This window comes from Acomys russatus, chromosome 10 (genome assembly GCF_903995435.1).
Source record: "Acomys russatus chromosome 10, mAcoRus1.1, whole genome shotgun sequence".
Classification (NCBI taxonomy): Eukaryota; Metazoa; Chordata; class Mammalia; order Rodentia; family Muridae; genus Acomys; species Acomys russatus.
The window spans coordinates 3,361,035-3,482,930 of NC_067146.1; the positions used below are offsets into that span (position 1 = coordinate 3,361,035).

A 121,896-nucleotide genomic window follows, 5' to 3' on the forward strand; every position below is an offset into this window, starting at 1 on the left:
CCCCCCCACCATATTTGCTGTTATTTTTCTAAGTAACATGCTAATATTACTATTTCTTGAATTTTTTTTTTCTCATTTCTATTGCAATGTTGGAAATTAAGCCTGGGGTCTGTCATGACTGGCAAGTGCTCTATTGCTGAGCTAAACCTATGCCTTTCTTTCTTCTACTTTTTGTTTTTAGACAGGTTCTTACTAGGTTGGCTAGGTAGGAACTGAACTTTCAATCCTTCTGCCTCAGCCTCCAGAATACTACCACCAGGCCTTGGGGTTTCCTATTTGGGACATCACTTGTTGCCTTCCCACAGGGTAGGAGAGGAATTAGTCTTCTCGAACCCCATATCCATGTCCTTACATCTGGGTCTTTGATGGGCTATTCTTTTTTTTTAAAGATTTATTTATTTGGGGCTGGAGAGATGGCTCAGAGGGTAAGAGCACTGACTGCTCTTCCAAAGTTCATGAGTTCAATTCCTAGCAACCACATGTTGGCTCACAACCATCTGTAATGTAATCTGTATATGTAATAAATAAATAAATCTTTAAAAAAAAAAAGGATTTATTTATTTATTATGCATACAGTGCTCTGCCTGTCTGCCTGCCCACCAGAAGAGGGCACCCAATCTCATTATAGATGGTTGTAAGCCACCATGTGGTTGCTGGGAATTGAACTCAGGACCTCTAGAAGAGCAGGCGGTGCTCTTAGCCTCTAGAACCATCTTTCCAGCCCCTGATGGGCAATTCATGTTCATAATATTAGGACACTGTACGCCCTGGTCACCAGTGGATGCCTTTGGTCATCACAGGTTCCGGATGAATTGACCTCAAGGTTGTGTGTCTGTGAATAGCTAGAAAGGCAGCTATTCTTACTCTTGTAGAAACTGATCTCTGGTTAATTGGCTTGGCAAGGTGAGGTGTTGCTGGATGTTGCTTTTATTAGATACAGAGAAGGGTACTGGTCCTTCATCCAAGCTGAGTCCACACTATGGGGCCCGATGTGGATGAGGACTTTAGAGCCCTTCTTCTTCTTCTTCTTCTTCTTCTTCTTCTTCTTCTTCTTCTTCTTCTTCTTCTTCTTCTTCTCTTCTTCTTCTTCTTCTCATTCTCCTCCTCCCTCCTCCTTCTCCTCCTTATTTTTGTTCATGTTTACTTATTTTCATTTTATGTACATTGATGTTTTGCCTGTGTTTGTCTCTGTATGTGAGGGTGTCAGATCCCCTGGAACTAGAGTTACAGACAGTTGTAAGCTACCATGTGGGGCTGGGAATTGAACCCAGGTCCTCTGGAGAAGCAGCTAGTGCTCTTAACCACTAAGCCATATTTTTTTTCTTCTTCTGTGTAGCCTTGACTCTCCTGGACTTGTTTTGTAGACCAGTCTGTTCTCAAACTCACAGTGATCCACCTGCCTCTGCCTCCCAAATGCTGAGATCAAAGGCGTGTGTCATCATGCCCGGCTTGAGCCCAGCTTCTTCTTCTTCTTCTTCTTCTTCTTCTTCTTCTTCTTCTTCTTCTTCTTCTTCTTCTTCTTCTTCTTTTTTTTTCTTTTATCGTGTTTTGGTTTTTCGAGACAGGGTTTCTCTGTGTAACCTTGGAGCCTGTGGAGCTTACTCTGTAGTCCAGGCTGGCCTCGAACTCACAGATATCAGCTTGCCTCTGCCTCCAGAGTGCTGAGATTAAAGGTGTGTGCTATCATGACCAGTTCCAGCTTCTTAAACTGAGAGTTGCGAACCAATATAGGGTTTATCTCGAAAAGTGGAAAATCATGAAAAATTTGTTGAAAATTAAAATTTCAATATGTAATGCACAAACAGTGTTTCTGGCAATGTTTAGATCCTTGCCACACCCTGTGCCCTCACTATAGCCTTGGTTCTGAGCATATGACCTGAGCACTTTGCACTAAGAATACTATGCTGTGGATTTGAGGCCAACTTGGTCTACAGAGTGAGTCCAGAACAGCCAAGGCTACACAAAGAAATCCTGTCTTGAAACAAACAAACAAAACAAAACAAAACAAAAACAAGCAAACAAATCAAGGGCTGGGTGTGGTGGCGTATGCCTTTAATCCCAGCACTCGGGAGGCAGAGGCAGGCTGATCTCTGTGAGTTCGAGGCCAGCCTGGTCTACAAAGTGAGTCCTGGACAGACAGGGCTACATAGAGAAACATCTCTGTCTCAAAAAACAAAGCAAAGAAGTTGGATTTTATACTTGAGAGTCATAAGAAAGTTAAATGGATGATGGATATTTATTTTACATGTATGAGTGTTTTGCCTGTATGCATATCTGTGTAGCACGCATGTATGTGTCTGGTGCCCAGAGTCCAGAAGAGGGCATCAGATCCCCTGAAGTCAGAATTTCAGAGGGTTGTGAACTGCCCAATGGATACTGAGAGTGGATCCGAAGGCCTCTGGAGAAATAGCCAGCACTCTTAACTGCTGAGCTAGCTCTGCCATTTTTTCCCCTGAGACAGGGTTTCTCTGTGTAGCCGTGGCTGTCCTGGACTTGCTTTGTAGACCAATCTGGCCTTGAATTCACACGATCCGCCTGCCTCTGCCTCCCGAGTGCTGGGATTAAAGGCATGTGCCAACACCACCCGGTTTAGCTGTGCCACTTTTTACTTCAATGCTTATGCAACGTAGCCTCCTCAGCATTGATGTTTATAAAATGCAAATATCAATCAACTCTGAAAAAATGTTGAAGATACTCTGCATCTCACTGCATCGAATATTCAGGCATGATTTAATTCTTTACATAAAATAAGAACACCCAACTCATCAGTATGCATATTTTTAAAGGTAAAATTATATGTGAATGAAATAAAAGGAGAACATGACCACCCATAAAATACGGAAAAGATTTTTATTGTAGAGGTAAGGGAGAAAGCAGACGGAGGCAAGAGTCCAGGCTGAACACGCCTGGTAGACTAAACCAGACCATGCAAAGAGAGAGCCGGAGGGAGAACAGGAGAGAGGAATGGCTAAGTGAGGTTGCCTGGGGCCAAGTGACCAAGAGAGCGGTGTGGCCAAAATGGCTGAATTACGTAGGAAAGGGGAAGCCCCGCCCCTGGGAGGGAGAGGTGTAGGGGAGGGGGCGGGGTAAGAAGTGCTAGGAGGAGCCACAGGCACTGAGCTAGGCTGGAGAGCTGGCCAGCGTGCTGGAACTGTTGTGGGATTTCTGGGTTTCAGGAGAATCGAGTTGGGCAGGTTATGTAGGTTCATCATTCCCGGGACAAAGGGACACACTTCTAAAATTATGAAATCCAGGTAGGCGGCTGACGAACGCTTGGTCAGACTTTCATAATCCAGTCACCTCATGTCCTCACTAGGCAGCATTAGAATATACCCCCCAAGGCCCAGGAGGTGTCCGATACCTTGATATCACATGATCTTGTCATTTACAAAGCTCATACTAGAGAGCTGTGTAATCAATTTCCAAATATCATATGCCCGCCCCAGAAAACAAAAACAAACCCCAAAACTTCCTGTGTCCTGGGGCCAGACTGCTGCTCTCTTCCTGTTTGATGGCATGGTCCTAGGTGCAGCAGGACAGTCACTTAGAACCTTCTACGCTTGAAAGAATGTTGGCACAAAGCCAAAACTGTAACCAAATGTAGCTTTATGCTCCCAGAAAAACCTCAGGGAAGAGCACTGCAGGTAACAGTAGCAGTCGCTGGATCAAGACACGGTAGAGAAGGGTTGTGGTGGTGCACACACACTTTTTTAATGTTTGTTTTTGTTTTGTTTTGTTTTTGTTTTTTGGGTTTTAGAGACAGGGTCTCTCTGTGTAGCCTTGGCTATCCTGGACTCTCTTTGTAGACCAAGGTGGCCTCAATCTCACAGAGATCCGCCTGCCTCTGCCTCCCTGAGTGCTGGGATTAAAGGCGTGAGCCACCACACCCAGCTCCCCTCATTACATTTTTTTTTAAAGAATTCTTTTTGTTTTGTTTTTTCTTTTTCTTTTAATTTTTATTTAATTTTAATTTATGTGCATTGGTGTGAGGGTGTCAGATCTTGGAGTTACAGACAGTTATGAGCTGCCATATGGGAGCTGGGAATTGAACCAGGGACCTTTGGAAGAGCAGACAGTGTTTTTAACCACTGAACCAACTCGCCAGCCCCCCTCATTACATTTTAAATGTTTATGATTTCGTGTTGATCTATAGTTACAGCTCTCCTGAGGCACGTGGCTTGGATTGGGCATATGCCCAGCATAGGAAAAGGTCATTGAACTTTGGAATAAAAGCCAGGTTGGTTTCCTTGTTTATGACTTACCCGGTACTCCTCACTCTGAGCCCCAACTTCCTCATCTGTATAACAGGAATCAGAAAGCCTCATGTGCGGGTTGCTGTGTGAACTGCATGGAAGCAGCAGCCGCCCCGCCCCCCACCCCCTATTTTCTTAAGGCAGGCTCTGCTATAGTTGAGACCATGTCTGACCTTGAACTTCTGATCCTCTCTCTCTACCACCAAGTGCTAGTATTCCAAACATGCACCGCCACATCTCTCTGGCTTAGCAGCTTTGAGTAAGCATTATCTTCAATATCACGAAGATGGTCCCTTGGGAAAAGATGCTTGCTGCGCAGGGCTGGTGATATGAGTTTGAACCCACGTAAAGGTGGAAGCGGAGAACCTATTCCACAAACTGCCCTCTAACTCCACCCTTGTGCCATGGCATGTGCCCCTCAACACACATATTATGCGCAGACACACAATGATAATAAATAAAAAACAACATGTTGCCTGTTTGTCATGGTGTTCCATGCCATATAGAAGGTTAAGGTAAAGCTGGGCATGGTGGCACACACCTGTAATCCCAGCACTCTGAGAGGCAGCATGCCTTTAACCCAAGCACTCGGGAGGCAGAGAGGCAGGCAGATCTCTGTGAGTTCGAGGCCAGCCTGGTCTACAAAGTAAGTCTAGTACAGCCAAGGCCACACAGAGAAACCCCTGTCTCGAAAAACCAAACCAAAACAAAAAACAAAAACTGGGGATGAAACTATAACTCAACTAGTAGAGTGTTTGCTTAGCACGCACAAAGCCTTCAGTCTGATCCTATGTATCACACACACACCAGACATGGTGGCACATGCCTGTAAAGGTAGGAAGGTCAGAAGATGAAGGTTACTTGTGGCTACGTAACAAGTCTGAGACCAGCCAGTGGTATGTGAGATCCTATCTCAAGAACAAAAGTAAAACTCTTAGCATTCTGACTGAAGCAGACCTGAACAAATTCTGGGCCCTGGAGGTGTAATGGCAGTGAGGGTGGGCAGGTTGGGTTGGTGTTTTGACCATATGCAAGTGAAAGGAGCCAGCTAGATCCCATCGCTGATAGCGGTTTCGCTATGTATTGTATCTTTTCCTCTTCGCTGTTTCTCCCCTCCATCCGCCTCAGATTCTGAAGTCCTTGCTGTCTCAGAATAAATAACTTTTTCATCTCTAGGCTGAGGACTTCCCTCTTTGCAGGCAAGAGCCTTGACCAAGTTGTCTCTCCCCCTCCCCCACTATGGCCCCTCCTTTCCACCCACCTGGGAGGAACTGTGAACTGGGCTGTGCCCAGTCTCAGACCACAACCACGCCCATCATGGTCACAGGCCACCCTAGTAAGCGACTCTAGCTCATATGTGGCCTCAATGTGCCTGTTCACCCTGAAACGCAGTGAAGGTCTGTATGCAAGCGTAAGCACATACATGGCATCCCTGCAGATCTGTGTATGCCACCTCAGAGGCGAGCCTGGGCAAACACACTTGTCTTTAAACTCTTTCAGTTTTTCCTGTAAGCTCAGGCGGTGTCCTCATTTCTGAGTCATCCACGGGTTGCTGAGCTGTCTGATTTGCATCATATCAGACGTAAACTCAGCTCCTTCGTTTCGTATGCAACAAGACCCAGGTAGGGGAGCCTCCCTGGCCAACACCCTACTGGCATGACACACCTGCACAGCAGCTCACATCTGAAGCCAGCTCTTTTGTGGTGCCTGTGGTTTCAAAGAATGTTCTAGTCCCCTCCCTCAGAAGCACGTGTGAAAGGACGGAGGGGTTGCTTTCCAGGGTAGCTCACCCATGATGGTTTCTATGTCTTCTTGTGCTTGTGTAACTTCTTCGCAATGGTGATGGGTTGGGGGCTGTGACTTCTTGGGTGCAAGGGCCCTTGTTCCCTTAGTCATTCTCACACACTGGTTCTGACTCCCCTCCTGCCTGTGGGCCTGTTTTTTCTGGCACCTCTTAGGTTACCTCTTTTTTTTTTTAAACAGGGTTTCTCTGTTTTAACCCTGGATGTCCAGGCTGGCCTTGAACTCACAGAGATCCCCTTGCTTCTGCCTCCCAAGTGCTGGGATTAAAGGCGTGCGCCACCAAGCCGGCCTATTTCAGTTTTTACTAATGATCGTGATACAGTCTAGCAAGAAGAAAAAAAAAAAAGCATTTGTTGTTGTTGTTTGATTTCATTGCTGTACCTTTTCTGGGTTAGGATCTAATCAGGACCGAATGCTGAAATACACAGGCACGTTCATTCTCCAGGCTTCTTCTTTCACGGCCTTGGCGTTTTGAAGAGCACAGGGTAGTAATTTTGGGGATTGTCCTTCCATATGGGGTTGTCTGGTTAGAGTCAGGATTAGATTCAGGAGATTATGCATTTTGGGAGGAAACACTACAGAAAATACCGTGTGGCCCCAGTGAACCCTATCAGGAGGTACTTGATGCTGCCCTGGCCCCCACTGGAGACTTTGATCACTCAGGAGCGATGTCTGCCAGCTTTCTCCACCACTGGGCCACTTCCGGCTTCAAGCTCAATGGGAGGCCCAATGAGGTTTTGCAAATTCCTCTCTTTCTCTCTCTCAAAAGTTGTGGCTGTGCATGGTGGCTCACGCCTGTAATCCCAGCACCCGGGAGGCAGAGGCAAGACTGGTCTGCAAAGCGAGTCCAGGACAACCAATGCTACCCACAGAAACACTGTCTCGAAAAACCAAAAAGTGAAAAATGAAATAAAATGAATGAAAAGGGGTGTGTACGTATATACACACAGAGGCCAAAGACCCACATCCAGCATCTTCCTTGCTTTCCATTTCCTGTTTTGAGACAGAGGCCAAAGACCGACATCCAGCGTCTTCCTTGCTTTCCATTTCGTGTTTTGAGACAGCCTCTTGTTGAAGTAAACACTTGCTGATGGCCTAGGAGAGCCCGCCAGAAAGCTCCAGGGAGCTGCCTGTCTACAGTTGCCCTGTGTTAGGGCTCAGGCTTGTGCAAATGCTCCTGGCTCTTTCACTTGGGTAGTGGGGGTTTGAAACTCAGGCTGTCATATTTGCACAGCAGGCACATTACCTACTGAGGTATCTCCCCTGCACAAATATCTCTCTCTCTCTCTCTCTCTCTCTCTCTCTCTCTCTCTCTCTCTCTCTCTCTCTCGTTTTTCGAGACAGGGTTCCTCTGTGTTATCTTGGCTGTCCTGGACTCACTTTGTAGACCAGGCTGGCCTCAGACTCACAGTGATCCACCTACCTCTGCCTCCCAAGTGCTGGCATTAAAGGTGTGCGCCATCACACCTGGCCAAATGTCTGTCTCTTAATGCTGATGTTTCCTGGACCGCATCGCCAGCCTTGGCTTCCCTGGTGCCTCTCAGAACTGTTTGCAGCCATCATCACTGAGGATGACATCTCCCTCAGAGGATGACCTGTAGTCATTTAATACTGCCCTTCCACTGAAAGCCCTTGCCACTGGGCGCTAGACACTTGCCCTCCTTATTCTTCCTAATGACAGCGCACCATGCCCATGTGCTCCTTGCCTCTCCATCACCCAGACTTCTCCTTCCCCTTGAAGTTCATGGAAGATCTGCACCAAGACCTATAATTTCACATTCCTGATTCCCTCTGCTCACTTGCTTCAGGCAAGCTCCTCTCCTTGGACTCCTGCCACTGTCTCCTGCCTGCTGCTGGTGCCCCTCCCTCTGAGTCATTCTCCTTCATGATGACTGAATGAGTTTCCTGGGGTATGGAACTCACCATGGAGAGCAGAGTGGGTGGGTGAATGCTGCTGTATAGGACCTCGAGGCGGTTTCCTATGGGTTCTTAGCCCCACCAATCCCTTCTTTGCGGCAGGCCCTGGCCACCGTTCATCATGTGCATGTTTATGGTTTCCACCTCAGTTTTTCTTCCCTTTGGGTTTTTCCTTGCCTGGCATCTGCCACACTCACTGACAGCTCTAGGTGCTAATTTTTATCTGCCTTACCCTTTATATCACCCACCATGGATGGCATTTCCTGAACCCCCCGTCTTCTCCCAGGTGTCCCCTGAAACCCTGAGCTTGCCTCCACCCTACTGTGGCACTTCACACTTTGAAACAAATTATTTACTTTGGTTCCTTCCACTTGAGCTGTGACCTCGTTCAGGCCAATCTTGTACATTCCTTGTCGGGAGCCAGCTGATACACACGTTATGCTTCTCAAACACACTCCACAAATATTTGTTGAAAAAGTGGGTGAGGGTGCAGCAGCAGTGAATGAGAGCAGGCCTCTGAGAGAACTGTGGGGTTTTGTTGATCCGGAAAAAGTTGCCAAGATTCTGGTGACTCAGAGACCCAGGTTACGGGGAAACGATGGTCCCTTTACTAAGCGCAGCTTTCATGGGCCTACCGGATCCAAGAGCAGTACCAGGGAGGACAGAAAAGAAAAATGACAGGCAGGGCATCATCAGATAGCCAAAGTCTGTGACCTACAAGCTAGGGCTCCAAAGGAATAGGTTTTCCACAGCCCAGGTGACTCAGATAGGGCTGGGCTCCCAGGCTTTAGGAAGGAGCCAACCTTCTGCCCAGGTGGCCAAACACACAGGCGAAATCCTCCATTGACTTGGCAGCCAGTCTGCCCTCCCGTTTCCTAGGGAACCAAGGGCCACACAATCTACAGTGCAACTTGGCACACAGCCTGGGACATTTTATGAGGGCCAGATGGCCAGTGCTGCAGGGAACACAGCTGAGGGTCTTGGGGCTGGACTCAGCACTAGGGCTGAGAGAGTCTCAGAAAAAGCCTGGAGTCCCATGTGGCTCATACAGGCTGGCTAGGCAGACACAGAATTGGGAAAGCATAAGCCACAACATGGTGGCAAGTCCAGCACCAGAGTTCATTGACTCTAAAAGTCAAATAAGACATGAATTGAAAAGAGGCCAGGGCTGGAGTGATGGCTCGGCAGTTAAGAGGTTGTACAGTTCACCGAGTGGTGATGCAGACCTTTAATCCCAGCACCCGGGAGGCAGAGGCAGGTGGATCGCTGTGAGTTCAAGGTCAGCCTGGTCTACAAAGTGAGTCCAGGACAGCCAAGGCTACACAGAGAGACCCTGTCTTGAAAAACAAAAACAAAACAAAAAAAGAGTTTGTACAGTTCTTGCAGAAAGCCCAAGTTTAATTCCCAGGGCCTAAGTCCAGCAGCTCCAACCACCTGTAATTCCAGCACTAGGGAATCTAACTTTCTCTTCTGGCCTCAGTGCACACTCACATTCTCATGCACATATTCCCACACAGACACACAGAATGGGAGGAGAGAGAGAGAGAGAGTTCGAGGTCAGCCTGGTCTACAAAGTGAGTCTAGGACAGGCAAGCCTACACAAAGAAACTCTGTCTTGAAAAACAACAACAACAACAACAACCCCCCCCCCAAAACAAAACAAAAAACCCTAAACTACTTTAGTGCTAAACAGAAGGCATGTTTTCCTAGTTGCATCTAGCATCTCGGACGCCCTAAATCAGAGGGCACTGCACAGGGACACCCCACTGATATAGCTCTGGATTCAAGAAAGGGCTGCATTGGGAAGTTGAGAGACCAGCAAGAAATCTCTAGAGTTGAGTTTCCTGAGAAGGCAGGAAATGACTAAAATGAAACTTAATTAACTCATGTTTTCTGTCTTGCTCTTACTCGGAGGGTGCGTAGTTGAAAGCAGCTCAGAGCGTGCACACTGCAGTCAGAATTAGACTGTTATATAACAAGGAGGGAAAACTGTTTGTCACACATAATTGTGGATGGGCACAAACTACTCTGGGTGTTGGACTTTGTTTCCTGATGGTAACAAGATTGAGGGAGAACGAACATCTGGGCAGTGGTTTCAGGGGCTGCCAGCCAAGCGGAAAGCCCTTGATGGCTTACTGACAGGACAGTGGGTGGAGATCTGGGCAGCTCACTCCAGATGAGAGCAGTGAGAAACTTGGGACTCAGAGGTTCCAATAGTCCAGGCCCAGAGCCTCTAACACAGGTAGGCTGGCACCGTAGTGCAGTGGAGAGGAACAGGGGAGAGAGAAGCTGCCAGGCAGTGTGGCACAAACCTTTAATCTCATCTCACAGAAGGCAGAGGCAGGCCGATCTCTGTGAGTCTAGGGTAGCCAGGACTCTTGTCTCAAAGGAAAGAGAAAGGTAGTTGGGGTCGGGGTGCAGGGGGTAGACGGGTAGCAGTCATGTGATGGTGGAAGAAGCCAGCCCAGCATGTCCAGGGGTCCTCCTTTTCTATAGTGTCCTAAATGACGGTGTCTTGTGGATTGAAGGTATCCTCCATCACTACCATCAGCACCATATCATCACCATGATTGCAATCACTATCATCATCATCACCATGACTACCATCATCCTTATTACTACCAAATTAGTAGCTATTCATCACTTTCAATCTGTTCAGTCATCTTAATTCTCACAAAGCACTGTAAGTCATGAATTGTTGTCTCCCGAGGGAACCAGGTGTCAGAGACACTCAGTGACTTGTCAACAGTCACATACCTAGTGATGGAAGAGCTAGCCTCTGGTTCCTGTCCTAGGCCAGGAGCAGACTATAGAAAGACATTCAATACTGTGTGGCACTGGGCAACTCTATGACGTGTGTGTGTGTGCGTGCGTGTGTTTCTTTTTTGTTGTTGTTGTTTTTGTTTTTCGAGACAGGGTTTCTCTGTGTAGCCTTGGCTGTCCTGGACTTGCTTTGTAGACCAGGCTGGCCACAAACTCACAGTGATCCACCTGCCTCTGCCTCCCTAGTGCTGGGATTAAAGGTGTGCGCCACCACTGCTCAGCTGTGTGTGTTTCAAGACATGGTTTTTCTGTGTAGCCCTGGCTGTCCTGGAACTCTGTCTGTAGACCAAGCTGACCTCGAACTCAGAGAGATCTTTCCGCCTCTGCCTCCCGAGTGCTGGGATTAAAGGTGTGCGCCACCTCTGCCTGGTATCTTTTCTTTCTTTCTTTCTTTCTTTCTTTCTTTGTTTCTTTCCCCCCCAAATAGGCTGGGATTAAAGGCATGTACCACCACCACCACTAGCAAATGTAGTTCAAGATGCCAGGTTAAATTTGAATTTTATTTGGTTTTTGTTTTTGTTTTTGTTTTTTGAGACAGGGTTTCTCTGTGTAGCCTTGGCTGTCCTGGACTCACTTTGTAAACCAGGCTGGCCTCAAATTCACACAGATCCACTTGTCTCTGCCTCCCAGGTGCTAGGATTAAAGGCATGTGCCACCCTGCCCAGCTAAATTTGAATTTTAAATAGCTAAAGGATGGGACCAATCAGATGGCTCAGTAGGTATAGGTACTTGCCACCAAGCCTGATGACCTGAGTTCAAACTCACATCCACAGGGATGGAAGAAGAGAACCAACCATTGCAAGTGGGTCTCAGACTTCCACATGGACACCCTGACATGCACCCACACTCAACAAAATACAAAGGTAAGTGTAAAATGTTTTAAAATCCAAATAACCAGTGGACAACATTTTAGAACAAAGGGTCTTGTAGTACTTGGCAAGCCCTCTACCAACGTAGATCCCCAACTCCATCTTGCCCTACTTGGGACATGTCTACTAACCATTACTCATCGTTTAGTTGAAGTTGAAGTGAATTTGACTGTGTACCCTGTGCTCTGGCCACCGTCCTATTGAAGCTGCCCTGCTAGATACCTGGAGGCCACGCCTCGCTCAGCTGTGGAGTTCTCTGCACCCAAGAAATCTATGTGTTGTCTCCCTGTCCGCTCTGCCTCCAGCTCCTAGAGCCTTTTACACCTCCTGTTTCCCCCTGGCCTTTCCTCCTTCATGTCTTCTACCCCAGATTTCTGTCATCTTCACGGCGTGTTGTTCTTCCTTGGTCTTCATGGTATGTTCCTTGCCAGGAGGCAGGAAGCTCCAAGAGCCTAAAGATCACAAAAGTCACATATACCAGGACCATTTGCTTATTTTCACATTGACTGGGCTCTAGCGTTTTCCAGCAGGAATTGTGGGTTTTGGTTCTAAGAGTGGGTTCAGAAGTGGAAAGATGGTCTTGTAACTGAGGAGCCACCTCCGTATTTGTCTGGGGTGGTCTGCATTAGGTGGTCGGCCTCACCCCTAGCCCCTCATCCTGCCCCATGCCCGTGTCCCCTCAGGAACTCAGCCCCCGACCCACCCCCACTCTTGTCTTCTCAGCCCAGTCTCTCCTAGGACTTCTCCACACGGCTCCTCAGTCCTCCAGGTTCTAGCCTGACCAGCCTCTTGCAACTCCCAAGTCCTTGCCCCCATCCTGCTCCTCATCCCTCCAACCATATCCCAGGCCTTCACTGTTTCCCAGGCCCACCTTCCCAGACCTAGTTTTCCAAGCTCCAAACAATCTTACTTCTCTTTCCCACAAAGATATATTGGGCTTAACACTCTTTTTCTTTCTTTCTTTCTTTTTGGCTTTTTGCGATAGGGTTTCTCTGTGTAGCCTTGGCTGGTCTTGAACTCACAGCGATTTACCTGCCTCTGCCTCCCTAGTGCTGGGATTAAAGGCATGCATCACCTGGCGAACATTGTTTTTCTTGGGCGAGGAGGCAGGCAGGACCCAGAATTCGAGGGGTTACACCTTCCCTCAACTATAAGGAGAGGGTAACCAGAGCCTTGGGGGATGACAATGTCTGCCTCACTGTCACACCCTCACACCTCATCACTGGTGGAATCAGGGCTGAACATCTTGGCCCATCCGGGTTCTTTTCCCTGTCACTCCACCAGGGTGAGTCCCCAAGGAGCACACTGGCCTCTGGTAGCCCTTCTTTCTGCATTTGTCCTCTCTCCTTAGCCAGAGGTGACTCCAGAGCTGCCTGCCAACTGCCTCCCAGCTCATCCCATTCCTGAAGGCAAGTTCTTCAAACCTGTGAGCCAAGGGTCTTGAAGAGCTTTCGAGAATACAGATTGCCCCCAACCAGGACATGGTCATTGTGTGGGGCTGGTGGAGGGAGACCTATGTGAAAGGGTTTGCATTTCTGTCAGGATTCGGGTGACACTAAGGCCACTGGCCTAAGGACATCACCCCACAGCTGCTGTGATGAAGTTTCTGGGTCAGTAGGGAGTTGGGGTTTAAGAGACACCTGCTCAGCCAGGCGCGGGTGGCGCACGCCTTTAATCCCAGCGCTCGGCAGGCAGAGGCAGGTGGATCGCTGTGAGGTCGAGGCCAGCCTTGCCTACAAAGTCCAGGACAGCCAAGGCTACACAGAGAAACTCTGTTTCGAAAAACAAAAACAAAACAAACAAACAAAAAAGAGACACTTGCTCCCAGCACTCACATGATAGAAGGAGAAGGACTCCCAGGGGACAATGCTATTGTCCTGCATCCCATCTTAGAATGCTGGCAGCCCAGCAGCAGGAAAGAATTGTTTATTTAAGGTAATTTAAGTTGAAAAACAAAACAAAACAAAAATTAAGGTGGCTGAGATATGATGTCCAAGGTTGACCTCTGGCCTACAAAACACATGCCTGGGCATTTGCAATCCCAATGTGCACCTGTGTGAACATTCATGCACACATATACACTAAAAAAGAAAACGAGGAAGGAAAGAGGGAAGGAAGAAGGAAGGAAGGAAGGAAGGAAGGAAGGAAGGAAGTGGAAATAATATCTGGATCATTCTAACTGCCTAGCATGCAAACCTTCGGCAAGTGTTGAGCTGGTCGGGTACCTGTAGGGTTGGCCAAGCATTTGTGTCCATGGGTTCTTTTTTTTGGTTTTTCGAGACAGGGTTTCTCTATGTAGCCTTGGCTGTCCTGGACTCGCTTTGTAGACCAGGCTGGCCTCGAACTCACAGCGATCCGCCTGCCTCTGCCTCCCGAGTGCTGGGATTAAAGGCGTGCGCCACCACGCCCGGCTGTGTCCATGGGTTCTTATCAGCTAACATTGGTGATAGAATCTTGAGAGTGAAAATATTCACACCATAATCTGGTGAGTTTTTTTTTTTTTTCCAAGAAATAGCTTCTGGTTTTAGAGTTCCTCAAGTTGGGTGTGGTGGCACATGCCTTTAATCCCAGCACTCAGGGATGGTCTGTGAAGATGATGGTCTGTGTAGAAAAGGTGACTGAGAGTCAGGCAATGGTGGCGCATGCTTTTAATCCCTGCATTTGGGAGGCAGAGGCAGGCAGATCTTTGTGAGTTTGAGGCCAGCCTGGTTTACAGGGTGAGTTCCAGGACAGTCAGGACTACACAGAGAAACCCTGTCTTGAAAAACCAAAAAGAGGCCAGGCGGTGGTGGCTCACGCCTTTAATCCCAGCACTCAGGAAGCAGAGGCAGATGATCGCTGTAAGTTTGAGGCCAGCCTGGTCTATAAAGTTTAGTCTAGGATAGCCAAAGCTACACAGAGAAACCCTGTCTTGAAAAACAAAAACAAAAACAAATCAAAACCAGTCAAACAAACAAACAAAAACAACCAAAAAGGACTGGAGAGATGGCTCAGAGGTTAAGAGCACTGTCTGCTCTTCCAGAGGTCTTGAGTTCAGTTCCCAGCAACCACATGGTGGCTCACAACTGTCTATAATGTGATCTGGCGATCTGGTGTGCAAATGTACATGCAGACAGAGCACTGCGAACATAATAATAAATATATAAATATTAAAAAAGAAAAACCAAAAAAATGAAAGAAAAAGAAGGAAAAAAGAAAAGGAGACTGAGGGATAATCTCAAATGTTCCTGACCTACCCACTAGTGGGCAGAATCAGCTTTCTCTCCATGGGTGGGCACTGGACCCCAACACCCTTCTCCACAGCTGGGTACCACTCTGGACCTCTTCCTACCATCACCACCTCCTTCTCTTGCTCCTCCTTCTTTTCTTCCCCTCCTTCTTGTCCTCTTCTTTCTCTTTTGTGTGTATGATGTGTGTGTGTGTGTGTGTGTGTGTGTGTGTGTGTGTGTGTGTGTGTTGCATGTGCATGCAATTGGAGTCTTCTATCATTCTCCACTTCAGTGTGGAGACAAAGTCTCTCATTAAACTTGAAGCTTGCCGCTGGCTGACACTGGCTGGCCAGGAAGTTCTCAGCATCTGTTTCTCTGTGTCCCACCACAGGTGTTACAGATGTGCACAGACATACCCAGCTTTTGTGTGGATGCTGAGAATGCAGACTTGGGTCCTCAAGCTTACATGGCAAACACTTTACCCACTGAGCGGTCTCTTCAGTTCTCTCTCTGCTCCTCCTGCCCCTCCTATCCCTCCTGCCCCTCCTGCCCCTCCTATCCCTCCTGCCCCTCCTTCCCCTCCTGTCCCTCCTGCCCCTCCTGTCCCTCTTGTCCCTCCTGCCCCTCCTGTCCCTCCTACCCCTCCTGTGCCTCCTGTCCCCCCTGCCCCTTCTGCCCCTCCTGTCCCTCCGGTCCCTCCTGCCCCTCCTGTCCCTCCTGTTTCTCCTGTCCCTCCTGCCCCTCCTGTCCCTCCTGTCCCTCCTGTCCCCCCTGCCCCTTCTGCCCCTCCTGTCCCTCCTGTTCCTCCTGCCCTTCCTGTCCCTCCTGCCCCTCCTGTCCCTCCTGTTCCTCCTGCCCCTCCCGCCCCTCCTGCCCCTCCTGTCCCTCCTGCTTCTCTTCTTCCTTGTAATTTTTGTTTTCCTTTTGTCAGGGTCTCACTATGTAGCTTAGGGTTGCTTGGAACTTGCTGTGTAGTCTCTGCTGGCTTTGAGCTCACTAGCCTTCTGATTCAGCCAGCCTCCCAAGTACTAGGATTCCAGGCATGAGCCAGTATACTTGGCCCAACAACCTCTTTGTGAAACGTCCTCAAGGGCAGGGACCATGTCCTTAAGTTCCCCAACGCCTGACACACTGGAGGTACTTTATACATGTTTATTGAGCAAAGGAGAAAATGATGCATTTTGTTTCAGAAATAATCTAGCATGAGATTATTTTAATTGGGACAAAGCCATATTCTTTTAAAATCCTAGATGGTGATAAAAGTGAAGCAAAGGAGCAGAGATTGTGCTAGTGGCAGCGCACAAAACAGTCTGATTAGGCAAGAAGAAAAGAAGGTTCTCTGTGAATCTGGGTCCGTTTAATTCTCAGCATTTTCCCCCTAGAAGCCAGGACTTTCTGTATCTACTGGCACAGTGAGGACACCTCAGGGGAAGGGCATAATGACCCTGTTGTTAGCCGGGAGGAGACTGGCTTCATCTCCCAGTTCTTACTTTGATTCTTCTTCTTCTTCTTCTTCTTCTTCTTCTTCTTCTTCTTCTTCTTCTTCTTCTTCTTCTTCTTCTTCTTCTTCTTCTTCTTCTTAATTAGATTTTCCAGACAGGATTTCTCTGTGTAGCCTTGGCTGTCCTGGACTCTCTTTGTAGACCAGGCTGGCCTTGAACTCACAGAGATCCGCCTGCCTCTGCCTCCCAAGCGCTGGGACTAAAGGGGTGTGCTACCACCGCCCGGCTCGATGGTTAGTTCTAATCATCACTTTGATATACTCTAGAATAGCCTGGGGAGAGAAGCTCAGTGATTCTCAAGGAGAGATCATCTACATCAGATTGGCCTGTGGGCACGTCTCCTGGGGGATTATCTCAGTGGCATCAGGGCACTGCCTTGATTACATTCATTGATGTAGGAAGACCCAGCCCACTGTAGGCAGCACCATTTACTGTTTTGGGGTCCTGGGCTGTATAAAAGTTGAAAAATGAGCAGAGTAGGAAGCGTACACACAATCATTTCTTTCTGCTTTTGACTGTGTGTGTTTTAACTGCTGCTTTAAGTTCCCATTACCAAGCTGCTGCTTCTCACGTTGCTTCATTACTGCAACAGACACGAAACAAGGACACTGGGCAGGACATGACACTTAGAATACCTCACAGCCCACTCACAACCACAAGGAAAGCTGTATGGTCAGGTGGCAGACAGGTGCACAGAGATGCCCAGGGAAGCTGAACTGTTATGTTTACCAGGTAAAATGGTCTGTGTGGTACCTTTCAGTGTGTACAACCATGAAAGCAACTTTAATTCAGTGCTTCTCAACCTGTGGCTTACGACCCTTCTGGGAACGCTTTTACAGGGGTTGCATATCAGATATCCTGCATAGCAGGTATTTGCATTGTGATTTGTAATAGGAGCAAAATTACAGTTATGAAGTAACAATGGAAATAATTTTATGTTTGGGCGTCACTACAAATGAAGAACTGTATTAAAAGTTTGCAGCCTTAGGAAGGTTGAGAACCACCGCGTTAGTTACTAATGGGCGTTTTTGAGCTGGGTCCTGTGACACAGGCCTGCAATTCCATCTGAGAATTGTAAGTTCAAGGACTGCCTGGGCAAGTTAGTGAGACCCTGCCTCAAAATAAAAAGCGCTTTCCTCCATGCACCTAGGCCCTGTGTTCAATCGCCAGTGATGCAAAATAAAGGCATCGATGCACATTTCCCATGTAATACATTTGTTTTCTTGAATCTTTCCCCTCAAATGATATCTTCTTCTTCTTCTTCTTCTTCTTCTTTCTTCTTCTTCTTCTTCTTCTTCTTCTTCTTCTTCTTCTTCTTCTTCTTCTTCTTCATATCTCAGTGTGTGTGAGAGTGTCACTGGAATGAAGCCCAGAGCCTTGCTGCACGTACTAGACATATGAACAACTTGATAGCTGCTCCTCCTCCTCCTCCTCCTTCTGTTTCTATTTGAGACAATCTCATATAGCTCAAGGTAGCCTGGAACTCACTATGTAGTCAAGGGTGAGCTTGAACCTCTGATTCTCTTGTGTCCATCCCCCCTCAAGTATTGTGTGATTTCAGGTATGTGCTTATGTGGCTTATGTGTCACCGGGGAACCTAGGGTTTTGTGCATGGTAGACAAGCACTCTACTAGCTGAGCCACATCCCAGCTTAGGATGCTGAGCTGGCCCCACCTCACAGTCGCAAGGTCAGCCTTTGGTCGGGTGTCGGGGTTGGGATGCAAACTCTGGTCCTTAACATACCAAGCCTGTGCAACGAACCCTGGAGCATCCTGGGTGCTTTTCTTTTCTGTTTTGCTTTTTTGTTTTTCAAGACAGGGTTTTCTCTGTGTAGCCTTGGCTGTCCTGGACTCACTTTGTAGACCAGGTTGGACTCAAACTCACACCGCCCGGCCTGGCTGCTTTTCATGACTGAGAAGAGACACGAAGGAAACAGTGGTCTTTGCTCCATCAGGAAGAATGGCTGATTTAGCCGTTTAAGATTGTCCCCTTGCCCGGCGGTGGTGGAGCACGCCTTTAGTCCCAGCACTTGGGAGGCAGAGGCAGGTGGATCGCTGTGAGTTCAAGGTCATCCTGGTCTACAGAGTGAGTCCAGGACAGTCAAGGCTACACAGAGAGACCTTGTCTCGAAAAGCCAGGGGGAAAAAAAAAAGATTATGTCCAGTCTTCGCTGCTTGGCCACGCCCATCCAGCCCCAGGGTCAGTTCACTCTCTCTCCTCCACTCCTCTTTCGTTTGCCTTTCTCTCTTTCCGTTTTTTTTTTTTTTTTTTTTTTTTCCTTCAGAGAATCGTTGGTTTCCATCACGAGACAGGTTTCTTCTATTTCTGCTTAGTAGACTCTCGAACTTCCTTCCACTTCCGGCCCGCTTCCATTCTGCAGGCAGCGGCCACATTTCTCAGATCCACACACGGGCAACACTCCCAAAGTGCTTTGCTGAGATGAACCCGTGATGGAGGCACAGAACTTTCCCGAAAACGATCTGGCTTCTCAGAAATCTTCAATTACTAGTTAGTAATTACTCTCTGGCAGTATTCGTCTATTCCAGCGAATGGGGCACAGAGCAGAGCAACGGGGGAGCACAGGGTATTTTGCCCGTGAGGTTGAGGTCTATAAGACACCTCCTTCTCTGACACCGTGGTTGTGACAGCATCAGGAAGGCTGGGCACCGAGGACCCAACCCCTTAGCCCATTCTCCCTTCCACTAGCCTCACTTGGGTGCGACAAAATTCCGTTTCTACTGTCATCCTGTGAGGTATTTTCACTCTGTACATTTCCAGAGGCTTTCCGGCCTGCCAATTCAGGGTAGCATACTCCTAGAAAACTGGTCAGGTTTTGATTCTCATTCGGGCCAAACTCCTTAAGGAACTACTCAAAGACTGGGCGTGAAGCGCTCCCTCTACCTGCTAAGTAGCTTTGGCTTCCCACTTAAAGAGCACTTTCTGAGTCACCAGTTCACTGTGACTCATTAAAAGTATCTGTTTAATGTGGCACGAGGGGCCAGAGAGATGGCTGTGTAGTTAAGAGTGCTGCTGTTCTTGCAGGGGACCCAAGTTTGGGTCCTAGTACCAACACAGTGGCTCTCAGCCATCTGTAACCCCAGTGTGACGGGAACAGGAGATCTGGTTGCCTTCTTCCATAGGCACCAGCCACTCATGTGGTGCACATACGTGCATTCAAAAAAAAAAAACATTCATACACTTAAAATAAATAAATCTAGAACAATCAACGTGGCATCAAAACGAGAAGGGGTTTTCTGAGAACGGAAGGAGGGGATCAACAATTTCAGAGCGTGCATGAAAAATGCCACGGTAAAGCCCATTTGTTTTGTGCTAATCAAAAAAAGCCAGCGTGGGCCAGGCGTGTGGCGCGGTCAGTAGAGTGCTTGTCTAGCAGGCAGAGGTCTTGGCCTTGAGCTCCAGTGCCACATAAACTGTATCTGGTGGTACGTGCCAGGAACCCCAGAACTTGGGAAATGAGGACAAGAGGATCAGAATGTCAATCTCATTCTTGGCTACATAGTGAGTTCCAGGCCACATGAGACCCTGGCTCAAAACATGAAACAAGACCAGGGAATCTGTGAGTTCTAAGCCAGCCTGATCGACATAGTGGGTTCCAGGCCAGCCAGAGCTACATAGTGAGATCCTGTCTCAAACAAACAAACAAATAAATAAATGAATAAATAAGTAAATAGTAAAACCAAGCAAAAACCATGACAAGCCCACCCCATATTCATAAGTAACAATAATAATAAATGCACTTCTATACATGTGTTCACAAAGAGAGGGATGCACAGCAAATTGGTGAGGGCCATGTAAACTGATTTTTTCCTCAACTGTAGTTGTTTTCTGTGATAAGTAGATTAATTTTGAAATTATAAAAAATATAATGTTGTCTTTTAATTTAAATTGAAATTTGTTTATTAGTCTGTGTCTGCATGTGTATTTGTGTGTGTTTGAGTGTGGGCACACATGTACCATACATGAAAAAGTGTTTGCTGTCTGCTTCCTCTGTAGTTTCTGGGGATTTAACAAGGTTTTCAGGCTTGTGCTGAAAGCGCCTTTACCTGCTGAGCTATGTCACTGTCCCATAAAGCGCTATCGTCTGTACCTACTCGCACTGAGTAAACTAGAGCACCTGTTCATGACATCATGAAAGATGTATTTCTGTTTCTAGCCATGTTAAAGAAGGGAGTGGCTGGATTTACTGTCCCTTCCACAACAACTTAAGAAACAGACAAAATGTCTGCAGGAACTGTTGTCAGCTCTCAGACAACAGGCATTGATGGCAGAACCAACAGATACAAGTCAGAGGCAGCAGGCAGTCCCCCCAAGTTACTGCCTCAAGCAGTCCTAGCAACGTGTGTGTGTGTGTGTGTGTGTGTGTGAGTATGTGGTGTGTGTGTATATGTGTGTGGTGTGTGTGTATATGTGTGTGGTGTGTGTGTATATGTGTGTGGTGTGTGTGTATATGTGTGTGTGTGGTGTGTGAGTGTATGGGTGTGTGTGAGTGTGTGAGTGTGTGTATGTGTGTGTGTGGTATGTGTGAGTGTGTGGTGTGTGTATGTGTGTGTGTATTTGTGTTTGAGTGTGTGTGTGGGGGGTGTGTATGTGTGTGCATATGTGTATGCATGTGTATGTGTGTGTGTGTGTGTGTGTGTGTGTGTATATGTGTGTGGTGTGTGTGTATATGTGTGTGTGTGGTGTGTGAGTGTATGGGTGTGTGTGAGTGTGTGAGTGTGTGGTGTGTGTATGTGTGTGTGTGTTGTGTGAGTGTATGGGTGTGTGTGAGTGTGTGTGTATTTGTGTTTGAGTGTGTGTGGGGGGGTGTGTATGTGTGTGCATATGTGTATGCATGTGTATGCATGTGTATGTGTGTGTATGCGTGTGTGTGTGTGTGTGTGTTCTGAAGATCATGAGATCTATAGAGGACTTCCCCATGACTGCTCCTGTGAGTTCTGATCAATCCATGTGTCAGTTCCGGGGCTGTAGGACCTCTGCATTAAGGGCTATTCTGAACCCACTGAACGAAACTTAAGGGATGGGAGCACTGGCTCACAGATTAAGAGCACTGGCTGCTCTTCTAGAGTTTTGATTCCCAGCACCCACATGGAGGCTCACAACAGTCTGTAACTCCAGTTCTGGGGGCTCCACCATCCTCCTCTGACCTCTGCAGGCACCAGGCATGCACATGGTGCACAGACATACATGCAGGCCAACCACCCACACACATAAAAGAACAGTTTTTTAAAGAAAAAAATAAGTAAAGCTTACAAGGAAGTCTTGAAGAATTCAGACTACTTCTAAGTAATGCAGCTGCATGTCAGTACAAAGCATAAAAATAGACAAAGGAACAGCAAACCCTAACATCCAATAATGTAATAGCCACAGGGTTTAGCCTCCAAACAAAAATTATTACCAGTCAAAGAAACACATACACAGTCACACAAGAAATTATGAGCCATGTTGAGAAGAAAAATAAATCAGTAGAATTAGACCCAGGATTCATATAGTAAATATATAAAATAAATGTTCCATGTGCTCAAAAATACAAGAAAGAATAAACTTGATAGATATTGACATTAAAGATATGAAAAATGGAGCCAGTGTGATGGCGCACACCTTTAATCCCAGCACTTGGGAGGCAGAGGCAGGCAGATCACTGTGAGTTTGAGGCCAGCCTGGTCTACAAAGTGAGTCCGGGACAGCCAGGGATACACAGAGAAACCCTGTTTTGAAAAACCATTTTAAAAAAAGGCCCCCTGTCAACACCCTCTCCTATATCCTAACATTCCCGCCCAGCCTCTTGTAGCCCCCACTCCATGAATCAAATCTCACTTTTTGTTTGTTTGTTTGTTTGGTTGGTTTTGGTTTTTCAAGACAGGGTTTCTCTGTGTAGCCTTGGCTGTCCTGGACTCACTTTGTAGACTAGGCTGGCCTCAAACTCCCAGTGATCCGCTTGCCTCTGCCTCCCAAGTGCTGGGATTAAAGGCGTGCGCCACTATGCTCGGCTGCATCATCATCATCATCATCATTATTATTATTGACAGGGTTTCTCTGTACAACATCTCTGGCTATCCCTGAACTCTCTTTGTAGACCAGGCTGGCCTTGAACTCACAGAGATACTCTTATCTCTGCCTCCTGAGTTCACCACCATGCCTGGTAGGTGGTGGGGCATTGTTTTAAAGAATAGAATTCATAAAACCTGGTAAAGACCATTGTGTATTTGACTGGAATAAGAGCTGTGTGGCAGGGGTCGTGGGGGAGGCCTGCAGACAAATCATCCCTCTAACTTACAGGAAGGGGTGAGGAATATAATAAGTGGTCTGCTAGAAGTGCTGGGCGTGGTGGCATAGTCTGTAATCCCAGCACTTGGGAGAGAGAGGCAGGTGGATCACTATGAGTTTGAGGCCAGCCTGGTGTACAAAGAGAGTTCAGGACAGCCAAGACTACACAGAGAAACCCTGTCTTGAAAAACTTTAAAAAAAAATAATTTTTTTTTTTTTGTCTGCTAGAAAATTAAGTAAAAACCCCAAGTGTGCAGAAAACAAAGGAAAGCAAGCAATCAGAAAAAGAGAGAAGTCTCACATACAAGTCACAGAGAAGGAAGGGTTGCAACAGGGGGAACCACCGTAAGTGGGGGAACTATGTTGTCATAGTATATTATAAGAGTTCTGCAAAAGAACAGAACCAATACACTATATAATAAATACAAGTGCGTAATATATACAGGGATTTACTGGATTGGCTCGCACAGTTGGAGGCTGGATAGTCCATGCTGGAGAGGCAGAGAATACAGTAGCTGATCACCACTAGAACATGGAAGCCAGAGCTGATGAGATGGCTCAGTGGTTAAGAACACATACTGTTGTTAGAGAGGACCCCAATTTGCCTCCCAGTACTCACACGAGGAGGCTCACACAACTGTAACTCTAGTTCCAGGGGGGATCCAATGCGTCTGGCCTCTCCGGGCACCTGCGCTCTCATGAACACATCTCAGCATGTACGCACACACACGCACTTAAAATCAAATCATTTTAAAAGAAGCAAGAGGTCTAGGAACAAAAGACACCAATGATACAGACCCAGTCCACCCTGAAGACATATAAGCTCTTTGGATGTTTCTGGAGGATCCGTGCTGACAGGCTGAAGAAGCTGGCGTCTGATGTTCACAGACGTTGGTGGCAGCAGCAGGTATACTTGCTCAGGAAGGATGGAGGTCATAGGACTGGCCAGCTTTTTCTTCTTTGTTTATTCCATGGAGTCCCGAGCCTATTGGCTGCTGCTGCCGGCACTCAGCACAGGTCTTTCCCCACAGTCACTGTCCCACACACCATTCCTGTTTAGAAATAACTGTCATGACACACCTAGACGTGTGCCTTACTAATTTCCTAGCAGTTCTTTTGGTTTGTATTTCTGTTTTTGTTAGGTTTTGTTTGTTCTTGTTTTGTTTTCACACTGGACCCTAGACCTGGAACTCACATGTAGCTTACACTGGCCTTGAACTTCAAACAATCCTCCTGCTTCTGTTTCCCAAGGGCTGGGATTGCAGTTGTGGGCCACTCTAATAGGCTCTTGGGTGATTCCTAATCCAAACACTTGACCGTAGTGTCACCTGTCACGGTTGGGACAAGATGGAGACGCTAAGGTCAGAGGGAAGACTTTGAGGGTCAGTGGAAACAGAGTTTGGATGCTGGAGAATGTTGGCTCCAATAGCAGCAAGGTGGAGGCTGGCAGGGCCCTGGGGAGGATGTGGCCCCTGGCTTTCAGAGGAGTCAGCAGAGGCATCAGGGTGAAGGGGATGAGGAGAAAAGGCCTGGACGACTTGGTTGTGATAAATGCGGAGAGGTGCATGGATGTCACTGCTGTCTGGGACTGCTAAGAGGGAGCGTTAGGCCCCCGGTCAGCAGCCAGGAGGCTCTCGGCAATATTCTGGGGACCATGTGGATGATGCCGTCATGGTGCAAACTACAACACTGGGGCTGGAGAGTGATGGATAGTGTGGGTGCGGAGGTTGGGGATATCGGGGGTGGGGGCGGGGTGCGAAGCGGATGTCTCAGAGTCCTTCACAGGACAGACAGGCTCCTCTGAGCTTTGCTCTCGTTTACATTTTCCACGCGACAACCGAGAATGGAGCTGTTTCTGCCTCCACATACCACTAAGCAATGAGCCTCCAGGCAGCAGCCTGTAGGAAGAAAGAAAGGAGCCCTGGGATCAGGAGGAAATGGGTTTGAGACCAGATACGGGAGGGCAGAGAGGAGGTCAGGGAGGATGGCTGAGGCTGCTGCTGCTGGGGACAGAAAGGAAGCGATGTGTAGGAGGAGGGGAGCTGAGAGAGCAAGGACGTGTGGCCCCCATCTGTCCTTCGGGTTGCTGGGGCCTCTAGGAGCCCTTTCCTTCCTTTGTCCTAGGCTATTGGGCCTGTCCCTGAGGACTGTTGATGGAGTCCTAATCACTGCCGGTCAGACTTTTAGCTGTGCTTTGCTTGAATGAATGACACGGCCCATTCACCGTAGTCTGTTCAACACATGACAGTTGTTGTTTTCATGAAAGGGGACAATGTCTGGCTCTGAGGTATCTGTGGTACAAGAAAAACATACGTTTGGGACTGGGGGAAAAAAAGCCCACTGCAAAAATTTCCTTGGGACATGGGATCTAAACTTTGTCCCTGAAGAGACTTTGCTCCTCGTTTTCCAGAATGACTCACGTGTTTGCTTCAGACAATGGCAGTGTATCTTGCTAGAATCATTACATTTCTGTTATTTATTTTATTTTATTTTTGCAAGATGTGGGTGGGAAATATGACTCAGTATTTTCCCAAAAGATGTGAGAATTATATTGCTTATTTGGGATCATTTCATGTTGAGATCTGGAGCTTTTTCTTTTTTTTTTCTCCCCTTGAATTTCAAATGTTGGATCTTAGGGAATTTTTGCTTTTGTTTTGTCTTTCAATCATGTCAGATATTTTCCCAGATAAAAAATTTAAAGGACAAGTGCTTAACAATAGCTCTGAGTTTTGAATTAGACCTTGGATAGCAATTTATTCGTACACCGTTTAAGTAAAACATTGGCTGGAGCTATTTAGACTATAATGTTAGACACAGATCTGGAAGTCCTCTTACCTAAAAATTGTGTCTGGTCAGATGGATCTGCAGCAAGATAGCTCCCTGGGTACTTCACTTGCTGCCAAACCCGATGATCTAAGGAACCGCATGGTGGGAGGAAAGACCAGTGTTTGCAGGTTGTCACCAGACCTCTGCCTGAGCACCATGGTACATGCACACATGCGCATGCGTATACATATACATAAATAAATGTAATTTTAAAACAAACCTTATCAAGCTGGACATGGTGGTGCACACCTTTAATCCCAGCACTCAGGAGGCAGAGGCAGGTAGATCTCCGTGAGTTAGAGGCCAGCCTGGTCTACAACAAGAGTCCAGGACAACCAAGGCTACACAGAGAAACTCTGTCTTGGGGGGGGATTTTTTGAAATATTTACTGCTATATTTACCTTCTTAATAAATCAGGAAGGTTCTTTTCTAGCATTAAAAAAATTAGTGTCAGCTGGGTGGTGGTGCCTGCCTAATCCCAGCATTTGGGAGGCAGAGGCAGGTTGGGAATCTCTCTGGGTTTAAAGCTAGCCTGGTCTACAGAGCAAGTTCCAGGACAGTCCAGGTTACACAGAGAAACTCTCTCTTGAAAAACAAAAAACAAAGACAAAAAAAAAAAAAAAAAAAATTAATGTTGAGACAAGAGACTGAGGTATAGTCTCCAAGAAGGATAAGTGCCTCTGAGAGTAAGAGACCTCAGAGGCAGACCTTTCACATAGAACACAAGGAAGAGTGGAGGGGCAAAGGCAAGTCCTCCTGTGTATGTACACCGGGGGCCCGCCCATGTGAACACAGAGAAGGATGCGCAGCACAAACTCTCCTACCCCATTGTGTCTCTACTCCTGGGGAACCACGGAGAGGCCAGTAGAAGCTCATGAGGTGCCAGAAAAAGGAGAGATATACCATGAACTCAATGAAACCTAGTTGTCCGGGCCCTAGATAAACAGGAGCATCACCCAGGGCCCTAAGTGGGGCCTAGTGATGTGTTTACGTCATGCTGCTTTACACTGTTTCTGGGCTGGGCTGGAGAGATGGCTCAGCCAGCGGTTAAGAGCACTGGCTGCTCTTTTCGAGCACCTCAGTTCAATTCCCAGCACCCAATGGCAGCTCACAGCTTTCTGCTATCTAGCTCCAAGTGATCTGACCCACTCAGACAGACAGACTTGCTGGCAAAACACCAATGCACATAAATGAAAAATAAATAAATCATTAGAAAAATTGTTTCTGCACGGTGGCACATGCCTGTAATCCCAGCCCTGGGAAGGCAGAGGCAGACAGATCTCTGTGAGTTCAAGGCCAGCCTGGTCTACAAAGCAAGTCCAGGACAGCCAAGGCTACACAGAGAGACCTGTCTCAGTAAAAAAAAAAAAAAAAGGTTGTAAATAATAAAAAGTCACATATCTAATCAGCAGCTAGTTCCCTAAAACTCCTCCTACCTCCAACTGACAGAGTCAATAGCCCATCAAAGAGAGCACTGCAAGAGAGGAAGATAAAGAACCACACACAGGATTATGCTAACAGGCTCCTGTCTGAACACAATCATCTCTCAAAACTCATCCTCAGAACCATGAAGATCCTATAGGCAACTTACAGGTAGATTTGTATATCTCTTTAAAAATCCTGTGAATGAACTTGCTTTAGTGAACGCTTGGCATCCTCAGAGAAAAGGACCAGATCTCAAGGACACAGTGTCAACTCTAGTCCAGAGTACTGCTGAGGCAGAGACGTCTGAAAAGGATCTGGTCCTGGGCCAGGTATCATGTGACTCAATGGGGGTGGAAGTTTTTTTTATGTTTTTTAAGTGTGTTAGCTCTCCAGTCTAGAAGTCATCAGCTGGGTAGTTGTCAACTTGAGACAAGCTCAAGTCGTCTGGCAAGAGGGACCCTCAATTGAGAGGATGCCTCCATCAGATGGGCCTGTGGGCAAGTCGGTGGGGGTATTTTTCTTGATTACTAGTTGATGTGGGCGAGTCCAGTCTACTGTGGGTGGTGCCACCCTTGGATATTTGACCATGGTTGTTGCTATGAAAGAGCAGGCTGAGGAAGCAATCGGGAGCAAGCCAGTAGACAGCATTCCTCCATGACCTCTGCTTCAGATCCCGCCTTGGCTTCCCTTCAAGATGGATTTTACCCTATAAGATAAAATAAATATTTTCCTCCCCAGGTTGCTTTTGGTCAGCGTTTTATCACAGCAACACAAAATAAGTTTAGGCAACCAGTAAATATTTAACATTAGGTTTGCCAATATTTGCCAGTTCCCATGGTGTAAATAGTTCTACCATGGACTCTTCCAAACTGTCATTGTGATACCATTAATGGGGACTAAGAAGGGCAGCACACCATTCTGTGGCATCTCCCTTCTAGAAGAGAAGCAAATAAACCCAAGAGCACGGTTACAGTAAAACATTGTGACATCATAAGGATGTGACACCTTTGAGGTGCTTATAAACTTTCCAAATGTATCTTTGGTCTTCTGTCACTTAACTAATAAGTATACAGTTTAAAATTTTTTCCAGTGGTAGTGTTCACTAACTGCCTCCCCAAACTCTTGATAATCTCAGCTGTTGGGTATCAAGAACTTGACGAAATCTTGAGCACAGTAGGTAAAGATGGCCCAGTGGTTAGCTTGCTGTTCTTGCAGAGGACCTGGGTTCGGTTCCATCATTCACATGGCAGCCCACAGTCTTCTGTATCTCTAGTTTCGGGGGAAGCAGCACTTTTTCTGACCTCCGCATGCACATGGTATGCACATGGTGTGTATGCACACACTCAGGTACACATATAAAGTAAATAACTATATCAATAACAAGATGCTTGCTGAATAAAAACAAATACAAGTCTGCGTTAGAGAAGAGGAGCGTGCCTACTGCTTGTTTTGGTGATTTTCTTTTTTCTGTTTAATGACATAAATGTGTAGGGCAAGGGTGAGTGATTTGAAGTGAATGATGTGATTAACAAAAGAGAAACATGTTTTTGTTGTTGAGACAAGGTTTCTCTGTGTAGCTCTGGCTGTCCTAGAACTTACTGTGTGGACCAGGATGACCTCAAACTCAAAGAGACCTGCCTACCTCTGCCTCCCTAGTGCTGGGATTAAAGACATGCATCACCACACCTAAAAAATAGGGGTTTTTTTGGTCTTGATATTTCAAGACATGGTTTCTTTATGTTATCTTGGCTGTCCTGGACTCGCTTTGTAGACCAGGCTGGCCTCGAACTCACAGAGATTTGCCTGCCTCTGCCTCCTGAGTGCAGGGATTAAAGGCCCAGGAGAGGCAGGCAAAGCTCTGTGAGTCCAAGTCCAGCCTGGTCTACAAAGCGAGTCCAGGACAGCCAGGGCTACACAGAGAATCCTTGTTTCCAAAAACCATGCCTAGTCAAGTAGAAGCTTGTGTGTACTTAGATTGGGCTATTTAGGGTGGTTCAATATTAAAATTATTTATGCTTTCGTATTAAACATTCTGACGGTATATCACCCCGTCATTTAGTGGAGTTGGGTACCAGCTAGTCTTGTCTGAAGGTCACTTGATACAGCAAGGGAGCAAGTTCTTCCCCAAATTCATGCAAGTGTTTGTGGGCAGGATTCTGTTCCTCTTGGGCTGCTGGCCTGGGACCTCAGTTCCTCATTGGCTGCTGCCTGGAAGCCCTCACTCAGCTCCTCAGCAAGTGAGCATTTTCCTGATGCTGGCCATGACATAGCAGTTGGTCTCCATCTGTGAAGAAATGAAAGAGGAAGCAAGGAAACGCAAGATGGAAACTACAGTCCGTCTGTGCCCTAATGTGAGACGTGGCATTCCATCATTTCTGCTGTATCCTTTGGAGTCACTTAGAAGTCATGGAGGCCAGCTGTCCCATAAGAGGAGGGGGTTATGGAAGGGCGTGAACACCAGAAGGCCAATGTCATCAAAGGCCACTGTGTTGCTGATGGGAGCAGCTATTTTAATAAAGTTTAACTTTACTCTTTTCCAGGGGCAGGGGGTGGGGCATGGAGACAGAATCTCATAGAGTTCAGGATGGCCTTGAACTGACCGCATAAACTTTGAATTCCTTCCTGATTCTCCTGCATCCACTGAGTGACCAGGTTATAGGCATGTGCAACCATGCCCAGTTTATGTGGTGCTGGAGGGCAAACGCAGAGTTTCTGCCAAATGACCCACATCCCTAGTCCTTGAATGTAATATTGAGGCTGCAATGTAGAAAATGCTTTGAGGGACTGGAGAGCTATTTCAGTGGTTAAGAGCACTGACTGCTCTCCCAGAGGCACTGAGTTCAATTCTTAGCTCACAGCCATCGCGGTGGCTCATAACCATCTATACTGGGGTCTGATCCCCTCTCCTGGCATGTAGGTGTACATGTAAATGGAACGCTCGTATACATAAAATAAATAAATAAATCTTGAGAAAATGCTTTGAGAGTCTCAGCATAAACATCAAGACATTATGGAATCTTAATTAGCATATAGATGAAACCTGTCCTCATTTGCCAACTTAGAATGTATTTAAGAGAAGTATGGTGGCGCATTCCTGCAGTCCCAGCCCTTGGGAGGGCTGAAACAGAAGGACATCAAGGTCAAGGCCAGCTTGAACTGCTTACTGAAACAAAAAATAAAATAGGGACTGGCAGGATGGCTTATTGGGTGAAGGTACTTGGTGCCAAGCCTAACGACCTGAGTTTGAACTTCAGGACCTACATAGTAGATGGGGGGGAAAAAAAACCCAACCAAAAAAATGATTCCCTTTGGGCGTGACAGCGCACGCCTTTAATCCCAGCACTCGGGAGGCAGAGGCAGGCAGATCGCTGTGAGTTCGAGGCCAGCCTGGTCCAAAAAGCTAGTCCAGGACAGCCAAGGCTATACAGAGAAACTCGGTCTCAAAACAAAAACAAACAAACTTCTGATACCTCGGTCAGAGAATTGTGAGTCATAAAACATATTAGAAACACAGTTTAGTGATGGTAGCAGTGAAGACCACAGACATGATACTACGCAGCTCGTTATATTATATGTTGAGTTCAGAGCAGCTGCAATTAGCTTCCACAGAAGAAAATTGGAATTGCCGTGGAATCTTAAAGCTCAGATATGAAAAGATGCTAAGTGAAGCCATTTCCAGAATTTAACAATAACTATAAATATTTATGTAATGTTACTTCTAATGATTTGTGCAATGTAAATTTTCTGAGTTATAAATTATATATATGTTGGTTTTCCAGGACAGAGTTTCTTTGTGTAGCCCTGGCTATCCCAAAACTCATTGTGTAGATCAGGCTGGCCTCGAATTCACAGAGATCCGCCTGACTCTGCCTCCAAGTGCTGAGATTAAAGGTTTATGGTACTACCACTTGCTTTATAAATAATATTTTAAAAAATTCAACCATAGTGGAGTGGCTGAATTACCTTTCTGTTCCCTAGTTTTTTTTTTTTTTTTTAATTATTATTTATTTATTTGTTATGTATATAGTGCTCTGCCTGCAGGCCAGAAGAGGGCATTAGATCACATTATAGATACTTGTGCGCCACCATGTAGTTCCTGGGAATTGAACTCAGGATGCTCTTAACCACTGAGCCATTCTCCAGCCCACTTTTCTTTCTTTCTTTCTTTCTTTCTTTCTTTCTTTCTTTCTTTCTGTTTTTTTTTTTTAAAGATTGCTGTTGGGGGCTGGAGAGATGGCTCAGTGGTTAAGAGCACCGCCTGCTCTTCCAAAGGTCCTGAGTTCAATTCCCAGCAACCACATGGTGGCTCACAACCATCTATAATGTAATCTGATGTCCTCTTCTGGCCTGCAGGTGTACATGCAGACAGAACACTTTATACATAATAATAAATACATCAATCTTTAAAAAAAATAAAAAATGAAAAAAATAAAGATTGCTGTTGTCTATTTTTAAAAAAGTGGTACTTCTTCCATCTAGTTGGGAGGCTGAGATAGGAAATGGTGAGTTAGATGAGTGAATATCAAAAGCAAAACTCCTGGCCCCACAAAAGTTATGCAAAACTGTTGTTCAAAAATGCAATTAAAAAAAAAATGTCACCCAGACAGATCTCTGTGAGTTCCAGCCTAACCTGGTCTACAAAGTGAGTCCATGACAGTCAGGGCTCTGTTACACAGAAAAATGCTGTCTTGAAAAACAAAACAACAAAAACAAAACAAAAAAAGTGTGTGTGTGTGTGTGTGTGTGTGTGTGTGTGTGCCTGCATGTGAGTGTGCACTATATGGAGTTACAGGCAGTCAGGCTAGGGGTGGACCCTGCTCCCCTCCCTCCCTTCCCTCCCTGGTCTTGATCTCCCGAGCTGCCAAAATCAAATACATCCACAAATCATCTAGACCGCCCAGAACTTAAATTATGGTCTACTTAAATGCTCAGGTGAGATTATTTATTCCGAGGCAGTGTCTCAGGTGGAGGTAGGCTAGCGCCTGGGGCTCTGCGTGGATTGGGTTATGCACCCCTCACTCCACTAATGCCTTTGGCAGCCCAGCTCCCTTAGCTGTCCATGCTGTGCACATGTACCCCTCTCTGAACCATGGGATGAGTTTCTACTCCCCTAATGATTTTGTTGTTGTTGTTGTTTTGTTTTTCAAGACAGGGTTTCTCTGTGTAGCCTTGGCCATCCTGGACTCACTTTGTAGACCAGGCTAGCCTCGAACTCACAGCGATCCACCTGCCTCTGCCTCCCAAGTGCTGGGATTAAAGGCGTGTGCCGCCACCACCTAATAAATTTAAACAATTCCTGTTCAAATATATTCTCAATGGATCCTGGTACAAAAAATGGAAAGGCTAATCCAGTCTGAGCTGGTTTGGGGTGCATGCACAGTAAGGCAAAACCGGATCCTCAGGTGAACTTTTCCGAAGAATTCCCTCCCCCACCCCATTTACCGTTTTATGTCTGTGCATACTTGGGTTTGCATAGGATTAAAATCAGATTCATTATGGGAAAGGGTGTGCACAGTAGGAAAATGGTTATATGCCTTAATATAGCAATCAAAACAGGAACACCTCTCACAAGCATGCTACCAAGTGAGCCACCTCCCCAGATCCAAGTAGATATGTAAAAAATTTATTTTGTATATGACAAAGTAATTTCCAATAATGTTCACAAAGTGAAACAAGTAAGCAGAGAAAGACATGTTGCTGGGCCAGTGAGATAGCTCAGTGGGTAAAAGCTGCTGCTGCTGACAAACCTGAAGACCTGAGTTTGACCCTCAACATCTACATGATGGAAGGCAAGAATTGCTAGAAGCTGTCTCTTGTCTCTACTTGTATGCTGTGGCACCTGACACACACACACACACACACACACACACACACACACACACACACACATGCACACACAAATAAATGTAACTTTGTTTGTTTTTTCGAGACAGGGTCTCTCTGTGTAGCCTTGGCTGTCCTGGAGTAGCTTTAGAGACCAGGCTGGCCTTGAACTCACAGCAATTCACTTGCCTCTGTCTTCCGAGTGCTGGGATTAAAGGAGTGCATCACCATACCCGGCTATAAATGTAACTTTAAAATACAATCCTTGACAAATTAAGAAAAAAAGAACAAGGGAAAAAACCCCGCCCTTATGTTCCCAAGCAAGCCTTGAAATCTTGGGTATCCAGGGACGACCTTGAACTCCCAATCTTCCTTCCCTTTCACCCCCCACCCCCACCCTCTGAGACAGGGTTTCTTTGTGTAGCCTTGGCTGTCCTGGACTGGCATTGTCGACCAGGCTGGCCTCGAATTTACATCGATCCAGCTGCCTCTGCCTCCCAAGTGCTGGGATTAAAGGCGTGTGCTTTTATTTTTTAAGATTTATTTTTGTTTTATGAGTATAAGTGAGTACCTGCCTGGATGTGCTTACCGAGTGCTGGAGGTCAGAAGAGGTGAGACTCAGGTTAGCAGGCTTGCTGGCACCTCTCTGGCCCTCTTCGTATTTTGTCACTGTGGTTTTGAGTTATCTAGCTGTGGCGTCAACACATTGCTTTTTTGCATGTAGTAGACTGGTTCGTGATAAAATTACTAATTTCATGCTTAGGGGCCTTTTCACTTAGTGGTTTTTTTCTTTATGGGATTTATGTATGTACATATGCATATAGGCGTGTGCATGTGGAAGTAGAGGTCTACATGCCTTCCTCAATTACATCTCCTCTTACTTTTTGAGACAGGGCCTCTCAGTGAACCTGGGCTCAGTGATTTGGTTAGGCTGGATGGCCAGTGAGACCCATGCTACCACACCCTCTTTTTAATTTGGGGGTTGGGGATCCAAACTCGAGTCCCCATGCTTGTTCAACAGGCACTTTACCCTCTGAGCTGTCTTCCTAGCCCATTTTCCAGTGTTACTTTGATCTATACCCCACTCCTTGTCCTGTTTGCTTTCCTTGTAGAATCTCAATTGTCCATGCTGGCCTTTCTTTATCGTCTATGTCTCAACTTAAAACAAAAAAAAAAAAAAAAAAAAAGAAGAAAGAAAGAAAGAAAGAAAACAGCAGGGGTGTGGTGGCGCAAGCCTTTAATCCCAGCACTCGGGAGGCAGAGGCAGGCAGATCGCTGTGAGTTCGAGGCCAGCCTAGTCTACAAAGTGAGTGTAGGACAGCCAAGGCTACACAGAGAAACCCTCTCTTGAAAAACCAACCAACCAAACAAACAAACAAACAAAAAAGAAAAAAATTAGAAAGTTTTGTGTGAGTATTTTGCCTGCATGTGTATCTGTGCACCATGTGTGTACCTGGTATTTGTGGAGACCAGAAGAGGCTATTGAATCCAGTGCAGATGGAGCCACAGATGGTTGTCAGCTGCCATGTAGGTGCTGGGAATGGAATCCAGGTCCTCGGGAAGAACAACCAGTGCTCTTAGCTACTGAACGGGCCCTTCAGTTCCCCTGTGCCACAACCTGTGTTTCCCATTTCCTTTGTATTGTGTCCTGGGCTCACTTTGTAGACCAGGCTGGCCTTGAACTCACAGAGATCCACCTGCCTTTGTCTCCTAAGTGCTGGGATTAAAGGCTTTTTTATGAGGGTACCAGATGTCATTATAGATGGTTGTGAGCCACCATGTGGTTGCTGGGAACTGAACTCCAGACCTTTGGAAGAGCAGCCAGTGTTCTTAACCTCTGTGCCATCTCTCCAGCCCTGGAAAATGGTTTAAGTGTTTTACTTGTTTGTTTTGGGCCTCTCATTTCGTCCCATCTGTCCAGCAAGGTTTGGCCTTGAGCTTCTAGCCCTCTGGCTCTCACCTCCACAGAGCTGGGATTCCAGGCTTGAGTCATCACACCTGGAGTATGCAGTGCTAGGGAGTGAACCTGGGCGTCTGTGCACTCTGGGCAAGCACTCTGCCTGTGGGGCCAGTTCCCCAGCCCTCAAACCAATGCTTTGGTCATTGGTTTTGTTCGTTCTTTAATTAGCTCATTTACAAACAATGGCCATCATACTTTCTAGGCCCCCAGTGGCACTGGGGAGCTAGGAGGGAGCTGAGAGCACCTTGCTCCTGCTGCTTGACATTTGTTCTCGAGGTTCTCCAAGACCGGTCATTAGAATGAAGGAAAGGCACTTTTATGTTCTCCGATTTGTTTTTGTTTTCAGCCAGGGTCTCTTACTGCGCAGCCTTTGCTGGTTCACTCTGTAGGCCAGGCTCGAACTCACAGAAGTTGGCTTGCCTCTGCTTCTCCAGTGATGGAATTAAAGACCTGAGCTACTGTATCCAGCCTGAATCAAGATTTTGTGTGTGTGTGTGTGTGTGTATGTGTGTGTGTTTTACTGATTTATTGTTTACTTATTTCAGAAGTTTACAGAGAGATTTGCCATTACTTTCCACTTTGGTTACAGGATTATTTTAAATTTTTTTCCTTAAAAAATTTTTTTAAAAAAATAATTTATTCAGATTACAACCGGATTGTTATCCCCTCACTTGTATCTTCCTGTTCCTCCCTCCCTCCCTCTTCCAACCTCTTCCCCTCCCCCAGGTCTGTGACAGAAGGGGACCTCCTCCCCCACCCTATGACCACAGCCTGTCAGGTCTCACCCAGGGAGAGATGAGATCTCCTTCCTCTGAGTGTCACCAGGCCTTCCCACCAAGGGGAAATGGTCAAATAGGGGGCACCAGAGTTCATGTCAGAGGCAGTCCCCGCTCCCCGCCCCTGCCACCCCCCTCCCCTACAACTGTGGAAAATGCTCTGTCCACTGGCTAGATCTGAACAGGGGGGTGAATCAGGGTTTTCTAGGATGAGCAGTTCTTTTTCGTGGTGGTTTTTCATGTCAGTCCATTGTACAGTGTTGGCTCCCTCCCACGCCCTTTTTGTGTGTCTTCACAGCCGTTTCTGGGTATGAGTATGTGCCAGGCTGGTTTGTTTTTTGTTTTTGTTTTTATTCTGCAGTCTATCTGGTTCTCTAAACTGACACCCTGCTGTGGGTGTTAAGTAAGCAAGCAAGGGGATTTGTGTTTGTGTTGTGTTTTTATTAAGGGGGGTGGGATGCACACAGGGAGATGCCTGTTCATAATGCCTCTGTGGTCAGAGGGCAACTTTTGGAAATTGGTTCTTCTTCTTCTTCTTCTTCTTCTTCTTCTTCTTCTTCTTCTTCTTCTTATTATTATTATTATTATTATTATTATTATTATTATTGTTGTTGTTGTTGTTCCTCCTCCTCCTCCTTCGGTTTTTTGAGACAGGGTTTCTCTGTGTGGTCAAGGCTGTCCTAGATTTGCTTTGTAGACCAGGCTGGTGCCTTCCTCTGCCTCCTAAGTGCTGGGATTACAGGCATGCACCACCACACCCAGCAGCTTGGGAGCTGGTTATTTCCTTCCACTATGTGGACCTCTGGAATCAAACTGGGGTTGCTATGCTTTCTTGGATGAGCCTCTTTCCATCTTTTTGTTTGTTTTTGTTTTTTTGTTCTTTTGAGACAGGGCTTCTCTGTGTAGTCCTGTCTATCCTGGGAACTCCCTCTGTAGATCAGGTTGGACTCAAACTCAGAGATCCACCTGCCTCCCGAATACTAGGATTAAAGGTGTGTGCCACCACCATCCAGACCCTCTTTTAAGAATAGTCATATCCTTTCAATTTTATTTAAGTATCGAGAGTTTCAGTGAGATGCATACAAAGGCCACGGTGTGTTGTCATCACTTCCTTCCTCTTACAGCTTTAATTGTTCTGAAGTTAAAGCAGACTTTTCTTGCTTGCAGGTCTTTCTAAGTGTTTAGTCATGAATACTTTCCACCCTGGTGCTCCAGTATACCCAGACGATTCTCATCCGTTGTCTGTCTGTTTATCTTTCTTTCTTTCCTTTCCTTTTCTTCTTTTAAATCTAGAGTTAAAAGAGCATTTCCAGGGACTGTAGAGATGGCTCAGTGGTTAAGAGCACTGACTGCTCTTTCAGAGGACATGGGTTCAATTCCCAGCACCTACATGGTTGCACACTCCTGTCTGTGGCTCCAGTTCCAGAGCTTCTGACACGCTCATACAGACATGCAGGGAGTCAAAACACTAATGAACATAAAACAAAAATAAATTATACATATATTTTAAAAAGAGCATTCCCAATGACCCTGCGGTCTCATTGTTTTTGTTTCAGAGACCTTCATCTTCCACAGAGCCCTTGTTTTCCTGTCAGATGTGACAGGCTGTTCTCAGCCTGGTGCTCAACTCTAGTCCTGGTCGTCTTTTCCATTCTCCTGTGCTCAGGAATCTTAGCAGGAAGTATTTAAGCAACACAGCATAAATCACGCTTCCTAGAATTGTCCTTTGGATTCCTGCCCCTGCGTCCCAGTCCCTGTGAATAGATCATTGCTTTGGCATCTTCTCAGATAACTCAGGCATGGTACCTGTGGCTTTCCCTGCCTTTCTTCCCAAAGTACTAGGGATTAACCCTGAGCCTCGTGCATGCCAGAGAAGCACTTCACCACAGTGAGCGGTATCATCAGCCCCTGTCTAGTCTTAGTTTTTATGTTGAAACAGGGTCTTAACTAAATTGTTCAGGTTGGCCTTAAGCTCACTGTGTTCTGCAGTCGGGCCTTGAATTTATTACCCACCTGTCTTATTCTCTTTAGCAGAATGGGTTAAAGGCCTCTGCTACTAAAGGTCCAGCTGCTCTATTGTGTTTGTTTATTTATTCATTTTATTTATTTGTTTGTTCATTTGATTGCTTTTTTTTTTTTTTTTTTTTTTTTGAGACAGGGTTTCTCTGTGTAGCCTTGGCCATCCTGAACTCACTTTGTAGTCCAGGCTGGCCCCGAACTCACAGCGATCCGCCTGCCTCTGCCTCCCGAGTGCTGGGATTAAAGGCGTGCGCCACCACGCCCGGCTCATTTGATTGCTTTGAGATAAATTCTCAATATGTAGCCTTGGTTGTTCTGGAACTCGATATGTAGGCCAGATTGGCCTCATGTTCATAGAGATCTGCTTATTTCTGCCTCCCAAATGCTGAGATTGAAGGCATGTGCCCACAGGGCTTTAATCCCAGCACTCGGGAGGCAGAGGCAGGTGGGTCTCTGTGAGGTTTGAGGCCATCCTGGTCTACAAAGTGAATTCCAGGACAGCCAGGGCTACACAGAAAAACCCTATCTCAGAAAAACCAAAATAAATAAATAAATAATAAAAATATAAAAGCCAGGTGTAGTGGTGCACGCCTTTAATCCCAGTACTCGGCAGGCAGAGGCAGGCGGATCGCTGTGAGTTTGAGGCCAGCCTGGTCTACAGAGTGAGTCCAGGACAGCCAAGGCTAACACGGAGAGACTCTGTCTCAAAAAAAAAAAAAAAAAAAAAAAAAAAAAAGGCATGTGCTATCATGCTTGGCTCTAGATTAAAATATATCCTCGTATCATATGCCACCATCATCATCATTATTTTTGGCTTTTCAAGACAGGGTTTCTTTGTTTAGTCTTAGCTGTCTATGAACTCTCTATGTAGACCAGGCTGACCTTGAACTCAGAGATCCACCTGCCTCTGCCTCCCTAGTGCTGATATTAAGGCATATGCCTGCCATTTTGTTAGACCCTCTACTGTCATAGTTAATTTAAAAGTAAGGCCTAATAAATGTTTAATATTCAGCTAGAATTACTACAGTGGTATTTTCTAAACCTATATCAATCAGTAAAAACACAGACACCTGTTATATTTTAAAATAGCTTTTCTTCACCTGGGGCCGGGCAGATATTAATTCCCTAAACTACCTCCCATATTTCCCTGCCCCAATGCCATGTCATCTGTTTCTAATAATTTCTGTCGCGCTACCTCCCATCCATAATCCCAAATACTTGCTAATGTTCTTCATCTGGGCCGAGTCCTCCATCCACGCTGGTCATGTGCTTGTTCTCCACCTCACCCATGGTGGTGACCTCCTTCCTTCTCCTCTTCCTCTGTCTCCCGTTGGCCTGCAATAGCTTTGTTTTTAAAAGTTCTTAGATGGCTGTGGGGGCACATACATCACAAAACCCTGTTTCAGATCAAACCAAACCAAAGTCAGAAGGATTTGAACTGGAGGAACATGCTGTAAACTTAGTACTTGGGAGGTGGAGACTGGAGGATTATCAAGACCACCCTTGGCTACATAGCAGCTTTGAGGCTAGCCTGCACTAGCTACATGATTCTGCCTTAAAGACAGTAACAACAAAACTTTCTTTTATAGGAAGCTGAGACAGGATGATGGAAAGTTCAGGGCCAGCCTGTTTGGTGTTGTTTTTAAATTTTTTATTTTATTACTTATTGTTTGTGTGTGTATGTGTGTGTGTGTGTGTGTGTGTGTGTGCGCGCGCGCGCGCGTGCGCACACGCGCGCGCGCACATATGTATTAAGTGTGTGGTTTCACAAATACTACAGTGTACATGTGGACAACTCTGGGTTGTTTTCTCTTTCCTCTTTGACAGGAGTTCCAGGGGTTGAACTGAGGTCACAAGGCTTGTACAGAAAGCAACTTTACCCACCATGTCATCTTGCCCACATTAGCCTGGGTTTCTTGAAGTATAACTGAGATATAATAAATAAACTACACAAATTCATGCACAGTTTGGACTTAGTCCCATGCCTGTGACACAATTGCACAAATTGGAGCGCTAGACGTACCTGTTTCCCACAAACCTTAGCTCCTTTGTCCTTCTGTCTGTTTTGTTTTGTTTTGTTTTTTTGAGACAGGGTTTCTCTATGTAACAGCTTGCTCCTTTCTTTCTCTCTTTCTTTCTTTCTTTCTTTCTTTCCTTCTTTCTGTTCCATCTCTCTAGTCCTAGACTGTTTCTTTTTTGTTGTTTGATTTTGGTTTGATTTGGTTTGGTTTTAATTTTTTGAGACAGGGTCTCTCTGTATAGCCTTGGCTGTCCTGGACTCACTTTGTAGAGCAGCCTGGCCTTGAACTCACAGAGATCCACCTGCCTCTGCCTCCCAAGTGCTGGGATTAAAGGCGTGTGCCGCCACTGTCCGGCTGCTATCAATGTTTCTATTTATCTTGGACAATGGCGTTTGCCCCTCCCTTTGTGAGGCCTCCCTCATGCTGCATCGGTCTTTTTCTAGTCTTGCCTCTCTCTACTTTGTTTATACTTTGAATATTTTGCTTTGAAGCATCACTCAAGAAACGTTAAGTCTCGGCTAGGCAGTGCCTTTAATCGCAGCACTATGGAGGCAGAGGTAGACAGATCTTTTGAGTTTGAGTCTAGCTATGTCTAGAGAGCTAGCTCCAGGACAGCCAAGGCTACACAGTGAAATCCCTGTCCCAAAAAACTAAAACCAAACTAAAGCAAACCCAAATCAAACAAACAACAACAAAAAGGAAACAGAGTCTAGGGCTGGAGAGATGGCTCAGCAGTTCAGAACACTTGCTGTCTTGTAGAGGACCAGGTTCAATTCCCAACACCCACATGGTGCATCACAACCACCCGCAACTCCAGTTCTGGGGGATTTGATGCCCTCTTCTAGCCTCCTTGGGCTGTTGTACTCCTCTGGTACACATGAATTTGTGCACACACACATGCATATGAAAATAAGTATATAAGGAAACGTCTAGATTCAGGTAGAGAATCTTTCTAGGTCACTCAATCCTGCTACAAATAAATGGGTCAAATTGATTATTTTCTCATTTTCTTTTCCTTTCTTTCTTTCTTTCTTTCTTTCTTTCTTTCTTTCTTTCTTTCTTTCTTTCTTTCTTTTTTAGACAATATTTCTGCCTGCCTGATCTACAAAGAGAGTCCAAGACAGTCAAGGCTACATACTGAAACCCTGTCTTGAAACAAAACAAAACAGTATTTCCTAGCTTACAGACGCCCCTGGATAAGGGTGACAAAACCAAAACAGAGGCTGAACAATTTTGCTCCATCATGCACCCATATTACCCCAACGTGCCCCACGAGTTGTGACTATACTTTCTTTTTTGATTCTAAATATAAAGAGTCTTTTTAGTTGTTTTTATTTTTGGCAAGGCCCAGTTCAACCTAGGCTTTAATATTCCTGACACCTCTCATACAAGTCTGAGCCACAATTCTATATCTTTTCTGGATTGAATGTCCTTTTCTCTACGAAAATCTTGGGTTTCAAGGACCTCATTAGTAACTACTTTCTCATAGATTCTTCTGTGATTTATCATTTTCTTAAAAGCAAGAACTATTTTCATATTCCTTACCTTTCCTTCATGGCATCTACATTGTAAAATCCTATTTTATGCTCACAGGGGTGGGTGTGCTAAGAATTGAACCTAGAGTCTCACTCATGCTGCTAAGCAGCATGTTTACCATTGAGCCATAACTCCAGTCTCCAAATAGAGTAAACTCTTAGTAATCAAACTTTCATTTTTATTTTTTGGTTTTCCAAGTCAGGGTTTCTCTGTCACACAAAGCCCTGACTGTCCTGGACTCATTCTGTAGACCAGGCTGGCCTTGAACTAAGATCCATCTGCCTCTGCCTCCTGAATACTGGGATCAAAGGTGTGTACCACTTAGTTTTGTTATGATGAGCTGAAGTCACTTTTTAGTGTGTTTGTTTAAAAGTACCTTTAAGTGTGGTGGTGCACACTTTTAATCCCAGCCCTTGGGAGGCAGAGGCAGATGGATTTCTGTATGAGGCCAATCTGGTCTACATACCAAGTTCCAGGCCAGCCAGGGACATAGTAAGGCCTTGTCTCCAAAAATAAGTTCTCTATCAAAAACATGGAGATACATTTTTTTAACCTTATCAAATCCTGAATATTAAAGTTGATTATACATTTATTACTGTTTTGAAGTACTTAATAAAAAGATAGGCTGGGTGGTGGCGGTGGTGGCACACGCCTTTAATCCCAGAACTCGGGAGGCAGAGGCAGGCAGATATCTGTGAGTTTGAGGCCAGCCTGGTCTACAAAGAGAGTTCCAGGACAGCCAGGGCCACACAGAGAAACCCTGTCTGGAAAGAACAAACAAACAAACAAACAACCCTCTTCAACACCCCCCCCCCCAAAAAAAAAGCTGACTTGGCTAGACTGGCTGGCCAGCACAGCATTTGCTTCCACCTGACTTTTTTACTTAGAGCCAGGGACTGAATTTAGGTTCCCAAGGTTGCATGGTAAGCATTTTTTTATTTTTCTTTTTTGGTTTTTCGAGACAAGGTTTCTCTGTGTAGCCTTGGCTGTTCTGGACTAACTTTGTAGACCAGGCTGGCTTCGAACTCACAGAGATCTGCCTGCCTCTGCCTCCTGAGTTAATGTTAATATCTTAATGCATACCTATAAAGGAATGAATCTGAGGCAATAAAATTGAGGCAGGACTCACAATTTAATCAAATCTATAGACTTATTAGAACATAAAAATGAGCTTTCTAGGGGGGATAGATAAGACATATATAAGACATTTTTTAAAATTACATTTCCTTATGTAGTATGTATGTTTATGTGTGTTGGGGGGGTGGAGAGTGAGGCACATGCATGTCATACTGCACATGTGGAGGCCAGAGGACAACTTTCAGGAGTTGCTTCTCTCCTCCCACTGTGTAGGTCTTGGGGATAAAATCCAGGTTGTCAGGCTTGTGATAAAAGCACCTTTACCCACTGAGCCATCTTGCTAGTCCATATTTAAAAAAATTATTTCAAACTCTGATTTGGGATAATTTTCTAGCTTCTCCTTAGTCCTGCCAATACTATTAATAACCAAACAATTACGGGTAATTACAGTTAACAGATATATAGCTTATTATGTGCTAAGAACTGTACTCAGCAGTTGGTTATCTCATTTAATGAGCCATTAGCTGAGGCAGATATTCTTATCATTCTCATTAAAATGAAAAAAAAAAAAAAACCCTAAAACTTGAGCATAAGTTGTCATAGAGATAGTAGGTTGCAGAATCCAAACCCATGTACGTAACTGCTGTGTCTGGAGGCTGCCACTGAAATGTTGCCATTCTCCAGTTCTACCCTGCATCCTGTTTTCCTCAGCTTTGAACATTTGTGTGGACAGCTTCTTTATCCTCACCCTCTTAAAAAATATTTTTAATGGATTTTTACTCTTATAGTGCTCTTATGCCTTACTGACTCCCCCCCCCCCCAGGGTTTCTCTGTGTAGCCTTGGCTGTCTTGGACTCACTTTGTAGACCAGGCTGGCCTTGAACTCACAGCGATCCACCTGCCTCTGCCTCCCAAGTGCTGGGATTAAAGGTGTGCGCCACCACACCCAGACTTTAAAGTTCTTCTTCTTTTTCCTCTTCCTCTTCTTCTTCTTCTTCTCTCCTCCTTTCTCCCGAGACAGGGTTTCTCTGTGTAGCCTTGGCTATCCTGGACTAGCTTTGTAGACCAGGCTGGCCTCGGACTCAGAGATCTGCCTGCTGCTGCCTCCCAAATGCTGGGATTAAAGGCGCACACCCGGCTTCTAAAGCTCCTCTTAACAAATTCTATTAAGTGGAGCATAATGTCCAATTGTCACAAATATCGGTGGCACTTATCAGATGACTGCGGTGGTGTCTTAGGTGCTGTCTATTGGGCTTCTTAGCATCACGCCTAGTTTTCTTTGCTACAAGTTTTATTTTTGCTTCTTTATTATTGTGGGTTTTTTCAGTGAGGGTTTCTCTGTGTAGCCCCAGCTGCCCTGGACTCCCTTTGTAGATCAGGCTGGCCTCAAACTCACAGAGATCCACCTGCCTCTGCCTCCCAAATGCTGGGATTGATTAAAGGTGTGCACCACCACACCTGGCTTTTGCTGCGACACGTTTTAGTTGCTGTGGCTCTGGTGGCATAACCTAAGGTCTTAGGCATGAAGCCAAGCGCTCTACCGTTACCCCACAGCCCCAGCCCTCCCACTGTAATTACTAAGAATTTGGTGGGAATTTACTTAAAATTAATTATGTTACAAACCTTAGCAAATTTTCAATTTATGTATTTTATACCTGTATGATTTTCTGTTATTTGATGGGCTGTAAAATGTGATCATTAACAACAACAAAAATAAAGCTCTGGGCCAGTGAGATGGTTCAGCAGGGGGAAGTGCTTGCCACGCAAGCCTGAGGACCTAGTGTGTGCCACCTCCAGAAGGAACAGTGGAAGAAGTGACTGGAAAGTTCTCTTCCAGAAGTGTGCCTCTGCATGTGCCACAGCATGGGATCTCTCTTTCTCTCTCACACACAGTAATCATGAAGCTCACTTTTTTCCCTGCCCTCCCCCCTCCCCAAGGTTTTTCTGTGGGTAGTGCTGGGTATCCTGGAACTGGCTTTGTAGACCAGGCTGGCCTCGAACTCACAGAGATCCACCTGCCTCTGCCTGAGTGCTGGGATTAAAGGTGTGCACCACCACACCTGCTTGAAAGCTCACTTTTCAGTTCAGTCCCCGAAATGCAAGTTGGCCTATATCCTTTTGACATGCCTTATTAGTTTTTGCTTACATTCTTTTATCTGACACAACTAAGGGTCCATGTTCATTATGCCTTTTTTTTTTCTTCTGCAGTCTTGGAATCAATTATTTTGCTAAAAAAATGAGGAATTGTATTTAGAGTCCAAACTCTGTACTCATTGCTCAGATTCTCTCAATTGGACAGCATATGCTCCTATTTCTACAAATAGAGATTGATGCCACTAATACTAGCCTACCCCAGAAAGAGTTCTCTAGTTTTCTTCTTCCATATTTGTAGCTCTCCTTTTCCGCAGGCACAAACTGGGCTCCCATTTTCCTTAGTATAATTATCTATCGGACCAGTGTGCTGTACATAACCAAACCCCTCTTGATTTTAACTCTTCCAAAGCCAGGTGTGCCTTTAGAGAACCCTGCACCAGGCTGTTTTCTGCATGGATGCCTCTGGCTCTCACCGGGCTGCCTTTCATTTACTGTATTGTGCAGTCCTTTGACCTCATATACCCTCTGTAAAACACGTTAAATAAATTTTTATTTTTCTTCTTTCCTTCTTTCTTCTGTCTCAATGAGGTAATCAAAGAGGGTATTGTTAGCTATAATTTTTAACAGATCTTTGGGGAACTGGTCAGCCCATGATGAATATGCTAAAATTATAGATGCTTCAAATTCATTGAGTTTGTGTCAACTATGATTTTCGGGCTTTTCTTTTCTTTCTTTTTGTTTTTTCTGAGACCAAAAAGGTTTGTGTAGCCTTGGCTGTCCTGGAGTTGCTTTGTAGACCAGGCTAGCCTCGAACTCACAGCGATCTGCCTGCCCCTGCCTCCCAAGTGATGGGATTTAAGGCGCAAGGCTTTCTTTTCCTATGATATTTGCGGCAAACGGTGTACATAGAACGAAGAAACAAACAAGTTTAGTTCCAGTTCTGAGAGACTGGCAAATTACTTGCTTAAAAAAAAAAAGCTAGACTAAACCAAGGAGATTCACTGCCTAGGGGCAGTGGGTTGACTCACCTGCCCATCTTCCCACACAAAAGTTACTCAGGGCGCTTTATTCCCTTCCCTGGATATAAATACCCGCATAAATTCAGTTTCCAACACTCGATTTGATAATCCTTAATATTCGTTCTATTGTTCATCTTTTTCCTCTATTCAATATTTGTTAAGTACTTTTATTCTTTAGTTTGTCACCTTACATCTGATTTGGCTTCATCTTTGACTGAAAAACAGTGACGGCGTGTGGTGTACCTAGGACTCCCGAACGGTTTTGTTTTGCTTTGTTTTCCAGTAGCATCTCTCTTCCCAGGGAAAAGACATTTCAAAATTTCTCACCGTCTTCCCAATTAGCACGGCAGAGCAGTCACAGCCAAGTCATGTTATTTTTAACAACACCGGTTCTTCATTCCTCTCCCCAACCCCATTTCAAGACTGGTTCCCCCTGGGCGACCGATATTAACGGAATTCCTCCTGGAGACCAAGTTCTTCTCCCCTAAACAGTGGCTCCAATCAACACACAGATTTCCAAGTTGCTCTCTGGGAATTTGGGCGCTACGCTTTCGGAAGTTTGAGTGCGTTTCACAAGGCATCCCCCTCCTCCCGCCGCCGCCCCCGCCCTCCACCTCGGGAGGCACAACTGTCTGACGCGTCACCCCTGTGGAGGCCCACGCAGGACGGGGGTGGCATCCTCAGTGGGCGACTGCGGCGTGACGTGAGGCGAGGCGACCCGGGCGGGCTGAAACTTCCTAGCTTCTCTGCCTCACAGCCGCTACGTCCACCTTTCTTCACCCGGCAGGAGCTTCGCCCCCGCCCGAGCCTGGGCTTTCACTCAGAAAAGAGCGGAACCTGCTCCACGCACGCACGCACGCTCTCGCCGCCCTCCACGGTCCGCAGCCGCGCGCCCACCCGCCCGACCGCTCGCCCGCCGCCACTGCGGCGCGTGTCCTCACGGCGCCTCCGCCCGCCCCTCATCCCCGGCCCCGCCAGCCCTTCTGCGGGTCGCCGCGCGCGGGTCGCCGCGGAAGGAGCCGGGAGCGCGCGCGAGACGCACGGCCCCGCGCCGAGCGCCGGAAGCAGCCGCCGGGCCTCGCGCGTCGCGCGCGCCGCCCGCGCCGCCCCCGCCCCTGAGCGGCGACCTTGCTCGCGCGCGCGCACTAAGGCGCCGCCGCCGCCGCTGCCGCCGCCGCCGCCGCCGCCGGGGCTGCTGCTCCGGCTGCTGCAGGAGGCGGCGCTGGCTGGCGGCTGCGCTCGCTTCCAGTCGGCGAGCGGAGGAGCGAGCGTGCGTGTGTGCGTGTGTGTGTGTTTTTAAAGATGGCCGGAGCGGCGGCGGCGGTGGCCGCGGGAGCAGGAGCCGGAGCCGCCGCGGCAGCGGTGTCGGTGTCGGCTCCGGGTCGGGCCTCGGCACCCCCTCCGCCTCCGCCCGTGTACTGTGTGTGCCGGCAGCCGTACGACGTGAACCGCTTCATGATCGAGTGCGATGTCTGCAAGGACTGGTTCCACGGCAGGTAAATAAACCCCCTCAGCCCCGCCGCTGTCGCCTGCGGCCACCGGCCGGCCGCCGCCGCTGCCGCCTGCGCCTCCCTCGGGCTGGGCCGCCGCGTCGCGCCCCACGTCCCGAGACTTGGGCACGGAGCCCCCGGGCCGGGTGGAGGCGAGAGCGGGGAGCCCCCCCTCCCCGGGCTGCTGAGCAGGCTGCGGAGCGGAGCCGGTGGGCTCTGCCGGCCCCGGCGAAGAGTCGCCACAACAAACAGGAACAAAGGGGCCGGCGGAGAAGTTGGCAGGGGAAGCCGGGGCGAGGGGACGCGGCGGGCGGCGGGGCTCCGGTGGCGGCGGCGGAGCGCAAGCAGGCAGGCCCGCAGCCCGTTGTCCCCACCACTGCCCTGGCTGCCGCCGGCCGCCTCGTCCCGGGCTCCTCGCCGCCCCGCGCCTGCCCTCGCCGGGCTGCCGCGCCTGCTGCGTTTCCGGGCGGCCGCTGCTCGGTCCGGCGCGCGTCGCCCCCGCCGCGGGTCCCGTCGCGCCCCCTTCTCTTTTTATCAAACTTCCTCGGGCGGCGGGACAGGGCGGCGGGGCCGCTAGTAAACAGAGCAACAGATGAGGCACTCGCGACTCGGTGCGGGGCCCCGTGGCGGCACAGTTTGGCTGGCCGCTGGCCCACCCCGCAACACACCCCCTAGGGCCGGGGGAGTGCGGCCGGGGCCGGGGGGACATCGCCGCAGCGTCGCTGTCTCGCCGCGCTTCAAACTTTACACTGAGTGCGGTCTCGGGCGACACCCGGACGGCCCGCAGCGGTGGCCGGACGCTGCGGCCAGCCAACTTTGGGGTGGTGCGGTGGCGGACGTTGCCCTCGGGTGCCGCCGCCGCCGCACCGCAGGTTTGACGTTTGGGAGAGCTCGGGCCGCCTCCGCAGCCAGGCCGCCGACTCGTGTGTTTTGTAATCAAAGTGTGAGGCTAATAAAGGGCGGCGCCACAGCCTCTTGACTCCGGCGTGGGAGGGATTCGCAGGCATTTAAACAAAGAAACTAGTTGGGGTTGGGCTCCCAAAGTCCTTATTTGGGTGTTGTGGCAAAGCCTGCGGTCACCTTTAGGTGAGGCAGGTTTTCGGGGCACGGTAGGATGTTGTATCTTGACGAGAGCCCGCTTGGGAGTTTTAGCTGATATGGTGCCTGTGGTTGTAGCAAGTATGCTTTGATTGACAGCAGGACATTTAAATACAGCCCCCGCTCCCCCTCCCCAATTTTACAGAAACATTGCACCACCAGGCCAGATGTCTTAGTCTCCCTCTACTGGTCTGGGGAGAGAAAACCATTGAAATTTCAGGGTTCTTTTCTGTGTTGACAACTGACTAGGTAGAGTTTGACTTAATTCTCAGGTACAGTTCAATGTACTGAGTTTTAAACTTACACGACTCTGACAACAGATAGCACGCACAAAATGATCACTTTAAAAGAAGGGTAATGTACTTATTTTTTGTAAAGGCAAACTTGAACAGTCTGACAAAAGGAGGGTGGGTATTGTAATGTCACTTAGCAAACTTTAAAAAAAATTCATTGTACATCAAAGTGGAAATTTTTATTTTTTGTTTTTGTTTTGTTTGTTTTTCGAGACAGGGTTTCTCTGAAGTGAAATTAGTATGTATCAAATCTTTCCAATTCTATGTCTACATTTTCTGCTTCTATAACATTCCAAGCAACCAGAATAGATTATCTAACATTTTTAAGTTCTGAAAAGAATAAAAAAAGAATTAGTTGCAATTGCAGAAGGGTTCTAGGAACTATTTGACAGAAATACACTCCATCGTGTAATTCAGGGATTATATACCTTAATAAATTATAGACTGAGGGCTTTGAAGCTTCGTTTATTGTAACATGGATGCTGGGGAGTCAGACTCAGGTGCTCATGCTTAAGCTGTGAGCCCTGTTCATCCGGGCTTCTGCTCTCTGTCTCCGTGCCTGTCTGTCTTTCTCCTGGGTTTCTCTGTGTAGCTCTGGCTATTCTGGAACTCTTTTGTAGACCAGGCTGGCCTTGAACTCATAGATTTGCCTCCCCCTGCCTCCCAAATGCATGACTAAAAGCATGTACCACCATGCCCAGCTGCAGTTATTGGTCTTAAGTTGGATGCCTTAATGGAGCATGGCAAATCTCAGGTGTTTCCTGGTCATTTTTGTCACACATTTCAGTACCCATTTGTAAACAGGAGTTGAAGAGGCAATAAAGAGCTCAAGTATTGCCGGGCGGTGGTGGCACACGCCTTTAATCCCAGCACTCGGGAGGCAGAGGCAGGTGGATCGCTGTGAGTTTGAGGCCAGCCTGGTCTACAAAGCGAGTCCGGGACAGCCAAGGCTGACACACAGAGAAACCCTGTCTCGAAAAACCAAAAAAAGAAAAAAGAAAAAAGCTCAAGTATCCTGTCGTCACAAATATATGCAGTTAGGTGAGCCCCAAGGTCTCATTGTTGAGATGTTAATGTGGTTCATAGGTCAGAAGTTAGAGAACATGTTCATGCTGCGGTGCCCCATGAAAGTGCTATCTGTTAGCAGGGTGTGGTGGCACACACCTTTAATCCCAGCAATAGGAAGGCAGGGTCAGGTGGTTAGCTGAGTTCAAGGCCAGCCTGGTCTACAAAGCAAGTCCAGGACAGCCAGGACTACAAGAGGAACCTTGTCTCGAAACCTTTTCCCCACCAAAAAAAGTGATATCTTTTTAGTAAGTCTAATTTTTAATTGATAATTTAGAACTTACATGTCTTTCCTATGATTGATATTTATTTATTCTAGTGAGTCATTTTTAAATCACAGTGAAGTGTTACTTATGTATTAATTATTAATTATATGAGAATTGGTCCCTAAAGGACAAGGCATATCCTTAATAACAGCCCTCTGGTTTTCAAAGATAGTCCATCAGCAGAGGAGTAAGGTGGATAAACAGTTTTTATGTGGATAATTTGTTTTTTGTGTGTTTCTTTCTTTCTTTTTTTTTTTCTCTTCGAGACAGGGTTTCTCTGTGTAGCCCTAGCTGTCCTGGAACTCTTTGTAGACCAGGCTGGCCTTGAACTCACAGAGATCCACCTGCCTCTCCCTCTTGAGTGCTGGGACTAAAAGCGTGCACCACCACCGTCCATCTAGATAATTTGTTTTTAATTTATTTCTTTTAAAATCTGTTATTGTCATGTGATTATGTGTGTGTTCTAAGGATGAAGCTCAGATTGTCAGGCTTGCATGAGAGGCACCTGCTGTCTGAGAACCTCAGAACTTGTCTTAAGGTCTTCTGTGATACAGCAAGGCCGAGACTGCTAACCTTTGGTGCATGGTGTGTAGTCAGGGGTTCCACCTCTTAGCCTGTGTAAGCCTTTTGTAAAGGAGAGAATGAAAGAGTACTCAAAATCAACAGGTTGTAATATATAATAGATACGCGGGTCAGTGAGCCAAGAGATGTGCAGGCTTCTCCTAGGGAACTTCCTTTCAGCTTAAACACAGAGCTCTTCCTCTCCAGTCCTGGTGGCCGTGAGACAGTGCAGGCCCTCTTTGGTGCTGCCCATCCTATAAACTGCAGGCTGTATGACTTTGATAGTACTGTGATAGCCCATGAAAAAGTGCATCGTTCTAGCTAAGTAGTCTTAGCATGTTTGTAATTATATATTCTTTACACTTCACAAGAGTAATGTATTACAAACATTTAAAAGTATAGAGAAGCTGGGCGTGGTAGCACATGCCTTTAATTCCAGCACTTGGGAGGCAGAGGCAGGTGGATCGCTGTTGAGTTCGAGGCCATCCTGGTCTACAAAGTGAGTCCAGGACAGCCAAGGCTACACAGAGAGACCCTGCCTCAAAAAACCAACCCCCCCCCCTTGCAAAAGTATAGAGAAATAGAAATAACATGAAAGTCCATATCTTTCATGGATAACCACTATTTAATGTTTGAGGCATGTCTGCAAATGCATTTGCACACCAGAAGAGGACACTGGATTCTATGGGACTACAGTTATAGATGGCTGAGAGCCACTATGTGGGAGCTGGGAATTGAACTCAGGACTTTTGGAAGAACAACCACTGCTCTTAACCACTGAGCCATCTCTTTAGCCCCATGACTTTTGGGGGGTAGGGTGTTCTGAGACAGGGTTTCTCTGTGTAGCTTTGGCTGTCTTGGACTCACTTTGTAGACCAGGCTGGCCTCTAACTCTCAGCTATCCACCTGCCTCTGCCTTCCTTAGTTCTGGGATCACAGATGTGTGTCACTGTACCCAGTGAGGTATGACTTTTTTTTATATCCTTAAAGAACAAAATTGGGATTTGCTTTATGTATTGTTATCTTTATTTAAAAACTATTATGTACTTCCTGTCATATTTTTAATGCTATTTGAAGTTCTTTTAGTGGCTGTATTTTTTTTAAAGCTGCATAGTGTTTGATTCTACAAAAGTGTAACATTTGAAAGTAATTTTCCTCTTATTACTTACTTTGTTTTCCTACTCCTTGCATTTACTAATGGTAATATGATTTACACCCTTTAAGCCAAAATTTTATGGCTATCTCTATTTCCTTAGATTAATTCATATGAGTTAATACAAGGAAATACTTAGGAAACCTGGCTCATGCCAGGAACCCAATACAAACGTCTTTGAAAAAAAAATGGTGGTTAGAAGATGGAGGTGTTTTTGACTTGACATGTCTTTGCCAGGCTGTCCTCCGAAAGGGTATTCTGTTTGTTCTTCAGCAGTGCCCATTTTAGTTCCCTGTGGCTTCAGCAGTATTAAGTATTAAAACAGGACTTTCTTTGGAGTGCCAGCTTCTGAATACTGACACAGACTCAGCAATTAAAAAGAATGAACTGTTGATTCATGTAACACTGTGGACGAAGCTCACAGATGTAGAGTTGAGCATCAGAAGGGAGATGTGAGATAGGCACTGCTTTTCATCCCAGCATGTGGGAGGCACAGGCAGGGAGACAGAGCGCTGTGAGTTGTAGGTCAACCTGGTCTACACAGCAAGTTCCAGGCTCTCCAGGCTACATATTGAAACCCTGTCCTCAAACAAAAAGGTCAACAAAAAGGTTTTAAAATTACGAGTTGGCCATTTTGGTAGCCAATAAACATTTTGTAAAAATGTTTTCCTTTTCACTTGAGTGGGGGTGCCTGCTGTGTAGTACCATTAAGCTGTTTGTTTAGTTTGTAAGGTGCTGGGTGCTGCTCTTGGTGCTAGGAAAACAGCAGAGAACGCGACAGAAGCTTCATTCTGCACCAGCACATTCTAGTGGGAAGAGTGAGAAAGAGGTAGGACAAAAGAATAATGTGAAGAAAGTTGAAGCGGGGAAAAGATAGGTCAGGATGTCTGCATGCCATTTCTCTGTGGTGAGCTTATGTAGTGCTCATGATGCTGACAAAGTCCTGGGCCAGAAGCCTGCGCCACCACACCTGGCTGATAACTGCATTTCTTTTTCCTTCAGCCCAGCACGTTGTCACACTTTCTGTGTGAGCCCTGATCCCTTTTTTGTGGAGAACAGAGTTTAGAAACCAAGGTCTGGTTGGCTGTAAACTTGACATTATGTTTAGGCTTTCTCAGTGGACAGCTAGGAAACACAGTATAACCCACACACACACATGCAGCTCTATTCTAGACTGTTATGGTTATTTTTACATACCTGTGTTTGTTTCTCTTAGTTTATTTCTTAACCCAGCGATCACACTAATAATTGAGACTTTATATTTGTTTATAAGGATTCACAACACAATCTTGAGAAGGTTAAGTCTGTTCTTAATCCTCTGTGTTATTTATTCTGACTCTGTCTTTGTCAAAATCCCAAGTTACTTGCTTTTCAGTTCTTTCTTTGCTCCAGCTGAATCTTCTTCATGTCTCCGGCACCTCTGCCTGGGGCTGAGTCCTTCATCTCCTAACTCCTCCTCCCCTGGCTGGCAGGAAGTCCACCCCTATTCTCCCCGCTGCTCAGCTATTGGCTGTAAACTGCCCTATTGGCATACAAGGGGACAATTGGGGAACAGAGTTTATACAACATTGAGACAGGAGATTCTTAGAACAAGGTTGCAATCAGATATGGGGGATACAGAAGTCAGCATTTGAATTATACAGTAACCTTACGTCAACAGTAGACCTTCCTGTCCACACAAAAACCATAAACTGTCGTAGTGGCGCCTCGTACACTAACAGCACAGAGCTCCTTTTAGTTTTTCTCTTCCCACTCTTAAATAGTGGTAAACTTAGCTCTTATCTAGAACATTCTTATTGTTGACTCTTAGTGCATGTATAGCAGAGTCCTAGAATTACTAATGTATCCCCTTTGTGCGAAACAGATTGGCTTAGTAAATTACATTCCTTATATAGTTGCCTTTAGCTTTACAACATTTAGTAAAAAAATATTGTATGGCATTGTTTTTCTTTTCTTGTAGGCATGTAAAACATTATTAAATGGTCGTGAGAACTCTGTTCCCTTCCCCAGCCTCCTGCAACTCTCTCGTTTCCTTCTCCTTTCTAACCCTTTCCTATCCACCCCTTGTAAAAAGCCACTTGGCTTTCTTTCCCTCCAGACAGGGTCTCACTATGTAATCCAGGCTGGCCTTGAAATCACAGAGAGCCATAGCTGTGATTTCAGCACCTGTGCAGCTGAGGCAGGTGGATCTCTGTGAACTCGTTGCCACTAAGGCTGCATAGTAAAAGCCACCCCAGTCACTTCAGTCCCCCAAATTTGTGTGTGCTGTCCTGCCCAGTCCTCAGCTTTTTAAGTTTGTTTTAAAGAATAAAAAAAAAAAAATATGTGTAATGTGTTTTGTTTGCATGTATGTATTTATATGTCTAGTCCCTTGGGGGCCAGAAGGGACATTGTCATCTCCACTACCCTGAATTGGAGTCAGTGGCCAGTTGCCAGCTACTATGTGGGTGTTGGGAACTGAACTCTTGTCCCCTGTCAGAGTAGCAACTGCTCTTAACTGATGAGCCACATCTCCAGCTCCAGGTTTTCTTTTCTTTCTTTCTTTCCTTCTTTCTTTTTTTCAAGAAAAACGTTTCATGTGTCCAAGGTTGGTCTCAAATTTGCTATGTGGCTGAAGATGGCTTTGACCTTTTACCTTTACTACGCTCGGTTGAGGTGCTGCTGGGGATATTGCGCCCAGGGCTCTGGGAAAGCAGTTTACTAACTTGAGCTGTATCACTAGCCTAACCTGGTTTATCTTTCTTGCATGCATGCATGGGTGTGCCGAGGATTGAACCCAGGGCTTCACAAATTCAAAACCCACTGTCTGTCAATGAACTATATCTCCAGCTGTTGTGAGTTTTTTCTTTCTTTTTAAATTTAAATCACAGCTGGGTGGTGGTGGTACACACCTTTAATCCCAGCAGTCAGGAAGCAGAGGCAGGCAGATTTCTTTGATACCAGCCTGGTTTACCGTGTGAGTTCTAGGATAGCCTGGGCTACACAGCGAAATTCTGTCTTGAAAAACCAAAGCAAATAACCCCACCCCCATCCCAAACCCAACCAACAAACCAACCAATGAATAAAACCCCTTAAATTACATTTTTATTTACTATGTGTGTGTGTGGGCGTGTGTTAGTGACCATGCATGCACTGTGGTGTGTGTGTCTGTAGAGGTCTCGTGTCTTTGAGGTTGGCTCTCGCCCTTTCCCTGAGGTGGGGTCCAGAGGCTGAGTGCAGGTGACCAGGCTTTTGAGGCAAGCCTTTACATACTGTTTCATTCTTCCCATGCTGAGAATCAAAGCCAGAGCCTTACACATACTATGCATGTTCTTTTGTTCTTTGCCTTTTTTTTTTTTTTTTTTTTTAAGTTTTTGAGACAGGGTTTCTCTGTGTAGCTTTGGCTGTCCTGGACCTGCTTTATAGACCAGGCTGTCCTTAAACTCACAGAGATCCACCTGCCTCTGCCTCCCCGGTGCTGGGATTAAAGGAGTGTGCCAATATGCCCAGGCATTCTTTGCCTTTTAAAAAAATTTACTGTATAACTTCCCATATTCAGTTTGACGAGGTTTTCTTGTTTTCTAAGTCCCTGTGACCATAAAACTCTCATGTGGATCCTCAGGTCTTATGTGGGTGTTTAAGTTGTTTATACTTTTTGTAGTTACTAACACTTCTACACTTCTATTTTTGTATATATGTAACCACCATGTGTATATATGTATTTTTATACTGTTGGAAATAAGTATAGTTGATTGCCAGTAATAGTAAATTGAGTCACAGCTATAATCCTGGCTACTTCGGAGGCAGAAGCGGCAGGATTGTAAGTTCAAGGCTGGTCTTGGCAACAGAGTCAGATATTGTCTCAAAACAAACAAACAAACAAAAAAAGGTTTTGTTTTTGTTTTTGTTTTTGTTTTTGTTTTTCCGAGACAGGGTTTCTCTGTTTAGCCTTGCCTGTCTTGGACTTGCTGTGTAGACCAGGCTGGCCTCAAACTCAACAATGATCCACCTACCTCTGCCTCCAGAGTGCTAGGAATAAAGGTGTGCACCACCACACCCCACCCCGCTCCCAATTATTTTATTTATTTATTTATTTAGTGTGCAGTGCTCTGCCTGCATATATGCCTGCATGCCAGAAGAGGGCACCAGATCTCATTATGGATTGGTGTGAGCTACCATGTGGTTGCTGGGAATTGAACTCAGGACCTCTGGCAGAGCAGCCAGTGCTCTTAACCTCTGAGCCATCTCTCCAGCCCCAAACAAAAAAAAATTTTAAAGGAGCTAAGGAGGGCCCTCAGTCCAGTCCCCAGCACCATCACTACCATTGCCCCTCCTGCCAGAAAAGAATACATATATGGTTTTATTAGCATAATTACATTTCTTGCTAGTAATTGGGTAAGTTTGAATGCTCACCAACATTGTGTGGGTCTCACTGTGTAGCCCAGACTAGTTTGAAACTATTTAGCCCAGAATGGCTTTGAACTGGGATCATACAGGCCTATGCTACCATTTTTAAGGTATCTTAGTAGATTAGAGTTAGCCTTTTGTGGCAGTTATGAATAGTTGCTTCCACTGTTCAGTTGTCATTTGGTTTGTTGTGGTAGTTTTTAAACCATGAAAACAAAAATTTTAAGTTATATAGTCATTTAGCAATATTTTCTTTTGAGTTATAATCTTTTTCTATCCAAGGTTAAAAAGAAATTTCACCTCTTTTCTTCTAGTACTTATATAGTTCTTTTTGTTTGTTTTTTGAGACAGGGTTTCTCTGTGTAGCCTGGCTGACCTGGCTTGCTTTGTCGACTAGGCTGGCCTCGAACTCACAGAGATCCACCTGCCTCTGCCTCTCAAGTGCTGGGATTACAAGTATGCCTCACTGTGCCCAGCTATTAGTTCTATTTTTTAAACATTCAGGTTTTCTTTCTTTCTTTTTTTTGTTTTTGTTTTTGTTTTTGTTTTTTTTTTTTTTGGCTTTGTTTTTTTTTGAGACAGGGTTTCTCTGTGTAGCCTTGGCTGTCCTGGACCTGCTTTGTAGACCAGGCTGGCCTTGAACTCACAGCGATCCACCTGCTTCTGCCTCCCGAGTGCTGGGATTATAGGCGTGCTTGTTTTTGTTTTTTGAGACAGGGTTTCTCTATGCAGCCTTGGCTGTCCTGGACTTGCTTTTTAGACCAGGCTGGCCTTGAACTCACAGTGATCTGCCTGCCTCTGTCTCCTAAGTGTTGTCATTAAAGGTGTACACCACCACCGCCCAACTTTTTTTCTTTTTTTAACAAAAAAGTTCTGTGCCCTAGGCAGCTTTGGTATCAATATTAATAAAATTATAATTTTAGGGCTGACAGGATGGCTCAGAGGTTAAAAACATTTTGTTCTTCCTGAGGTCCTGAGTTCCAATTCCCAGCAACCACATGGTGGCTCACAACCACCTATAATGAGATCTGATGCCCTCTCCTGGTGGGCAGGGCTACATGCAGGCAGCCCACTGTATACATAATAAATAAATATTTAAAAAATTATAATTTTAGCTTTTCTATTTTTTCTAAATGGCATTGTTATTTAAAACTTCATGTTTGAAGCCAGGCGTGGTGGTGCACATCTTTAGTCCCAGCACCCAGGGGGCAGAGGCAGGTGGATCCCTGTGAATTCGAGGCCAGCCTGGTCTTCAAAGCTAGTCCAGGACAGCCAAGGCTAACAGAGAGGCCCTACCTCGAAAACCAAACCAGACCAAACAAAAAAGCTCCTTGTTGGGAAGCTAGAGAGATGGCTCAGCTGTTAGGACACTTGGCTGTGTGTTCTAGAGGACCCAAGTTCGTACCAAGCCCCCGTGCCAAGTGGCTCACAACCATCATAACTTTGACTCTGGGAATTTTAACACTCTGACTGCCACAGGCACCTGTGCACACACCCACACTTACAAATAATAATTAAAAGTAATAAAAACAAAGCTTTAAGATATCCATGTTGGCAGGGCGTGGTGGTGCATGCTTGTGTGTGTGTGTATGTGTGTGTGTTTGTTGTTGTTTGTTTTGAGACAGGGTCTCTGCAGCCTGTGTAACCACACCTAGCTGGCACATGCCTTTAATTCCAGCACTTGGGAGGCAGAGGCAGGTGGATTGCTGTGAGTTCAAGGCCAGCCTGGTCTCTAAAGTGAGTCTAGGACAGCCAAGTATACAAAGTTACCCTGTCTGGGGCTGGAGAGATGGCTCAGTGGTTAAGACCATTGCCTGTTCTTCCAAAGGACCAACGTGGCAGCTTGCAGTGGTCTAATTCCAGTTCCAGGTGACCTGACGCCCTCACACCAATGCACATAAAATAAATAAGAAAAAAGAAACCCTGTCTCGAAAAAAACCCAAAACCAACCAACTACCACCACCACCACCACCACCATCATCATCAACAACACACACACACACACACACACACACACACACACACACACACACAAAAGAAGAAGAAGAAGAAAGAAAGAAGAAAATAAATCCATATTGGAGCTGGAAAGATGGATGGATCAGTGGTTAATAGCACTTGCTGTTCTTGCAGAGGGACCAGGGCTTGGTTCCCAGCCCTCAGTAGCACTTTATAATTGCCTTTAACTTTAGGAGATCTGATGTCTTCTGGCCTTATGGACACCAGGCATGCATGTGGTACACATACATACATGCAGGGGTTCACACATAGCCATAAAATAGATACATAAATAATACACAAACAGGTAAATTTTTCTTAGAAAGTTCATATTGACTCCAGTGGTTTGAGATGCCAAACTCTTGCCAATCATATATACATGGTTGAAATTTCCATGTGTGGTAGTTTATGTTTCTATACATTCTGTTCTACTCGTCTCTTTGTCTATTTCTGTATCAGCAACACACTATTTAAATTTTAGGGCTTTTTTGAGGCAGGGTTTCTCTGTGTAGCCCTGGCTATCCTGACTTGCTTTGTAGACTGGGCTGTCCTCCAGCTCAGGAAAATCCTCCTGCCTCTGTCTGGGCTTAGAGGCCTGCGCCACCACACCCAGCTCAAATGGCAGGGCTTCTGTAGCGTGCTTTTAAGTCTGACATGCCAGTCTCGTCCTCCTAGTTATTTGTCTTCAGTGTTTTTCTCACTGTTCTATGTGAACTTCGTATTAATATACCTACATTTTAATCTTTTAAAATATATTTTTAAAGTGCATATGTGTGCGTTTCTGTGTCTATATGTGTATGTGTGCCTGAGGAGGCCAGGAGAGCATGTGGGGTTCCCCTGGAGCTGGCACTTGTAAGCAGTCCCGTGTGGGTGCTGAGGATGGAACATGGAAGAGCAGCAAGTGCTCTCATTAAGCCATCTCTTTAGTCTAGTTTAATTTTGTGCAGAAACTCAATGCTATTTTTTATTGAGATTACAATAAATTTATTAATTTCATAGTAACTGATATTTTATATGTTGAGTCATTCTCTCCAAGTGAAGCACTTTTTACAGCATAACAATGTGTCTAATAGCTTGTGTTAAACCTTTCTTTGTGTAGATTTTGCTTATTTCTCAAAATCATTCCTAAGCATTCAGTTTTCTTTATTACTCTGTGAAATGTGATTTTTCTCTTGTTTGCTTGGTGATTGTGGATATGAAGACTGGACTTTTGGCTATGTTTATATCTTGCTGTCTTACTGAAGAGTTGAATTTCTGGGGCTGGAGATGTCGTTCAGTTGCTAGAGTGCTGCCTAGCGGACCTCCTGAGTTTGATTTCTCAGTGCCACAAAACCTAGGAGTGGACGAACATACTATTATCATCATGGCACTCTGCTAGGCAGGGTCATTAGAAATTCAAGGCCATCCTTTGCTACAGAGTGAGATTGAGGCCAACTTGTGATAAATTTGACCCTGTGTGAAAGCAAAACACAAGAAACATGCCACCTGTCCCCGCTGAACCTGTTCTAGTTAAGGTTACTATTTCTGTGGTGAAGCACCCGACCAAAGCAACTAGGGGAGCAAAGAGTTTAATTAAGGTCTATAGTGGGCGTGGTGGCACACGCCCTTAATCCTAGTACTTTGAGGCAGAGGCAGGAGGATCTCTGAGTTTGAAGCCAGTGTGGTCTACAGAGTGAGTTCCAGGACAGCCAAAACAACACAGAGAGACCCTGTCTCGAAAAACAAGACAAGCCGGGCGGTGGTGGTGCACACCTTTAGTCCTGGCGCTCAGGAGGCAGAGGCAGGCGACTCTCTACAAAGTGAGTCTAGGGCAACCAGGGCTACACACAGAAACCCTGTCTTGAAAAACAAAACAAACAAACAAACAAAAAAGATTTATGGCCAGGCATGGTAGGTCATACCTGTAACTCCAGCATTTAAGAGGTTGAACTAGGAGGATTGTCACAAGTTTGAGCCCAGCCTGGGCTACAGTGTCATTGTTTCAATAGTCGGGGGAACCCTGGGCATGGTAGTATACACTTCAACACTTGAGAGGCAGAGGTAGGTGGGTCTCTCTGTGTTTGAGACAGCCAGTTCAGGCCAGCCAGTGCTATCTGTACAGTAGACCTTGTTTCAAATCAAAACCAATCAGTCAATCAATTAATAAATGACAAAAATAATAACTCCCTCCTTTCTTTTTTCTCCTTTGTAAGATTTATTTATTTTATGCATGAGTGTACTACTTGCGTGTACACCTGCAGGCCAGAAGAGGGCATCAGATCACATTTATTGATGGTTAGGAGCCACCATGTAGTTGTTGGGACTTGAACTCAGGGCCTCTGGAAGAAGCTGTCTCTCCAGCCCCCTCCTCTATTTCTTTCTATTTATAATCTACTTACTATAATATATTATTATTATTATTATCTATTATTATATTATTATATATATTATTATATATTATTATTATAATCTACTTACCAGTATTCTTGTTATTAACAATATGTTTGGAAATCAAGATTGATACGTGGAAGTACACAAAAGGAAACATAATAAATGAATTTTTATGTAAATATGTAATGAGTAGAGATATTTTGTTTCTAAACTTGCAGCAAAACCTGAAAACTTAAAAAAAGAAACTAGGTAGGCACTCACATGTTTAATTGCAGCACAGGAGAGGCAGAAGCAGGCAAATCTCTGGTTCAAGCCAGCTTGGCCTATATAGTGAGTTCCAGGCCCCTAAGGCTACATAGTGAGACCATGTCTCAAAAACACTCAGCAAAAAATGTTGAATCCCATTTCATCAGCAAAAGTATGAACATTTCAGAAAACGATCTTGGAAGATTTTTTTTTTTTTCCTTTTTTGTTTTTTTGAGACAGAGTTTCTCTGTGTAACAGCTCTAATGGTCCTGGACTCATTCTATAGACAAGGCCGGCCTCAAACTCACAGCAATCCACCTGCCTCTGCGTCCTGTCCCAAGTGCTGGGATTAAAGGTGTGCACCACCACGCCCGGCAAGAAAACAAAACAATTTAGAAAGAAAATTTAATCAGGTGTGCACTACCACTCTCAGCTCAGTGCATAGTAAACATGGCCTAGGATAGCAGTCTAGACTAGCTCCTCCTAATCTGTTCAGCATGCCTGCTTTGTGTCAGTAGATACCTTTTTGTATGGATTAACTGTGGAATGGACCAGTGTAGACAGATCTGAGTAAAGAATGCTGAATTATGTATGAACACTAGCTGTTTTCATAGGAAGTGGTCATGAGTTGACAGTATACCAGGCACTCTTGTAGGGTTTTGGATTAATAGTCCCCAGTGCCATGCTCTGCCAAGCTGCCTGCAGAAGGGTTACCTTGGGGAGCTTGTTAAAAATAAAGGTTATTGGACTACCCATTAACTTTCCCCTGTAGATTGACGGTTTGGTTTAGGAATGTGTGTGTGTTTGTGGAGGCCTGAGATTGATGATGAGAATCAGCCTGAACTATTCTTTACCTTATTTTTTAAGACAAGGTCTCTCACTGAACCCGGACCTTGCCAATCCATCCAGCAGGTCCAGGGTTACTGTCTCTGTCCCTCAGCACTGGGATTAAAAGTGCATGCCTAGCTTTTTTTTTTTTTTTTTTTTTTTTTTTTTTTGCGGCCGGGGCGGGCTCAGTCTAACTCCTCCTCATGCTTGCATGCTAAGCACTTTACAGGCTGGGCCATCTCCCCACCTCCCTTCTTTTGAAATAAGCATTGCACAATACAGATTTCAGTTGCATTAAGTTTTCTAGATGTCTCAGAACTGGTATCAGTTTATTGTGGTGCTTCCACACAGCTGTGGGGACATACTATGCTAGTTATCTGCACCTGATTTTGTTGCTTTGCTTGATGATCTTCTCATGTCTCATGTCTCCTTTGGAAAGACTGCCTAGTAGCAATTGGAAAAGATCCACAGGGGATTCTAATGGATTATGGGCATTAGGAGGCACAGTCTGATTGTTACAGGGGTTAGAAACAGTTTTGTTTGGTTTTGTTTTTGACTGTTAATTCCCTAAATCTTGAGTTTCACAAAGAACTGTACTCACCAAGAATTTCATGAATTTCAAGATTCTTACATAGTTTTACATGTTTTTTCCCTTGCTGCGATTAGGTAGAAATCATCAGTCCAAAGAAACAAAACATGATGGATGAGCTTGAGATGGTTCAGAGCTTAAAGAGCAGTTGCTGTTTTTGCAGAGGACTCAAGTCCGGTCCCCAGCACTTAGGTTAGGAGGCTACAGCCACTGGTAACTCTCCTCCAGAGGATTTGACACCCTCTTCTGGCCCCTAGAGGCAGCTACACCACACACAAATAAAAACTGAAAATGAGGGCCCAGAGAGGGCTCAGCAGTTAAGAGCATTTAACTGCTTTTCCAGAGGACTTGAGCTTGGCTCCTACCTCTCACAGCTGTCTGTAATCCCAGTCCTGGACTTCAGGGATGCATGATACATGTGCACACAAACAGACAAAATACTCTTACTTGTAAAACAAACAAAGAAACAAGTCAGGGCTGGAAAGATGGCTCAGCTGTCAAGAGCACTGGCTGTTCTTCCCAAAGGACCTGGATTCAACTCCCAGCACCACATGGCAGCTCACAACTGTCTGGAACTCCAGTTCCAGGAGATCTGACACCCTCACACAGAGACAGACACACAGGCAAAGTACCAATGCACATACAAATTAATAAAATAAAATCATAGCCTGGTAGTGGTGGCATATGCCTTTAATCCTAGCACTTGGGAGACAGAGGCAGATCGGTTGCTGTGAGTTCCAAGGCCAGCCTGGTCTACAAAGTGAGTCCAGGACAGCCAGGGCTATACAGAAAAACCATGTCTCAAACCAAACCAAACCCCATTTCTTTCTATATATCATCATTGTAATGTCTGTGTGTAAAAGATAGTTATATTCATGTTCCTGTTAATGACTTACTGTCCTATTCACTGTGACCAGTGCTTACTTGACAAGAAGCTACTTAATGGGGTGTAGATTGGTAAAGTGGAGTATCAGCTTGAGAGGTAGAATGGCCACGGGGAGTGAAAAACTAGAGCTTTGTGGCTGCGTTGGAGCTGTTTACTCCTTTGGATCATTCTCATGGATATTATTACCTCTGGTGAGGATAGATTATTTTCATAAGCTCTGTTGTCAGCTGTATGGGTTGTTCTGTGTGTTCAGTGCCATACAGGGACAGCCAGAACAGCGAGCACATTCTCTATGCTCAACAAGCATGTAGGTAAGGGGTCAACATGGAAGCATCCTATTGTCACACACTTGTCATGGAATATTACCAGTGGAATTGTGTTAGCAGTATTTTCAGCTTTTTAACTGTATTTTATACCACTCACCATTTTCTTCTCTTCCTTCCTTCCTTCCTCCCTCCCTCCCTCCCCCCATCTCTGTTTCTTTCTCTTTTGTTTTGTTTTGTTTTGTTTTTTTGAGATAGGGTTTCTCTGTGTAGCCTTGGCTGTCCTGGAGTCACTTTGTAGACCAGACTGGCTTCGAACTCACAACGATCTGCCTGCCTCTGCCTCCTGAGTGTGCTACCATGACTGGCTTTGTTGTTTCCTTTTATATTGTCTTCTGTTTGGTTTTCGCTCTTGTTAGTGAAGATGTTCTTAGCTGGTTGGGAAGCCAGTTAAGCCAGTGAGACTGTTGGAAACATGAGCCTAGCTGTTAGAGGTAGGAAGAGTCCTTGATATTCTGAGAAAATGTGAAACAGCCCATAACTGTCCCAAGACCTAACCTGACTCCAGATGTAAATGTGAAAGAAAATAGGATTAAGCTGTAAAGGATACTCTATAATGCTGGAATTAATTCACCACAAAGGCCATTTCTTTTTTTCTATTGACACTAGTGTGGGAGCTTTAGGGGCACAGGGGGACTCAGTCTTCTGATTGTGTCAAATGCCAAAGTAAAGAAATTGGATAGCTGTGTGCTTCAAATGCTCTGCTGAACTTTAAAAAAAAAGATATATTTATCTTTTTATTAATGTGTATATGTGTGTGCCTGTGTTTTTGTGTGTGTAGGCACCTTCAGGGGCTATATTAGAATGGATCAATTAAGCCACACACCCACCCATCCTGCCTGTCTGTCTATTTATCTGCCTGCCTGCCTACCTATCTGCGATACAGGTAGAATGGCTGTGGTCTAGCTTGTTCAACAATGGCTGTCTACAAATGGAGTGTCTAAGAATCCAGTAGTTGGGGCTGGAGAGATGGTTCAGAGGTTAAGAGAGCACTGACTGCCCTTCCAAAGGTCCTGAGTTCAATTCCCAGATACCACATGGTGGCTCACAACCATTTATAATGAGATCTGGTGCCCTCTTCTGGCATTCAGGTGTACACGCAGGCAGAGCATTGTATACATAATACATAAATAAATCTTCCAGTAGTGCCTCAGTCCACAAAGCTGGATGTTTCAGCTGGTCTTCAGTATAAGCCAGAGCACCAGAGAAGTAGCTGTGATGCTAGTGAAAGAATGGACTTGCCAGTGAGAGCGAGATCAAGCAGGCAAACAGAGCAAGCTTCTGTGTTCCCCGCCCTTTATATAGGCTCCTGGCAGAAGGCACGGGCCAGGTTAAAGCTGAGTCTTCTCATCTCAGAAGATTTGGATTAAAAGTGGGTGTTCCCGCTTCAAAACATTTAAGGAAAAAAGTCCCTGATAGGCGTATGTGGCCACTTGGATTTTAATTTTAGACGTAGTCAAGTTGACAACCAGAAATAGTCATTACAGGGGCCAGAGGGCATTGGAACCCCGGGAACCAGAGTTACATGTGGTTGTGACCATGAGATATAGATTCTGGGAACTGGACCAGTCTTCTGCAAGAGCAGTAAGTGCTTTTAACAGCTGAGCCATCTCTTCAGCCACAGAGCTGTCACACTTTTGATATCCAGTTGGAAACTTGTGCTGAACTAAAAATTTAAATGTATAAATTTCTCTACCACAACCTCTACTATCAAAGAAAGATGAAAACATCTCTTATTTATGTTGAAGGATCCTTGTTTTTATACCAATGATTGCCTTTTGTATCAAACGGAATGAACTTTAAAACTATTAAAATATTGGCTTTGGGTTGATTGTGTGACTAGCTACTCACACACATTCCTGGGATCATTGTGGCCATAGTTACTGAGGAGAGTCCTAGGGAACTGAACCTAGGAAGTAGCTTGTCACTGAGTGACTGGAAACACGTGTCAGCAAAGTGTGGGAGGTGTCCTGTGGATGCTTATGTGGTAGTCCACCCAGGAGTAAGAATTTGCCTGGGTTTTGAAGATGGGGTGAAGTATAGCTACTTGGTGACAAAGGGAAAGATGAAGAAAGAGTTGAATCTAATGGAACCCACTATAATGGGCTCTTAAAAGAATTCGACCACCCACTCTTAGAGCGTCAGAGAACGTAAATGAGGACATTGTCCAAGAGTTAGAAGAAATGTTTGCCAGATCCTGCTGAATCCTGGCTAGTCATTAATTCCATTCTGTTCTCATCAAGAGTCCATTCCTCTACTTGCCCAGCCCCCCAAAGCCAAACTAAGCGACAATTTCAGAAAATAAGACAATAGAAAGTGCTAAAGTTGTCACCACCCCACTCACCAAATGGCAGTGAGATTGCCCATTGATGGAAACTGTTCAGCAAAGGTCACATTGTTACCTCACAGGACCTCCCCCCCTCCCCCACACACAATGGTGTATAAACTGATTTTCTGCTGTTACGAAAACTGACAGCTTGTATAGGAAGGGAAGTTTAAAAAGAAAAATAAGTGGAGAAGAAACTAAAGGGTTTGTGCCAGATTAAAAGCAGTTAGGATTTGCTTTCACACTTGTGCACCTCGTGAGTCCTGTTACTGTTCTCTTACAGACATTTCTGTTAGAGATTGTAGGTTCTTTTAATGAGCAGTGAGGAGAGGGTGGAATGGGCAGGCTGGATAGAATGGAAGTGTGGTGGTTGAGAAACATTAAATTTTAGTGTTAAATTTTATTATTTAAAATAGTTTGTATGATTAATTTAAATGGGTCTTTTCAGATTTATTCACTTATTAAATTTACCATTTTAAAGATATTTTTATTTATTTTAGGTGTATTAGTTTTGGCCTGCATGTATATAAGTATATTATATACAGCATGCAGTGCCCATAGAGAAAGATGCTGTCAGATTCCCTAGAATTGGAGTTATAGACAGTTACTGTAAGCCTACAGATGGGCCCTGGGGACCAAGCCTGGGTCCTCTGCAAGAATAGCAAGTGCCCCAGCTGTCTCTCCAATCCCTAGATTGACAAGTTCTGATTTACCAAATTTCAGTTTAGGTGTGTTCTGCTAGTTGATGAGAATTAGCCAAAACTAGGCCACTTCATTGGCATTATATCTTTTTTTTTTTTCCCTTTGAGACAGGTTTCTCTGTGTAGCCTTGGCTGTCCTGGACTAACTTTGTAGACCAGGCTGGCCTCGAACTCACAGCGGTCTGCCTGCCTCTGCCTCCCTAGTGCTGGGATTAAAGGCATGTGGCTTTTTTGTTTGTTTGTTTTTTTTTTTTGGGACAAGGTTTCTCTGTGTAGCCTTGGCTGTCCTAGACTTGATTTGTAGACCAGGCTGGCCTCGAAACTCACAGAGATCCACCTGCCTCTGCCTCCCGAGTGCTGGGTATGCTGTATAATTTTTGTGCCTTTTCCTTTGTCTATACTTAGGTTTACAATCTCACTGATTTTTGTTATTGTTGTTTTTTCTCGAGACAGGGTTTTTCTGTGTAAGGTGGTCCTGGACTTGCTGTGTAGACCAGGCTGGCCTCAATTTCACTGAAGTCCACTTGCCTCTGCTTCTCAAGTGCTGGGATTAAAGTTGTGTACTGTCATGCTCACTAACTACAGTGGAGATTTATGTTGCAAGAACATAGCTGGTTTTTTCTTTTTCCCATGCAAATAAATGAAATGTATCTTAGAAATTTTCATTGAAAAGTCTGTCCAAGCTGGGCATGGTGGTGTACACCTTTAATCCTAGCACTAGGGAGGCAGAGGCAGGAGGATCTCTGTAAGTTCAAGACCAGCCTGGTCTACAAAGCAAGTCCAGGACAGCCAAGATTACACAGAGAAACCCTGTCTCGAAAAACCAAAAATAAAAACCCAACAACAACAACAACCCCCTCCCCCCAAATTATCATAGGGCTGGAGAGATGGCTCAGAGGTTAAGAGCACTGACTGTTCTTCCAGAGGTCCTGAGTTCAGTTTCCAGCAACACAAGGTGGCTCACAACCATTTATAATGTGAACTGATGCCCTCTTCTGGCCTGCACTATGTACATAATAAAGAAATCTTAAAAAAAATTTATGTTGGGAATCAAACTCTGGTCTTCTGGAAAAGCATCTAGTGATCTAAACTATTAAGACATCTCTCCAGCTGTTTCCTTTTTAATTTCATGCAGTAGAGCGTGCCAGTTCTTGGGATTTTGCCTGCATGCATATATGTGTGCCCCATGCATGGGCGGTGCCCACAGGGTACTGGTGGTACAGGGGTTTGTGAGCCAGCATGTGGGTGTTGGGATGAAGTCCCTCTGCAAGAGCAGGAAGTCCTCTTAGCTGCTGAGCCATCTCTTCATTTTCTCAGGGTTTGTTTTTAATTTTTAATTGAGGCAGGGCTGTTCTGTGTAGCCCTGGCTGTGCTGGATTCTCTTTGTAGATCTGGCTGGCCTGGAACTCACAGAGATCCGCCTGCCTCTGCCTCTCTGGTGCTGGGATTAAAGGTGTGTGCCACCACACCCGGCTTCCTCAATGTATTTTAAAATTGCAATTCTCTGGTGAGTAAGGATGTTCAATAGTTTTAAAAATATTTATCCCTGTTTGCATCTCCTTTTTGAACTCTTGAGTTCATGGTGTTTAGTTTTTAGAGCTCTTTATAGATTTTCAATATTGCCTGTTACATATATAGTTGGCAGAGATTTTGTCCCATTTATAGGCTGTTTTTTGTTGATTATTTCTTTTTAAAAAAATAATTTTTATGTATGTGACAGTTTTGCCTGCATGTATATGTTCTATGTATGATGATGGTGCTTATGGGAGATCAGAAGAGGGTACAGATCTTCTGGAACTGGAGTTACAGATGGGTTTGAACTGCCTTGTGAGTGCTGAGAATCAACCTTGGGTCTTCTAGAATAGTATCAATGATTTTAATTGCTGAGACATCTCTCTAGCCCTGATCGTTTCTTTTTTAATTTCATGCAGTAACATTCGTCAGATCTTAGGATTCTTTTTTGTGCTATTAGAAGCCTTTTCAGAAAGTCCTTGCTTGTGATTATTTCTAGTTCTTTGCATATTTTTTTCTACAACTCTGTCAAATTTTAAAGTCTTAAATTAAGATCTCTGGTCCAGATTGAAGTGATTTTTTTAAATGCCAGAAGACAGCTAGGGATCTAGTTTCATTCTCTGTGGGAATGTTCAGTTTTCCTGGCACCATTTGTTTTTATGGGAATACCATGCTGTTTCTGTTACTGTGGCTCTGTAGTGTGAGTTGAGATTACGTACTGGGCTATTTCCAGTATTCCTCTTTCTGTTTAGGATTGTTTTTATGTTTTCATGTATTTTAGAATTGCCTTTTCTATTTCTGTGTTGAATGTAACTGAAATTTTGATGGGGCTTGTTGTGTTCTTGAGTTTATTTTGACACTCTTGCTAATGTTTTTGAGGTGTAGGTGCTTAGCTCAATAATGCCAGTCTTCCTTTTTTCAAACACATTCATTTAAGGATATATATTTCTATTTACAAATTCTGCAGCCCACAAATTACATTATGTAGTACATTCATTGTTAAGATAAAAATAATGTTCAGGATCTCATTATAACTTACTTTTGACTCATCTCATCGACAGTACTTTCAGAACAGATGACATCACACACTGCTTGAGGGTTTTATGCTTATAATTGTGCATTACTGCTGTTGAACGTGAGCCGATTCCTGTGCACTTCAGCATATTCTCCCCCACAGTTAATAGCAAATTTATTGAGGGAAAAGATAATAAAATTTATTCTTTTCTTTGTTTCAAACTTGCTATTTGAGTTATTGTATATTTTTTACTCAAGTCCAAACATTGCCTTGTAGTAAGTAAAGCCTTTTCATTCATGTTTTGTTTTTATCTGTCTTTATCTTAGCTGTGTTGGTGTAGAAGAACATCATGCTGTTGACATTGATTTGTATCACTGCCCCAACTGTGCAGTTCTACACGGTTCTTCCTTGAGTAAGTACAAGACGCCTAAATAAAAGTTAAGTGTTTGAGACTTAGCATGTAGATGATGGTACTTTTATGATGCTCTAACAATACCATAGCATCTACCAAGACCTGTAGGAAAAAAATTGAAAATACTAGAATAAAATTTTTGTCTGAAAAAAAAAAATTAAAAATTTGAGGAATAGGGGATTTAGCTCAGTGCCCTGGGTTCAGTCCTCGGCTCTGGGGGAAAAATTAAAAAAAAATTTTTTGTGGTAGTCTGGTTATATAGCTCATACTGGCCACAAACTCTTGATCTTCCTGCCTTTGCCTCCTAAGTGCTTGGATTTCTTTGTTTGAATTATTAAATATGCTACAAGAATAGAGAAAAATAGTAACATTTTTAGTTGCCCATGCAGAACTCCCAAACTTAAGCACATCTTTTCAAAAACTTTTCAGTTTACAAAGCATGGCAAAGAAAACCTTACCTGATTCTGGACACTTATTGTGACTGATTATGTAGTGGAGCAGTGTGCAGAGTTAAGATTTGACTCTCTGAGCAGGTGCACAATGTGTACCTAGGAGAAAATGAGGGTATTGATAGGTACAGCACTGCACGCATTTACAGAATTTGGTTGTTAAAGATTATCTGCTTAAAATGTCTCCTTCCGCATTCCCAGTGTCCATGGAAAGATAGAGAGGGATGGAGGATAAGACCTGAACAGGCCTCTGATGACAAGCTTTTTAGAGCGGACAGGTAAAGGCTGGAATCCTTTTCATCTACTAGGCCAGAGTATACCAGCATTAGAAAGAAAACTATTTGGTCTTTTACAGATACTTCCAAAGACTAAGTTAAGATGTCATTGTATAGATGTGAGAGAAAATATTTAAAAGGCTTTAGAGTATAACCATTTAAAAAAAAAAGATTTATTTTTATTATGTATACAGTGCTCTGCCTGCATGTACACATGCATGCCAGAAGAGGGCATCAGATCATGTTACAGATGGCTGGTGGTTGCTAGGAATTGAACTCAGGATCCCTGGAAGAGCAGTCAGTGCTCTTAACCTCTGAGCCATCTCTCCAGCCCATATAACCACTTTTAAAACACATTTTTGACTGCAAACTATACTTTTTGTGTTCACAAAACTAAAGGAGAACTATAGACTTTGTTATTATAAGACTAGGAGGGCTGGAGAAGTAGCTCAGCCACGAAAGGCTGACACTCAAGCCTGAGTTTCCAGCATCCAAATTATCGACGCTGGACTCTCCAGCTCCCTTTCCCAGCACTTGGGAGGCAAAGGCAGAGGCAGGCACATCTCTGTGAGTTCAGGGCCGTCAGGGCTGCATGGTAAGCCCTGTCTCAAAAACATACCAAACAAAACAAGAAGGAGCCTTTGCCTGAGGGGACTTGAGTAAACTGTGGGTAGGGATAGGTAATCTATAGCCTCTTTGTTTTGAATATGGAGTTTTGCCCCATTGTACTTTTCTGAGTAGAAAATATGTTATATGAAAATAACATGTGAAAAGAGACTTAGTAACAATTAGACTGATTATTTGTTAGAAATATTCATACTTTTCTTAATCTCCTTATAAGAGACTTAGGAATTTAAGCTATAGAAATACATAAGACTGGTTCATGTCTAATACATGTTACCTGTTTCTGTAATATACAATATAAACCTTTAACATACCTGGTAGAATTGTTGTGTGAATCTTGCTTGGTGTAGCACTGATGTATGTTGTATATAAATTTTGGTCAAGAAGAGGTAAACAATACAGTATTATTATTTCAGATGAAACAGAACTAAATTTTATATCAATCTTGGTGTAGAATTCAAATATCTATTCCCAAATGAAATGTTGTAAATTTTATTTGTAAGAAATACCAAGTTACTAAGGGGGCAGTATTACTTCAAGGGATATATTCTTTTGTTTTCATATGATGTCATCTTTTAAAAATCTTAGCACACTTGCTAAATTGATTACATAGACCATAATGGATCACAACTTACACTTCGCATAAAGACACTTCAGAGAGACGCTTGCCTGTTACTAGGCCCTTCAAGACCTTCATACTAGGCCTTGATGATCTTCTGGGCAAACATCCAACTTTGAGTACTCAGAGGGAAGATGCCCAAGATGCCGTAACCTGTTTTATCTTGATTTAAGGCTCACTTTCCCCACACTTCTTCAATCACTTCAATTTGGGTAATTCTGTTTAATTCCTTTCCCTCTGCTATTAAATGTTTCTTGATAGCTGGGGTTTCCTGCTTCCTGTCAGATTCTTCCAGATGTCTTTATCATAGCTATAACATAGACATTATAATATACACATAACAAGATGAATTAGACTATACTCTCTGGTTGAGAATTAAGAACCCTGTTTTAAAGCATAAAGCTGCTCAGCATTTGACTATATTCTGTGTGCTGGCTTTCCTCTGTCTGTTGAGTGCTGAGATTAAAGGTGTGTGCCACCACACCTAGCTGTTTTGTTTTTTTAAATAATGAAGCCTGGTGTTAACACAGGTTTGAGCTAAGGCTACCTACCATTCCCACTTTCCTTGAGGCAGTTTTATAATATATAAGAAGTATCTTTAAGATAATGTTGTTGTGGGCTGAGAGACAACTCAGCTATTAAAGGCTAGGCTCACAACCCAAAGTACACCAATGCTGTTTGTATTCTTTTCTGTTGCTGTGATAAAATTCCATGGCCAAGGAGTATAATTGGGTTTATGGTTCCAGAGGGTTAGAGTTTACTCTGGCAGAGAGAAGGCATGGCAGCGAGTGGCTGGAGCAGCACCTGAGCTCATGTTTCTGCTCACAAGCAGGAAGCAGAGCTAGTGTGTGGGGAATGGTGGAGGGCTTGAAACCTCAAACTGGTCCCCAGTGATACAGCTCCTCCAACAGGACCACACTTCTAACCCATCCCAGTCAGCCACCACTGGGGGCCACTCCCAGTCGAATCACCACAGTCTCCTCTAGTATGTCTCGAAATTTATCTTGAGGAATTAATCTCAGAAATAGACTTATGTACTCGACTGTTAATCACAATGTTTGTTTGTTTTTTTATTTTCGAGACAGGGTCTCTCTGTGTTAGCCTTGGCTGTCCTGGACTCGCTTTGTAGACCAGGCTGGCCTTGAACTCACAGCGATCCGCCTGCCTCTGCCTCCTGAGTGCTGAGGTTAAAGGTAGTACCACCACGCCTGGCATTAATCACAATGCTATATGAAGAAAAACTGAGATCAAATGAAATGCTTGTCTTAGTTGCTTTTCTATTGCTCTGATGAAACATTATGACTCAGGCAACTTAGGTTTTAAGCGTCAGTATTTAATTTGGCGTAGTTTCAGCAGGATTAGAATCCATGATGGCACAGCAAAGAAACAGCTGACAGCTCACATCTTGATGCATAACCATGAGGCAGAGAGTATGCACTGGGAACTGCAGAGTCTGTTGGAACCTCAAAGCTTGCCCTGCAGTGACACAGCTCCTCCAGCAAGGCCACCATTTTTTTTTTTAACATTTTAATTGATTCTTTGTGAATTTCACATCACATACCCAACTCTCACTCTCCTTATCTGCTCTTCACTCCTGCAACCTCCCCACAAAAAGGGAACAAAAAATAACCACACACACACACACACACACACACACACACACACACACACACACACACACACACACCCCAAACTATCTTGCTGTGGTAGCTGCAGTGTGTCATGGTATGTCACATAATATACCCCTTTGTCCAAACAGCTTTAAAAAAAAAAAAAAGATTTATTTATTTATTATTTATACAGTATACTGCTCGCATGTATGCCAGGGCACCAGATCTCATTGTAGATGGTTATGAGTACCATGTGGTTGCTGGGAATTGAACTCAGGACCTTTTGAAGAATAGACAGTGTGCTCTTAACCTCTGAGCTACCTCTCCATCTCTGTCCAAACAGCTTTACTTGCAGATGTTCATTGCAATGAGTCATTCTTCTGGTTCAAGGCCTCTGTCTTCTGCTACAGCGCCAATGCTGGATCCTCATTGGGACTGCTCCTGTTGTCCTGTGTCCTGGAGATCCTGCAACTTTGAATCTGCAGGCCTGGCGCCTTCGTGTACTCCAGCAGTTCATAGATGGCGGGTGGGGGCAGAAAGTGTGCATGTTGGAGTGAACCAGCTGAAAGTCCCGGATCTGGGCCAGGATGGAAGCTGAGTTGGTTAGCCCGCTAGCCTTCCTGTGCTCAGGCTTGTGCCCCCAGCCCACCAGGGCCAGCTCTGGTGTGCTGCCCAGGTGAAGTTGTGTGGACCCACTCTTCCAAGTGCTGCAGCCAGTAAGGGGCGAGGCCAAGGGCCATACCTTTAATCCTCTCCTAGCTAGTTCCACTAACTCGAGATCAAGCCGTCAAGTATATTAGCCTCCGGGGACCATTCTCATTCAAACCACCACTGTGCTTAAGAATAAAAAGTAGGGGCTGGTGAGATGTCTCAGTGGTTAAGAGCACTGACTGCTCTTCCAGAGGTCCTAAGTTCAATTCCCAGCAACCACATGGTGGCTCACAGCCATCTATAATGAGATCTCATACCCTCTTCTGGTCTGCAGATGTATATGTAGGCAGAGCACTGTATACATAATAATAGATAAAAAAAAAAAAAAAAGAATAAAAAGTAATTATAATATGGCACATCTACATCTTAAAATTGTTGGCTGTTTTAAAATTTTGAAAATGCTCATAACAAATCACTAAGAGTGTAACATTTATATAATTCTTGAATGTGTCATGGTTCTTCTTGCCTAGGTAGTTTATTATATATGTGTGTAATAATATAAATATATATGTAAAATAAAAAATTTAATAAAATAAGTAAAAGATAAAACCAATTAGATATTAAAAAAAAAGAACACATGACAAGTTAAAAATTAAGCTATATTACTAATATAGATGTGCCTTAGACTATCTTGCATTAATGATGGGCAGAAAAAAACTCAAAATACTGAGGAGACCCTGTGAGATAACTCAGCAGGTAAAGGTGATTGCTTCCGAGGCTCCCAACATAATTTTCATATCTGGCACCCACAGAATAGAAAGAACTAATGTGAGCAAGCGCGATGTGCTGTGACTATGACACATATGTGCATGCACACACTCATCCTTTAGACAGATCTGTCTGATGAAAACCATACGCCATGTGATGGGTCAGTCACATGCAGGAGTGGAATTCTGTCATCTTACCCTCTGATGTGCAGCCGCTCCAAAAGACACTTACAAAGCAGAACATGTTTCTTTTGTAACTGTCTTTTCTTTGGAATAGGGGAGGGGGTAAGAGGGAGAATGCAACCAGGAGGAGAGGAGGGAGGGGGCTACAATCAGGATGTAAAGTGAATAAATTAATTAATTAATTAAAAACAAAAAGTTTGACACTTTAAAAAATGCTCATAAAACAAGAAAACAATCAGTATAAAACCATGTGGTACCAGATGAAAATAAAAGCTTTATATTTGTGGCTAGCAGAGGAAAACTGACAATAAGATGCCCTTGAATTATAAGGATAGTTTAAAATTTTTGTTTTTATACTTGTATGTGTTTTGTGTGTGTCTGTGTATGTATGTGCACATGTTTGGGAGCCCAAGGAGGCCAGAAGAGAGCATCAGAGATCCACCTGATGTAGGTGGTGGGAGCTGAACTGTAGTGCTCTGTAAGAGCAGCCGAGTGTTCTTACTGCTGAGCCATCTCTCTAGCCGTTGTATGAATTATTTCAAATGAGAACAAATACACACAAAGAGTACCTTAGTGGAATTTCTTATGAAGGTTCAACTGTAATTCAAAAGTTCTCCTGGGAGATTTAAAGTGGGGGTGGGGTGACACTTAACCTCTCGTGTATTGAAGATCTAGTCACAATAAGTTACTTGGGAATCTCCTTTAGGCTCTAATCTTGATTTCTACATGTGTTGATTTTGTCTGCCACTGTTATATAGATGTGGATCCAGTTCTGATCTTGGTAGGGGAAACATTTAAAATAACTTGAAATCAGGCTAGGGTAGAGTTCAATTGGTAGAGCATGCGTGAAGTCAGGGTTTGATTCCCAGCACTGCATAAAACCGGGTGTGGTTGTGTGTTCATCACACCTATGATCTCAGCACTCCAGGATGTCTGGATGACCAAAATTTAAGGCCATATAACCTTAGCTCCATGAAATCTTGCCTCAAAAATAATAAAATAACTTGATATCATACAGTTGTTTTCTCCATAACATTCCTGTGTGCCCAGACATACAGGAAACGTTGCAGTGACTTTACAGCAAGCACCTATGAGGCATCTTCACATACGGTTAACCCCTTTTCTTGCTTGTTGTACTCCTTGTCTCTCCTCTTGGATTATGCCACTGTCAGTAGATTCACTATTTTTAAAAATGTGTTTCTTGCCAGGCGCGGTGGCACATGCCTATAAATCCAGCACTGGGGAGGCAGAGGCAGGTGGATGAATCACTGAGTTTGAGGCTAGCCTGGACTACAAAGTGAGTCTAGGACAGCCATAGGCTACACAGAGAAACCCTGTCTTGAAAAAACCAAAACCAAACCAACCCCCCCCCCCCCAAAAGCCTGTCTTCTTTTCTTTTCTTTCATGACAGGGTTTCTCAGTGAAGCTTGGGCTATCCTGGAACTCACTCTGTAGACCAGGCTGGCCTTGAACTCATAGAGAGATTCTCAACTCATAGAGATCTGCCTACCTCTGCCTCCTGGGTGCTGGGATTAAAGGCATGCACCACCACCACCATGACCCAGTTTAAAAATGCATTTCTAGTACCAGAAAGTTAAATTTTGGGAGTTTTTGACTTTAAAAAGAATCTGTTTAAAACTGAAACCTATACTCTAAATGAAAACAGGAATGAGAATCTAAAACACACACACACACACACACACACACACACACACACACACACACACACACACACACACACACCTACCCACACACACACCTACCTAGTCCTAGTCCTGGAAGCTTCTAGCCTCTGTACAATCTAACCTAGGCCTAGAATGTTTTCAGCCTCTGAGATGTACTGCTTAATAAGCTCACCCTTTCTTGTTCTCACTGAGTTCTGGGCTGGTGGTTCAACTCAGCTGTTCTGGCTCAATCTTCTCTCCCAGCTGATTTATTCAATCTGGATTCTTTCTAGTCCTCTGAACTGCTCTGCTTGGCCTCAAACTAACTCCAGCAATCTTTTCTAATCTTCTGTCTCCTTCTCATTTGGTCTTCACCTGTGTTCTTTCTCTGCAACCTGTGTCTATTACTGTCCTGGTAAAACTGCCTCTCCTCTCTCTGTCTCTTTCTCTGTCTCTGTCTCTCTGTCTCTCTCTCTCTCTGTGTGTGTCTCTCTCTCCCTCTCCATTGCCCCTTTCACACCTTTCTTTCCTCTCTTCTCGTGAGAGTTGGGCATATCCTATTCTATCAAATCTGTCTGATTCATCACTTTTTCTGCCACTCAACTAGACATCACTTTCAAACACGGGTGCTTCGTTCTACAAACTAACTTTACCTTCGTTGTTTGGGATTAGAGGCATGTACCACTACACCTGGACCTAAGCTTTTCTTTATTGAAGCTTGCTCTATACCAGGCTGGCCTTGAACTCAGATCTGCTTGCCTGTCTCCTGGATTAAAGGTGTGCTTGTATTCCAGGTGGATCACACAGAAGGTTTTTGGATATGATATTTACACACACATATGAGTGAAGTCTTGATATCACACAAAAGCTATAGTTAGGAGCACAGTAAAACAAAGAGATAAAGACTTTCTTCATTGGCCATCTTCTTCTTTGTTAAGAGTGTCTTAGATATACCGTTTCTTTGTTCTTTTAAGACAGAGTTTCTTTGTGTCTTGGCTTTCCTCGAACGAGCTCTATAGATCATACTGGCCTCGAACTTACAGATCTGCCTGCCTCTGTCTCCTGAGTGCTGAGATTAAAGATGTGTACCACCAGTACCCAGTTTAGGTATACTCTTAAAAGTCAGCATTCTAATCCATCTCCTTCATTTCCACCTTGAAGAATCTGTATACAGGGGTGTCAAATGAACTTCCCAAGGTCACAGAGAAGTTGACACATGAATTAAGAACCAAATCTACGTCTTCTGATGTTCACTCTTAGGAATAATCAAGATTATATCCATCCCACCCCCCAGCTTTAGACCACAGGAATTTAGCATCTGCTCTAACCTTAAAGGATTCCCCCCATCCCCAAGCAGGGTTTCTCTGTGTATCCTTCCTTGGCTGTCCTGGACTTTGTAGACCAGGCTGGTCTTGAACTCACAGAGGCTTTGCCTCCCTGGCACCAGTCTTGCTTTCCTTAATGTCTTGAACTGTTCTCTGTTCTTTGTGTCAGTCAGTATAAGTGTGCTTATTTGGGGACTAAATCCTTACACAAATGAGAACGTGTTATAACGTTAGAGTGAATGTTTGGTGTGGTTAAATGCCGTGTCCTGAGAAGATAATTGGGTGATGTGGCTTCTCATAGTATGATTGCTGTTTTAAGAAAAGCCAATTTTAAAGAATTTGGAAACGTTATAGTATGGTTAAGTGTGCATAAATAAGTCTTTAATTGCTGTTTCTAAAAAATTTTATTTATTTACTTATTTATTTATTTTGAGACAGGGTTTCTCTGTGTAATAGCCTTAGCTGTCCTGGACCCTAGACCAGGCTGGCCTTGAACTCACAGTGATCCGCCTGCCTCTGCCTCCCAAGTACTGCGATTAAAGGCGTGCGCCACCATGCTCGGCTTCCATCTCCTGTTTTAAGTTAATTGATCTCTAATTTAATTTTGTTGTTGTTTGTTTTTCGAGACAGGGTTTCTCTGTGTAGCCTTGGCTGTCTGGACTTACTTTGTAGACCAGGCTGACCTTGAACTCACAGAGATCTGTCTGCCTCTGCCTCCTAAGTGCTGGGATTAAAGGTGTGTGCCACCACTGCCCGGCTTTTAAATTATTTTGAATGAAATGATCAGGCTTAAAAAACTTTTTAATGATGAGGCTTTTAAAAACCCACAGTTAATTATTTATAATTGCAGCATTAGCTTTTGTAAAATTTTCTTTTGTGGCCTAAGAGTGTGTTAAAAATTTGAGTGATTTCATTCTGTCTACAGTTGTTAAGTTCTGACTATGTAGACTATAACAATTAGACAGTATATAGTATTACCAGTTAACAAAAATGTTTCTTTTTCCTGACTGCCTATAAATTCAGTGAAGAAGAGGAGGAATTGGCATAGGCATGACTACACAGAAGTGGATGATGGCTCCAAACCTGTGCAAGCTGGAACTAGGGCCTTTGTTAAAGAACTGCGTTCTCGAGTCTTCCCAAGGTATGGGGCCTTGTTCTGGCTCACACAAGATTTAACAGCATTGGCTGATAAAGTGGCATTATCTGAAGAGGTCTTTTCAAATTTAGGTGCCACCATGCCATTAGTGTTAACTGTCTTTTCACTTTTTTCTGTAAAGTTAGTAGAATATCAGTATGAGGCTGGAGAGTTGGCTTAGAGGTTAAGAGCACTGACTGCTGTTCCAGAGGTGCCATGTTCCATACCTAGCACCCACATGGCAGCTAACAATTGTCAGTAGCTTCAGTTCCAAGAGAAGCCGCCGCCCTCTTCTGGCCGTCGTTGGTACTGCATGCACCCGAAACACAGACCTACATGCAGACAAAACATACACAAAATAAAAATAAGTAATGTAAAAGAAATTTTTTACAAGGCATAGAGTAACTGGCCTTATGTTCACGGAACTTCTGCTGTGTGTTTACATACTGGGTTACCATGTTAAAATACTCATCCCCAGAATTTGAAACTTACTGATTGGAAGCAGTTTCTAAGTTTATGATTCCTTCTGACAATGGGACTGCTGTTCTTTTTCTTCTGTCCTCCTCCTGTTCTACACATCTTTTTTCTTAAACAGTTGTATCAGCTGCCTGTGTCCTTGGTCCACCAGAAGTATGCGTAGCTATTGCTTAGCCTCTGATGTCATCAAGCCTGAGCTTTTTGATTGTGAAAAATGATGGAGTACATTTGCGTTGTCTAGCATTGAATCATTTTAATTCAGATAGTTTCCTACTCACTTCCTGACATCTAAAGAGAGCCATGCATAATAAGCTTTTACACAAGATCATATCTCTGCTTGTTAAAGAGAGAAAGCACAATTTAAATTTAAATCATAGTATCATGTTCAGCCTATTACAGAATTTCTTTAAGATTCTGAAATGAAAACTCTGCTATTTTCCTCTGTTTTTACATTTCTCTGCTCTGTTCATCACCTTTTAGTTCATAAACAGAAACATGATGGGCTGGGCGTGGTAGTGCACACCTTTAATCCCAGCACACAAGAGGCAGAGGCAGGCGGATCTCTGAGTTCCAGGCCAGCCTGGTCTATAAAGTAAGTCCAGGACAGCCAAGGCTACACAGACTGTCTTGAAAAAACAAAACAAAACAAAAACTCAAACCAGAAACATGATGAAAAACCATCTATATTTGCCTCCCTCAGTTGGGTGAGACATAGGAAAACATATGAAACAATGTTTCCATGTGATTTTTGTTGAATTAAAGGCATGGTAGTGCACGCCTTTAATCTTAGCACTAGGGAGGGAGATGCAGGTGAGTTTGAGACTAGTTTGTAGTTTGGTCTATAAAGGGAGTTCCAGGACAGCTAGCGCTGTTATACAAAGAAACCGTGTGTGTGTGTGTTTGTGTGTTTCTGAAGCTATCAGTTACCAGCTTCCAAGTAGTAGGAGAAACAGTTTGCTTGTTTTTCTTTTTACTGGATAATGCTTGATTTATTAGGGGCATAGCCCCAGAGTTTAGTCTGGGCCTATTTATAGGTCTCAGATGTTTTTGCGTTCTCCCAAAACCCATCTGTGCAAATTAGTGTCTGTGTGGACGGACATACAGTTTTCAGGGAGAGGAAATGTGACTTTTACTTATTTCAAAGATGTGTGACCCTCAAAAAGTAGCATTAAAATCATTAGTAATTTGGCTCTTCTGCCAAAGTAAACACAGATGAGAACATGTTAGAGCTGACTACAAACATCTAAACTATTATTGCTGCTAATTAAAGGGCTACTTTTAACTATCTCTATAAGCTTTTGATTATTTAAACTATGGTAAAGTAATTAACTACTAAATTAAGCATAGTTGATGTAATGTACACAGAGTAGCTAAGTTGAGTAGGTTTTCATAATTGGCTATTGTAAGCCTTGGAGATTAAAAAAAAAAAGATTTGTTTATTTATTATGTACACAGTGCTCTATCTGCATGTGCACCTGCAGGTCAGAAGAGGGCATCAGATCACATTATAGATGGTTGTGAGCCACCATGTGGTTGCTGGGAATTAAACTCAGGGCCTCTGGAAGAGCAGACAATGCTCTTAATCTCTGAGCAATCTTTTCAGCTCCCAGATTTCTTTTTCTATATCAAAATATTTATGTTTATAGATATATATACATGTAATTCTTTAAAAATGTGATTGTGTTATGAATGATATTATATATAATTTGGTTTTATGATCTATATCATAAGTACCTTTTCATGTGAATATATAATTTGCCTCACTCCATGACAGTTGTACTGCACCCAACATTTTATACTCCCATATGATATATTATTAATTAAACATGAATAACTTAAAAAAAAAGATTTATTTATTTATTATGTATACAATGTTTTGCCTCCATGTGCATGCCAGAAGAGGGCACCAGATCTCATAGATGGTTATGAGCCACCATGTGGTTGCTAGGACTTGAACTCAGGACCTTTGGAAAAGCAGCCAGTGCTCTTAACCTCTGAGCCGTCTCTCCAGCCAAACATGAATTACTTTAAGGGTTCTGTGTAAGTTTTAAAAGAGGAGAATTAAGTTGAGAACCACTGATACAAATGCTTCCACATTGTCTTCTCCAAGTTAACTCATTAACATAGGTTTTTTTATAAACAGCTTTTAAAAAATTTTTTAATTCTCAACATTTTTTCCTAGTGCTGATGAAATAATTGTAAAGATGCATGGCAGTCAGCTGACACAAAGATATCTGGAGAAACATGGATTTGATGTCCCTATTATGGTTCCTAAATTAGATGACCTTGGACTGAGGCTCCCTTCACCTGCTTTTTCAGTGATGGATGTGGAACGTTATGTAGGTACGAACTTGGTTTCTTTAAGTACTTGCAAAAACATGGTAAAGCTCTAAGTGTCAGTGTCCTAACAGCATCGACATGGAATGGAAACCATCAGCTCTGCCTGCTGGACGCTCCGTAACGGTCAGGGAAACACACCAGCAGTCCTGCTGAAACAGCTCCACACACCTACAGTGGGCAGAAGAGGATGAAACGCTGGCTTATTCTTACCGTCACAGCCTTTTCTTACGGCTCTCTTAGTTGTTAAATTTGGTATTTGTGTAGGGAAGTCTGTTACTGTAGGGCGGCTGCAGATTCCAAGAAGACGTGAGAAACTTGATAGGTTCTAGGTGTCTGCAGAACAGAGGTATAAATTCAGTCTGCTCGTCTTCTGGATCCTGCTTCTGGACCTCCCGCCTCTGAAGGGAGGGGCTGTAAACAGAGAAGATTGATTCAGTTCAGACATGTGTTTATGTTGATGACTTGCTGAGCATCATCATTTAATAACGCCTGGACTGCTTCGTCATTTTGAGACCTGAGAAAGAAAGACACAAAGCCAAAACTACCGATACCCATGTTCTTGACATGTTCATTCCTTTCATTTATGCTCATTATAAAGTTTACAGATAAAGCTGATTATATGTACATGTAATTTGGTGACAAAAGATAGGTGTTTTTTGAGAATCAGAACCCAAATCTTCTTGTCTTAAAATTGTTTGCCCACTACTATACATTGTTTGCTCAGCATGTCATACTGAAGAACTTGTCCCTTCATTCATTTTCACTGATAATTGTTTCATATAGAAAAATCCAGGTAAACGCCCTGACTTCAACATTCATCTAATTTTAAATATGTAAGGGTTAGATTTAAGTTAAACCTAACCTAACTGCCTATAAAGTAAATTGCTAGTGTAATTTAATTATAGGAAAATCTGTTCAAACTGCTTTATCTGCTAACTTTTGGTACTGCAAAGCTCTCTACTTAAAATAACAGTGTGGAACTATGATGTTTTATATGAAGATAAAGAAATCTGGGGCAGTATTACTAGCGTTTATGAAGGTATATTGATGTGAGAGTGGAACACATGTTCTATTCCACATTGGTTAACTATTGCCATAGTTTGAATCTGATTGTAACTCATTGTAAAGGGGCTTTGTTTCCTAGGGTGGTGCTGCAGAGGTCTGCAAGCATCATCTTCTGATTTTATAGGAAAAACTGTAAGGTGTGTGAGCATTCAGTCTGCACTAATACGAATTGGCATTCGCTTGTTGACCACTGACTCTTCAGGGAGAATATGAGGAGACACTACCAGTGAAGCAAAAATTATTTGTCCTGATGAACTTGTTTACAGATCCCCCTAGTGCCATCCTTTTTAAAACTTAGACTCTTAAGCATTATAAAAGCAAAAGGGAAAATCCAATATTCTCTTTTATGTATGAGGAAGTTGAAACCCAGGAGACAGTGAACAATTTCCATATTCCAATTTAATGGTTTTTTTGGGTGGTGGTGGTGGTGGTGGTGGTGGTGGTGTGTGTGTGTGTGTGTGTGTGTGTGTGTTAGAGAGAGAGAGAGAGAGAGAGAGAGAGAGAGAGAGAGAGAGAGAGAGAGAGAGATTATGCACTACTTACAAGAAATCATTGACACTTGGAAAGCTAGAAGGCTTAGTACATTATGTTTTCACAGTGTTACTTTTATGTAATTTTATAGTTGGCTTAATTACACTAAGAAAATATGGTTTTTAGTATTTTTGTTTAGAGTATCTATGTATGTAAATTTTAAGGCCAGTAATAAGACTTTAATTTTTTCTGCAGGTGGTGACAAAGTGATAGATGTCATTGATGTGGCAAGGCAGGCAGACAGCAAAATGACACTTCACAATTATGTTAAATACTTCATGAATCCTAACAGACCAAAAGTGTTAAATGTGATCAGCCTTGAATTTTCAGATACAAAGTGAGTATCTCTGGACATTTTGCCAAAGCATTCTCAATTTTAGGTAAATGTAATTTAATAATATATTTATTTTAGTAAGAAGCATAATCGTGACTTTTATAGCTATCCATTGGAAGTAGTGTTCTAAATTTTGCTTTGCTAGGCCCACAGAATTCTTTAGAAACAAGATGTAGCTGGGCATGGTGCACACACCTTTAATCCCAGCACTCGGGATGCAGAAGCAGATGGGTCTGTGAGTTTAAGGCCAGCCTGGTTCTAGGGCAGAACTCCACAATGAGACCACGTCTCCAAAATGACGACGACGATGACAATGGCATAAGATGTATTTTAAATGCTTAAGTGTTATTTCTGATTTCATCCATTAAATACTGAGTTCCATTTAGTTGTTCGGTTTGGGTGACATGGGAAGAATAGTTTTGAGAAGTCTTTAATTCGTATTATGTTTGTATGTACATATGCCTTTTTCTTTTAAAAGGATGTCTGAATTAGTGGAGGTCCCTGAGATAGCCAGAAAACTTTCCTGGGTGGAAAATTACTGGCCAGATGATTCAGTCTTCCCCAAGCCCTTTGTCCAGAAATACTGCTTAATGGGAGTTCAAGATAGCTACACGGATTTCCACATTGACTTTGGTGGGACTTCAGTCTGGTACCATGTCCTTTGGGTAAGAGTAGGGTATTTCTTATTTTCTTATTAACAAAAACATGTCACATTTTTCTGGTGGGACATTCATTTGTTCTATGTAACAGTTGTAAACATTTTCTACCTTGGTGCTTTTTTTTTCCTCTTCTTAAATTTTAGGTAATAGAAAAGTAATGATTTCTTTATTTAGATTCCTTTTTTGCCTCTATTTTAAGTTGGTGTCTGTTACCTTTGTCTCTTCTTTTTTTCCTCCTTCTTAGTTAGTTTGCATTAATTCTGAACCAAATGACAGAGAAAGAGTAAAATTATGGTGATAATTGCTCTGGCCTTAAGATGAGGATGAGACAGGGAGTTGGATGAATCACAAATGTCTATGAAATTACTAGTTTTATTAGTTTTAATTTGTTTTGGCTTTATCTAGGACTACCTAATAAACTCCAGACTTATGTGACTAGACTTGAATAATAATGAAAATTTACTATAATTAAAAATAGGGTTGTTCATTCCCATTAGTTACATTACATGTAGCTGATGACTTCTATACTGGAGAGCTAACACACTTAAAAAACATAAAAAAACCTTCCATCCCCACTGAGTCACATGATACCTGGCCCAGGACCAGATCCTTTTCAGATGTCTCTGCCTCAGCAGTACTCTGCATTAGAGTTGACACTGTGTCCTTGAGATCTGGTCCTTTTCTCTGAGAATGCCAAACCTTCACTAAAGCAAGTTCATTCACAGGATTTTTAAAGAGATATACAAATCTACCTGTAAGTTGCCTATAGGATCTTCATGGTTCTGAGGGTGAGTTTTGAGAGATGATTGTGTTCAGACAGGAGCCTGTTAGCATAATCCTGTGTGTGGTTCTTTATCTTCCTCTCTTGCAGTGCTCTCTTTGATGGGCTATTGACTCTGTCAGTTGGAGGTGGGAGGAGATTTAGGGAACTAGCTGCTGATTAGATATGTGACTTTTTATTATTTACACCTTTTTTTTTTTTTTTTTTTTACCGAGACAGGTCTCTCTGTGTAGCCTTGGCTGTCCTGGACTCACTTTGTAGGCCTCGAACTCACAGAGATCCACCTGCCTCTGCCTTCTAAGAACTGGGATTAAAGGTATACGCTACCACGCCTGGCTATTACAACAAAATCTTTTTGGTTTTTTGAGACAGGGTTTCTCTGTGTAGCCTTGGCTACCTGGACTCACTATATAGACCAGGCTAGCCTTGAACCCACAGCGATCCACCTGCCTCTGCCTCCCAAGTGCTGGGATTAAAGGCGTGCGCTGCCACCCCTGGCTACAACAAAACTTTACTAAGCTTAATGTAGATCCTTTTATTGGGAAATTGTACCAATTGTGATTGGCTTTTCTTTTTCAAAGTAGTATGATTACTTCCTTCTAGGGTGAGAAGATTTTTTATTTGATAAAGCCAACAAATGAGAATTTGGCACTCTATGAATCTTGGAGTTCATCTGTGACCCAGAGTGAGGTGTTCTTTGGAGATAAAGTAGATAAGTGCTACAAATGTGTGGTAAAGCAGGGGCATACCTTATTTGTTCCTACAGGTAAGGTTTTACTCTCATCTGCTACTTTCCGTGGTTGGTGCAGCTGGGCTGATGCAAGGCTTTCCCTGAGGCCCTGAAGCATGGAGAATGTATATAGTACAGTTCCTTGTCTAAAACCAGGAACCTGCTTGGCAGAGCCAGCAATAACCTGGGCTTATAGCCTTGAGAGTTTTCCCCTCGGGCCCTGATATATAGATAAGAAACACAGTTCCTTGTCTATAACCAGGAGCGTGCTTGGCAGATCAGGAAGCTGGGACATTGTGGGAGCTGCTTTGGATCCTGCGAACCCAATTCTTCCTACCTTATAGGGCTGTGGTTATCAGTCCCAAGGCCTCTGCGTGCTCCATCTGCAAAGCTCTCGAGAAGCCCTGTGTTCCCCTTATGTTTGACTAGCTTCTCACTGACTGAGTTCCATTGTATGATAGTTTCTGCTGACTTTGTCCTTGCCCCTGGTGTGGAATAATAAATGCAAGCTTGAGTAAATTAATGAGTCCTTATCTACAAGTATGAGGAGCTTAGCTTTTGAAAGGCTACCTTTAAATCCTGTTCTAGTGCTACCATTTATTATAATGTTTCTGTTGTGTCCTTTTTAAAATCTTGACGTTCATAGACTAGAGAACATCTTACATAAATAGCTTCTTACAAAGTCAATTTAGTGGCCTCCTGGGGTATGTAAGGAAGAAGTTAAGACAAGTTGTGAAGGAATGCTGCTTCTCTGTGAGCATGGACTCACTGCAGTGTTGGAGCATGAGTGCAGCTCAGTACATGTGAGCTAGGGACAATTGAAAGTCATTAGCAGTGGTGGAGCTTGAGGTCTCTCCAGCTTCCTGGAGTGTCAGAGGAGGGCTTGATAAATCACAGACTTCTCTGGGCCTTTCTCTTAAGGTTCTCTCGCTCAGTAGACGCAGGGTGGGCCTGGCCGTTCACATCCTACCACCTTGCTGACTGATGGTGCTAGGTTGAGGACTGCATTGGGAGAGTCTCTGCTTTAAGCCCTGGGCTCTTCCCCTCCCCACAAGATGATAGATAGTGATAAGCTTTCTAAACAAACTATGCTATAATTTTCTTTAATGTGCAGGGCAGTTGTATTCTTGGAAATTGTGCCAAAACCATGTATAAGTACATTGTCTAAATAATGGAATTTTAGTTTCTAGTCCCGGTTATTACTAAACATGCTTTATTACTTATATGAACACCCAGCAGAATTCATATTTTTATGTCTTTATGTTCAGTCTGCCAACATTTAAAAAGTTAGACATTGGATGTGGTGGCTCACGCCTGTAATCCCAGCACTCGGGAGGCAGAGGCAGGCGGATCTCTGTGAGTTCAAGGCCAGCCTGGTCTACAAAGTGAGTCTAGGACAGCCAAGGCTACACAGAGAAACTCTGTCTCAAAAAACAAAACACAAAACGAACAACAACAACAAGAAGTTAGACATCATCTAGTAGAAATGTCTCTTGTTTTGAAAGCAGTCTAATGGGAAATAAAGCATTTGATTGTCGGCATTTAGTGTACAGGTCCCGGTCCCACCTGTGTAAAGTAAATGTGCCTTTCCTTCTTTTGGAGTAGGGCGTCCCATTGTGTTCCCTGACCTCCCCCTACTTAGTCCTCTCATGTGACACTTGGGAAGCAGATTGCTCAGCCAGTCTTAGATTTGTCAATGCAAAATATGTTTTCTTAAATCAAACCAGATTTGACTGGCCTCAGAGTAAAGTCTTCCATTGTAAAGGTGATTGTTTTTAAATTAAGGAAAAAAAAGTATCAGTGGCCACTGCTCCAATCTTCATTTTCCCCCTCAGAGTTAGCGTAAAACTTCGCATGTTACAGGCTTTTAATAAATACTTAATGAACAAGTCAATCAGTTGTAATAAGCACCAATTTCTTTAGCACTGGGGTATGAAATAAATTGATACTGATACTTAAGTTACTTATTTCACAGGTAGCTAACATTGTTTAGTTTAGAAGTTGAAACATCATTGGTTTGTGTGTTTCAGGGTGGATTCACGCTGTGCTCACTTCTCAGGACTGTATGGCTTTTGGGGGCAACTTTCTGCACAATCTCAACATTGGCATGCAGCTCAGGTGTGTGTCACCAGTATTGAAAGGATCTTTTGTTCTTTTTGTTGTTGTTGGTTTTGCTGTTATTTGATTTTGGTTTTTTGTTTGTTTGTTTGTTTTGCTTTGAGACAGGGTTTCTCTGTGTAGTCTTGGCTGTCCTGGACTCACTTTGTACAGCAGGCTGGCCTCGAACTCACAGCGATCCACTGCTGGGACCAAAAGCCTGGGCCACCATGCCTGGATGGATCTTTTGTTCTTAATTAGAACATTTATGCTTGTTTATTATGGAAAGTTGCAATATTTTTAAAGATCCTATGGAGACAGGCCTTGGAATGATTAGGATTGGGAACTTTTGGTGGATCCTTTCAAATGTAAAATAAAATTGGTAACTTATTCAATATGATGATACTTCCCACATTTCAAAATTTTATAAAATGCGTATGCTTTTCTTTGTCTATAAAATAGTGTTGTAAAAATAAATTAATCAGATCCTGGTATAACCTGTGTAGCTGGAATAATCTTTAAGACAGCGCTGCTGTCAACCCCCCTCACATTTTGTTGCAGTAAAGGGTGAACAGTTATTTCTCCTTTTGATGGGGCCGATCACAGCGCCTTTGTGCTGCCTTTCTCCTTCGCCATACCTAGGCAGAGCGCACTGTGAGCCGGCACATGGTGGAACTGCTTGCTGATGGGCACTGCATGAGGACTGAGAAAGGGGAACCCTTTGGGAGGTCACGCCTCATTGCGACTCCCTGAATGTGGTTACTCTTGCAACTCCTTGTGTATAGTGTCCCTTAATGTTCTGGCCTTTGCAATGAGCAAGCGAGGTGGTGGCTTCTACAGAACACAAGGCTTTCAGCTATGGTAGGTTACATCCCTACCAGGTAAAAGTTTTAATCTTTTTGTACCTGACCTATTTCTGGAAAAGGTCACTTCTACATGTGCTGTTGTTGGGATTCTCTGACAGACGACCAGTATTGTACAAACTACGGTCCCTATCTTTATACCCTGGTTAATGCCAAGCATGATCTTGATTTTGAATGGTTGGCAGAGCCTAAACAGAATGTTGGTGGACATCGCACATGGAGCGATCTTTAAACATACTGCTTTATGAGTGGAGCCCCAAAAATTCCTTGTTGTTAAAATTAGGATACAAATCCCAGAAAGTGAAGTAATCTTTCAATCTTTTAATTAAACAATTTTTTCCCCTTTTGAGACAGGGTTTCTCTGTGTAGCCTTAACTATCCTGGAACTTACATTGTAGACCAGGCTGGCCTCAAACCCAGAGATTCACCTGCTTCTGCCTATTGAGTGCATGTGCCGCCATCACCAGGCCCCAATGTGAGTCACCATGTGGTTGCTGGGAATTGAACTCAGGACCTCTGGAAGAGCTGTTAGTGCTCTTAACCTCTGAGCCATCTCTCCAACCCTACCAGGCCCCAATGTAATTCTTAGGTAGACTGTCACACTTACTAAGGTCAGAACCGGGATAAGATCACATACAGCTCAGGCTTGTCAAAACTATCTTGTTAAGTGAATATACAGACCTTCATATTAATCATGGTATTGCCTTCATTTAAGTTTGAAATGTTAATATGAAAACCATTTTTCAAATTTCATTCATTTAGGTGTTATGAGATGGAGAAAAGACTAAAAACACCAGATCTTTTCAAATTCCCTTTCTTTGAAGCCATATGCTGGTTTGTAGCCAAAAGTTTGCTGGAAACCCTGAAAGGTACTGAATGATTTGTACACCCTAGTCTGTGATATGATGTGTATTTGCAGATTTCTTCAGGGAGACCTTTGCTCGATGTCACTCTCCCTTTTAAAATTATTTTATTTTTATTTTAAATTATGTACATGCATGTGTCGGGAGGGGTGTGCATGTGAGTACAATGCTGGGAATGTCCTCTACAGGAGCAGTACATGCTTTTAACTGTGGAATCATCTTTCCAGTCTGGCTTTTCCCCTTTTAAAAAAAGTTTGTATTTCTTTTCCCTTCCTCTGTTAAGACTCTTTTTAGACGTTAGAATAGTGGTTCTCGACCTTCCTAATGCTGTGGCCTTTTCATACAGTTCCTCATGTTGTGGTGGCCTCGGCCCTCACATTATTTTGTTGCTACTGCTATGAATCATCATGTAAACAATAGGCAGGATATGTGATGTGCCCCTGTGAAAGCGCCACGTGATCCCCAATAGGCAGGATATGTGATGTGCCCCTGTGAAAGCGCCACGTGATCCCCAAAGGTGTCGCAGCCCCCAGGTTGAGAACCATTGAGCTAGAGTGTCTGGTCCATAGCCATCCCCTCCTCATTCTTAGAAATCAGGTGCATACACACGTTACCCAGAAATAATGACTTCATTTGGTGGGTGAGTTGGCCTGTACACATTTTAGTGTTATGCTCTCAAAAATGTGGTTTGTGTTCTAAACTATTACTTAAGACTTGTTCTCAAATATTTGCTTAAAAAGTTAATCCCAGTACTCAGGAGGCAGAGGTAGACAGCTCTGAGTTTGAGGTGAGCCTGGTGTACATAACTGAACCCCAGGCCAGCTGGGGTTATGTAGTAAGACCTTCATCTGAATAAGCTTAAGAAAAATAATAGGGAAATTATTGGTGTGTTCTGAGTCATTGAATGTTTGTGCTATCAATCACCATTATGGCTACTATGCTAGATAGTTTAATTTACCTGTTAGCATACAAATTAACTGAAGAAAATGTTTTTAGCTGGACCCGATGATACAGCTTTATAGTTCTTTTCAGTTATTTGAGATGCTAGAATAGAGGGATTACAACTTAGTGAAAGTCCTAGACACAGTCCTGTTAGCAAACACACAAACGATGGTTAAGGATCCCTATGTTTAGACTTGAAGATCTTTTCTACATGGTACAATTTTGGGTTTTGATATATTTGTATTTTGATTTAATGCTTGAGCAGTCAAGTTGGAGATTGGAACTTCATTTTCTGCTTTTCATTCTCTGTGCCGGTGGGAATATAATGTGTTTTCTTTTTCCAATTAGTTTGCAAATTGTCATACTCTTTAAATATTTTTATTTCATGTGTACAAGTGTTGGCCTGTATGTATGTTTGTGCCCCATATGCACCTGATGTAAGAGGAGGGTAGGAGATTGCTCAGAACTGGAGTAACAGGTATTGTGGGCCACTCTCTTAATTTAATTAGAGTTTCTATTGCTGTGAAGAGACACTGACTACAGCAACTTTCTTTCTTTTTTAAAAAAAGTTTTTTGAGACAGGGTTTTGCTGTTTAACAGCCCTGGCCATCCTAGATTCTCTTTGTAGACCAGGCTGGCCTCAAACTCACAGAGATCTGCCTGCCTCTGCTTCCCAAATGCTGAGATTAAAGGCATGCACCACCACCACCTGGCCCCAAACAGGCATTTTTCAAAGCACCAATTAAGTTGCTTTTGTGTAGCTTGAGTAGAGATGATCTGAGTGACGGCCTTCTTTAAAAGAGGTGCACATGGGTGTGTTAATGCCATCATCATAAACATTCATCCTGGAAATAGGAATGGTTATCTTGTAACCTCTCAGTACTGTCTTTATCACTAACCCCTTTACTTCCTATCGTGGACAGTTTGCCAACATTTATTGTTAAAAAGCTTGTATGATATGGGTTAAGTGAGAATAGATAACTGAACCTCCAACCTGCATTTCATGCAAGTGATAATAACAATTAGCCAGTTTGGAATTTTGTAAGTCAGCCACTGGATGGAGCAGAAATGTTTTGCTTTTGCATCCACTTACCTGAATTTTGGCCATGTATGAAAAAATACACTTGAGTTGTTTTAGATAATCACTCTCTTTTTAAAACCAAGAAAGGCACTAAATGTGTGTGTGTGTAAATTTATACACATAACACAGTTACTGAATATAAAATTGATTAAAAAATTATTTCTATATTCTATCACTGAGTTAAAAAAAAAAAAAAAGATAAAACTTGGTACTATCCCTACAGTGTAAGTTAACATTTTCCTTCTTTTCTGTACTTAATCACTGTTGTGATGTTTGGAGTAATCTTTTTCATCACCCATGTTTTTGGTTTTTCTGTGTATCCTTGGCTGTACTAGACTTGCTTTGTAGACCAGGCTGGCTTGAACTCACAGCAATTCACTTGCCTCTGCCTCCCAAGTGCTGAGATTAAAGGTGTGCATCACCATGCCCAGCTCCCATGTTTTAAATGAAAAGATTTTTTTCCTTTTCCATTTGTAAATTTCATATAAAAATTTCAAACCGATATTATCCTATGGCCTTTAAAAATGTATTTTATCTGTTTATTTGGTGTGGGAGGGGTGCCGCTGCGTGTGTAGAGGACAGGAAACAACTTTTACCTGTGGTTCCCAGGAATCCAACTCAGGTCAGCAGGCACTCTTACCCACTGACCCTTTTTATCAGCCCTCCTGTGAGGACCTTTACTCAGCGTTATTTTGCTGTTTTGAGATAGAGTCTCTCCCTCTCCCACCTCTCTTTCTAATAGTTTTTTCCTTTTTTTTATTTTAATTAACTTTATTTTATGTACTTTGGTGTGGGGATGTCAGATCCCTTGGAACTGGAATTACAGACAGTTGTGAGCTGCCATGTGGGTGCTGGGAATTGAACCTGGGTCCTTTGGAAGAACAGATAGTGCTCTTAACCACTGAGCTATCTCTCTTGATGAGACTTGATTGTTAGCATTAGAGATAAGCACTACCACATCTGAATTATCCAACGATTGTCTATAACTGTAATTTTCACTTTTTCATCCCAATACTATTCCATTAAATAAACATGTTAATTTATACACCGAATCTACATACAATTGTTGAATATTTGGGAATTGTTTTTAGTATTTGGCAGTTATGACAAGTCCTTGTCAGTGTCACCTAGTACAAGAGTTAGTACAGAGAATCGATTCAACTACTAAGGCTGTTACATCTTCTGTAATAATGACAGCTTTGTAGCCAGGCGCAGTGGTCTGTAATCCGAACACTCAGGGAGGCAGAGGCAGGCAGATTTCGGTGAGTTTGAGGCCATCCTGAGGCTGTCCAGGACAGCCAAGGATACATAGAGAAACCCTGTCTTAAAAACAAACAAACAAACAAACGCAGTTTTGTTCCCCTTTTGCTAATATTTATACCTATTTTTTATCCCTTTACTGTATGGAAAGGCCCTGAGAGCACAACTAAGAACAGGAAAGGTGGCCATTTATTTTTCTTTTCAGTCTGGAAAGGAAAGCTTTCAGCCTTATATCATTTGAAGTGTTAGAGTTGCTTTTTATTGACCTCTTTAACAGTTTAGGAAGTCCTTTCTTCTTTAAGTTAGTTAAAGGAGTCTGAGGGGTGTGAGTGTGTGTTCTTTCTTTTTTTTCTTTCTTTCTGACTTTATTTATTTATTGTATGAGTGCTCCGTGTGCATATACACTTGTAGGCCAGAAGAGGGCATCAGATTCCAGAATAGATGATTGTAAGCCACCATGTGGTTTTTGGGGACTGAACTCACTCTAAAAGAGCAGACAGTGCTCTTATCCACTGAGCCATCTCTCCAGCCCTAAAGATTTATGTATTTTTTAACATATATGAGTGCTCTATCTGCGTGTACACCTGCAGGTCAGAAGAGGGCATCAGATCACATTATAGATGGCTGTGAGCCACCATGTGGTTACTGGGAATTGAACTTAGAATCTCTGGGAGAGCAGGCGGCGCTCTTAATCACTAAGCCACCTCTCCAGCCGTGCTTTCATTCTTTTAAAGTAATAATCAATGGAGGGTTTGGTGAAATGGCTTACTGCACAAGCATAAGAATCTAAGAACCCATATAAAAGTCAAGTGTAGTGGCAATGGAGCGGTACAGATGGAGACTCCTTGGTGCTCACTAGCTGGTGAGTGGTCTTGTCCAGTCATTGAACTCCCAAGTTCAGTGAGCGACCATGACTCAAAGAATAAGGTGGCTTAGTGGATAAAGGTACTTGCCACCAAGCCTGAGGACTTGATTTAAGTCTCCTGAACCCACGTGGTAGAAGGAGAAAAATGTGACTCCTCAAAGCTGTCCTCTGGCCTCACACACAATCACAGTGGTAGGCATGCACCCCCTGCTCTCAAATAGATGTTTAAGAAGTAGTTAGAGGGTTGGATGAGATGCCAACCTTTTGAGTTTTTTAATTATATCTTAATTAGTGCGTGTATGTGTTTGCATGTGTGTACATACGTACAAGTGTCCTCAGAAGCCAGAAGAGAGGGCCTTGGAGCTGGAGTTAGGGGTTTTTATAAGCTGTCTGATGTGGTGCTGAGAACCCTAGTCCTCTGTAAGAGTAGCAAGTGCTCTTAACTGCTAGGCCATCTCTCTAGTCCCAACGCTTTAAAAAAAACCTTTTAGTTTATGTGTTTCCTAACACATGTAATTTTAAATTTCTAAATGTTTTGGGTTTTCTGTAGCTATCTGTTACTGTTATCAATGTTGTTGATTTCTAGCTTAATTATGAGGCCTTTTTTGTTGTTGTTTTTTAGAGACAGGGTTTCTCTGTGTAGCTATGGCTGTCCTGGACTTTTTAGACCAGGCTGGCCTTGAACTTACAGAGATATACCTGCCTAGTGACTGGTCGAGTTATTACTATTTTATTTTAAGCTTTTCTGTATTTATTTTTCTGTATTTTTTTTATATGTTTAACATTAGCAGTTTGTATCATTACTTTAAATGTAGTTCTGTTTCTTTTTCTTTCTTGTATTCTCAGTTGATTATTTCCTGTCTTGTTTGAGGTGTTGTTCAGTTTGATACTTAAAATATCCTTTTATAACTTTAGAACTCTTTAACTTTTTTCCCTTGCCTCACTTCATCCTAACAGAACTGAAAGAAGATGGTTTCCAGCCTCAAACTTACTTAGTACAGGGAGTGAAAGCACTGCATACTGCTTTAAAATTATGGATGAAAAAAGAAGTAAGTCATTGGTGTACTTTCTATTATCTGTTTTATTGGGGTTTCTTATGCCTCTACCTTCCTTCCACCAATCCCCCAATACTGGGTGTGAGAAAAAGGTTAGTGGGCAGAGAGGATGTAGGTCTCTTTACTTTTTCCAGCTTATTAGGGTTGTAGGGCTCTTTAGGGCAATACCAATCTCAGTTTTCAGGATATCCAGCAGTCTAGCAAACCAGCAACAGCAGGGGGGGGTGGGGGTGGGGGGGGGCGGGAACAGCAGCCTTCTTTCTCTGAGCATCCCTGTCCTCCTCTTCTCTTTGGGCTCTGGTATTTCTCCCCTCTCAGAATTCAACTAACTGTAGGTGGCAAAGACCTCGACCCTCTCAGAGCCACCCCCACCCCCACACACAATTATAGTTAATGGCTGTGGATAAATTAAGGCAGCCTCATGGGATTAAAACAAAAACATGTTTATATAACATAATTGAGTTTTTAAAGAAACTATAGTAGAACAGTAAGTTGTTATTGTTAGTCTTATTTGTTCTTGTGGCAAGATTAAGAAAACAGTACTTTTGTGGGTAGCATTTGTGTGCCAGTTTTAAAAGGAATGGAAACTTATTTTATATACAGCTTATACTTACTCCATGACATACTATATACAGATGTACTGATTCTGGTTAGAGAATAAAGAACTTTGGCTTTTATTTTTGAAAAAACAAAATGCAGGTATATTTAAGATACTCTACATGCAGATGTAGAGTAACAAGAAACCATGTTCCGCTCTTAGCATGCCAAGTACCATGTCTTTATGTGTGTGATTTTATTTAGTCTCAGCAGCTGTGTGGGGCCTGGCTGCTGCTCATATCCCCATTTAAGTAACTTTCCCATGAGAACTGGCATGGCTAGCATATAAAACTGGACTCTGAGATCACAAGTTCCTGTTCTTTACCACTCTGGTAGGCTTATATAAAAATGAGGGGATGGAAGGGGCAAGACCAATTTTGGTGGGTTTGTTTGTTTGTTTGAGACAGGGTTTCTCTGTGTACCCTTCCTTGGCTGTCCTAGACTCACTTTGTAGGCCAGGCTGATCTTGAACTCATAGAGATCCACCTGCCTCTGCCTCCTCAGTGCCGAGATTATAGGTGTACGCCACTACTGCCCAGCTTGGGCAAGACTAAATTATAGTTCAATTATTTGCAATTATTCCCAGCCCTTTTATAATAGTTCTGTTTTTGTTAGCATTTACTTTTACTTCCCTTATGCTTCTGTAGCATAGTCTTAAATAGTTAACATTAATATGTTTAATGTATCCCTGTCTCCTTCACTGAGCTTTTGACTTTTACTTCAACCCCATGGAACTTCACACATAACACTAGATAATATGAATGATAAATATGTGTGATTGTTTCCAGATTTCTTTGATATCCAATTAAAACCAAAATCGTGCTATTAGGGGAAACAGAGAGCTAACAAGATGCTCAAGGTCTACAGCAAAGCATCTGCTGTGCAAGTCTGAGATAGTTCAATCCCAGGGACCAATGACAAAAGAAATGCCACAGAGTTGTTCTCTGACCTCCACACACATGCTTTGGCACATACACATGTCATGCACATGTGCGTGCGCGCGCGCACACACACACACACAGCCGCCACACCACACCATCATCATCATCATCATTGTCATCGTTATTAAAAGGAGATATTGAGGAATTATAAGTAATAAGCTATAGTTCTGGGAACTTCATGTTCCCTTTTACTTTAGGATTATTGCTATAAATCTATTAGGCAAAGTGCTATAGAAACACCCAGGAAAGTAAAAACATGCCTTCTACTGTCAGATTGTATCATGTGTATGAGGTAGAAAAACACAAACAAGCTAATAGCTATGTAACACCCTGAAGCATAAGCTGTGGAAATTGTTTTTTTGTCTACTGGGTGTCTTGCATGGGTGATTTTCAAATTGTGTATTAGCATTGCTTTGAGAACTTTAAAGTAAATCACCTGCATCTTACTCAAGATTATGTTCTTTTGGTTTTTCAAGACAAGGTTTCTCCTTGTAGCCTTGGCTGTCCTATACTCACTTTGTAGACCAGGCTGGCCTCTGCCTCCCAAGTGCTGGGATTACTGGCGTGTGCCACTGCATCTGGCTAAGATTATGGTTTTAATAGCCATGGAGTAGAGTTGAGCCTAAAAACATCCTATGTGACTTCTGTGCATAGTAAACTTTATTATAAGTATTATTAGACATTGAAATAAAGTATATCCAAACATTCCTACATTTAAAAAAATTTATTTATTTATTGTATATGAGTGCTTTATCTGCAGAAGAGGGTATCAGATCACATTATAGACGGTTGTGAGCCACTATGCGGTTGCTGGGAATTGAACTCAGAACCTTTGGAAGAGCAGGCGGTGCTCTTAACTACTGAGCCATCTCTCTAGCCCCCATTCCTACATTTTTTAATATGTTTGCTCAAAGACAGGTTGCAGGTCAATAAACAGGTTAAAACTGGATTCTGTAGTCAGATATCTCATCTCTCCAAGTAGTGAGCTGTGTCACTTTTTTTTTTTTAATTACCTAACTCAAGGTCTCAGTTCCCTCAGTCATAATGTGGCAGTACTGATTATAACCTGTAAACGTTGAGCACTTTCAGGCTGAAATCTGAAGTGCTCCCAAATCTAAAACATGTCTGGCCCCAAGTATCTCAGATGAGGGATATTCAACCTGTAGTATCTATGTTAGTCTGATATTGAGGGGATTAAATGAATTCAAGCTTAGTCAAGTGTTCTTAACAGAATCAGAATACAGAGCTTTCATTAGTACATATTACTGTTGTTAACTAATTTGTTTCAACAAGGTATACTACTAAAAACAAGTCTGAAAACTGCATACCTTTAATCCCAGCACTTAGGATGCAGAGGCAGGTGGATCTCTGAGTTTGAGGCTAGCCTGGTCTACAGAGTGAGTTCCAGGACACCCAGGGCTACACAGAGAAACCCTGTTTCGAAAACTGAAAAAGTCTGCTAAAAGCAAAAATGTAATCTAGTAGCTAGGCATAGCGACGCACACCTGTAATCCCAGCACTCTGGGAGGCAGAGGCAGTCGGATCTCTGGGAGTTCGAGGCCAACCTGGTCTACAAAGTGAGTCCAAGACAGCCAAGGCTTCATAGAGAAACCCTGTTTCAAAAAAAGGTTGGGGGAAAACTAGTATATATCTCAAAATCAAACATTCTTAGGATACAGAGGTTAATATCTGTAAGTATACATAAAATAATGGTATTAGTCTGTAGCTAGTAGATACGCTCATTTACTAGTTCATTTTTTGTTCCTGTTAATCTTTTTCTCATTTGCTTTTGACTGTTAAACTTTTAACTCAAATTTATTCAAATTATTCTTTGCACGAAAAAAAGGATTTACTTAGTACCAGTATTTTGAATTAAATCTTACTTTAATTTCTTTCTTAGTATTTGTAGATAGAATCACAGTAGGGTTTGAGGTATACAAGATTCACTGTGAGACAAATCCATTTTAAACCTCAAGAGGATTTTTATTTGATAATGTGGATCTCCTTAGGTGACATTCCACCAAGTGTGTAAACTCTTGAGAATGGCTTAATATTATCTGGCAGTGTCTTTAAATATAGAGAACTTTATATATTTAATTGACTTTGGTTTTCTTATCTTTATTACTCCAAATACAGCTTGTATCTGAACATGCCTTTGAAATTCCAGACAATGTTAGACCTGGGCATCTTATTAAGGAACTTTCTAAAATAATTCGAGCAATAGAGGTAAGATAGAAATGATCGTGTGTCTGCTGTCTGTCTGCCTTGAGAAGCAAATAGATCTGCCACTGTGTGCTCAAAACTGAAATTGCTTGCTCTAGTGAAGGAATAAAAAGAGCTGAATTCACTTTATAGATTTCTGATGTCTTATAGAGAAATTTAGGATATTGAATTGTAATAAAATAACAGGTAGTTCCAATTACTGTAAATCCTTTAAGTTCCTCCAAAAGTTCAAATAAAAGTCGCAATCTAATGTTTGTATCTATGTAGCTTCATTTACCAAGAGATGAATGAGTGTGATGTAATTAGAGGACAGGCAGGGTAAACCAGTGAGTGAGTGGAGCTGGGTTGGAAAGAACATTAGGGAATCCCTTGGCCAAAAATACTAGAGCAACTCGGGAGGTCAATGCCTTTGATAAAAGCCCATAAAAACATGTGACAAAGTGTTTTAATTTATTAAAGAGCTGTTGTCAGTATTCAAAAAAAAGGGGGTTTTCATTAAAGTAGTTCTTTAGGAAAGAAGAAGCTTGGTTAGTATGTAGTTTGAAATAAGAGGAAATTCATTGGAGTAGTGAAAAAATGTTGTAATTTAACATCTTACGCTAGGACTGTGTTTACAGAATGGGAAGAGGTGCAGACATGGTTCAGCAGTCACAGCTAGGCTTACAGCCATAATGCAAAGGGTGGAAACAATTATACATCTAAGAAATGTTAATCAGATCTTTTTGTTCCTTGATGCTGGGAACTGAACCCTGGGCCTTGTACTTTTTAGGCAAGTACTTTCTACCACTGAACTAAAACTCCAAGTTCCTAAGAAATGCTACAGGGCTTGGTATTAAAGAGTGACAGTAATGGCATATAAATGGGTTTTCTATCAAAAGCTTTTCAAAAATAAGTATATAACATATTATCTGTAACTAAATGTGCAAATATGTGTGTCATGCACAGTAAAACCAAAAAAATAGACTCAAAATTAACAGTTGAATAAACAGGACTATCATTTCTGAAAATGTCAACTCCAACTTAATATTACAGATTTAAGATGGAAGCACGGCGTAGTGGTGCATGCTTGTAATCTCAGCACTTGGACAGCTGAGCTAGTCCCATCCCCCTAAATACTCTACAAATAAGACAAGGAAATGTGTTGTTTACAAAGTATGTGGAAGAAAAGAGAATAAAGGTCTCAGGAAAGCTGAGGCTTTAACTTTTTCTTAAATAATTAAAGAGAAAGTGCTTTGGTTTTAAAAATATTTTTATGGTTCACTGTTTAGTCAGGTTTAGAAGCTTTGTCATAAAACATGCTCTGAATTTGATTCTTATAGGATGAAAATGGCAAACCAGTTAAATCTCAGGGAATTCCTACTGGGTGTCCAGTGTCACGGCCTTCAAATGAAGCATCTTCACCATATCATTCTCGGCGAAAGATGAGGAAACTTCGGGATCATAATGTCCGAACTCCTTCTAACCTAGATATCCTCGAGCTCCATACAAGGGAAGTCCTCAAAAGATTAGAGATGTGTCCATGGGAGGAGGCAAGTATATATCAGGATCAAAAAACCTACTCAGATAGTACATGTATCAATCTGGCTGGTGTCTACTGTAGATTTATAGATAATAACTAATATTTTTGTCTGGGAGACCATGAAATCTAGTCTTTCTAGCCAACAGTGTGGTGTTAAGGTGCCTAGATTTCATTCATTTGTTGACATGTTATTAGTCGGTGAATAAATGTTTACCCAAACATCATGCACTTTGGTTTCTGAAGATGCCAGAACAAGCCGACTTGTCTCTGCTCACATGTAGGTTCTATCAAAGTTTAAGTTGGAAGATAGGGACATAGATAAAATAATATGGTTTCAAGATGGGCACGATGGCACATAACTTGTAATCCTAGCACTTGGGTGTTTGAGGTAAGAGGACCGCTGCAAGTTAAGGCCAACCTGGGCTACACAGTGAAACCCTTTCTCAAACAAACAACAATAACAACAAAATACATGTTTCTAATGCTGAGTGTTTTGAGGGAACACCCAAATAGTAGGGCAGCAGGGAAGTAGTGGCTGGTTGCTTTGCTGAAGTGCTCATAATGCCTTTCAGGGGTTGATGTTTGAACTGACACTTAACTAACAGATGATGTCCAGGGAACACACAGCTTTGAATTAGTATTGCCAGCCAGGGAGGATAAATACTGAAAGCCTGTCCTTGAGCCACCAGCAACCAGTCCAACCCTCAGAACGGGAGACTGTTAGAATAAATCTTTTAAGTTGGAGAAGTCCTGGTATACTGGACAGAGGCAGAAGAGTGTGGAAAAGGGGTACCTTTATAAACCATGCTATTAAGTTTGTGACAGGATTTGCATCATCTGTAATATTTCACCTTAAGCAGAAGATCGACATATAATAGAAAGTATGTTAGAGGTATTGCTGACTTAAAATACTAAAAGTTATATAGTCATTACAACCCCACATAGTTTTATATTTGATAGCATTATGTTGTTTTAAGATTAAACAGTTCTGAACCTACTTAACCCATAGTTATTTTGGGAACTTATTATGAAAGGCTCTAATTATTAAGGGGAAGAAGAAATACTATTTTATACATTAAAAAAGCCAGCTCCGGGCTGGAGAGATGGCTCAGAGGTTAAGAGCACTAGCTGTTTTTCCAAAGGTCCTGAGTTCAATTTCCAGCAACCACATGATGGCTCATAACCATCTATGATGAGACCTGGTGCCCTCTTCTGGCCTGCTGGTTCACATGCAGGCAGAATACGATATAAATAATAAATAAATCTTAAAAAACAAAACAAAACAAAACAAAGCCAGCTCCTCCAGGTGTGGTGGTGCACACCTTTAATCCCAGCACTCGGGAGGCAGAGGCAGGTGGATTGATTTAAGTTTGAGGCCAGCCTGGTCTACTAACTAAGTCTAGGTCAGCCAAGGCTACACCTGTTTGAAAAAAACAACAAACAAACAAACATAATCCCAGCTCCTTTTTATTTGTGGTGACTCTTTGTGCCTGGTTGTAGCAGTGTGGATACAGACATATTGGTGGGAATGAATGAGGTCAAGGTTTGGGTGAGTGAGAAAGCTGACAACTGTACTTCATTAAGTGGAAATAGCCACGGAACATGAGACTGCCTAAGGCCCTGTGACAGCACTTTAGTATCTGCAAGAAAGGCCTATATTTGGACTTACTTTATGTAGATTTTGCATTTTATATTAAAAAATGTGTTTTATTACTAAATGGTTCTGCTGTATGTGTTGGAATGAAGAGCTCTGGGTTATGGACACTTGAGATCTCCTCAAGCCTAGCTGGCTGCCCATCCTTTACAAGGCAGGATCACAGGAGAAGGGGCAGTATGCAGTCTTTTTCATTTCGGTGGGCCTACCTGAAGGTGGAGATTAAGTCAGTTCTACTTTGTACTTTAAGGACATATTGAGCTCTAAACTGAATGGAAAATTCAACAAACACCTCCAGCCATCTTCCACGGTACCTGAATGGAGAGCAAAAGATAATGATCTACGATTACTGCTGACAAATGGAAGAATAATTAAGTATGTAAAGTAGATCAATGTATTAGATTAATTTTTGGTGGGTCCCCTTTTGTTCATTTAACCCCTACATTATTGCACAGCCACTTGTTTTAGAGGAAAGGGTCTCAGTTCTCTGCTGTGTCTGAATGGAGGGGAAAGGAATTTAGAGCCTTGCTTTACTTCTGAAGCAATTATTTTTCCTCCATGGCACAGAGATGAGAGACAGCTATTTGCAGATCGGAGTCTTTATACAGCAGATAGTGAAAATGAAGAAGACAAGAAACCAACAAAGAAGGCAAACATGAAGACAGAACAGAGCTCAGGAAGAGAGGGGATGGGAAGTGAAGGATCTCCAAGACCACTTAACAGTATGTTTTTTGTCCTTTTGCTAATATAGCAGTAGGTAACTTTCTGTAGGACTGAAAATGCATTTATAATACTGCTGGAAAATATGAAGTGTGTTTGAGTAGTTCATCATAGGAAGTGCTAAATGTGAATGCCAAGTAAAGTACAGTAGCGAGGGACAGACTACCAGTGAAGGGGTGTGTGATGGTCAGCAAGACCCAGGCAGAGTCGCCTTTTTAAAAAAGGCCATTTAAAAGTTCATATAGTTTATGGCCTCTATTCTCCCAAATGAGTTTCAAGTTTAACTTAATTTCACATATGCTAACATGTCTTTGGTTGGCTGATCTGTATATTTAGTGAGAATCCGAGTAGTACGGTGCCATTTGATTGCTTGTTGACAGGAGGCTTCTGTGTGTTAATTATTGTCAAGTAAGTAGTAATAGGTATCAGACACTGTAGTAATAGCACTTTCTCCTTGAAGTCTTTTTTTTTTTTTTTTTCTCCTATGAACACCTGCAGGCCAGAAGAGGGCATCCAATCTCATTATAGATGGTTGTGAGCCACCATGTGGTTGCTGGGAATTGAACTTAGGACCTCTGGAGGAGCAGTCAGTGTCCTTAACCTCTGAGCCATCTCTTCAGCCCCCTCCTTGAAGTCTTTATTCTTTGGATAAAGTCTTAATTCCTGAACAGTTTTCAAGAACAGCATATTGCTTTCCATTTAAAAAGTAATTAGAATCAGGGCTGGGGAGATGGCTCAGAGGCTAAGAGCACTGACTGTTCTTCCAGAGATCCTGAGTTCAATTCCCAGCAACCACATGGTAGCTCATAAACATCTATAATATGATCTGATACTTTCTTCTGGCCTGCAGGTGTACATGCAGGCAGAGCGCTGTGTGTGTATATAATAATAAACAAATCTTTAAAAAGTAATTAAAATCAATATTTTATTTTTTGATGAGTACATTTTCTGCATAATGAATATTATTGAATTCATTTTGAGTATCTCAGTTTCCACCAATTCCCAGTAAGTGTGGTCCTCTGGTTGGTAACACTGCCTTTGTGCATATATCATGAGAACTGTTATGCAGTAGTGCCCGTAGAAGATAAAGGGAAAACCAAGGGAAAGGGAAAGTCAGAAGCAGCTTGTAGTTCTTTTTAGTTTTAAAGGTTTTTATTTTATTTTCTGGAAATAGAAATATCACAAATATTTTAAGGACATACATCAGTCAGTCTTTATCTTAGAGAGAAAAAGATGGGAAAATAAAAGCAGTGAGAAAAGAGAGAGTGGGGACATTGAAAGATATCTTGAAAATGAGTAGACTTTAGGGACTATGACATTTCTTATCCTTTCCCTTCTTCACCAGGAATCTTTACAAGTGTGAAATCAGAACTCAGGAATAGAACATCAGAATATTCTGATGTTTCTGATTCAGAAGACTCTGGACCTGATTGCACTGCACTGGTATGCTTGGAAACCCCAGGGCTTATGTGTCATTTGATGGGATCATGAGTACCCATGTAGCTTCATCTGGAACAGAAGGTTGATGACAGCGTGTCTCTGGTCTGTGCAGCACAGGGTCTCCCTGTGGTGTTACTATATGTGAACACCATCCTGGGACTGGTCACATTCATAAGCAGGTTTTATGTGTTTTGTTTTGATTTTTTGGCTCTGGTAAGGATGGCGGGAGAATTCTGCTGCTTAACACTAAAGTTGTAGTGTGGTTTTTGTTTCTGAAGAGTTATATTGTATTTTACCTTTAAGTGTGTAACTATATGTTTTGTATTCAAGTGGTAGGTAACTATAGTTACTAGAGAGTTTCAGATTTTGATGTGAAATACAGAAGTAACTTTATGATAATTAAGATTCTAACATCTAACTGGGCGTGGTGACGCATGCCTGTAATCTGAGCACTTGGGAGGCAGAGGCAGGCAGATCTCTGAGTTCAAGGCCAGCTTGGTCTACAAAGCGAGTCCAAGACAGCCAAGGCTACACAGAGAAACTCTGTCTAGAAAAGATTCTAACTTCTAAAACAGATAAACTCTTTGATTAGTGAGTACAGCCTTGGTCAATTTCTTTTTAGCTTTGTTTCCATTTAATATATTATTTCAGAAAATTAATTTTGCCACTGAAGATTCTGAAAGTTCAGGTGATGAAAAGAAGCATGAAATAACATCAAACTTTAAGGAGGGATCTGATATAGTGAGGAACCTCCTTCAAAAGAGCCAGAAGCCATCTAGAAATGAGATTCCAGTTAAAAGGTAGGCTTGCAGGTGGGAGTAGGAGTTTTACATTGTAATGTAAATGCTGTGAAAACACTGTTTAGTTTTTAAATTTACTGAATATCTCATCAGAAAAATACATTGTTCTTTTAAATCACCTGCTCCTTAGGGAGTGTCCTACCTCGACGAGCACAGAGGAAGAAGCTATCCAGGGCATGCTGACCATGGCAGGGCTGCACTACTCCATGTGTGCACCCAGCACAGGCTGCAGTGGTGACAGGAACTCTGTCCAGGATTCCAGAAGCTGCCACAGCAGTCACTCTGAGCTTAGGCAGTTGTACCGCTGCGATAAACCAGTGGAATTTGGTAAGAAACAGAAATACCAATCTATGAAAAGTAATACATGACTCCAACTTAACTGTGATCCTAGGTGAGGTTAGAATGAATATGAATAAGGACTGTTTACTATAAGAAATACTTTTTTATATAGTCAGGCAAGATTCAAGCATAACTCAAAATGAAGGTCCGTAAGGTGGCTCACTGGGCTTGCTGCCAAGCCCCTGATAACCTGAGTTTGAGCCCCAGGACCCAGATGGTAGAAGGAAAGAACCAACTCCCACAAGGTGTCCCGACTTCTATACACATGCTGTGGCATATATGTACCTACAAACAATTAAAATATAATTTAAGTGTTAAAACTCAAAATGTAAATGACATGGGGCTGAGTATTGTGTTCACAGGCTTAATTCTTGTTTTCCTGTCACCAACTATAAGAGCTCCCAGAATGAAAGGGGTGTCTACCTGGTCTGCAGAATCGGTTCACTTTCCTTGTAGGAGAGGAGAAACAAGTTTTGAATAGTTTTTATTTTTCTTTCTGGTCGAGGCTTTGTTTTCCTCAAACTCTTTGAAAAGGAAGTATTAGGAAAAGAGCAGACATAGTCAGTCATGCTGCCTAGTGTTTCTTCCCTGTGCTTTCAAAGAAAGAAATTCCCTAAAATCTTAGGATTGAGGGGGAAAATGTAGCAGCTGTGTTAATTCCCACATAATTAGGATCATCTGTGCACCAGGACCTTGACCTCCATTTTACATGAACAGGAAACACTATTTGATGGGGTTAATTTAGCTTGCACACATTTTACATTGTGGGAATTTGAATCCAGGCCCACTTGATCTCAAATCTTTGCATGTTGTATAAGAGCAAACTAAGGCGTGGAAAAGTTGTATAGCTTGTCTGAGGTTGCATTGGTAGTTGGAAGAACCCCAACTTAAATCTGGGTTTGCCCGTCTTTCGCTGTTCCATTTTGCCTTCCTGCACTCTGTTGGGTCCCTTAAAGCAGGAAAACACATGCTTTCGTCCTAATGTAATATATGCCACTTTAGAGACACGTGTATTGCATTTGGTCTACATCAGCAACACCTGGCCATAGGACTTGACAGTAGGTCTTCTAGCATCTAGCACAAAACCCCTACAACCTGTGTTGTAAAGACAGTTTCAAGAAAACTGAAAGAATTAGCAAGTTTGGTTGTGAGTTGTTAACTATGGGTTTCTGTTTGTTTTAAGGAGTGTAGTGAAAGAAAAGGTATGTGAATAAGTAGTTAATGTCAACATACATTTGCTTTCATTTGTAAGCACCAGGCTAGTTTTTTTTTTTAAGATAAGTTTGTGCAAAGATAATTTAATTAAAATTTCTTTCTAGGATATCATGCCAAGACTGAAGACCAAGATTTGAGGACTTCTTCCTGGACTAAACAGTTTGATAGAACTCCTAGACTTAATACTCAGGTATATTCCATAGTGGAAGTATAAAGAAAAGATTTAGAATATTTAAAATTGTTTTTGCTTTCTTTTTAAAACTTCTTCTGTTTAATTCTTTTCTCTTTTGATGTTGGTCATGACCTCTCTGGTTAATTTCAGCATTTTTTTCCCTTACTAATTGACTCAATTATGTTAAGAGTCTGAGCCGGGCATGATGCCTTTAATCCTAGCACTCAGGAGGCAGAGACAGGTGGATCGCTGTGAGTTCGAGGCCAGCCTGGTCTACAAAGTGAGTCCAGGACAGCCAGGACTGTTACACAGAGAAACCCTATCTCAAAAAACAAAAAAAAAGCAAAAACAAACAAACAAAATCCCAGGAGTGGGCCCCAGATCTTGGAATTTTTCTAGTAAACAAATAAAGTAGAGATGACCCTTACACAAGCTAAGTTCTAAAAATATGGGAGCCAGGGGTGGCGGCACACGCCTTTAATCCCAGCACTCAGGGAGGCCAGAGGCAGGTGGATCTCTGAGTTCGAGGCTGGCCTGGTCTACAGATGAGTTCCAGTACAGCCAAAGCTACACTGAGAAACCCTGGCTCAAAACAAAAAACAAAACAAAACAAAACAAAAAAAACAAAAATCAACCAAACAAAATATGGAGGGCCTTGTTGTAGTAAATAAAAAGGGTATTAATGTTTATTATTAATTGCCTATGATTATTTGGTGGTTATTATTAGCCTGCTACCATATTAATAAAAGACAACAAAACCTTATAGAGTTTTAAATAAGCCTTATTTCACCTGGGGCTGGGCAGATGCTATGCCCTAAGCTGCCTTGTTACCTCTCAGCCCCACATCCCAGGCCATTTGTGTAAATCATTCCTATCTGGGCTACTTCCCATCCAGTATCCCCATACATGCTGCACATGTTTCCGTCTGGGCTGTTTTCTCCATGCTAAACCAGAGTAAATTCCTCCTGGCCACGTGGTTCTCCATGTTAACTTGTGTCAGTCCCGCTTCCTTTTTTCCCCCTTTCGTTGTCTCTCACCTTCCCATGATCCTTCTGTCCTCGAAGCCTGGGAACCTTGGCCATGCCTACTTCACTTCTCCCGTGCCCAGGTTTGTAGGCATTTTATTAGTCAAACAGGAATTATTTGGAGGCAAGGTTATACAGCAACATTTGGGGTACAAGATAGTCTGCTCATAAGAGATAGCAAGCCGACCTCAGGTGGCAAAATAATGAACAATCAAATACAAAGCACCAAATGGGGCAGCAAGATGGCTCAGTTGGTAAAGGTGGCCCACCTGACCTAGTGGCCTAGGTATTCCTGGGACCCACATGGTAGAAAGAGAGAACTCACTCTAGAAATTGTGAAGCAAATTTTCTAAAAAGGCAGTACATTGCATTGAGAACCATGATCAGCCAAGGAAACTGTGGGTCCATTGCATTTATTTCAATTTTCTTGCCTATTGTGGGATAGTAGGCAGTCCCAGTTTTGACTTGACTTAATGAACTTCAAAATGTAAGTAGTAGGAACTAATCTTCCAAACCGTTGGGTCTGTTATAGACTGAATTCACCATCACGAAGGGCAGGGGTCTGTTGAGCACTGCTGAGACTGAGGGCCTGGGTTTGATACCTGGGGCCCAGCCACATGGTGGAAGGAGAAGGCTAACCTCCACAAGCTATCATCCGGCCCCCATGCATGCACCCTGATATTTGGGCAGGCACATATGCACATGTGATAGAAAAAGGGGGTGGGGAAGGAAAACCAAAATTGAGTAGTTTATTTCCTCATCTTTGTTGATTTTGCTAATGCAGAGAAAGCTTAAATACCTCATTTATCTGAAATTTGAAGAATTCAGCTGCATTTCTTTCCTTCCTTCCTTTAGGACTTAAGTAGAAGCCAGAAATACATCAAAAAGGAAAGCTCTTCAGAAATCAGTCAGAAGGCACAGAGCAGGCATTGTGTGGACAGCAATAACTCAAGCATTCAGAATGGAAAGTACACACTGAATCCCAGCTTGGCTTCAGGGCCATGCCAGATAAGCAATGGCAGTCTAAGCCCGGAAAGGCCTATTGGCGAAACTTCTTTTTCAGTGCCCCTTCACCCCACCAAGAGACCTGCATCAAATCCACCACCTATCAGCAACCAGGCAACAAAAGGTAACCTTTATACGTTTGCAGGTTAAGTGTATTTGTAACTCTGTGTGAAGGTAGTGGTGGTGGGTAGGTACTCTCTCTAAACCAGTGGTTCTCAGCCTTCCTAATGCTGTGACCCTTTAATATAGTTCCTCGTGGTGTGGTGACTCCCAGCCATAAAGTTATTTTCATTGCTTCTTCATCACTGTAATCTTGCTACTGTTATGAATTGCAGTGCAAGTAGCTGTTTTCTGATAGTCTTAGGTGACCCCTGGGAAAGGGCTTTTCAACCTCCAAAGGGGTTGTAACGCAGGGGTTAAGAACCATTGCTCTACACTCATTGTCTGCATTATGGACAACAGCATGATAGCAATGGGTATGAGAGGATACTTGAGCGGACCGTAAAGGAAAGGAGTGCCTTCCAGAGGCTTAGGAGGAAGCAGATTCTTAAAAAGGATGAGGCGTTGCTAGACTGAGTTAAAGGAAGTGACAGAAGAAACAGGAGAGAGCATGACCTGAGGTGATGATGGTTCATGGGGAGGGAATCAAGTCGCAATCCACTTCCTTGCGTTTCTGCAACAAATTGAGACTATGTTTCAATAGTTTAGAAGGACACTGGCTTTCTCTTTTTGGGTTTAAAGTGTGAAGCTCAGAGACGTGACTGCTTTTGGAATACTTAACCAGCTTGTTTACTACAAGCTCTCTAAGTCTTAAGTCTTCCAGATATCACATGACAAATACACTTTTTATGAGTATTAACAGTGTTGTTGGTGTTTTATAGGTAAACGTCCAAAAAAAGGAATGGCAACAGCCAAACAACGTCTGGGGAAGATCCTTAAATTGAACAGAAATGGCCATGCACGTTTCTTCGTGTGACAGAGCTACTTTTGCAGTCACTCTTCCCTTTGGAGGGCAGTCTTGGGGTGTGGGAGCCTGGAGTTTCCACCATCCCCTGCTTGGAGCAGTTTGTGTGTACAGTAATACTGCCCGGAACAGAATGGACCTGATGCTGCATTTTCACTGTGCCACACCCACTCAGCAATAACCCTTTGGACCTGGTGGGGGAGAGGAAGGAGGAGGGTAGAACCTTAAAAAGAGACCTTGAACTGTAAAAGGGTCTCTTGTCAGGGCTTGAATTTAATTTTGTTGTTGGTAGTGTCTTGATTTATTTTCAGTAGTAGGAGAAAGAATTATCAATAATTTATTTAACAGATTTTTTTTTAAAGTTAACAGCTTTTAAATTCTTTTTTAAAGCTATTTATTTGGAAGATTTCTGGAGAAATATCTCACTAATTTAGATTTAAGAATGTGAAGGTTTTTAAATTATTTTTGATAGTGTGTGTGTTACATGTGGGGAAGAGCCACAGTAACAGTAGCTAGTCTGGACTCTTAAATTTGATATTCAGGTTAAAGTCTTAAACAGGGATTTGATGCATTAATTATTTTAAATTAAGATGTATATGAAATCGTTTTATTTTATATATTTCGTGTGTTTTTTATAAGCTATTAGCTTCGCTTTTGCTAACATCCAAGGTGCATACTGTAATCCAGGTTGATTCCCTTACACCCCACCTTTTCCTCTGCACCCCCGCCCCCCCCCCCAATGTTTTGAGATGACCCAAGACTCTTCTCTTTGCAGGGAAACACACCTCATAGCCAATGTATAAGAACCACATAAAGAGTCCTCATTTCTCATTTCTTTTGACATTGTGGTTTTCTTCTACATGTAAAGAAACAGGCTTGTTTCATTTTCATTTTTCCTGATGATATCTGGTCCCAAAGAGAACAGCTTTAATATCTTTTCCCTGCTTATGGGGAAAGTATAAGTTTGGTTAAAATGTCCTATTTGTAGATTTTCCAAAAACCTTTATAATTACAGAGGGCCTTCTTCAATACTGCTGTTGTTGGAAGAGCCAACATCTACCACAGGTTATATCTTACCATGCTTTTATTATCTAGACATATTTTTTTTAAAAATACAGTTTGATTTAGGATGTTCAAATCTGCATAAAAGCCAGAATACAATAGGATTATACTATATTAAGTTGTAAGTAGCAAGCATGTTGGAATAGATTCGTGTGTGTGTGTTTTACTTTTTTAATTTTATGAATTATTTCAATACAGATTTGGAGTAAAATGGGTGCTTTTTGCAGTTTCTTCCATCTGTCTTAGGCTAGTGGCACATGGAGGTTAAGTGTCTGGTTGAACTTAATTAAGATAATAATTTATCTCCTTTATGTACAATTTTTATAAGTGCAAGTTTCCACTTATAATAGCTTTTAGTCTTCCCATTTTCCCCTCATGGCATAAAAATGATATTGGGGGTTTGATGGTATCACATTTTACAAATTCTTACAAAGACAACATAGGCAAATAACATGAAGTTTATTTTTATGGAGAAATACGCCTGTGTAATGGATTGTCTTGTTTTCACTCAGCAAGGTAGCTAGACTTTTTCTTCTGCATTAAGCATTAAGTTTAGAGAAAAGAATTATGTACCATTATCTTTCCTAGTTGCATTGAAAATATGTATCTCCAAAGAGAAATCTATCTATCTATCTTTCTTCCTCCTCCTCCTTCCATTTTTGGTTTTTGGTTTTTTGAGACAGGGTTTCTCTGTGTAGCCTTGGCTGTCCTTGACTCACTTTATAGACCAGGCTGGCCTTGAACTCACAGCGATCCACCTGCCTCTGCCTCCTGAGTGCTGGGATTACAGGTGTGTGCCACCACGCCTGGCTTCTTTCTTCCCCGCCCCCCCCCATTCCCCCCAGACAGAGTTTCTCTGTGTAATAGCTCTGGCTGTCCTAGAACTCACTTTGTAGTCCAGGCTGGCCTCAAACTTATGGATATCTGTCTGCCTCTGCCTCCCGAGTGCTGGGATTGAAGGCGTGCACCAACACACCCAGCAGAGAAGTATTTGTTATTCTGTCTCTCTGTTTCCTCTCCCCGCCCCTTATTATTTCATGGGATAAGGAAGTTACAAATTCACCTTTTTGGTCCAGATTGCCTGGACCAAAGATTCAATCTTATTTTGGGTGGCAGGAAGAAGGATTTTCATGGAATTCTTAGTATTTCTAGACAGTACCCCTAACTCCTGCCTACACTATGCCATAACTAGTGGAGAGAAGGATGCAGTCATCTGGTGGTTGTATCTCAAGATGCAAAAATCTGGATTTGTCTGACTGCTTGCCTTTCCACACTGTATCACTGTGAGGTCTTAGAGGTTTTATTGTTAGAACACACATTTTTATTTGGGTTAAGAGATAAGAATGATTAGGTCAGTATCTATCCTGTGACCTTAGGCTGATAAACACTAATTTTGAGTTGCCAGTATATGGAATTTTTAAGTGACTATGGATTCATTTTTTAAAAATCATTTTAGCCCACTGACTAAATTACAAAGCTTTTAGCTAGTTAATATAGCCACTATGAGAGAATCCATGTATCTTTTTCTGATTTGATAAAAATTTAGCCATAGGAGTCAGTGATTTTTCTAGTCAAACCTTATAAAGTTCCCTAGCTGTGATGTGTTCTTTTATCTCACAGAAATGGCTGGACTTTGAGGTGTGGCTACCGCTAAGATTTGGGCCCAACAGTAATAGGTAGCTTCAGTCTTTCTCATAGTCTCATTTATAGCCAGTATACCAGAGCTTAAGAAAACAATGGTGATAGCATTTAGTTAAAAGCAAATAAAATGTGTAAAATTGAAAACTAATGATTTAACACATGCAGCTTTAATTGCAGTAGTGAGCCTGTCTTAATTCAGCTAAGTGACCCTTAACCTGGGATCTACTGTACTGTAATTCACAGAATTATATAATATTATGCTCCCCAGTATTGGTGAATCATTAACAATATAAAACTGGCAGCTTAGTAGTTCAGGATCTTTGGAATACTTTGAAATTAATAAAGCTCCATTTTTAAAGCACACAATCCAACCACGTACTGAAATCACACACTTAGACGAGACAGACAGTCCATCTATATTGGTAAATACTTAGCTTGAATACTATTCTGTGTTTTACTAATTCTAATTAATTCCTTTTGAGTGTATTTTTCTCTATTTATTCATATTAGATCAGCAGGTATTTATCAGCCTTCTACTGTGTGCCCAGAACTAGTTAGTACTGTAGGGGAATCTCAATTTCAGTTTTTGTCTGCCTGTGAAGGTGTGTCTTCTCCAGAATGTTAGCAGTATTGTTTTAGTTTCTAAGCAAACTTGAGCAGAAGGTGACCCATTTGTAAACAGAACAAAGCAAACTAAAAAAGTCCAACTTCATTAGTTTCAGTTGAGATGTACCACTGTAGAAGTGGAAGCATTTAAAAATAAAAGACCCATGTTCTTTAATTTTTAAGAAGAATTCCACAAGTTAGCCATTTCTGTTGGTAACCTAAGGATGTGGGATAGCTCAGAAGGAAACAAGAGACCTGCATTTTAGTCCATGTTTTGCCTCTTAGGTCAGTCAAGCAACCCTGAGTCAGTAAATTACTCTTAAGTCTTATTTCTAAGCCCTAGTTTTCCCTGTTTCTAAGTTTGGATAAAACTACTTAGTGATAATCAGTGAAGAACAATATTCTTGAGCTATTACGTCATGCTTAGTTAACTATTAAATTACAACTGATGATGAATGCACCTGTAGAGGAAATCTTAAATGAAAACTGCTTCTATTTATCACACTTACTTGATCTCAAATATATGCCCAGGGTGTGCTACCTAAAAACCTGAAACATTCCAAACAAGGTGCTGAATTAGAATCAGGTTTTATGCTTGAAGTGAAAAGAGAGAAGTGAGCTCATCTGTGGACAGAAGAGTGAGATAATGTTCATGATCATGTCATCGGTGGTTAGATAGCACAACAGAAAAGCTAGCCTTAGGTTTTTCTAAAAGAGGAATTAGTATGCACTCTTCTTCAGGTACTAAAGATAAAATAGGTTGTGGATTTAAGATGATTTGGCAGCTACCTGTGGGACTAGGGGAAAAATAAAGTGATTAGGAAAAAACTTGTCAAAGACATCGGTAGGTCAGGTACTATAACAACCAGGGAAGTCAGGAGAAGACTAGGAAGGAGACAAAACTGGATGTGTTCAGAAATGAGTGCTGGCGTGCTTCAGAAGCAGCTCTGCAGTGGTGAGACACTGCCTGAGAGCTGGTGGGAACTGTGGTATGGCCTAGAATACTGCTGCTGGAAAGAGCTATCATAGCAAATGTGCGGTTTTAGTTTTCACAACGAGAGACATGAACTTCATAATGCAAATCTAAACATATCTCAAAAATTCGTCTTTCCCACTATATATTACACTAATTGCTACCTATGTAAAAGAGAAGGTCTTGCTTTCATGTGTGCAAGGCCCTGGGCTTGATCCCTAGCACCAGAGAGTTCCAGTGGAGCTGAGGCTCTGTTACTAGTATCCTAGACTTTCATCTAATACAACCTCAAAAACTAAGCATCATGTCTTTTGTCCAAGAAAGCTACTCAATAAGGATGTAACTCAGATAGGACAGAGATTTGTCTAGGGATATCCAGTGGCTTTGGGATCTCTGATACCTTGTTTCCTTACACAGACCCCATTCTTTGACCCTGCAGCCTCTGCTGAACTTGTGGATGCCGACCATATATGTTCTTGAAACTAGACAACAAGAAGAATTAGTATACATACTCCCTAAATTGCTGTTGAACATAATTACCCTGCATCCTGCAGCTTTACTACTAACCTTCCCCTTATTTTGCTTTCATGCCATAAGTGAAATAAATATTTGATACCCTTTCTGTAAACATTTCTTTAAGGTTTTAAAGAAGCAAATGCCTATTTCCAAAGCAGCTGGCATATCATCACTACCACGGCTTTCTTCTTCTATAACAGTCTCCCCTCTTTACTGGGGTGAAGCAAATAACTCACTGGAGAAACCCTTTTTAGGTTCCCCCTGTCACCTTTGGTGCCCTTCTAGTTTAAGGCCGTTCGTTGTCTTAACTGTGACATTACACTTTTTGTTTAAAACCGTTTAAAAGATGTATCCAATGACTCTTCCAACATATTTACCTGCTCTGCACTATTCATTAATGAAACCCTGGCTACCACGTAGCCCTTGACCTCCAAGTAGTTTACCTATGCAAGACTTGTGACACTCTGGATTCACTTTTCTTCATTACAGAAAGCAGTCATACATGGAACTTAATCACAAAAGATTTGTCTTCAAAGTTTTTTTTTTCAAAATATCACCTATTTTCCCTCCATGTTTTTTACCAAAATAATTATCGTAAGTGCTAGAATATATACTATTTTGCAGGAATAAAATAACCAAGGCATATGCTTATATTTCTTTGGTTGATGTTAAGAAATGCCAGCATTTCTATAACTATATAACTATCAACTCTATCAACTACAGAGTTGACTCCTTCCCTAGAATAATGTTTCCCTCTTAAGATTCATAAGTAACATTTTATTTTCACAAAGCATGCATATAACTTACACAATATAGTCAGGGACCTGAGGTGTAACTTGCTAAGTGAACCCCAAGGTTATTTTATCTTGCAAAAGAAACCTAAACCAAACTAAGGGCCTTACAGTTTATGGTTAGACTAAATCAAATGCTGTAACCTCAGTTTTTCAAAAAACAGCTCCTGACTGCACAATTGAGTCATGCAGTTTAAGTATGAAATAGCACTGATAGGAAATGCATGTGCATCTTTGCAGGCTGTATTTCCTTTGGAAAAGACTTTTCTACTTTTAATAGAATTAAGCCATAACAGTTTCATGCTGTGGAAAGGATGAAAAGGTTCGTTCTAAGAGATTATATAGTATGAACTTTCACATTTATTGTGAAACATCTAACTTTGCCAGTGTTCAGCAACTTTTCTTTTGGGGTGTTGGAGGGTGGTAATGGGGAGGGGTAGTATTGGTTTTAGGGGTCTTAACTCTGTGAAATTTGAAAAAAGGACAGTTGTTGGCTAAAGGTACTTACTAGTTTTGTAGTAATGTTTTGCTAGCCTGACTTTCCTTACTGTCTTTTAAGTCCATGGTCCCAGTGACTGTTACTTGTTTCAGGTGTGCAGAGTCGGGTCTCATCTGTGTGTAGGCAGTCAGAATATGCACACGTGTCATTTGGCTACAGAAGCACACGCTGTGACAGTGGAAGTGGGTGTGGCTGGGAGTGGGATGCTGAAGCTTTAAGAGCATTTGTTTGTATTCAGAACAGTATTTCCCATCTTTTGCCTGCAGGCAGGGAAAGTGTACAGTATTTATTTTGTTTCTGTTTTACTCTGAATTTGTAAGTCTCTAAGTAGCTTATATTATTATAGAGAAGACAAGTGACTTGCTTAAAGTTGTATTTAGTATTACTTCCTAATTTCTGTATTTTAAAATATTGAAATTAAAATTGTACTACTTCTGTTGTTTTTTTTTTAGCACTCAGTGTATTTTTGCTCATTTTGTTTAAAAGTATAAATGTTGAAAGTTGTATAAATGTGTTTCTGAAAGAAAAAAAATCTGAATTCTATATCCAATCCTGACTTGCCGTTCCCTTTTTCTGAATCTCAAGACACTAGAATGTGGGAAACCATTACGTTCTGAGGATTTAAATATGAAAAGTAATGTCTTCTTTCATTAGAGGTTATTGCTGGGGAAGAGTGATGGCCAAGAGGGGAGAAAATCTTAAGTGACTGGCAAGAAGGGACTGTAGCGTCGAGACAGATGAGGGTGCTTCTCTAGTTCTGTTATAAAACTATTTTCTTTCTTTCTTTAATGGTTGAGTTCTTAAGATCAGACACTGTTCCCATCTGCATAGCTCACAAGATTACACTACCTGTAGTGTTACAGCAAGTGCTATGGGAATGACAAACCAAGTCTAGGCCTCAGGGGGCTTCTGTGAGACAAAAAAAGGTAAGGAAAACAAGGGTCAACTACCTACTAAGCAAAGTATGTAAGTGCTTTCCTGGGAGGAAAGGCTGGCCTGCTTTTGGGCACAGGGCCTGTGAGACAAGTCAAGGATGAGGTAAAAGGGTATAAGTTCTTGCACTGGAGGGAAGGAGTGGAGTCAAGAAGGGAGGAACACTAAGAGTGCTTTCATGGGCAGTGGGGAAGCCTCAAAAAGGAGTCAGGATGAATGCCCCTCATGGACACCAAGGCTGCAGAAGTCCTAGGATCCTTGGCACACACCCCCTCCGCAGAAAAGGGGTCTGGGGCACTGCAGCTGCTTGTACAGTGGCTCCCAGTGCTTTCTGTACCTCCGGTATGAAGATGAGTCATCTTACAGACTGATGACGGAAGCCTCAACTGTAGGAACTCGTTCTTGAGAAACTCTTCATAGGTCTAGGAGATACTCTTTCTAATGGTCACCTATTACAGTGAAATAAAGAACACAACTCATCTTCACAAACTCAGCTTCATTTTGTGTAACTAGGAAATAAATCCCAGGGGCTGTTGGTGTTGACCTCTTTCAGATTTACAGGGAGGAGCCGGATGCTTTGATACAGGACTCAGATCACAAGTCTGCATTACTTCACCCTGAGTACTCACTAAGTACAGACAATATTTTTATTTTTCCCCACAGTATCCCGGTGAGAAATGAACTATTTTAGGGTACCGAGAAGGTAAGAATCAAGTCCCATCTTCACCTACTGTTCTGGTGAACTCAGGGTTGGGGTGAGAGGATAGCCCAGTGAGGGGGACTGAGCTAGGATCTCCAGCACTCACACAATCGCCAGGCAGATGTGATGACCCACAACCCGGGATGTACAGCAATCCCTGGGGCAGGCTGGCTAGCTACATTTGCTGAGTCACTGAGTTCCCGTTTCAGCAAGAGATCTTCCCTCAACATACAAGGAACACCCCTAGTTTTTTGTTTTGTTGTTTTTTAAACATTGTATAATGTGTCCTTTATGCACTGACCACTGGTGCTGTCAGGACTAGTCTCACCTTGTGGTACAGAAGGTAGGCTATAAACAGGCAGTGGATGAGTGGCACTGTTCTAAACATTAATTCAGTGTACTTCCAAAGCTGAGAATTAGAGGATGAACAGAGGCCTTGCCTGATGCATCTCTCCACCAGACAGCCCATGCCCTGATAGTTGATATGACAGTCTCTCCTACATGGAAGCCTGTTCCTTTACCATTTTCTACTCCCAGCTCCAAAAGTGGGTCATTCTAACAGAAGAAAAAAACCCAAAGGCCCATCTCAGTGCTGGGGGCCCACCATCCACAGCCTCGCCAGTCTCCTCCTGTTCTGTAACTTCGGTGCTCCCATTGTCCAGGCTATTCCCGATCTGTTCCCAAGATGTCTTTTACATGATTTTTTTTAAAAAAAAAGAAAGATTTTGCCGGGCGGTGGTGGTGTGCGCCTTTAATCCCAGAACTTTGGGAGGCAGAGGCAGGTGGATCTCCATGAGTTCGAGGCCATCCTGGTCTACAGAGTAAATTCCAGGACAGCCAGAGCGGTTATACAGAGAAACCCTGTCTGGAAAAACCAACCAACCAACCAACCAAACAAACAAAAACAACAACAAAAACCAACCCCCCCCCCAAAAAAAGATTTTAATTATGGCAGGTGTGTGCAGTTTCATGGAGGCTAGAACAGAGTCAGATCCTATGTAAGCTGGCATAGTTGTGAAATGCCTGATATGGGCAGCTGAGAAACTAACCCTCTTCAAGAAAAGTATACTTAAACAAGGAAACATCTCTCCAGCTCCAGGGCTGGGCGTGGTGGTGCACGCCTTTAATCCCAGCAGGCAGAGGTAGGCCGATCTTTGTGAGTTAAGAGGCCAACCTGGTCTACAAAATGAGTTCCAGGACACCCAAGGCTAACACAGACCCTGTCTCCAAAAAGCCAAACAAAACAAAAAAATTTCTCCAGCCCCTTCTTTACACTTAAAAAAAAAAAAGATTTATTATTATGTATACAGAGCTCTAACTGCATGTACACTTGCAGGCCAGAGGAGGATATCAGATCACATTATAGATGGTTGTGAGGCACCATGTGGTTGCTGGAAATTGAACTCATGACCTCTGGAAGAGCAGTCAGTGCTCTTAACTGCTGAGCCATCTCTCCAGTCCCCCTTTACACTTTTTAAAAGTGCTAATTCTGATATGTTGTAACTTCAAACTCATTTTATGCTAGAATTTGAAAAAAAATTGTTATTTTGAGACAGGGTTTCTCTGTGTAGCCCTGTCTGTCCTGGAACTTATTCTGTAGACCAGACTGGCCTGGAACTCACAGAGATCAATCTGCCTCCACCTCCTGAGTGGTGAGATTAAAGGTGTGCACCACCACCACCCAGCCAGAAAATTTTATTCTATAAGTAGTAATATATCTAAATTCCAAAAGGGTTTTTGGTTTTTGTTGTTGTTTCATTCATTTATTTATCTTTGGTGGTGGTTTTAAAAGCAGATTTAACTTGGGAAAATAATTCACAGTAGTAAAATTTAGTGTTTAACTGACTCTAGAAGTTCCCTACTGCTGTTCCTTGCACACTTTGTACTATACCACCTGTTGCGCAAGACATCCCACTGGAATCCAGTCGTTCAGACACTTAGTAAGACCTCCAGTTTTTTTTCTAGCTAACTGCAAATAAACAAATTTTACTGTTAACCCCTTTGCATCAATCCAGTCTCAACTACTGAGAGACTGATGTACACATGTTAATATTACTATGGACTCACCTTCCCTTAACACCTCATTGGGCTGTGGTTTATCTGAGGTACAGGTGTCTACCTTACATCCTTCTCCTGAGTTGACCCAACCTTTGGCGGCTGCTTCTCGTTGCTTCTAGTCCTGGAATGAAGTGTACCAGTTGTTAACAGGGACTGTTACCTCTGGGTGGTAATCACTTACACATGCTTACATCAGATCCTCACCTAGATTGTTATGGCATCACTGCCCTGCCCTGGAAATGGTTTCACCACAGCAGAGTGAAGAGGTGAGAAAAGCCATACTGTCCTTTTGTTCATCACTGAAGCGGTCCTCACACTACAAACAAAGCTAAGCAAATCAACAGGTGTTAACCAAAGACTTAGGCACTGAAAAGAATTAGAGAAACTGTTTAATTTCTCCATTTAATATGGTAGTTCCTCACAGGCCAAGGGAAAACCAACCATCTTCATACATATGCTATTCCCTGGTCCTGCTTCTGCTCCAGGACCTCACTACTAGTATCTCTCTTCAGCCTAGTTATCTGTGGAGATTCCTCGAAGATGCACATGGTACTCTCAAATTGAATAGTTACAGAGTTTAATAAAAGCATTATTTACAATGTCAAAAGGGGATGCCAAAGGCATTCTAGGCTTAGTAGTTAGAAGAGAGGGGCTATTACTGCTAGGGAAGGATGGATTACCAAAATGCACAGGAGCTTTGGGTTCCAGCATGGTATGGCTGGCCACGTGGAATGCCGACAGTAGGTTGTCCCTTTTGGCTCTCTGAACCTCTACTAGTACTTTCCCAGGCATACTCTCTGGAAGCTGGACATGTAGGGACCATGGATGCCAGTCCTTTGAGGTACAGAACAGAGGCTGGGCGTGGTGGCACATGCTTTTAATCCCAGCACTCGGGAGGCAGAGGCAAGCAGATCTCTGTGAGTTAAAGGCCAGCCTGGTCTACAGAGTGAGCTCTAGGACAGCAAAGAGACCTTCCTTGTCTTTAAAAAAAAATTGTCCTCTGACCTCCACATGTGGTATGATTTGTGCATCCTTACACATACTAAATGTAATTTTTAGTATGGCAAGACACAACTGTCGTCAATATTAAGTTTTTATACTGAGAGAACTCTACAAAAAAAAAGTGTACTGTGCCATTCAGGAATACACAGGCAAATACCAGTGTAAGTGAGGAGGCAGAGAGCAGGGGAAACATGGGCTAGAACTTTTATTGGGAGAGATGTCCTTGAGAAAGAACAGGTGATGAAGGGTAAATTGGGATAGGCTAATTTGAATAATTTCATCAGCCTGTGGGGAACACAAAGGCTGGCTCTCTCTTAATGTTTGAAACCTGAACCTGGAGCAGTTATTGACGGGAAATAACTGCCCAGGGTGTGAAAACCCAAGGTAAGATATGGCAAGGAAAGAGGTGGCTGTGGGAGTAGGGTCAAATTAGTCCTCTGCAAGTGAAAGGCACACCCCAGTGAGTTTGTTTAGGCTTCAGCCCAGAGTCAGACATCAAGCATCAAATACAGAAAGGAGAAATATAACTTAAATTATATAATCTGGGCTGGAAAGATGGCTTAAGAGAGATAAAGGTTAAGGGCACTGACTGAGTTCAATTCAGAACTAAGGTCCTGAGTTCAATTCAGAACTAAGGTCCTGGGTTCAATTCCCAGCAAACACATGGTGGCTCACACCCATCTATAATGTGATATGATGCCCTCTTCTGGCCCGTGGGTGTACATGCAGGCAGAACACCATACATAATAATAAATTAATAAATCTTCAAAATGAAACAAAAAAACATTAAAACTGTAATGTTGAAGGTATTAGGTTATAAAATTTAATAAACTAATAAAAATTATATAATCCTCATTTCTATAAGTTCAGTAATAATGACCTCTTTCATTCTTATTAATTTTAGTCTTTTTGTCATTCTAGGTAAAGATTTGGTAATGTTTTTTCAAAATGTCAAAGAACTAATTTTTGGTTTTAATGATTCATTGCATTCTTTTTCTAGTTTTAAATGCATTTCTATTCTACTGTATTACTTCTTTTGGATATTATTTTTCTAGTTTCTAAGGTAGGATATTAGGTTATTGATTTGAGATCTTTTCAGTGTACGCATTAACAGCTATTCATTTTTCCTAAACATTTGCATACATCTCACGAGATTTAATTTTTTCCAAGTATTTATGCATAGGTGTTTTTGCTTGCATCCATGTCTGTGCACCACGTGCATGAATGTTCACAAAGGCCAGAAGGCACTGGATCTCTTGGAACTGGAGTTGTGAGCCACCATGTGTGTGCTGAGAACTGAACCAGGGTCCTCTAGAAGAGCAGCAGGTACTCGTAACATCTGAGCTCTAACTTCCTTTATGAGCTCCTCTTTAACTTACTAAGAGTATGCTGTATCGTTCCCGCATTTGTGAATTCCCTGCATCTGTGCCTGATATTGATTTCTAATTTCATTCCATTCTTTACCTACCTGATCTGTAGATTGTTATGTTTATCAATTGCAAACTTTTTAGCTTTTATTTTATGTATCTAAGTGAGGAGGCCAGAAGAGGGCATCAGATCCCTTGCAACTGAAATTACTGAGCCATCATGCTGGGAAGGGAAGCCCAGGTCATCTGGAAGAGCAGCTTAGCCCCTGAACCATCTCTCTAGCTCTGCACTTATAATTTGTAATGTTTGTAATTATTGCCTCTAAAATCAGATGGAAGGAAATGAAAGCTTTTCATTTCCCCACAGTCACCTTTACTGGTGCCTTTCCTTTCTTCCTGAGAACGAGTTACTACTCAGTGGCCTTTTCTCTCAGCTCAAAGACTCCCTTTAGTATTTTTGTTTAATACTAGCAACTAAGTCAGTTTTTTAACATATAATTTGTTATTTTTAATGTATGTGTATGGGCATGGATCAGCTTTAGACACCAGAAGGGGGCATCAGATCCCCAGTGACAAGTGGTTGTGCCACGTGAGTGCTGGGAACTGACGTTGGCAATAGCAGCCAGTGCTCTTAACCACTGAGCCAGCTCTCCAGCCCACTCAGTCAGCTTTTATCTGACAATGACTTGACATTTGACTTCATGTTTGAAAGATAGTTTTTCTGAATATAGAATTCTTTTGAGTTTTCCTTTCTTCTCTTAGCACTGAACATCCATCCTTCTACCTTTTTAAAAATATTTATTACTATGTATATAGTGCTCTGCCTGCATGTACACCTGCAGGTTAGAAGAGGGTGTCAGATCTCGTTATAGATGGGTGTGAGCCACCATGTGGTTGCTGGGAATTGAACTCAGGACCTCTGGTGGAGCAGTCAGTGCCTTTAACCTCTAAGCCATCTCTCCAGCCCCCTACTACCTTCTAATATGCATGGTTTCTGATGGTAAATCAGCTGTTGAGGCTTCCCTGCACACAATGAGTTAGTTGCCTCCCTTTACCACTCTGAAGGTTTTTATTTAGCTTCCAACAGACTAATTATGATATAATTAGCTGGGTGTGCTTGAGCCTCTCTTACCCTGA

General features: G+C 43.0%; 1 protein-coding gene across 1 annotated transcript; it reads left to right on the forward strand.

Moving 5' to 3' along the window:
* Window positions 1-46,415: 46,415 nt before the first annotated feature.
* On the forward strand, window positions 46,416-110,433 carry Kdm7a (lysine demethylase 7A). The gene is made up of 20 exons (XM_051151682.1): window positions 46,416-46,733; window positions 68,667-68,752; window positions 77,943-78,060; window positions 80,714-80,874; window positions 82,663-82,804; window positions 83,280-83,466; window positions 84,845-85,007; window positions 87,002-87,089; window positions 88,694-88,800; window positions 93,900-93,991; window positions 97,672-97,761; window positions 99,078-99,287; window positions 101,182-101,306; window positions 101,499-101,653; window positions 102,997-103,094; window positions 103,743-103,891; window positions 104,022-104,218; window positions 105,550-105,635; window positions 107,498-107,771; window positions 108,529-110,433. Exons 1-20 carry the CDS (start codon window positions 46,540-46,542, stop codon window positions 108,621-108,623), a joined length of 2,817 nt encoding a protein of 938 aa, XP_051007639.1. The 5' UTR covers window positions 46,416-46,539; the 3' UTR covers window positions 108,624-110,433.
* Window positions 110,434-121,896: the final 11,463 nt, after the last annotated feature.

Bases quoted from the DNA above. Each gene is read 5' to 3' on its own strand.
- Kdm7a (XM_051151682.1), top strand. From the start codon at position 46,540: ATGGCCGGAGCGGCGGCGGCGGTGGCCGCGGGAGCAGGAGCCGGAGCC. The intron at 68,753-77,942 runs GTAAGTACAAGA...CTATAAATTCAG, and splicing joins TCTACACGGTTCTTCCTTGA to TGAAGAAGAGGAGGAATTGG. The intron at 93,992-97,671 runs GTAAGTCATTGG...CTCCAAATACAG, and splicing joins AATTATGGATGAAAAAAGAA to CTTGTATCTGAACATGCCTT.